The following is a 144,179-nucleotide window of genomic DNA, read 5'->3' as shown; positions in this document are numbered from 1 at the left end:
GACTTGAGTTCAGTTACTCAGTTATGTCTGACTCTTTGTGACCCGTAGACTGCAGCATGTCATGCTTCCCTGTCCATCACCAACTCCCAGAGTTTACCCAAACCCATGTCCATTGAGTCGGTGATGCCATCCAGCCATCTCATCCTCTGTTGTCCCCTTCTCCTCCTGCATTCAATCTTTCCCAGCATCAGGGTCTTTTCCACTGAGTCAGTTCTTCGCATCACGTGGCCAAAGTATTGGAGTTTCAGCTTCAACATCAGTCCTTCCAATCAACACCCAGGACTGATCTCCTTTAGGATGGACTGGTTGGATCTCCTTGCAGTCCAAGGGACTGTCAAGAGTCTTCTCTAACACCATAGTTCAGAAGCATCAATTCTTCGGCACTCAGCTTTCTTTATAGTCCAACTCTCACATCCATACATGAATGCTGGAAAAACCATAGCTTTAACTAGACAGACCTTTTTTGGCAAAGTAATGTCTCTGCTTTTTAATATACTGTCTTGGTTTGTCATAGCTTTTCTTCCAAGAAGCAAGTGTCTTTTAATTTCATGGCTACAGTCACCATCTGCAGTGATTTTGGAGCCCAAGAAAATAAGTTATGTCACTGTTTCCATTGTTTCCCCATCTATTTGCCATGAAGTGATGGGACCAGATGCCATGATCTTAGTTTTTTGAATGTTGAGTTTTAAGCCAGTTTTTCACTCTCCTCTTTCACTTTCATCGAGAGGCTCTTTGGTTCCTCTTCACTTTCTGCCATAAGGGTGGTATCATCTGTGTCTCTGAGATTATTGATATTTCTCCTGGCAATCTTGATTCCAATTTGTGCTTCATCCAGCCTGGCATTTCTCATGATGTACTCTGCATATAAATTAAATAAACAGGGTGACAGTATACAGCCTTGATGTACGCCTTTCCTGATTTGGAACCAGTCTGTTGTTCCATGTCCAGTTCTAACTGCTGCTTCCTGACCTGCATACAGGTTTCTCAAGAGGCAGGTCAGGTGGTCTGGTATTCCCATCTCTTGAAGAATTTTCCATAGTTTGTTGTGATCCACACAGTCAAAGGCTTTGGCGTAATAAATAAAGCAGAAGTAGATGTTTTTCTGGAATTCTCTTGGTTTTTCTATGATATAATAGATGTTGGCAATTTGATCTCTAGTTCCTCTGCCTTTTCTAAATCCAGCTTGAACATCTGGAATTTCACAGTTCATGTACTGTTGAAGCCTGGCTTGGAGAATTTTGAGCATTCCTTTACTAGCATGTGAGATGAGTGCAATTGTGCCGTAGTTTGAGTATTCTTTGGCACTGCCTTTCTTTGGGATTGGAATGAAAGCTGACCTTTTCCAGTCCTGTGGCCACTTCTGAGTTTTCCAAATTTGCTAGCATATTGAGTGCATCACTTTCACAGCATCACCTTTTAGGATGTGAAATAGCTCAACTGGAATTCCATCACCTCCCCTAGCTTTGTTTGTAGTCAGGCTTCCTCAAGCCCACTTGACTTCACATTCCAGGATGTCTGGCTCTAGGTGAATGATCACACCATCATGGTGATCTGGGTCATGAAGATCTGTTTTGTATAGTTCTTCTGTGTATTCTTGCCACCTCTTCTTAATATCTTCTGCTTCTGTTAGGTCCATACCATTTCTGTCATTTATTCTGCCCATCTTTGCTTGAAGTGTTCCCTTGATATCTCTAATTTTCTTGAAGAGATCTCTAGTATTTCCCATTCTATTGTTTTCCTCTATTTCTTTACATTGATCACTGATATGTTAACTACTCAGTACAAAATGCTGTAAAAAAAACTCACTAAAATGGGGGAAAATATCACTATATCCTTATCTTATACTGCTTATAAAAGTGTGTTCCAGATGAATTCAAGTAAAAAAATTTAATGAAGTCGACTATATCAAAATTATGGATTTTTGTTTCGTAAAGGAAACTGCAGAAAATACTAATAGACAAAAATGAAAAAAAATATTTTGACATCTTAAACTGACAAAAGTATAATATACAAATATAGAAAGAACTGAGAATCAGTAAAAAGAAACAAAACAAAATATATGAACGCATATGAATAGGCAATTTGTAGACTGTGGGCTTCCCTGGTTCAGTGGTAAAGAATGCACCTGCCAGTGCTGGAGACGGGATTTGATCCCTGGGTCAGGAAGATCCCCTGGAGAAGGAAATGGCAACTCACTCTGGTGTTCTTGCCTGAGAAATCCCACGGACAGAGGAGCCTGGTGGGCTACCGCCCATGAGTTGGCAAAAGAGTTGGATATGACTTAGCGACTAAACAACAAAAAAAACAAACAGAGTCTAAATAGTAGCAAATTTATGAAGTCATATCTTATCTAAGATACACAGGTTAAAACAGTGATGAAATGTCACTTTTCATATGTCAGAAAATAAACAGTTTAAAAGGCAAGTAAATTCTGATTCTTGGCAAGGATCTGAAGATATAGGAAGTCTTTTGTATTGCTTATGGGAGTGTTAATAGTTATGGTCATTATGGACAGTAGTCCAGTAGTGTTTGGAGAAATATACCAGTTCCCTATGATCTATTGTCCCCACTCTTAAGTGCTTATCGCTTGAGAATATACTCAAGACTTACAAGGGAGAACATTCAGGAAAGGTTTCTGCTCTGTTATTTTTGATAGCAGATAGCTGGAGGTAAAGCAGCTGCGGTAGATTGAATGATTGGGCCCTAAACTTCATCATTCTGTAGCAATGTAATACACTCACCCCCTTTTCAGGGCTCTAGGTGGTCTTGGTGGACTTCTCACTTGTCTTGAGTTAGACCATGTGACTTATGTTTATACAAAAACCTTTACGTGAAGTTTACACAAAAATCTTTACTTAAATTTCCACAGCAGCTTTGTTTGTAATAGCTGGAAACTGAAATAAGCAAACGTCCTCCAAAAGTGAATGGTTACACAAACTGGCATGTTTATACCATGGACTATTCATCAATAAAAAGGAACAAGTACTTGATACATGCAACAACCTGGATGAATCTCAAGAGTTATGTTGAGTGAAAATGCCAGTCTCCAAAGGATTACATACTGTACAATTCCATTTGTGTAACATTCTTGAGATAACAAAATTGTGGAAATAGAGAACAGAATCGTGGTCACCAGGGCTGAATGAAGCAGTGGGGGAGGAGGAAAGTGAAGTATGCAACAAGAGAGATTCTTCTGATGATAGAAATATTCTGTGGGTTGCTGTATCAATGCCAGTATTCTGGTTGTGATCTTGCACTGTAGCTTTGTAAGATGTTGAAAGTGAGTGAAATGATCTCTGTACTATTTTTTACAATTGCATATGAACCTAAAATTACCTCAAAATTAAAAGTTTAATTAAAAATACATTAAACTTCCTCCTGTTTTGAGGAGGGGAAGGCACAGACATGAAGAGGAAAATAGAGTGAAAAATTAGCAGATCTTTAAATGGATTGATTGGAGTATAAGCTATAAGCTCACAGGCATGATATATTCATTTCTGCACCTGATTTTCTTTCTCCTTTTTTTTTCAAAGGGGGAAAAAAGAAGAAAAGTATGTAATATTCAAAATTGGGATACCACTTTTTTTTTGCTTTTGGAAATTCAGAATATGTCATAATCATTTAAATACTTATTCAACTAACATAGTTTTAAGAACCAGGAGCTTGCCCATTGCTCCATCCTTTAGAGATACCAGTGAGCAAAGTGAGACACAGTCTCTGCCCTCATGGAGATTACAGCCGACTTCTAATTCTAGCCTGAAAGTTTTAACCAAAATAATTTCTCTGAATGCAGTTATTCTAGGTTATGCTGTAGTGATTAATTATAAATGAGCATGTGTAAACTCATTTGTTGTTCAGTTGCTATGTTGTGTCTGGCTCTTTGCAACCCCATGGACTGCAGCATGCCAGGCTTCCCTGTCCTTCACTATCTCCCGGAGTTTTCCCAGACTCATGTCCATTGCCATCCAACCATCTTGTCCGCTGTCACCCCCTTCTCCTCCTGCCCTCAATCTTTCCCAGCATCAGGGTCTTTTCCAATGAGTTGGTTCTTTGCATCAGGTGGCCAAAGTATTGGAGCTTCAGCTTCAACGTCAGTTCTTCCAATGAATATTCAGGGTTGATTTCCTTTAGGATTGACTGGTTTGATCTCTTTGCTATCTGAGGGACTCTTTAAGAGTCTTCTCCACCACCACAGTTCAAAAGCATCAATTCTTTGGTGCTTATAATTATGTAAACTCATACTAAGTTGTATTATGTCCTTGATATTTTGGGACTAATAAGAGTGCCGTGATTATGGAGTTTCCTTGTGGAATGGTCATGAATAATTTTGGTTCTAAATACATTTCCTTATTCCCACTCCTCCCACATTAAACATATAAAGAATTAAGATTGGTTTTGGCCTCAGGAGCACCAGACCACTTGGGAGGTTGAGTGAGTAGGACTAGGAGGTTGGGACTGGGGGAGGGGGAATGTGTCCAGGAGCCAGCCCCAGTGGGGCCCATTAGTAGAGAGCAAGAGGTGGAAGAACATTTGTGCAAAGAGCTCAGGAAGAGGGGATGGGAGATCTCTGATGGGGGACAATGAAGGGGAATGATCGTAAGCAGTTAGTGAAAAGTGAATACAGATCCCAACAAAGTATGCCCATGTTGAAGGGAAAAGTAGGATTTCATTGTCGGGGCTTCATTTTTTATGCATGCCTGATTTGCTTTGTCAGGTTGGGAATGGAACGCACTAAAGAGTATCTTGGAGCTGTGGAATCTTTGAGCTGAAGGGGACTTATCTTCAATTTTTCCCTTCATATCTACATTCCACCTCTTCTGTGCCCTAAGGGGCTGACTTTATGGCCTGCATTCACAGATTTCCTTGCTAAATGGGAGTCATTGGCAGGAGATGGGATGGAGGAAGAAAAGTGACATTGAGGTGTTCATTTCCCTGGATTCCTCACTGCTGAGCCACTGTGGCTCCATCCTTTGGCAAAGGCTGTATTACTATCAACCCTCTCCATAAAGTCTCTTGTCTGGGGCTAGTGTTTGGCCCTCCCCTTGTCTCTTCAGATCTGGAGATAGTGACAGTTTGCTGCTGTTGCTAACTCTAGGGGCCTACGCCATTCCTATGCCTTTCCTAAATGGTTGTAAGAGTTTCTTTTTTATCCTCTTCTCAGCTATCCAGTTGAGCAGTACCATCTGTTCCCTCTGGTACTCTGATATAGAAGTTGCTTGATGCAGCATTCCTCTCCATCCAAAATTCTCTGCAGTCAGAAGCAGTCACTAAGTACACTGGGTATTAGGCTGTTTTGTCTTTTCTCATTGGTTCATGCTCTCCTTTCCCAGCCAACAATGGTTTTGCATTTCTCCTTTCTTCTTTCGCATAAGCTTTTTAAAACTTGGAGCACTTAAGTGTCCCTTGCACTACTACTTTGAATTTCTTTAAGACAGTTCCTTTTTTCTCCATTGGAAATTACTTGACATTGTGTTTCCTAACTTCATGTTTTAGAACTTCTCCATCCTTTTCCAATATTTGTCCTTTTAGTACTTAGTACTTATGTCTACTGAATCACATCTATCTTCCCTCTGCTATGACTCAAATATGCAGTCATGAGAAAGGGAAAAGCAATGTCTGACAGCTAGAACCTGACCCAGCTAAGCTATAGTGTTGCTATGGATTGTCCTCACACTCATATTTAGGCCACAACGGCCTCTTGTTGAAGATAACAATGTTATAGAACATTAACATCAGACAAGACCACTTTGTGGCTATGTTGGATCAAGACAAACCAGACCACTGCATAATCATGTTCAAACACTGCCCCAAACCTGAGCAGTGTTCAACAACAAAAAATTAAATCCAAAGCAGAGCCCCACTTCTTGACTCCTCCCCACAGACACCTAAGACAAACTCCCAGTCTCATAGCATATTCCTTAACAGTTCCATAATAGCTTCTTACTGGGAGGGCCCCATGGTTCTCCATTTGTGTGTTCTCCCCCATTGCAACATGTCAGTAAACCGCTCTTTGTTTAACTGCAGGTGTATTTCTGGTGTCATTGACTAGAGGCATGGACAGCATATATCTGACTGTTTCAACACCAGTTTCCGTGTTTTTTTCTGTTTTCCTACAAGATTTACATCTCTAAGATAGAATTTTGGACACTGGGAGAGATTTGCAGAAATCTCAAAAGGTATGTAGCTATCACCCCACATTTAGGACAGACCTTGATCGTTGGTTGCCTGAAGACTGGAGCAGGAATAAAAAGAGGCCTGTCTGACCATTGTCAGTCCCTGCCTTTACCTCCCAGTCTTTTGGTTTTTCAATTTCACTTCAGGTATTTCTACATGTTCGTGCTGGGGAACTTCAAGTGCTGCCCACTTGCTCTATCTGGGAAAATGCTGATGAGGGATCTGGCCAAGGATACAACTGGTTCATGGTCCTAGTGTGCTGGAGCTGTCTTGTGCTCAGCAAATACATGAAAATATTTTCGTCTTTTTTCCTTTATTTTAAAATTTATTTATTTAATTTATAATTGGAGGATAATTGCTTTACAATATCGTGTTGGTTTCCGCCATACACCAACATGAATCAGCCATAGGAATACATATCCCCTCCTTCTTGAATCTCCCTTCCTCTTCCCACCCCAACCCACCCTTTTAGGTTGTCACTTGCGTGCGTGCTAAGTCACATCAGTTGTGTCTGACTCTTTGCAACTCTATGGACTGTAGCCCGCCAGGCTCCTCTGTCCATGGGATTCTCCAGGCAAGAATACAGGATGGGTTGCCATGCCCCCCTCCAGGGGCTCTTCCCAACCCAGGGATCAAACCTGAGTCTTTTATGTCTCCTCCCCTGGCAAGCAGGTTCTTTACCGCTGAGCCACCTGGGAAGCCCCTAGGTTGTCAGAGCACCAAGTTCGAGATCCCTGTGTCATACAGTAAATTTGCACCGGCTATCTAATTTTATATATGGTAATGTATAGGTTTCAGCGTTACTCTCTGAATTCATCCCACCCTCTCCTCCTCTCCTTCTCCTTCTGTGTCCACAAGACTGTTCTCTGTGTCTGTGTCTCTGTTGCTGCCTGGAAGATAGGTTCATCAGTACCATCTTTCTAGATTCCATATGTGTGTGTTAATATGTGATACTTGTTTTTCTCTTTCTGACTTAACTTCACTTTATATAATAGGCTCTAGGTTCATCCCTCTTAAAATATCCTGCTTTCATTCACTGTAATCTCTTAGGCTTTCTCCTTTTCTACTCACTGAGTTCCTCTTTTTGGATTCTTCCCTCTGGGTATTACAGGCCTAAGATTGCCTCTTATACTGGCTCTCATTTTTCCCCCTTTAGCCCACTGATTACTGAATGGCTAAGGGTAATCTCTAGCGTGGGGCCTATGGTAGCGAGTCATTGTCTAGAAAAGGGCTCAGCAAACCTTACCCAGGAGCCAAATCTGGCCTATTGCTTGTGTTCATAACTAAAATTTTATTAGAAAGCAGCCACATCCATTCATTTATATGTTGTCCATGACTGGTGTGGCACTATAATAAAATTGGTTAGTGTGACAGTTATGTTCCCCTATACATAAAATATTTACTATTTTGCCCCTTTAAAAAACTTGGCTGATGTATGATGCACAGAACACTAATTCTAAGAAATATGAATAGTTTTTTTACATAAAAGTGAGTTTCATGGTTAAATAAGTTTGTGAATTATCATGGTTAAAAAATTCAAGCACATTTATAAATTGTAAATCTTTTTGGTGCCTTAAATGTATATATATTTAATTAATATGTCCTTTTATTTTTATATTTAAATGAATTAAGTCATACTTATAGAAATATTATAAATGACATAACTTTATAAATATATACAAAGTAATTATTTAATAAATTAGATTGTATGGTGTGTTAGTTGCTCAATTGTGTCTGACTCTTTGCAACCCCATGGACTGCAGCCGGCTAGGCTCCACTGTCTGTGGAATTCTCCAGGCAAGAATACTGGAGTGGGTTGCCATTCCCTTCTCCAAGGGATCTTCCCAACCCAGGGGTTGAATGCAAGTCTCCTTCATTGCAGGCAGATTCTTTACAGTCTGAGTCACCAGGGAAACCTAATTAAATGTATATAGCATGATTTGTGATTCTTGAAGAGGTGGTAATAATGTTCAGAGCCTTTCAAAGGCACTTGACAGCATACATTTTGATGTAGGTTAATCTATGGGACTAGTTGTCTTTGGAATACAGTTTGATAAATGTAAGTCTAGATGGCTTAAACTGTTTATCCTCCAAGAAGAAAATATTACCTTCTGCTCACATGAGTTCACCAGGATCAGGGTTTCCACATACTTGTTCAGGGTCACATCCCTAGCCAGTAAAAAATAATGTGTTTTTTCCTAACTTCCTCTTTTTGTATCATACTCTCATGGATCTAGCAGATGTGGTTGAATGTGGGTCTCCTGAATTATTCCCAGGTTCTCCTTCACAGCAGATCAGACTCTGATTTGGCTTCAGCTTAAACACGAGTTCCTCCAGGAGAGGTCTTTCCCAACATCTTCTCCTCCCCATCTCAGACAAGGTTTGGAGTTCTGCTATTCTGTTACAGCTTGTTCATACTTTATTATTGCTAGTGACTTAGAGTGATTTCGCTACTCACTTGTAAACTCTCTGACTGCAGAACTCACATTTTTTTTATGGTAATGGAAATTAAAAAAAATTATTTTTAATTTGAAGATAATTGTTTTATAATATTGTGTTGGTTTCTGCCATACATCACCATGAATCAGCCATAGGTATACATATGTCCCATCCCTCTTGAACCTCCTTTCCCCCTTCCATGCCATCCCTCCCCTCTAGGTTGTCACAGAGCACCAGGTTTGAGCTCCCTAAGCTATACAGTAAATTTGCACTGATTACCTGTTTTACATATGGAACCCTCATTCTTGAAGTACGATGATTGTTGGATGAATGATTATCCCTTGGCAGGCCAGTTTGGCCACTGGGCTGCTCCTGGAAGTCACAGCTTTTCTTCTCCCATGGGTCCCACTGTCTTGGAGTGGACTAATGCTTTGATTTCTTTGATCTTGGTTTATAGTCTCTTCCTAAGGTTATGGAGCCTTGCTCTTGAACCTCAGCAAGAGGGTAAGGCCATTGCTGTTCTTGGTCCTCTTTCCTCTTTCCCAGTGACTATAATTTAAATGAATAGACGGCCTTAGATTAGAAACAGTTGATCTTAAAACTTCTAAATGTCAGTGGTCCCCTGGATTCCATCCACCGAGCTGGGACCTTGCACCATCTGCTGCAACCCTAGTGCTGACAGTCAGCTAAATCAAGACAGAATTAGCCACTGTTTCTGGACATTTGCCTTGCTTGACTGAGGGAGCCCCTGCTGTTGGCTGGGTTTATGTCTTGGCCTCAGGAGATTGGTGTGTATAGACTACTGTCTTCCTTACCTGTTTCACTCAAGAAACCACCGTTTGACCATCCTTGTTCTTTAGTCACTAAGTCGTGTCTGACACTTTGCAACCCTATGGACTGTAGCCTACCAGGCTCCTCTGTTCTGGGATTTCCCAGGCAAGAATACTGGAGTGGGTTGCCATTTCCTTTTTTCAGGGGATCTTCCTGACTCACGTCTCCTGCATTGGCAAGCAGGGATTCTTTGCCACTGAGCCACCTGGGAAGCCCTTATCCATCCTTAGTCAACCCCTAAATGATATTGTGAGAAAAGAGATTCTGACTTTATAAACTTATCACTGCTGCCTTAATAGAAATTTCTTTCCTCCTCACTCCTAGAGGTCATGATTCTCGGGACCAGCCATTGTTATTTACTGAGCATTCATACACCTTTGCTGAATTCAGTAAAAGTCAGTTTAAAAAAATTCTGCCTTATAATCAGGAAATCAAATCACATAACTTAGAGTCTTGGGTTAGAAACACAGTAGCTCTAATTTGAAAAAATAAATGAACAGGAAGCCTGAGGAGGTTTAAATTAACCTTCTTTTTCCAGGCAATATTTTTCAAAACAAACTTGTAGAAGTGTAGAATTGGGAGAAGCCAGAGTAATTACACTAAATATGATGATATTTAAAAAGAATTAAGGAAGGGGGTAACATTGTGGATGATTTTATTGACAGATATTATTTATACATGTGAATTATACATGTTTAATATTTAACTTCATTTTTGCTGAACACACTCAACCAGTCCATCAGTCAAAGAGTGCTGCTTAAAAACATTACCTTCACATAGAAACTTTCTTCCGCAGTTTTTCTTTTCCAGGAAGTATAATTCAGTACACTAAGAATTTCTTGTATATATTGTAGCCTTAGGAATATATATTGAAAGTCCCTGGCATTGGACCTGAACCCAAAGTGCTTATCTTTAACTCTTGCCAGGGAGTTGAGACTACATACTACAATCAGCAAAGAAAAATTTGTGAAACTGGGAAAGGCTAGATCAAGGTCAGGAGCTCAATGATAAGTCCTTTTGCTGCCCCGAGTCTCAGCAACTATTATGGTGCCAGAACTATTTAGAAGACCAAGAAAGAACTACATGTTTTAATTAAATAACACATGGCAGAAAGCACAAGATACCAGCTTGGGTTTATCAGGCAGAACAGGAGCTATCCTTGTGCTAAACAGACAGGCACCAAGGAAAAGAGAGAACCCGAGAGACAAGTCTAAAAAAACTTGGGAGCTATTTAATACAACATCCTAAGATGAAATCTAACGCTACCCGTAGACGTGAGGGGAGCCGCATTTAAGAAAGGCAGCCTGGTGTAGAATAATGATGGAGTAAAGTAAATGACACGGAACTATGACAAATTCAGAACCCAACTGGAAAATTAGGAAAGAGAATGAAGTGTCGTGGATAATGACACCCTGACAATTACCCTGGAGCAGTGGGGCATGTACTGACACATTTACCTATCCCGGTGCCGTGGGCACTGGTGTCTAGGCTTTCTGTTTGCACAATGGGGCTTTGTGTACCACGGTGGCCCATTTTCCATCTCTGGGTCTCTGTCAGGCTTCGAATGCCTGGCTTTCTGCTGCTTGTTAAAAGGCATTCAGAACAGACCGTGTAGGACCTTCAGGTCAGCCGGATTCATCTCTTTCTAAATGAAGACAGAATTTTTTAAAAATGGAAATCACTAATACTAAAAGCCATTTATAAAATTCGACAACAAGGAAAAACCCCGAAAAAGAAACTGACTCCTAGACCTAGACAAGGTGTCAAAATTTAAGATTATTTTATCCTCCTGTATACAAAATTGCAGAGAAAAACAGAGCAGCAGGAGGTCTAAACATGTCAATCAAAGAGGAGACAGCATATTCTAGACTGGGAATATAATTAAGTAGAAGATATAAAAATAGGATTTCCCAACCTGGCAAGTGGAAATATAAACCAACTGGCAAAGAAAGAGTAGAGAGGATAATCCCACCCCTTTGGAATAACTATAGAAAAACATTAAGAATCAGAAAATGGAAATTTGTGAAGAAGTAAAGACAGGAGAGGCAGATGAAGAAAAGTTCTTAAGCGTGTGCAAACGATGCAGTCACCAGCATCTAAGACAAACCTCTAGCAAGCTAATTTGGGGCTAAAGATACTGACATTTTTGGTAGATGATTAATAAGCGATCTTCTACAGAGTTCATCCGGTTGATCAAGGAGTGAGTCCTGTTGCTCAAATGGAAATGAAATATAATCATATGAGATATGATTATATTCATTATAACCATGAGTATGAAACGTTAGTCGCTCTGCTGTAAGTGGCAGGAATGAGCTGTGAGGACCGTGCTGCTGTTACAGACCTGTGTACCACACCTCAGTTTGTTCTGTTAATGGCATGGAATCAGCTGTAACTCCTCCTGCGTACATTCATGGCATTAAAAAACAAGTAAATACCGACATATGCACTGTGTTCCTTCAAAGAGGCTGCGATGGAATGAAAAAGCTGTTTAATAAAAATACAATAAAAGTATTTCACATTCATTTCTCGGCTGTAATAAGTGGAATTATAGAAGGAGGAAGAGGGGGAGAAAACTTCTTGCAGGTGGACAAGCCCTAAGCCGCCTTCCCTCATTCTCTACTTAAAAGCTATCAATTTAGAGCTGTCCTATGTATCGCCCTGTGAATTGAACAAGCCTTTTCAGTCTTTAATTAAGGGTGAAAAACTCTTTGAACATCACAGTATTCATCTGTTCATGTGTGGAAAGCCTAGTGTAACAAAAGAATTTAATCAAACTACAAGCCTAATAAAGACTACATTGCCTGAACTAAATGATGTTATTGCAGTAGCGGCTCATAGTTTTACATTTAAAAAAGCAGGTCAGAGTGTTCATTCATCTTGATTAGCAATGCCAACCTAATTACTTCTGGAGGAAACAGTAATTAGCTGGAGTCTCACCTCATTAATCATGACATTCTTGTAGCCGACTATTTTTATCTGATAAATGGCTTGGATTGGAACAAGGTGTATGTTTGAATTCTAGTTAATTGTACACAGCTTGCCGCATAACATTTCACATTTTTATCATTTAACTACTTCCTTTCTGTGAACCTCTTGAGGAGCTTTTGTTGGTTACTCTCATTCTTGCAGTGAAAAAAAAAATCGGACTTAATGAGAGAGTCAGTTGTGTTTGTTAGTGAACGTGTCAGAAACAGTGTCTCAAGGAAGTAAAGGAAAGGATAGAAGATCTCCATGTGTAGATGAAGTCATTCAAAAGACTGGGCCACTTACTGTAAAGTTTCTGCAGTGGATTCAAAGTGATGGCCTCTTATGACTTGGCCCGGTAGCTTCTACAGGATCAGTAACAATCGTGGACGGAAGCAGTGCTATTGTATATTAGACAGGGACTCACAATACATCCACTCAGATCTTCTGTGTTCCTAAACCAATGCCAAAGGGAGCATCATGTTTAAAGAGAAAGAGTCGAATCAGCCTCATGTATCCTCAAGTTCAGCATCCACGTACTTAACCAAAATTTGGGATCTATCTGTGGTTGGTTGAATTTGGGGATGTGGAACCTGAAGGTACAGAGGGTCGACCATACTAGTTGTTTTATATGACGGCCTTGAGCATCCTCGGATTTTACTAACCTCTTCCTGGAACCATTCCCCATGGATACTAAGGGAGGATTGTAATTGAAATCTGTGGTCTACTTAGCTACCCAGGTGGCGCTAGTGGTAAAGAACCCGCCTGCCAATGCGGGAGATGTAAGTGACAGAGGTTGTATCCCTGGGTGGGAAAGATCCCCTGGCAGAGGAATGGCAACCCACTCCAGTATTCTTGCCGGAAGAATCCCATGGACAGAGGAGCCTGGCAGGCCACAGTCCATGGGGGTCGCAGAGTCGGACAGGACTGAAGTGACTGTAAGCATGTACTAGCTACTGCTTAGGGTCACTCTTTTCTGCAGTAACATGGCTCTGACCACTTCTTCTCTGTTCCCCTCTGTCTTGTATTTCCCAGGATTAAAACACATATTGAATGCGAATATCTTATTTGTTGCTTCCTTTTCAAATTGTGAGTGTTTCAGTGGAACACCATTGGGTATAGAGAGAATTCTTGATTTTGTTCTTTAGAGAAATGTAGAATGCTTGCCTGCAGCTATCAACAACGTCAGGATATTTCTGCTAGGGAAAGTCAATGGAGATTGAACAGGATGACCTTAGTTACCTATGCCCAAGGTCAAGTTCCTCAGTCTTGCATTTTCTCCTTAAGAAGAGTGGATCAGTTTCTTAGGGGCTGACTCATGTGAGCCAAGTTTGGGAAGACTGATGTATAAAATAAGAATGTCAGTTTTTAAAATTTCAGTGAGGAATGGCTTCACATGTATGCTTGTTGTTGTTGTTTAGTCAGTCATATCTAACTCTTTTGTGATCCCATGGACTTTAGCCTGCCAGGCTCCTCTCTTCATGGGATTTCCCAGGAGTGGGTAGCCATTTCCTTCTCTAGGAGATCTTCCTGACCTAAGGATCAAACCCACATCTCCTGTATTGGCAGGCAGGTTCTTTACCACTAATCCACCAGAAAGTGAAAGTGAAAGTCGCTCAGTCCTGCCCGACTATTTTCGATCCCATGGACTATACAGCCCATGGAATTCTCTAGGCCAGAATACTGGAGTGGGTAGCCATTCCCTTCTCCAGGGGATCTTCCCAACCCAGGGATTGAACCCAGGTCTCCTGCATTGCAGGTGGATTTTTTACCGGCTGAGCCACCTGGGAAGCCTTCAAATGTATAGACACAGGATTAATATGGATTTTCTGTTGTCAAGCTAGATAGACAGCAAAACAATAATCAGCCAATTTAACAATATACAATGTGAAATTATGGTTCATCAGGGCCATAATGTTTATAATGGATTTTGTCAACACAGCATTATGTCTCTGTAGGAATATCTACATTAGAAGCCAGCTCATAATTTGAGAGTTGCTTGCTGATCAAGTCAACAGAATGGGCAGAATTAGAGGAATTTCCTGTTTAATGGAGTCAGCCTGGTGCAGTAAGATGTAGCCATCTTTGTTTAGAGTTATTCATTAGCCTCATCTCTTCTTTATTGGACAGTGCTAGGATGGACTCTGCCAGCCTTTTCCTGAATGAATTTTTGATTTCCAGGCTGAACATTCCTTTTTGCCTAATTTGTTCTTTGTTTTGATATATTAAAAAATTACTATAATTATAATTGAGTCTTGCTGGCCTGGGTACCATTCTACTTCCTCCAGGTGACTAGTATATCTATACATGATCTATTCATCAGCTGGTTTTATTTTCCTTCTTTCCGAGTTTTCTGGGCACCTCATTGAGGCTAAGTACTGAAGTGCTTCTACTTATGAAAAAAGTCATTCCTAAGTCCATTGCACATAAATCAGTATGACACAATACGACTTGAAGCCTGAAACTATAATACAGGCTTTTGGTGTTGTTTAGTTGCTAAGTTATGGCCAACCTAGATAGCATATTTAAAAGCAGAGACATTACTTTGCCAACAAAAGTCTGTCTAGTCGAGGCTATGGTTTTTCCAGTGGTCATGTATGGATGTGAGAGTTGGACTGTGAAGAAAGCTGAGCGCTGAAGAATTGATGCTTTTGAACTGTGGTGTTGGAGAAGACTCTTGAGAGTCCCTTGGACTGCAAGGAGATCCAATCAATCCATCCTAAAAGAGATCAATCCTGGGTGTTCATTGGAAGGTCTGATGTTGAAGCTGAAACTCCAATACTTTGGGCACCTCATGCGAAGGGTTGACTCATTGGAAAAGACCCTAATGCTGGGTAGGATTGGGGGCGGGAGGAGAAGGGGACGACAGAGGATGAGATGGCTGGATGGCATCACCGACTCGATGGACATGGGTTTGGGTAGACTCCGGGAGTTGGTGATGGACAGAGAGGCCTGGCATGCTGCAATTCATGGGGTCGCAAAGAGTCGGACATGACTGAGCGACTGAACTGAACTGAGTTGCTAAGTTGTGTCTGACTCTTTGCAACTCCATGGGCTGTAGCCTGTCAGGCTCCTCTCTTCATGGGATTTTCCAGGCAAGAATATTAGAGTGGGTTTCCATTTCCTTCTCCAGGGGATCTTTCTGACCCAGGGATCAAACCTATGTCTCCTGCATTGTAAGGTGGATTCTTTACCACTGAGACATCAGGGAAGCCCAATACAGGCTTTAGGATTAGCTTTAAGGTTAATAACAAAGCCATAGCAATATTCCTACGTAGAGTTTGAGCTTGCATTTTTCAAGTGCATTTTTACAAAATGTAAGTTGGGAGAGTTGACACAAGGCATGCTGTTCTCCTGATTAACACACAGTCTATCAGATACCTTTCCTCCAAATACTGGTTTTGTCTACATAGCTAATCTGTTGAGGCCATTAAAAGCTCCCTGTGTGGTTCTCTGGGCTTCCCAGATGGCGCTAGTGATAAAGCACCTGCCTGCCAATGCAAGAGACCTAATAGACTTGAGTTCAATCCCTGGGTTGGGAAGATCCGTGGAGGAGGAAATGGCAATCTGCTCCAGTATTCTTGCCTGGGAAATCCCACGGACAAAGGAGAGCCTGACCGGCTACAGTCCATGGGGTCACAAAGAAATGGACATGATTGAAGCGACTCAGCACGCATGCACACCTGTTTCTCTGTGAAACTGGTGTGGGGGGACACTGAGCTTCGGGTGGAGTTCATCCCACCGCTCAGCTCCATAAGGAAATTGGGTAGATTCAAGCAAGGCCTTGACTGATGGACTCATCTATGGTTTGTAACAAAGGTTTCATCTACAGCATATTGACCGTGCTTAGCATTTAAGTTCTCAAACGAATGGCCAGTAAATTACCATTAGCTTGCTAGATGTCCAGTTTTGATGCTTATCATCTGGCCGTGTCCTCAAAGTAGTTCATTGCCCTTACACACTTTTCCTCATCTGTTGCTGATTCCTATGGATCAGCTAGGTCTGGCGTTTTTCACATGTCACATGATTTGCCTTATTTCCCCCCTAAAGAATTTCCCTGCTGGTCCAGTGATTCATCTCACCTGGATGTGTAACATTTCATCATCTTCTCACTACTTTCAGTTTTAAAAAATGTTTTCTCTTTTTGTTTCTATCATGATCACATGCCTCTTATTACCATACTTCAAACTTGCTGCTTTTTAACTGGACATGGTGTGGCTAATAATAGCTGTATAACTGTAAAATACCTCAAAACCAGACACAAACACAGCACACAGGTGCTCTCTGCAAATGAAGTGGCTGGATGTGATGCCTCCAATATCTGTTGATTTTTTTTTCCTTCTTTGAAGTATAGTGTTGCTTGGTTCTTATCTGAGAATTCACAAAGGTACAGGTTGCAGACTTCTTATTCTGAACATATAACTTGGTTGGGGATATTATTTTTGTTGTTGAGAATTTGCTTAATATGACAAGCAATACTCATTCTTTGTTGTTTACCAGGGTCCAGGATCTGTTCTAAATGCTTTAGCTATATTAATTCATTTAATTCTCATATCAATCCTAGGAAGTGAGTATCATTGTTATTCCCATTTTACAGATGAGGAAATTGAGTAACAGCAGAGCTAAGATTTGAGCTCCAATGTGTTGGCTCCAGAACCTGCTCTTAATTACACTCTTAACTCCTTCTCATGTTATGGGTTCCTTGTCACACTATCCCAAAATGTAAAAAAGTTCAAAGGAAGAAAATACTGTCGACTGATAATCCCATCATTCAGATACACTGTCATTTTAATTTTGATTACATACATTTTCAGAATTTTTTTTCCCAGAATAAATTTGCTGCTTGTTTCACTCAGAAAATATAAGAAGTATCTTTACATGTGTATAGATATATTTACTGATTCAATTTTAGAGACTGCATTGCATTTTAGTATTTTTAGCTATCATATGTACTGGAACAATTTGTTTCCCATTATAAGCAATGACACAATGCATAATCTTGTGGAGAAACCTTTGTTCACATACTTATAATTTTTTAGGAAAAGTTCCAGAAGTGGAATTACTGGATTGAAGAAGAGAGTGGATATTTTTAAGAGCTCTTATACCTATTGCCAATTTCCCTTCCAGAAATTCTATATCAGTTTGTACTCCCACCATCAGCATATGAAATGTCTGCTTTCCTATACCCTGAGCATCACTGGGTTCTAGCCCTCTCTTCTTTTTCCTTGTTAATGTGTGCCCCATTTAAACTGTGTGCCTTCTTTGTTTTCTGTTTCAATGCATTACCTTTCTGTTGTTGTTACCTCGATTGTCTTTCACTACCTCAGTTTTCTCTGTAAAAATAACATAATAATAGTAGCTACATTAGGGTTGTTGTGGGAATAAAAGTTTTTCATGTACATATGGCATCAAAAAGTGCTTGCCACAGAATATTTACTGTCATTATTATTACTTTTTCTATTTTTTAAAATCATTCTTGTGTGTTAGATAATCCAGCTCTTCTTGGGTATTTGAATTTTAGTGTATTCTCCAGGATGTGGCCATCTTTTTAAGTTCAGTCTATGTATTCTCTTTTAGTCATATATTCCATGATCTCTTTCACATATTCATACTCAAATTCATTTTTGTACCCCCAAAGGAACCATTTTTTTCTATCTTAGGACTCAAGTAGAAATAGAAAATAGTGCTGTTTAATCTGAAACTGTAACATTGGAGATAATATTCTTTGAAGATAAAAATGTTAGATCCAAGATTCATAAACAATGAACTTACCATTTCCCAGTGTCTACTGCTCTTTCTTCTCATGGGTGGAAGGATCTGTTACTTCCTTAACCCACTCCCTACCCAATTTTATTTCCATTGCTGGGCTAGTTCTGGTGGTGGGAATTTATAACTCAAGGCAGGTCAACATCCTCAAGCTCATACTCTTTGGTAAGATTTAGCATTTGGTGACCCCATCATAAAGGTAGAGGCATCACTTTGCTTCTGGAGTGGACTGGTTGTCCTCAAGCCCAAGACTAAGACAAAGAAATCAAGGTTTTAGGTCCGTGCTTTCTGTTAGTTTAGTCCTCATCTGTGGGTTCTGGTCCTTGTTTCTGGCTTTCTGCTTCCCTCCAGTAATTCTAGGACATCAAGTGAGGATTGTCATGCCCATGTTCTGCAACCAAAGTATGAATTGTAGGATTCAAAAAAAGTTTTAAAACCATAGACTTCATTTCTCTCCCCATACGAGTGGCTTCCACTCTTGTTTTCTTTCACTGTTAGTCAAGCCTCTGTTTGAACACACCAAGGACAGGGAATTCGCACATGTCAGAGTCAGCTCATATTCAAGCAGCTCTAATTATGAGAATACTGGAATACCCACCTCAAGAATACTGGAGTGGGTTGCCATTCCCTTCTCCAGGGGATCTTCCTAAGCCAGGGATTGAACCCAGTCTCCCACGTTGCAGGCAGATTCTTTACCATCTGAGCCACCAGGGAACCTTCAATTATGAGAATAGGTTCAGGCAAAAGTGTACTTCCTGACACTTTTACTCAGCACAGTTCCGTCTTGTAGCAGTTTAACTGTATTATCTCTAGGAGAACATTCTCCAAATATTTGGAGGCAACTATTGTGCCCCCGGGGCTTCCCTGGTGGCTTGGTTGGTAAAGAATCTGCCTGCAATGCAGGAGACACAGGTTTGATCCCTAGGTCAGAAAGATCCCCTGGAGGAGGGAATGGCAACCCACTCCAGTATTCTTGCCTGGAGAATTCTATGGACAGAGGAGCCTGGCAGGCTTCAGTCCATGGGGTTGCAAAGAGTCAGACACGACTGAGTGACTGACACACACACAGATTGTGCTCCCTCAGTCATCTTCTGTAGATGAAGCAGTTTAGCTTCTGCCTCATTTCTTAATGCTGCTTGATTTTTTACAACTTTACCCTATGGGTAATGTCTCTGGACTCTTCCAGCTTGGTTTTGTGCCTTTGAAGTGAGTTTCCCGGATATGGTAGGACCAGAACAGAGTAAATGTAGCCTACTGCTTCCATTGCCCTTGGTTCTGTGTGTTGTGTGTTAAGTTGCTTCAGTCATGTCCAGCTCTTTGCAACCCTCTGGACTGTTGCCTGTCAGGTTCCTCTGGGATTCTCCAGGCAAGAATACTGGAGTGGGTTTCCATGCGCTCCCCCAGGGTTGAGATATATAGATCATCTGTAAGTCTCTACAGTTGATAGATACCACTTTAATTAAATGATCAAAATTAAAATAGTATCGCCAGTAGTGGGAACAGATAGACATCCATTGCCTCTTATTATGATGTACCAAGAAAGATACAGCATCACTTCTGTGATATTCCAGCAATACTGCATAACCTAACTCTAGCCATGAGACAATAGCAGACAAATCCAAACTGATGGACACTTTACAAAATGACTGGCTTGTACTTTTTACAAAATGTCCAAGTTGTAGGAGACAAAGCAATCCTTGGTTCTATAATTCTGTTAATATAAGAGCATATTAAGGTCTTTGTGGTCACTGTGCTGTTAATGTATAACAAGCTTTGTGTCAAAATCTGAAGTTTTTTCATATACACAGCTGTTAACTTTTCTCCTCCATCAACCCACTTCTGTTTTGCACTTTCACCCTTCTTTTTCCCCTACCACTTGTAGGACCTTACATTATTCACCTTCATCTTGTTAGAATCAGCTCATGGTTGCATCCCATTGAATTTTTGTTTTAATTTTAATTCTCCGTGGTGACATATTGGCTGTTTGTGCCTAGTCTGTAGCATCCATAGTTTTTAAAAGTACCACCCAATTCTTCAGACAAGTTGATGATAATGACGTTAAGGGCAACATTAAGGACAAAGGCTTGTCACCCTCACTGGAGATCTCTCTTCAGCTCAGGACTCTGTTTATGGGTATGTTTGATCTAATAATCAGGAAACTTTCTAATCGTGGATTTTATTCCATACATATTTCTTGTCTCAATAAAGCAGTTCTCAAATTTATTTCAAGAAGATATTAAGAGACATATCTAAACAAAATTCAGTGTCACATTTTAAAAAGTTTGGGGGACTTTCTTGATGGTCCTTTGGTTGGTAGTTTGCCTGCTAATGCAGGGGACGCAGGTTCCATTCCTAGTCCGTTTGGTAGGACTCCACATGTCACAGGGCCACAAAACCCATGTGCCACACCAAAAATAAATAAATAAACAAACATTTAAAGAAGTGTTGGAAATGCTCCTCACTGTATTCTCTTCTTGGAGAGCCTTGGTACATATTATTTTATATATTTCTCTTTAAAATCTGTATTTTGTTTAACTCATATTTTCCAAATGTACTTGTGCATGAACTCTGCTCCTGGAAGATCTATGAATATCCCGTGAAAGTCTGTTCTCTGCAGACACCAGTTTGGAAAATACTCCCTGCAAAGGTAAAATGAGAGAGCCTGTCAAATGCCTTGCTGAAACTCAGACCCATATGTCCACAGTATTTTTCTTGTCTCCCACTCTAGTAATTTATCAAGAGAGAAAATGAGCTAGGTCTGGCTTGAATTGTTCATCACAAATCTAGGTTGGCACCATATAGATCCGTTTGATTTTCTCAATTCTAATCCTGTTCAAGTCAACACAGAATTTAAGAATTCAGTTAACGAAACTCACTCTTTTACACTCATCTTCTAAGTCTGTTAAGTTAATATTAGCTTGTCTCTATCCTCTGGTGCTTTTCTTTAACTCCAAGTTTCCTTAATGCAAATTCCATTGAGGTTCAGCCACTTTATTGTGTGGTTTCTTTCAGAAGCCTGAGATGAACTCACTTAGTCAGAAGCACTTTGCTCATCTTAAAAATGCCTGGCATTGTGAACTTGATTTTGTCAGCTTTGGTCTTTAATTTTACCTTCTGAGTTTCATTCTTGCCTTTCTGGGCTATCTGACATTCCCCTTGACAGATGATACACAGAAACAGGAACTAATATCCCAAGCTCTCGTTCCATGCCTTCATTATCAGTGGCCCCAAAGTTGTGTATCTATTTTTGTTGCTGTTCTTGTTAGTTTCTTTATCTACCAAAGGAGAAAAGGTCTTTTCATTGATTGTTAGCATTTTTTTAATATAAAAAGTTTCAGTTTTTAAAAAATATTTAGTTTTGGCTGCCCTGGGTCTTCTTGTTGTGTGCAGGCTTTCTCTCTAGTTGTGGTGAGCTTTATTGTGGTGGCTTCTCTTGTTGTGGAGCACAGGTTCTAGGGCATGGACTCAGTAGTTGTGACACATGGGCTTGGTTGCCCTGTGGCACATGGAATCTTCCCAGACCAGGGATCGAACCCATGTCCCCTGCATTGGCAGCCAGATTCTTAACCACTGGACTACCTGGGAAGTCCTTTGAAAGCCTTTTCTGGTTCTTGACTTTTAGCCTTCCTGACATGGCTCTTTTAGTTCCATGACACTTGTCTAGAGCTCACCTACATTTGATGGTGAGGCCTTCTCTTTCCTCCTCCTTAGAGGAGTGATTTGACATTGTGTTGTCAGAATTTTATGTCTGTGAGCTTTTCTTCCCTCTTGGCACGTCTCCCTTTTCAGAGGTTCTGTCTAAGGATCCTACCCAACTAATCGTTTTGAAATCTATATTTTCTTAGTTCTCTGGTCTTCCCATCACTGACTGTTAACACATCTTAAATGAAATGACTGCATTCTTCCAGGGGTCCTCTGTTCTCCAGCCAGTTTCACTTCTTAAATACCATTAGACTCAGCATTTCTGTGTCTCTCTTACAATTTCTTCCCTTTCAGAGAAGAGGCTGGGCAAGTCAAGAATCCATTTTACCAACAGGAAATGGCCTCCAGTGTTTATCTCGATAGAAGAAATTCCTTCCAGCAAGAATTTGTTCTTGGCAGACAGGCATATTTTGTCTTACCATACAGTGTGAGAATGGTGTGAGTCCTATAAGGGAAATGCAATTAAGAGAGGCACATAAATAAATAAAATTAATGAAAACAGGTTTGTTGTGATAATTAGTTTAGTTTACAATAGGGTATTTGGATGTTAACAGACCTGAGAATGCTTTAGGGCAGTATCTTTTATTTCTGACTGTAGCTCTTGAGGTATTCTGTGAATATATTACAGTGAATGAGTTTTACTAATTGATTTTTTTGTTATAAATTATGCAGTTCTGGAAAACACAAGAATGTATTTCTTTTATGGAATAATGTGAATTCTTCCAGTTCTTTTTATTGATCATCCATTGAGGTATGGTGGCTGATGATTTAGCCACTGAGAGACATAGAAACTGTCTGATGCTATTAAGAACAGATAAAGGGGCTCATTCAAGAAAGCAAAGGACCCTCTTTTTGCAGACATGTGATGTTGGCAATGGGAGAGATGCTGAGAAAGTGTTATGGTGTAATAACATCCTTACTACTATATAAATTAGGATGGGCTTCCCCAGTGGCTCAGCAGTAAAGAATCTGCTTACAGTGCAGAAGACAAGGGAGACACATGTTCAATCCCTGAGTTGGGAAGATCCCCTGGAGGAGGAAATGGCTCTGCACTCCAGGATTCTTGCCTGAGAATCCCATGGACAGAGGAACCTGGTGGGCTACAGTCCATGGGGTCACAAAGAGTCAAACATGACTGACTGAGCACAACACACAGCACAGATAAATAGGATAGGCTAATGTCTCCCCAAATTTGCCCCCCTCCAAATAATAGGCTTTTTTGTTTCACTCATAGATCCTTTGCTTTAAAATACTGTCTTTGGCACTGTGGTTGTTAAAATGATTTGTTTTCCCATTATTTTAAATAATATATACATACAGTAAATGCCACTCCAAGGTTCTGACCAGCATGAGATAACTGATGATGGCTCACTCAGTTGATGTATTTCTCACCAGAACAAATTAAATTTGATGTTTATTTAGCCTTCCAACCTTAACATGAGAAAATTAATCATAAAAATATTTAGATTTATAAATGATTAGAACTAGTTCTTGGACTCTTAGGACACCAAGTAGAGAAGGTTTGATTTTTATTGGTCATTGAGTACCCAGATTCTCATCTGATGCAGTAGATGTCTATAACCAATGATTTTTTCAGCACTTTTAGTCAACATATGGTAACGTAACAATTGGAAAACTGAAAACAGATAACGAGAGAGCCTTCATCTGGTAAATAGTTTCTCTCTCCTTCCAAGGAACTCTGACTACTTAGTATTTTTTTTAAGAATTTTTTTTTTTTTTTGGTGTGGATCATTTTAAAAGTCTTTATTGAATTTGTTACAATATTGCTTCTGTTTTATGGTTTGGTTTTCTGCTTTGAGGCAGGTAGAATCTTAGCTTCCCAACCAGGGATCAAACCCACACCCCCTGCACTGGAAGGTGAAGTCTTAACCACTGGACCAAAAGGGAAACCCCTGTCTACTTAGTATTTCCTCATCTATGTTCTCAAAGTCTCATACCCAGGATGGATGTCCTAAAGAAGCAGAAAAGACAGAAAACATGGAAGAGGAAGGGCAGAAGAGACAGGGGGCATCACCAGAGAGGTGCTGAGTGAGAGGCCCTGTGCCTCGCTCTTCTAGGATAGGCTAAAGGTGACAATGAGTTTTCCAGGAGTGATCAAGCTAAGTCAATAATTATGCATTTTCAAGTATACAGGGCAAGAGAAACTATTTTTTTCTGAAAAATAACCTATTTTTTCTTAGAGTTTCTTTAGGAAGTCAGATTTCTTAAGTAGTGATTTTATTGGTATATAATTGTACCAAGTTGTCATTAATAATTTCCAGAAGAAACTGAGTTAGGAATAATGCAGTAATAGCTATTATATCTAAAGTGGCTATGTCAGTAAAGAATCGCCTGCAATGCAGTACATCACCTACAATGCAGGAGACCCAGGTTCGATCCCTCTGTCAGGAAGATCCCCTGGAGAAGGAAATGGCTACCCTCTCCAGTATTGATGCCTGTGAAGTCCCATGGACAGAGGAGCCTGGAGGGCTACAGTCCGTGGATCGCAAAGAGTCTAACACAACTTAGTGACTGAACCACCACTGTTAAGTAACCATAAGGTACAAGGCATACCACAAATATTTTTCTAGACCTATCATCACAGTTAAGGCTGGTTTTTATGTGCTCCTAAACAGTAGAAAACAAAATTTCAAAAGCTACAGCAACATGCCTAAATGTTTCACAGCCAGAAAGGTTTGAGTTTAAATTCAACTTCAGTTCTTGCTTCAGAGCCCAAGTTCTTTTCTCTTTAATAGTGTGTCTCTCTTTGTGACATGAACAGCTGTGTAGCTCTGGATCTCGTTAAGCTTTTGATTACACATAGGTGTGTTTTTTTCAATACACTCAGTTTTGCATCCCCAGAGAAGTTTTGAATTCTTGGGTTTTGAAGAGCCTAGAACTAGATTTCTCCAGAACTTTAAGAAAAATGCCATTGCTCTTCCAAATTTTGATCATAGAACTAAAATACTTCTGGATATGCTTTAGGAAGAAAACTCAAGAAAACTTAACTTTGACTTGAAAAGAAAAAGACAGGGAAGTAGTAAAAATAGATTTGAGAAAAGAGACTTACAGAAGAACATTCTTATGTCAAGGGATTCCTGAGACAACTTTGGAGGTTGTTTGGAAGGGGTAAGCCAGTCTTTTTTTTTTTCCAATTATTTCTTTTCTGCTAAATTGTGAGCTTTTGAAGGATAGAGACATGCCTTTTTCATCATTGAATACCGGAGACCTGACAGATTGACTCAGACAGCTTTGAATGAATGCATCAAGCATTTAACTGGTGCTTCTCATGTGATAGGTTCAAAGGTCAGTTGTCTTAAAGAGTCAATCATTCAGTCAGTTCAGTTGCTCAGTCGTGTCCGACTCTTTGAACCCCGTGGACTGCAGCATGCCAGGCTTCCCTGTTCATCACCAACTTCCGGAGCTTGCTCAAACTCATATCCTTTGGTTGGTGATGCCATCCAACCATCTCATCCTCTGTCATCCTCTTCTCCTCCCGCCTTCAATCTTTCCTAGCATCAGGGTCTTTTACAAAGAGTCAGTTCTTCCCATCAGGTGGCCAAAATATTGGAATTTCAGCTTCAGCATCAATTCTTCCAGTGAATATTCCAGACTGATTTCCTTTAAGGTTGACTGGCTGGATCTCTTTGCAGTCCAAGGGACTGTCAAGAGTCTTCGCCAACACCACAGTTCAAAAGAGTATAGAGGGATACAAAACTAAGATTGCTCTTCATACGAAACAAAACAGATTTTGGCTGTTAGAGTTAGTGACCATGTCAGTTATGGGCAAGACCTTCAATTTATCTACATGATGGAAGATTTTGGATTCAGCATACATAATTTACATTGATTTCCCAGGTGACACAGTGTTAATAAATCTACCTGCCAATGCAGGAAATGCAGGGGATGCAGGTTTGATCCCTGGGTAGGGAAAATACCCTGAGTAAGAAATGGCTACCCACTCCAGTATTCTTGCCTGGAAAATCCCATGGACATAGGAGCCTAGTGGGCTATATAATCCATGGGATCACAAAGAGGCAGATATGACTAAGCATGCACACACGTACATATATGATTTATGGGTCTAAGACCCAACATAACTCTTCAGTCACAGACATCTATATGACACATCTCCCTCCCTCCTCCACATACGTAAACACACCTCAACTGATGTTAAAACATCATAGAGTGGATCGTTCCCTTTTCTCTATAATGTACCTCTACTCAGCAAAATGGCATAAAGCTCTAAGGAGGATATCTTAGCCACACATCAGTCATTGTCATCAAGGAGAAGAAAGCATGTTTCCTAAACCCGAAAGTCCTGCATTTGAGATAAATCTTTTGAATGCTTTGTTTGGCTTGCTTTTTATCTTAACCAGTTATCTAGCTAGTTAATTCATTAAGTTAGTCAGAAATAGGCAGGACCAGACTCCATATCAGCTAGAGGCACAGGTGAGGAGAGAAAATTGCTGCTGCTCAAAGAAAATGCTTGAGAAGCTGGCTCTTAGCACAAGACCCATTCTTAGTGCAGACCTGAGATCTGGTGGAAGGAGTGGGCTCACTCAAGTGGAGACTGGTGCCCACAACAGAGTTGTAATAGGGAAGAACCTTTTTAGTCTAGTCTAGTACAAGCATTACTAGAGGGATGCTGCCTGTTATCTTACAGTATACAGCATGGTCCATATCTAGGAACCCTGCCCCCCAGGTGATGAACATTAAGTTAAAATACCTTTGTTCAGCTCACAGGAAACATCCTGACCAGGAATGACTACAGCAAGGAAGAAATGAACGCTTCCCATCTGGAGGCTGACAGGAACCAGGAAATGATTGACCTTACCCCCTACCCTACTCCTGCCCCATTTTCATATAAAAGAAACCTGAATTCTAACTGTGGCAAGATGGTTCACTGGGACATGAGTCCACCATTTTTTGGTCTTCAGGCTTTCTGAATAAAGTTGCTAATCCTTGCCCTAACAACTCATCTCTTGATTTATTGTCATATGACCTGTCATATGGTGATCTTGGACTCAATAACAAAGTGTGTATAGGAAATCTTCCATGGCCAAATACTGAATTAAAGAGTGAGGAGCAAATGAGTTGAAGGACAAAAGACCAAAGCTCTCCTGACATTTTTTAAAGACACTAAAAATTGATTGAGACTAATAACAATATGGTGAAGGTATCATATATGACATTTGACTTGTTCCCATCCCTCTTTTGGGAGAAGTGTTTTTGCTTCTTATATCTGCTCGGACCTCTGGCAGGGGAGATCATTGCCTATCCTAAAATGCATTTTATGAAGAAGGAAATCCAACGCAGATCATTTTATTATGTTTTATTAATTAAATTAATTTACTTATTTTTGGTTGCACTGGGTCTTGGTTGCTTCATGCAGCCTTTCTCTAGTTGCAGCTCTAGAGCCTATGGATTTCAGTAGTTGTGGTACATGGGCTTAGTTGCCCCGAGGCATGAGGGATCTTCCTGGGCCAGGGATTGAACCTATGTCTCCTGCATTGGCAGAATTCTTAAGTGCTGAACCACCGGGGAAGTCCCAGATCATTTTAAGGAAATATAATTTCTCACTTACGTAAGTAATTGAAATATTTCAGAGTCCACTCTCTTCATCCATTAACTGATGCTCTAGACCAGTGGTTCTCAAGCTTTGGTTGGAATCAGAATCACTTGGGGAACTTGCTGAGAATATGAAGGTCCAGGTCCTCTCCTACTCCTAGGAACTGGCCTGATGTCTTATTAGGTTTCTGGGTGATTTCCATATTCATCCCTATTTGAGAATCAGGCAGTGGTAGATGTGGGATTCTCTTCCTTCTCTCTGCCATTTTGTTTGAACATTCCCAGTTTCTGCACAATTTTGTCTCCTGTCTCATGGTCTTGTCTCCAGGTCCCAGGCTCTTTATTTTGGTCTCAAATTGATTCCAATTTCTACTGACCCTTTTTGATCTGACCTCATCCTGACCCTTTTTGCAACTCCTGTATGCTTTCTGCTCTGTGCCTTTCACAGCTCAACTTCTTTCTGCCTGCCTCCACCCCATGTCTCCTGGGCCTCAAAGAATCCTGTCCCTACCCCTTATAAGAAGTGTGAGGTAGGGCCAGTGTTCAGACGTTCAGATTCAGACATTTAATTCATGTATTAAATATTTTATGCCCTTGTATTTTGTGTTGAGCAAAAATGAATTCATGACACTCTTTTGTTAATATGGTATTAACGTGATAAACTTAAAATACAATTCTCCTTCTGATTTTGGATATAAATGAATTTATTTGTAAGTCATCCACCATATATTTAATAGATTCATTATTAGTTAACATGATCTGCCACAGCTAGGTAAATTTCAAAAAGGCAGGCAGGCAATTATCCAAAAAGCACAGATAGAGGTGTGTTTTCCCAAAGTGACTGTTCATGGATCCTTTCTGTTGACCTCTTAAAACCCAAGTGACACAAGCTCGTTCAGTCAATGAGTATTTATTGATTGCCCATATAAAGCATGATAGATACTTGGGAATTTGAAGGTAACAGAAAATATTAGGTAGACATAGGGCTCACCCTCAAATGACCAGGAGAACCTGCTTAAGTAATGCTGAGAAAGTTACTACCTAGGATTTTTGTTTAGGATCCATAATTATTATCATTCAGTGTTTGAAATATTCTTTGATATGTAACACATAATTATCCAACAAGATATAAAGTTTTAGATTTACTCTTCTTTCATGGAGCTACTTTATCTTGAAATTGTTTTAGCTGAGGTTTATTCAGAATGGAGCTTCCCAGGTGGCTCAGTGGGTAAAGACTGTGCCTTCCATGCAAGGGATGCAGGAAATGTGAGTTTGACCCCTGGGTCAGGAAGATCTCCTGAAGGAGCTCATGGCAATCCACTCCATTATTCTCGCCTGGAGAATCCCATGGATAGAGGAGCCTGGTGGGCTACAGTCCATCGGGTTGCAAAGAGTCAGACACAACTGAAGCTACTGAGCACGCACACATACGTATTCAGAACATAGTCAAGGATCTGGATGCATTCATTTACCATATTCCCTGGGAAAACATCAATGATGCAAAGTGGAAGGAACATGAATGGAGGAATCACGAGCTAAGTTGGGAGATACAAAGGGCATCTCCTTTGTGAAAAATTGAGAATATCTGTTTTGCCTTAATTTCTGTGCTTGCAGTTTTAGAGGGTCCATATCAGGGAGGCAAAAAGATTTCATATATTCACACAATAGCTTACATTTTAAAAAATATTTTTAATTTTTAGTTATTTATGTAGCTGTGCTGGGTCTTGGTTGTAGTATGTGTGGGCTACAGTCCATGGGATCTCCAAAGAGTCAGACATGACTTTGTGACTAAACCACCACTGCTTCCCACTGTAAAGCTGGACATGTCAGATAATGACCTTCTTGGTGTTTCTTGTGGGTAGGGTATGGGCAACATGACCTCAAAGTTCTTCCGGACACACACTTCTGCCTAAATACATGTGGGAAGCTTGTGAAGAGAAGAAGAACTGACTGGATTCTATTCTGATGAAAATGATGACGGGATGGCAGTTGCACTGCTCCTAGAAGCAGTGGGAGCGTTAATAGAGTGGCCTGGTCCAGTGCCCGGTGGTCGGTGGTGTACAACAGAAGTACCTTCTGCAGAGTCTGAACCACTGAAGATGGTAGTGATGATTTCATGATTTTGGGAACAGTTTCTGATTGGCAGGCCCTCAGACTTGACTGATTAGTTTTCTTATCTGTAAGTGCCCAATATTCTTTAAAAAAATCTTTTAACTTAAGTGAGGTAGGGTTAGTTTGTTTTTTTTTTAAGGGATATATCTATTTATTTGGCTGTGTACCAGGTCTTAGTTGTGACACGTGGGATCTTCAGGTTTTGTCAAAGACTGTGTGTTCTTTAGTTGAGGCATAAGGGATCTTTTTAGCTGTGACATGCAAACTCTTCACTGTGGCGTGTGGGATCTTGTTCCCTGATCAGGAATTGAATCCAGACTCCCTGCATGGGGAATATGGAGCCTTAGCCACCAGGGAAGTCCCAGGGTTAGTTTTTGATGCCTGTTTTTGATGTGTGCAAATGAGAATCTTAGCCAATACGTTACAGTATTTTATGGAATAATGATCAAAAGTCACACTTTTGGTTTTACTGGATAATCTTCAAAAGATACACCTTCCCAATTTTAAAATCTTGAAGAAATTTTTTAGTGATCCATTTCCATTTGTAGATCAAGATGATCTTTCCAAAAGGCAAATGTTTCTGTTTGTACTATAATAATGGCATAAAAGCAATTTCTTGTTCTAATTAACGCACAGGGAATGGAACAAGAACTGGAATAGGTGATGTGCATAGGTGAACAGGTCTTCCTTGGATTGCTTGCTGTTAGAGACTCAGAGAGAAGTTTCAGGGTGGGACTTGGGTTTTCAGGTTGGAGATGTAAAGCCTAGGGTTTTAGGGGGCTCTTTCTTTAAACAATATTTTTTTTTTAATTAAAAAAATTTTTTTGGCCACACCATATGGCATATAAAGGATCTTAGTTCCCTGACCAGGGACCAAACCTACACCCCTTGCACTGGAAGAAAGTAGTTTTAACCACTGTACTACCAGCAAAGTCCCATAGGGAGCTCTTTCTTGAGCACCCAGTTGCTAAGGGCCTGGGGGTTTTCTGTGAGTTTTCTGTGAGTCCTTGGACAAGTGACATTGCAGGATGTGGTGGGCTTCAGCATGCTTATGGTGGGTGGTACCACTCATGTTTCATAGTCATGCATTGTGGTGTGACACTGGAGAAACGTGACACAAAAGCATCTCCGTGAGGGGTTGGATCCTCCGGGATCCTTTGAGTGCCTGCTTTCATTAAGGATAAACTTCAGAATATTTTTAGAAATAGATAACTCATCCTTTAGTTAAGCCTCCTAAAATATGTTCATTGAAAGTAAAGTTGTGATGAAGAGTTGAAGGCTTTCTGAAAACTACCTGGAAATTGATGGTTTTTCCCTTATGATCAATAAATAATGAGAGAGAGGCAGGTTGACACCTTCTGGGTAGAGAAGAGACCGACCAGATGACATGGCTGAAGAGATGGCCACATCATCTAGGGGAGAAGAGATCAAGGATGGATTTGGAGTGAGGACCAGCAAAGGGGCCAACCTTCGTTTCTTTATTCTCTGAAGGGCGAGTTGTTAACTTTATTTCCTGGGGAGTGGTCTTTGTGAAGACTGGTGGTTGGCTGTTTATTATCTGTGCTAATAATAAAGAGGAGGGGGAAATCCAAAATAGTAGGGTGTCCTCCAATGGTTTAGGCTTAGTTTAGAAATCTTTTTAAGAGGTTAAAATAGTAGAAATCTCAGAAGATTTGCCTCTTTGCTTTACGTTTTGTCATAAGTGCATGTTATTTCTTTATTTTTATTTTATTTTATTTTTGTTGCACCATGAGGTATGTGGGATCTCAGTTTCCTGCACAGGGAGCAAACCTGTGCCCACTGCATTGGAAGTGCAGTCTTCTGCTGGCCCTGTAGGAAAGGCCTGCTGCATCTTGTTTAATTGAAAAAATGGTAATAACATCTCCCCATTTGTTGAGTTTCTGCAGTGCTCCAAGCAGTGGGCTGGGTACCTTTTCTGTGTCATCTCCTTTTTTTGTTGTTTTGTTTTATTTATTTATTTACTTTGGTGTCATCTCCTTTAGTTCTCACAAAAACTCCTTGAGGATGGTACTGTAATTTTCACGTATATTTCTGTACATTTCATGTGAAGACCATATACAGGAATCTGTCATTCAGAGTCCCAAGTAATACAAATATGTCATACAAATATAGAAAAGCTAAGAAGTCACAAAAGTTTAAAATAGAATTTCCTTCCAATTAGTTAGTAATTAATAAACAAACAAGTTTATTTGTTACCTTTATCACTGCTGATAATCAACTCCTAGGTATTAGAAGATTGATTCTTACTGAATATTTTTAGAGGAAATTTCATGATGACCAAAGAAGAAAAAGTCAAAACAAACATTTTAGGGAATGCTACCTTGATTTTGTTCAGCTGTGCAGAAACAAAATCATAGATATGCTTGTTCATTAATTTTTTCTTAACCACATTGGCTCTGGGCTGGGAGTGGTTAAATCAGCCTCAGCTTTTTTTAAAATTAATTAATTAATTTACTTATTTGGTTCTGTTGGGTCTTAGTTGTGGCCCGTGGGATCTTTGATCTTCGTTGCAGCATGCAGGATTGTTAGTTGTGGCTTTCACACTCTTAGTTGTGGCATGTGGGATCTACATCCCTGACCAGGGATCAAACCTGGGCTCCCTGCATTGGAAGAGCCAAGTCTTAATCACTGGACCACCAAGAAAATCCCTCAGCCTCATCTTTTATGCCTTTTAATGTGTTTAGGTAACACGTTGATGTAATTATCCCAGTTTTTAAATCAATGGTGATGAAACTTTTGTATGCATAGATATCAGCCAGCTGCTGCTGCTGCTAAGTCGCTTCAGTCATGTCCAACTCTGTGCGACCCCATAGATGGCAGCCCACCAGGCTCCCCCATCCCTGGGATTCTCCAGGCAAGAACACTGGAGTGGGTTGCCATCTCCTGCTCCAATGTAGGAAAGTGAAAAGTGAAAATGAAGTCGCTCAGTCGTGCCCAACTCGTAGCGACCCCATGGACTGCAACCCACCAGCTTCCTCTCTCCATGGGATTTTCCAGGCAAGATTACTGAAGTGGGTTGCCATTGCCTTCTCTGGATATCAGCCAGGGTGCTTGCTAAAAAGGTACACTTGTGGGCCCCACCCCAGTGATATTTTCTTTTAGCACCTATTAAGTCAGAGTAACCTAGTTAGTCAGGCAAAATCTAGGCATTACCCTTTAATTCTTCCCCACAAATGTAGCATGTGACTTAGCATCTGCTGCTGCTGCTGCTAAGGCGCTTCAGTCATGGGCAAGAACACTGGAGTGGGTTGCCATTTCCTTTTCCAATGCTTGAAAGTGAAAAGTGAAAGTGAAGTCCGCTCACTCGTGTCCGACTCTTAGCGACCCCATGGACTGCAGCCTGCCAGGTTTCTCCATCCATGGGATTTTCCAGGCAAGAGTACTGGAGTGGGTTGCCATTGCCTTCTCCGACTTAGCCTCAAGTCTTAGCAATTCTACTCGCAAAGCATCTTGAACCCACCCATTTTTATTGCTGCTATTACCACATTTATTTCTTCTTTCCTATATTATTGTGATATTATCCTAACTAGTTTCCTTCCTTCCACTCTTGCCTTCCCCACCCCCCACTCTCCATGCGGTAGCCAGAAGGATCTTTTACAAATGTAAACCAGATCATGTGATCTCCTACACCCATGTTAGCATAGTGTTAGTCAGTCTTGTCTGACTCTTTTGCGACTGCATGGACTGCAGCCCGCCAGGCTCCACTGTCCATGGAATTCTCCAGGCAAGAATACAGGAGTGGGTTGCCATTCCCTTCTCCAGGGGATCATCCTGACCCAGGGATCAAACCTGGGTATCCTGCATTGCAGACAGATTCTTTACTGTCTGAGCCACCAGGGAAGCCTATGCACATCATTCTCTGCTAGCTTCCTAGCCTGCTTAGAATAAAACCCAGGCTCTTTTTTCTCTCTCAAAAATCCTCCTGGGCGGTGCCCTGACTGCCTCTTCTTCCTCATTACCTCTGACTCCTCTCTCCCACACCCAGTATCCATCTGCATTATGTGATGTCTTGGAATATGCCAACCTCCTTTATTCCTAGGCAAGCTGTTCCTTCTGCCTGGTAGGAGCTTTCTCAGATCTTTGAGTGCCTGGTTTCCCATCATTCAGTTCTCAGCCTAGATGTTGCTTCTTCAGACATCTCTCTTGACTACCCAATCTAGTGGCCAACTGGTAACTATCAAGTATTTCACACTATTTTAATTCTCCAAAGAGCATTTATCATCCTCTGCTATGTGGATTAGGAGAAGGCAATGGCACCTCACTCCAGTACTCTAGCCTGGAAAATCCCATGGACGGAGGAGCCTGGTGGGCCGCAGTCCACGGGGTTGCTAAGAGTCGGACACGACTGAAGCGACTTAGCAGCAGCAGCTATGTGGATTGTTTGTTGATTGGCTGTCTCCTCACCCTATGATGTAAGCTCTTTCAGAGAAGGAACTTTGTCTCGCTGTTACCATGTCCCCAGTGCAAAATAATCTTTGCATGTATCAGGTACACAGTAAATGTTTGATAAATAAACAAATAACTAGGAATATATCAAGAAACAAGACACAGTTCTTACACTCATGATTTTGCAATCTTATAAAGTGCATGATTTATTATACTCTCAGGGTTTATGAGTAGTCAAAGAATTAATATTTCTTAACTTCAACCTCAAAGGTCCTTCCCACAGTCCTTGCAGCCTGTTTAGCTGCTGTTACACAAAACACACATTCCATTTCTTTTGGAGCAGGTCCGATCAGCCTATAAAAAATAGCTCTTAAAGCAAACCACTGATGAAAATATTGTTGGACTCTCTATTTTATCCAGATAAATCCTCTGTGTCCCCAAACTGTTAGTATTGCTTACTATATTAAATTTTTTAGTGAGCAACACTTTTGGTAGGATGTCAAGTATTTTCTAAGTGTTTAATGAAATATTAAAGCAACATGATCTGAAAGACCCTGTAAAGGATTCTGACCTGGGCTTAGGAGAAATACTTCATAATTGGTTTTGCCTCTGAACTATTCTGTGACCTATGCACCCCTTTATCCCTCAGTTTCTCCATTTCTAAAGATTAATGTCACAGAAACCTCTCATTTTCAGGTAACGTAGATGAGAAAGTCAGGTTTTTTTAAATCTCATAGCTAGTTCCTAGAGATCATTGAGGCGCCTTGAAAAACTATTGGCTCAGCTGGTGAGAAGTCATTTTATTGAACCACTGTTCTGAACGCAGGCTGCCAGCCGGGGATCGTGCGAGGGCTTTGTAAGGTCTTGTTTTTCTTAATGGTATTTTCCCCACCAGCCTTCCAGAATGTCTGAAATGTCTACCACAAGAATAGCTCCTTTGGGTTAAGGGTTATCTCCAGGGAGACATGTTTAAAATGAGCTCCTGGTGTAGATAACACATGAACGTCATTTAGCACATCTGCACCGACTGGTCTATTAGAGTTGAAGTTGCCTTCCAGGAGAAAACTTCAGCTAAGGGAACAGGATATGCTATCTTCTACTCCTTCCTTCTATGCATCCATCCACCCTTGAAGCAGTTACAGAGAACTTGTACAGTAAAAACCTCTGCTAGGCCATAGACAGAATTTAAGAAAGCTTAACAACCTGCCCCTCTCAAGGAACTTTCAGTGTAGTGGAGTTGATGAGTATTCACAAGTTAAGTAGCTTACGAAGGCAAAATGAAATAAACAGAAGATGTTATGAGGACAGAGCGGCTCATATTGACTTGGAGTATTGGGAATGGCTTTGTGGAGAAGATGGCATTTTGTTTGAACTTGAATTAGACTTTGAAGAGCAAGAAGGATTTCAATAGATAGAGGTAGAATGATGGGGGTAAGGGTAATAGGGGAGAGAGCTTCCCAATTTGGGAGAACAGCAAAGAAAAGGCAGTGGGAATTTCTTTTTTAATGAGAATTTGAATATAAAGTGAGACAACTCTGTGTGGTATCACAAATGACAATGTCATAAATGGCCAGTTAAAGTTCAGTATTTAGGGCATGTTTTCAAACACCTGGACACTACGAGTTTTAATGAAAATTAAATTTTGAGAGTATCTAGAGAGTGAACTGTTTCCTGTGAATTGTTTTCAATTGCTTTATTGAGGTATAATTGACATACAGTAAACTGCACATGTTTGTATATTATATGTAACATATATACATATATATTTGTAAAATAATTAGCACAGTCAAGACAGTGAACAAATCCGTGACTCCCGAAGTTTCCTTGTGCTTCTTGATAATTTCTCCCTCAGGCCCCTTCAGACAACCATTGACCTGCTTTCTGTCATTTTAAATAAGTTTTCATTTTCTAGAGCTTTATATAAATGGAATTATATAGTTAATTTTTTATTATGATTTCTTTCACTTAGCATAATTCTTTTGAGATTCAGTTGTGTCATCATCTGTATCAACAATTCATTCCTTAATATTGTTGAGTTGTATTTCATTGTATGTATTTATCATCATTTGTTTCTTTATTCACTTATTAATGGACATTTGATAATTTTTAGCTTATGACTATTACAAATAAAGTTGCATGAACAATCATTCAAAGCTGTTTGTATGAACATATGCTATCATTTCTCTTGGGTAAATACCTAGGGGTAGAATGGCTGATTGTATGGTCGGTGTGTGCTTAACCTTTTAAGAAACTGCCAAACTGTTTTCCAAAGTACGTATACCATTTTACAATCCAACTAACAATGCTAATGAAGTTTAGTTCTTCTAAATCTTCATCAACACTTTAGCTGATGTAATCAGTGTATGGTGGTAAAATTAGTGTATGGTGGTACCTAATTATGTATTTAATTTGCATTTTCCTAAAGACTAATGATATTGAATATCTTTTCATGCACTTATTTGCCATCACTGTATCTTTCTTGGTGAAATCTCTGTTTAAATCATTTGCCTACTTACTAATTTGGTTGTTTTCTTTATATTGAGTTTTGAGAGTTCTTTGGATACAAGTGTTTGCTATAAGATTTAAAAATCTTTTCTTCCAGTGTGTGGCTTTTCATTTTCTTAACAATGTCTTTGAGGTGCAGTCATTCTTGATTTTTCACAAATTTCTAATTATTTACTTATTTTTTATAGATAAACGTATCCATATTTTTCATCATTTCTAAGAAATTGTTGCCTGCTCCAAAGTCAAAAAGATTCTAATTTATGTTTTTTGGAAGTTTTATATTTTTTGGTCTAACATTTAGGTTTGTGATCTGTTTTGAGTTTATTTTTGTATATGGTATGAAATATTATTGACATTCATGTCTTAATAGTTTATTTGTTGAAAACGGTACCATTTATTGAAAAGAGTACCCTTTCTCCATTGGTTTTCCTTTGCATCTTTCTAAAAAAATCAGCTTTTTTTATATGGGTAGAAAAATTCTGGTCTCTTTGCTCCATTTCATTGGTTTATTTGAATATCTTTAGTCAGTAAAGATAGTTGTGTATTTTTTATAATAAATTTAAAATCAGATAAAGGCTTAGTTCATCAGCTTTCCTTTCTTTTCAAGTTATTACGGCTATTCTCGTCCCTTTGCATTTCCAGAATCAGTTTGCTGATTTCGACAGGTAAACCTGCTGAGATTTTAATTGAAATTGAGTTGAATCTACAGATCAATTTGGGAGGAGTTGACATCCTAACAATATTAGATCTTCTTTAATTTCTTTCAGCAATGTTTTTTGTTTGTTTTTTGTTTTTATTGTCCAGATTTAGTACATATTTTATGAGATTTATCCTCAAGTATTTCATGAATTTTGATGCTCTTATAAATGGTATTTTAAAAATTGTATCTTCTGACTCTTCATTGGCAATATATAGAAATTCATTTGCTAACTCATTTGTTAGTTCTAACAGCTACTTTGGTAGATTTTATTTTATTTTCTATATATATGATCATTATGTTTGCTGTAAATAAAGATAGTTTTATTTCTTCCTTTTCCATATGGACATCTTTTATTTCTTTTCCTTGCCTTACTGAAATGACTAGACCCTCCAGGACAATGTTGAATAGAGTAGTGAGAATAGATATCCTTGCCTTGTCCTGATCATAAGGGAAAGTATTGTCTTTCACCATTGTTATTGGATGAATTGTGTTCTCCAAAAATCCAGATGTTGAAGTCCTACCTCCCAGCATTTCAGAATGTGACTCTGTTTGGAGACAGGGCCTTTAATGAGGCAATGAAAATAAACTGAGGTTACATGGGTGGCTTCTAGTCCAATATGACTAGCGTCTTTAGAAGAAGAGATGAGGACACAGATATATGTAAATATCAAGGAAAGACCATGTTAACACAGAAAGACTGTCATCAACAAGTCAAGCAGAGAGGTCTTAGAATGAAATCACTCCTGCCCACATCTGGGTCTTCTAGCCCCCAGAATAGTGAAAAGACATTTCTGTTGTTTAAGCCCCCTAGTCCATAGTATTTTGTTATGGCAGCCCTAAAACACTAATACAGTCATTAGGTATGGTATTAGCCATAGGTCTTTTGTATTAATAGATACTTTTGCCAGGTTTTGAAAGTTAAATTCTGTTCTTAGTGTGCTGAGAAATTTTATGAGAAATGTATGCAAGATTTGTCAATGACTTTCTGAATCTATTGAAAAGATCATTTTTTTTTGTTTGTTTAGTTTGTTAATATGGTGAATCAAATGGATTGCAACAGAGATTTAACTTACCATGAAAATTCTTTTGTATAGGAATGAATAATACTTTCTAGCTGTTTCTGTTTTCAATGAAATAAAAATGCAATTAACTACAAATAAGCCTGTGTAGGTTGGTAAAAATCCTCAGCTGGGGTCTCATAAACTCGGAAGGAAGTAGTGAGATTGGATGATAGGTAGTTATACTTAAAATTGATTGTAATCTGAACCCTGAATTAACTGGAGAACTTCTGCACTTGGCTTTCAACTAAAAAGAGAGTATTAGGAAAATGGGGAGTATAGCAATCACAGATAAAACTCAAATATTTAAATATGGTTTGGGATTTGGTTTCTTTTTTATTACATTTCTTACATACATCTAATTTCATGATGGATGTGTGAAGAATGGGTAGCTGTGTAGGTGGTTTTTAAAGAACCTCAGGCATCTTCCTCCTCTGCCAAAGCAATTTCCATGCTTTATTTGTAGTTTATTTTTTCAGCTTAACTTTGACTCTTTTAAAAGTAGATTTCACCTGGAGAACAAGCCCTCTGGGCTGTTTAGTGTCCATAGCAGTGTCAGCTGATTGGCTTTTCTTCAGGACTGTTTGACTGAGCTCAGAGCACTAAGAGACTAAGAATCTTCCTCAGTAAAGAAAGAATAATTTGAAGCCCAGGATAATTTCTCATCACAGGGCACTATCTGGGTAGGTGTTGAGTGGTGGGCAACTTGAAGGCACAGGGCCTAAGGTGGGGCTGGGGGTTGGTGGGAAGGCAAAAGTGATGTGTTCCAGGAAGCATGGTAAAATGTTGAAAGGCGAAGAGGGAGATCTAAGACACTGTTTAATAAAACAAATACATGTGAACACCCTTCTGTGCCAGGCGTGGGTCTGGATGTAAGTAAGTGTAAGTCAGTGTCTTCAAATGGGAGTGAAGGTAGCGGTGGGAGCGGAGGTGGAGAATGAGGAGGGGAGAAGCAGGAAGATCAGCTGGAAACGAGGGGGTAAAGTTCAGTGTCAAGGGCTGGCACACACGTGTGTTCAAAGTTGGGCTGGAGTGTTGGAGGTGGCCATTGTGAGAGCCACTGGAAGACGGAGATGGAAGAGGAGAGCCCTAGAGAGGAGGAGATAGAGGAATGGTTCTGTTATTGACTTGATAATGGCTAGATATTCAATTATAAAGGAAGGTCACACTATTTTCTGTATTCTGTGTTTACTAGTGCAAGATACTAAAAAAAAAAAAAAGAATGGAAAGGAGCTTGTAGGAAGAGGGGAATATCCATATAACACTTAGGGATCAAAAAGTCTGTTAGCCTCAGTCTCTGGGCATTCTGGTTACTTGACGATTTATTGATATAGGATCAACTTTCACCTATTCATGATGTTTATTGCTAAACGTGTACAGTAAGATGTGGAGTGAGGCAGGGAAGAGCAAGGCACCGAGCCATGTTATCTGAGTTCAAATTCTGGTTTCCCCCCTTATTTTGTGTGACTTCTGGGTAAATTAACTTTTCTTTGCCTCAGTTTCTTCATCTGGAAAGTAGAGTTAATAGAAGATTTTTTACAGACGGTTAACAATGGGAAGAGGGAAGGGAGACGGGACAACAGGGGTAGGGGATTAAGAGGTAAAAACTACCTTGTATAAAATAAATAAACTACAAGGATATATTGTACAGCACAGGGAATATGGCCAGTATTTTACAACTATAAATGGAGTTTAAGTTCAGTTCGGTTCAGTCGCTCAGTCGTGTCCAACTCTTTGCGACCCCATGGACTGCAGCATGCCAGGCTTCTCTGTTCATCACCAACTGCTGGAGTTTGCTCAAACTCTTGTCCACTGACATGAGATGCCATTCAATCATCTTGTCCTCTATAAATAGAGTATAGCCTTTAAAAATTGTGAATCACTATGTTGTATATCTGAAACATATAATATTGTAAACCAACCATACCTCAATTAAAAAATTAAAAACAGACCAATTAAAAAAACAGAAACAAAAAAATAGAAGATTTTAAAAATGAGGACCAATTGAGTCAAATATGCAAAGTACTTAACAATGCCTAGTACATATGTGCACTCAATAATATTAGCACTTTTATCACAGTTTGCCTATGTAATATATATATGAACATAACTAATTATATAGCATATATTTATAAAACAAAAATATTGTATATGTTTATATGTATATACGTGTGTGTATATATATATGAGTGTATGTATAGATAAGTGTATATATATGTGTGTGTGTGTATATGGGGAGAGAAAAAAGAGAAGGAGAGGCAGACACAGTGATTCTCAGTATATTATAGAGTAGGAGTTTGGGAGGAAGGCAGACGTAAATTCCATTCCTGTCTCTGCTTGTAATTACTGAGTCCCAGTTATTTTTATATTGTTACTTATTTATTTTTTAATTTCCTAATTGCTGTGTGTGGGCTTTTCTTTTAGTTGCAGAGAGCGGGGGTCACCCTTTGTTGCGGTGCTCTGGCTTCTTTCGTTGTAGAGCATAGGCTCTAGGGCACACAGGCTTCAGTAGTTGTGGCCCGTGGGCTCAGTAGTTGTGGCTCCTGGGCTCTAGAGCGCAGGCTCAATTGTTGTGGTGCACAGCTTTAGTTGCTCCTTGGTATATGGGATCTACTTGGCCAGGGATCAAACCTGGCACTGAGTCAACAGGGAAGCTCCCACCCTCCAGTTATTTTTAAATTGCACAATGAATATAATAAGCTTTGTACGGTTAATGTGAGAATTAAATGATGTAAAATATAATATTTTGCCTAACCAATTATCTGGTTATTAATAGGCACTTAATGTCTATTGTCTATGATTATTACATACTTTTTAATGGTCATCTCTGGTAGTAGTTCTTTTAGAGTAACCTTCAGAAAGCTACTGCCAAGAAGTGTTAAAGAAATATTCCTATGAATTTAGAGATTTTGTACATTGTAGATTGGGCCAAAGTCAACTCTTTTTTAAAAAATTGAGCTGTTAATTTCCACTCTGCTTTAAGGAAGAGAGAATTGAAATTATGACATATGGTAATATAGTTGGAGTTCAGTTCAGTGCAGTTCAGTTCAGTCCCTCAGTTGTGTACAGCACTGTGTGACCCCATGGACTGCAGCACACCAGGCTTCCCTGTCCATCACCAATTCCCAGAGTTCACTCAAACTCATGTCCACTGAGTCAGTGATGCCATCCAGCCATTTCATCCTCTGTCATCCCCTTCTCCTGCCCTCAATCTTTCCCAGCATCAGGGTCTTTTCCAGTGAGTCAGTTCTTCCCATCAGGTGGCCAAATTATTGAAGTTTCAGCTTCAACATCAGTCCTTCCAATGAACACTTAGGACTGATCTCCTTTAGGATGGACTGGTTGGATCTCCTTGCAGTCCAAGGAACTCTCAAGAGTCTTCTCCAACACCACAGTTCAAAAGCATCAATTTTTCAGTGCTCAGCTTTTTTTATAGTCCAACTCTCACATCCATACATGACCACTGGAGTAACCATAGCCTTGACAAGACGGATCTTTGTTGGCAAAGTAATGTCTCTGCTTTTATTTATTTTTTTTTTATTTTTTATTTTTTTTTATCTTCACTATAGATTTTAATAACAAGTAACACTTACCTTTAAAAAAATGTTTTTTGGGTGTAGTTGATTTACAATGTTGTGTTAAATTTCAGGTATATAACAAAGTGAATTAGTCATACGTATACATATATCTACTCATTTTTAGATTCTTTTCCCATATAGGTCATTATAGAGTATTAAATAAGAGTTCCCCGTGCTATACAGTAGATCCTTACTAGTTATCCATTTTATATATCGAATAATGTGTATATGTCAATCCCAGTCTCCCAATTTGTCCTTCTACTCCTTTCTCCCCTGGTAAACATGAGTTTATTTTCTATATCCGTGACTCTCTCTTTTGTAAATAATTTCATTTGCACCCCTTTTGTAGATTCCACATATCAGCAATAGCATATGATATTTGTCTTTCTGTGTCTACTTACTTCACTTAGTATGACAACCTTTGGGTCCTTCCATATTGTAGCATATGGCATTATTTTGTTCTTTTTTATGGCTGAGTAGTATTCCATTGTATATACGTTCTACATCATCTTTACCCATTCCTCTGTTGATGGACGTTTAGGTTTCATCCATGGCCTATTGTAAACAATGCTGCAGTGAACCTTAGGATACATGTATCTTTTTGAATTATGATTTTCTCCAGATACATGTCGAAGAATTGGATTGCTGGATCATATGGTAGCTCTATTTTTTTTTTTTAAGAAACCTCCATACTTTTCTCTATAGTGACTATACCAGTTTACAGTCCCACCAACAATATAAGAGGGTTCCCTTTTCTCCACACCCTCTCCAGCATTTACAATTTGTAGATTTTTTAAAAGTTTTATTTATTTTCGGCTGCACTGGGTCTTTGCTGCGTGCAGACATTCTCTAGTTGTGGTGAGGAGAGGCTACTCTGTAGTTTCAGTGTGTGGGCTTCTCATTGTGGTGGCTTCTCTTGTTGCAGAGCACAGGCTCTAGGGCATATAAGCTTCAGTAGTGGTGCCCCGTGGCATGTGGAATCTTCCCAGCCCAGGGATGGAAGCCTGGCAGGCAGATTCTTAACTGCTGGACCACCAGGGAAGACCTGTTTGTAGATTTCTGATGATGGCCATTCTGACTGCTGAGAGGTGATCCTCCATTGTAGTTTCAATTTGCATTTCTCTAATATTATGAATTTGAATTTGAATTTCTTAAATTGAAGAAAGTAGGGAAAACAACTAGTCCATTAAGGTATGACCTAGATCAAATCCCTTATGAGTATACAGTAGAAGTGACAAATAGATTTAAGGGACTAGATCTGATAGACAGAGTGCCTGATGAACTATGGACAGAGGTTCGTGACATTGTACAGCAGACAGGGATCAAGACAATCCACATGGAAAAGAAATGCAAAAAAGCAAAATGGCTGTCTGAGGAGGCCTTACAGATAGCTGGGAAGAGAAGAGAAGCAAAAAGCAAAGGAGAAAAGGAAAGATATTCCCATCTGAATGCAGAGGTCCAAAGAATAGCAAGGAGAGATAAGACAGTCTTCCTCAGCGATCAGTGCAAAGAAATAGAGGAAAACAGCAGATTTGGAAAGACTACAGATCTCTTCAAGAAAATTAGAGATACCAAAGGAACATTTCATGCAAAGATAGGCTCGATAAAGCAGAGAAATGGTATGAACCTAACAGAAGCAGAAGATATTAAGAAGAGGTGGCAAGAATACACAGAAGAACTGTACAAAAAAGATCTTCATGACCCAGATAATCACAATGGTGTGATCACTCACCTAGAGCCAGACATCCTGGAATGTGAAGTCAAGCGGGCCTTAGAAAGCATCACTACAAACAAAGCTAGTGGAGGTGATGGAATTCCAGTTGAGCTATTTCAAATCCTCAAAGGTGATGCTGTGAAAGTGCTGCACTCGATATGCCAGCAAATTTGGAAAACTCAGCAGTGGCCACAGGACTGGAAAAGGTCAGTTTTCATTCCAATCCTAAAGAAAGGCAATGCCAAAGAATGCTCGAACTACTGCACAATTGCCCTCATCTCACATGCTAGTAAAGTAATGCTCAAAATTCTCCAAGCCAGGCTTCAGCAATACGTGAACCATGAACTTCCAGATGTTCAAGCTGGTTTTACAAAAGGCAGAGGAACCAGAGATCAAATTGCCAATATCCGATCGATCATCAAAAAAGCAAGAGAGTTCCAGAAAAACATCTATTTCTGCTTTATTGACTATGCCAAAGCCTTTGACTGTGTGGATCACAATAAACTGTGGAAAATTCTGAAAGAGATGGGAATACCAGACCATCTGACCTGTCTCTTGAGAAACCTGTATGCAGGTCAGGAAGCAACAGTTAGAACTGGACATGGAACAGACTGGTTCCAAATAGGAAAAGGAGTACCTCAAGGCTGTATATTGTCACCCTGCTTATTTAACTTCTAGGCAGAGTACATCATGAGAAATGCTGGGCTGGAAGAAACACAAGCTGGAATCAAGATTGCCGGGAGAAATATCAATATCCTCAGATATGCGGATGACACCACCCTTATGGCAGAAAGGGAAGAAGAACTAAAGAGCCTCTTGATAAAAGTGAAAGAGGAGAGTGAAAAAGTTGGCTTAAAGCTCAACGTTCAGAAAACTAAGATCATGGCATCTGGTCCCATCACTTCATGGGAAATAGATGGGTTAACAGTGGAAACAGTGTCAGACTTTATTTTTTTGGGCTCCAAAATCACTGCTGATGGTGATTGCAGCCATGAAATTAAAAGACTGTTACTCCTTGGAAGGAAGGTCATGGCCAACCTAGCTAGCATATTTAAAAGCAGAGACATTACTTTGCCAACAAAAGTCCGTCTAGTCAAGGCTATGGTTTTTCCAGTAGTCATGTATGGATGTGAGAGTTGGATGGTGAAGAAAGCTGAGCGCTGCAGTGTCTCTGCTTTTAAATATGCTATCTAGGTTGGTCATAACTTTCCTTCCAAGGAGTGAGCATCTTTTAATTTCATGGCTGCAGTCACCATCTGCAGTGATTTTGGAGCCCAAGAAAATAAAGTCAGCCACTGTGTCCACTGTTTTCCCATCTGTTTCACATGAAGTGATGGGATCAGATGCCATGATCTTAGTTTTCTGAATGTTGAGCTTTAAGCCAACTTTTTCACTCTCCTTTTCACTTTCATCAAGAGACTCTTTAGTTCCTCTTCACTTTCTGCCATAAGGGTGGTGTCATCTGCATATCTGAGGTTTTTGATATTTCTCCTGGCAATCTTGATTCCAGAGTGTGCTTCCTCCAGCCCAGCATCTCTCCTGATGTGCTCTGCATATAAGTTAAATAAGCAGGGTGACAGTACACAGCCTTGACATGTTCCTTTTCCCATTTGGAACCAATCTGTTGTTCCATGTCCAATTATAACTGCTGCTTCCTGATCTGCATACAGATTTCTCAAGGGGCAGGTCAGGTGGTCTGGTATTCCCATCTCTTTCAGAATTTTCCACAGTTTATTGTGATCCACACAGTCAAAGGCTTTGGCATAGTCAATAAAGCAGAAGTAGATATTTTTCTGGAACTCTCTTGCTTTTTTGATGATCCACCGAATGTTGGCAATTTGATCTCTGGTTCCTCTGCCTTTTCTAAAACCAGCTTGAACATCTGGAAGTTCACGGTTCACATACTGCTGAAGCCTGACTTGGAGAATTTTGAGCATTACTTTACTAGCATGTCGGAGAAGGCAATGGCACCCCACTCCAGTACTCTTGCCTGGAAAATCCCATGGACGGAGGAGCCTGGTAGGCTACAGTCCATGGGGTCGCTAAGAGTCGGACACGACTGAGCAACTTCACTTTCACTTACTAGCATGTGAGATGAGTGCAATTGTTTGGTAGTTTGAGCATTCTTTGGCATTGCCTTTCTTAGGGATTGGGATGAAAACTGAACTTTTCCAATCCTGTGGCCACTGCTGAGTTTTCCAGATTTGCTGGCATATTGAGTACAGCACTTTCACAGCATCATGTTTTAGGATTTGAAATAGCACAACTGGAAATCCATCACCTCCACTAGCTTTGTTTGTAGTCATGCTTCCTAAGGCCCACTTGACTTCACATTCCAGGATGTCTGGCTCCAGGTGAGTGATCACACCATCATGATTATCTGGTTTATGAAGATCTTTTTTGTATAGTTCTTCTGTGTATTCTTTCCACCTCTTCTTGCTATCTTCTGCTTCTGTTAGGTCCGTACCATTTCTGTCCTTTATTGAGCCTATCTTTGCATGAAATGTTCCCTTCGTATCTCTGATTTTCTTGAAGAGATCTCTAGTCTTTCCCATTCTATTGTTTTCCTCTATTTCTTTGCATTGATCACTGAGGAAGCTTTCTTACCTCTCCTTGCTATTCTTTGAAACTGCATTCAAATGAGTATATCTTTCCTTTTCTCCTTTGGTTTTTGCTTCTCTTCTTTTCACAGCTATTTGTAAGGCCTCCTCAGACAGCAATTTTGCTTTTGTATTTCTTTTTCTTGGGAATGGTCTTGATCCCTGTCTCCTGTACAATTCACGAACCTCCATCCATAGTTCATCAGACACTCTGTCTATCAGATATAGTCCCTTAAATCTATTTCTCACTTCCACTGTATAACTGTAAGGGATTTGATTTACGTCATACCTGAATGGCCTAGTGGTTTTCCCTACTTTCTCCAATTTTAGTCTGTCTGAATTTGGCAATAAGGACTTTATGATCTGAGCCACAGTCAGCTCCATGATGGACTCCAAGTTATTAAATATTTCAATATAAATATGAAATCATAAAACAGAAGAAAAACCGTGGGTGAATTACTTGAGGCTTTGCTATAGAGAAGGATTTCTAACTGTGAATAGAATTATCTTGGGTTGGCCAAAACTTCGTTTGGAGTTTTCTGAGACAAATATGAATGAAATTTTTGGCCAACCCAATATTAATGCAATAAAAACTTCTGCAGGGCAAAAGCTATCAAAGTACAGATAGTATATTGGCAAAAATAATCTGCAGTTCATACTATGTATAAAAAATTAATCTCTGTAATATATACAGAGCTTCTAGAGGTTGGTAAGAAAAAGGTAATGTGTTGTTTTTTTAAGTGGGCAAATGATATGAACAGATATTTCACAAGAAAAGAAATACAACTAGATCTTTAAAAATGTAAAATATATTCAATTCACTCATAATAAGATAAATGCTAATTAAACCCACACCAGAAAGCAGTTTCATCTATCAGCTTGAAATGGTACCAGCCCTATAAAGTGCAATGTGGCATTATCTTTCAAAATTATAAATGCATTTCCTTTGGACCCCAAAATTTCACTTCTGGGGATTTATCCTCCAGGTAAAACTGCACACAAAGAGAATGACTTACATACAAGCTTTTATGTTGTAACATTACTTATTATAGCAAAAAGTTGAAAATAACCTAAATGTCCATTAATAAGGAACTGATTTAAAAGCAATTTTTGGCCCATGTAGCTGCAATACAAGGCAGCTGTAAAAAAGAAAAAAGTTCTCTTCCCATATGCAAATGGAAACTCTTGCAGATGTATTGAGAAGTAAAAAAAAAAAATCTAAAATGACATATATAATCTATATTTTGTATAAAATGGTATGAAGAATATGAATATAAATTTGTATTTGATTGTCATTACACAGGGCTTCCCTGGTGGCTTAGATGGTATAGAATCTGCCTGCAATGCCAGAGACCCATTTTCGATCCTTGGATCAGAAAGATCCTCTGGAGAAGGGCATGGCAACCCACTCCAGTATTCTTGACTGGAAAATTCCATGGACAGAGAAGCCTGGTGGGCTACAGTCTATGGGGTCGCAAAGAGTTGGACCTGACTGAGAGACTGACACTTTCACTTTCATCATTGCATAAAGAAACTCTGAAGAGATATACTAGAATCTGAAAATTTGGTTACCTTTGGGAGTGGCAGGTGGGGAATGGGACAGATAGAAGCAGGATGGGAGGACATCTTTTCACTGTTTTGTTTTGTTTTTTACTAATTTTATTCATTTATTTGTTTGTTTCTGGCTGTGCTGAGTCTTCCTTGCCCTGTGGGTTTTCTCTAGTTGCAGTGAGCGAGGGTTACACTTTAGTTGTGGCACACAGGCTTCTCATTGCCATGGCTTCTTCTGTGGTGGAGCCAGGGCTCTGGAGCACAGGCTCAGTCATTGTGGTGCATGGGCTTAGTTGCTCTGCAGCACGTGGAATCTTCCCAGATGAGGGATCGAACCTGTTGTCTCCTGCATTGTAGGCAGATTCTTTACCACTGAAGATACCAGGGAAGCCCCACTGTGTTGTCTTTAATGTTGCTTTAATTTATAACCAAGTATGTGTGTATGTGCTAAGTCACTTCAGTCTGTCCAACTCTTTGTGACCCTATGGACTATAGCCTGCCAGGATCCTCTGTCCATGAGATTCTCTAGGTGAGAATACTGGAGTGGGTTTCCATGCCTTCCTCCAGGGGATCTTCCCAACAAAGTGATTGAACCCGAGTCTTTTATGTCTCCTGCATTGGCAGACAGGTTCTTTACCACTAGTGCCACCTGGCAGGCCTGTAACCAGGTACATTTATTCCCTATTCAAAAATGAAGATAAAATAAAAATTTTCTTGTGAATCAGTAGTTACTTTTTCCACCGTCATGGGAAGCTACAGATGAATTATTTTTCTTAAATCACCTTTGTTTTGCCACTTGCCATTACATTCTTCTTAATTTTAAAATTAAGACTCTATTTCATAAGAGCAGTTCAAAGCCTGCAGCAAAATCAAGGGGAAGGTACATCATAGACTTCCTTTGTATCCTCTGCTGCCACAAATTTATAGCCTCCCGGACTATCAACATCCCCCTCCACCCCCAGAGTGGTACACCTGTTACAATGATGAACCTATTGCTACACTGAACCAAAGCCCATGGTTTCCATTACTATTTACTCTGAGTGTTGTGCATTCTATTCCCATTATTAATTTGCCATAAAGCTTCAAAGAACATAGTGAATCCGGAGCCCATCAGGAGATGATGGAGTGCTCCTGTCAGCCACAAGCAAACTTGGACCAATTAAACCATTTTCCTCCTGATATCCTAATAATTTCTTTTGTTAATCCTATTTTCCTAAAAAGCTAATAATTCAGATGGTGCTAAAATAGCAAGAGCTGTAGATAATGCACACTGGATAGGCAGTTGTGTTGGAACAAGTTCTATTATAAACCATCTTAGGACAAGCTGGATACTCTCTTGTGAGATTATTCATTTGTGATCAGAAATAGTGCTCTGTGTCATGTATGAAGTTCCAGAACTGACAAAGGGAAAAAAGATCTTCACTATAAGATATTTTACTGGAAAAGGCCAAGTGTTTGATATTTTTGGCCTACAAAGCTGATTAACACAGAAGAATCAAACAACAGATTTAATTTTATCCAATTAACCCATGTTAAAAGCACTGAGATAAAAGAGATTTTTTTTTCTTATTTATTAATGTCTTCAACGTTACCCCTTGTACTTGAAAATAAAATGCAAGGTTCAACCTTGTGATTGAAAGATTAGACGAGGCTTGAACCAGTAAAAATAGCTTTTTTAAAGGAAAAGTTATTTTGAGTGGAGTGCTAGCTGTACTAGACAAATTCAGTCGGGCCTCCTCTTCAGTCTTGTCAAAGCTTAGCACAGTCCAGAAGGCACTAGCGTGTATGCCAAAAAATCAAAGCAGCAGCAGTTAAAAAAATAAGTGCACTAAGAAATATTAAATGGAAAGCCAATGCCTATAAATAAAAAGGCAAGTGAGCACTAATCAATCATAAGTTACTCTGAACAGAAAATAGGAGTTGGAAGGGTAAAAGAGATTTCACATACAACATATGAGACTAGATACAAATGATTTAATTAAACTGCGTTCCTTCTACACAAGACTCCCAATCTCTAAATGTTAAGAAAAACTGGAGTATAGAAATGCAACGTCTTGCTTTGCAATCTATAGCGGATGAGTAGCAAGGCATATGCCAACAGCAGAAATAGAAGCAGTTGATGAATCCTGGGTGAGTGGAAGTGTTTCATTATCTGTATCTGTTTCTTGCTATTCATCTCGGCTTTACAGTTCTCACTAAAGGGCCAAACCCTTTCCAATCTGAACAACAGCAGCTCTACAAGCTTGGAGTTCAGGTAAAAATCATTAGACAGAATACAAAACTAATTTGCATGCGTATGGAATAAATACAATCAAGAATTAAAAATAATTCAATCAGTAAAATAAATCTTGGGGATTTATTGGATAGAAGAAGCAGAGAGAGAGGAGATTAGTAATTACAAGGTGTGAGGAGAGGAAAAAGATGAACACAGCTGCCAGCTGGCCAACCACACACACAAAAAAGGACTTTAACCCTAGACATTGCTTAGTTGACCGTAAAGGCCAGTCTTGCCTTAGGAAATGGTTTATGTTGCTCAGCAGAATTGGAGACCATATGGCCTTTTTAGAAGGGAACTTGAATCTTTTTGAGTAAGAGGTCCCACTCAAACATTCAGATTTCAAGAAATAGACTTGAAAGTCGCCAAGAAATAGACTTGAAAGTGAAAGTCACTTAGTCCTGTCTGACTCTTTACCACCCCAGACGATAAAGTCCATGGAATTCTCTAGGCCAGAATAGTGGAGTGGGTAGCTGTTCCCTTCTCCAGGGGATCTTCTCAATCCAGGGATCGAACCCAGGTCTTCCACATTGCAGGTGGATTCTTTATCAGCTGAGCCACCAGGGGAAGAGGCCCCACTCAAACATTCAGATTTCAAGAAATAGATTGATAAGAATATGTTCCACAGACTTCTGGAGCCATGATTTTATGCCATGAATTAACTGTAGGTAAGTCAGAAAAAAAATTGAATTATTTTCGTGTATACATTGAGGTTTTAAAAAGAAGGGATTTGAAGTTTGGGAATTAGAATCTGAGAGCTTTTCTTAGCTTTACCTATCTATCTACTTTATAAATTGGAGAAGGCACTGGCAACCTACTCCAGTACTCTTGCCTGGAAAATCCCATGGACAGAGGAGTCTGGTGGGCTGCAGTCCATGGGGCTGCTAAGAGTCGGACGTGATTGAGTGACTTCACTTTCCCTTTTCACTTGCATGCACTGGAGAAGGAGACGGCAACCCACTCCAGTGTTCTTGCCTGGAGAGAATCCCAGGGACAGGGGAGCCTGGTGGGCTGCTGTCTATGGGGTCGCACAGAGTTGGACACGACTGAAGCGACTTAGCAGCAGCAGCAGCAGCTACCTATTAAACATTATATCCATTATATATATATATATATATATATATATATATATATATATGTATATCAATACCACTGTTCATTCTCAAGTCTGTGAAATTTGAGAATGTGACAACTTACCAGAGACCATAATGAGTTTGTCTCTCATCACAAACATTGGAAGACAAAAACCTGAATCCATATATCAAAACTAAAATTCAGTTTTCCAGCCTAATAAATGACAGCCAGGATTCTGAAGGGAAAGAGTTATTTTTAAAAGCAAAGATTTTCTTTTTCGGTGGTTGGTGGCTCTGGTAATGGGTAGCAAAAATGGCTCATGGGAAAGGCACATGTGCTGCTAATAGTTTGACTGAAAAGAAAAACATTATTATTGGTGTTTTTTTCTCCCTACCAGATCCAGTGATATCACTACTGCAATCTGTTATTTATGTAGAAAGGCAGTAAACAGTGGAAAGGAGAGTATCTGTACAGGAACATCTTCTCTGAGAAGTTGCTTGAAAAATAAGCATGTGATGAACATGTGAGAAGCACTTATGCAGTTGGCAGCATATAAATTCTCAGAACAGTAGGGGATAAAAATGGGTTAGATAAAGAAAACTAAGGATTAGATCCAGATAAACAATGGGACGTTTGTAACATATTTATTTAGCAAAAATCTGGGAATATAAGCATACACCTTCAATGAAACCAGCCTGAGATGAAACTTAAAAAAAAAAAATCAGATTCAGACTAAAAATTTTAAGACTCTAAAATTTTCCTTCAGCTCATATTATAATTTACAACTTACAGGAGGGTATGGCTGCATTTTGTTTTTATGGTTTAAAACAATTAAACATAGCCTCTCTCTGAAAATCAGTTTATGCTGGGGTTTCTCAACCTTGGCTTGGTATTCCCAGGTGGCACAGTGGTAAAGATCCCACTTGCCAATGTGGAAGACATGGATTTGATCCCTGGGTCAGGAATGTTCCCTGGAGGAGGAAATGGCAACCCATTCCAGTATTCTTGCCTGGGAAAGTGGACAGAGAAGCCTGGTGGGATACAGTCTATGGGGTCACAAAGAGTTGAACACAACTGAGCATAAGAGCACACAGCCTTGGCCCTATTGACATTTTGCACCAGATAACGCTTTGTTGTGGAAGGCTACTCTGTCCATTGTAGAATGTTTAGCAATACCCTGACCTCTACCCAGTAGATGCTAGTAGTATCACCTCAGTTGTGATAACCAGCGATGTCTCCAGTTCAGTTGCTCAGTTGTGTCCGACTCTTTGCGACCCCATGGACTGTAGCATGCCAGGCTTCCCTGTCCATCACCAACTCCCAGAGCTTGCTCAAACTCATGTCCATTGAGTCGGTGATGCCATCCAACCATCTCATCCTCTGTCGTCCCCTTCTTCTCCTGCCTTCAATCTTTCCCAGCATCAGAGTCTTTTGCAGTGAGTCAGTTCTTTGCATCAGGTGGCCAAAGTATTGGAGTTTCAGCTTCAGCATCAGTCCTTCCAATGAATATTCAGGACTGATTTCCTTTAGGATTGGCTGGTTTGATCTCCTTGCAGTCCAAGGAACTCTCATGAGTCTTCTCCAATACCACAGTTCAAAAACATCAATTCTTCAGCGCTCAGCTTTCTTCTCCGTCCAACTCTCACATCCATACATGACTACTGGAAAAACCATAGCTTTGACAAGACGGACTTTTGTTGGCAAAGTAATGTCTCTGCTTTTTAATATGCTGTTCAGCTATTAAAGAATACACCTGCAGTGTGGGAGACCTGGATTTGATCACTGGTTTGGGAAGATCCCCTGGAGAAGGGAAAGGCTACCCACCCCAGTATTCTGACCTAGAGAATTCCATGGACTGTATAGTCCAAGGGGTTACAAAGAGTCAGACACAACTAAGTGATGTCTCCAGTTATTGCCAAATGTCCCCTGAGTGGCAAAATCTGCTTTAGTTGAGAATCACTGGTCTCTATATCTTACTAGAAAGTCAAGCAAATCTATGTTATAAAATGGCTCCCCGGATGGCATATGAACTTAATTATTTGAAAAAAAAATCACTAATCTAGGTTTAAAGTGAATTTTTAAGAACTGTATGAATGATTAAACAAATTAAAATATGGTTGAGAAAATTTTCTTTAGCAAAGGCAAAAAAACCTTGGATGGAATTCCCAGTATGAAATGTGGTTGGTCACTCAGAACCTGTCCTGTTTCGGGCTGTCCCCTTTCCTTACTGATTTCTATGGGCTAAAGTCTCTGAATTCCAGGCATACCTGCATGCCTTCAAATGAGACAATCTCTGAGTACCTAGTATTTTTACCCCCTTGGGGAAGCTAGATTTTCCCCTTCCTCCATCACTGGCGCAGGGAGCTGTCATCAGAAAACCACCCTGTTCCTTTTCCTTGTTGCTGGGCAAATATGCCATCTATGGAGACACTCAAGACTTTCCTTCTGCTTATTCTTGGTAATAAAGGTTGCTATGATTGCTGTATTCTCAGTTTAGTAATGAATATGCTCTGATCCGTTTAATACTCAAAAGGTGCCATTTCACTGAAAGCTTTCCCTCTGTCCCAGCTTGTGTCTGAGAGCTGACTGTCTGTAGTTAGAAAAACACATCCCCCTTTTCTATTTCCCTGCCTAGAGATTTTATGCCTCCTCTGCTCCCTGGTGGCTCAGCTGTAAAGAATTTGCTTGCAATGCAGGAGCCGCAGGGAGACACGGCTTTGATCCCTGGGTCAGGAAGATCCCCTGGAGAAGGCCATGGCAACTCATTCCAGTGTTCTTGCCTGGAGAATCCCATGGACAGAGGAGCCTGGTGGGCTATAGTCCATGGGGTTGTAAAGAGTTGCATAGGACTGAAGCGACTTAGCATGTTGCCCTTCACTCACTCAGCTGATTTTGGACCCTCTTGGAATATTATTAGCAGCAGGAAAATGAGGGGCCAAAGGGAACCGAAAAGGTTGACTTGACTTGACTTGACAATAGCATGACTATTGTTGAGGGGTGTCATTCCTTTCTGGGCTTCCTTGTCTTAGGGTGCTCTCTGTGAGTTCTGTGGGGATCCCAAGAGTCTTGACTCTGATCCCAGGGTCAAGCATTTGGCTCTGGCTGTTTGCTTGCTCACTCCTTCCTTAACCCCTAGGTGTGTGGTGGGGCTTTGCCCTTCCAGGGGATTCTCTTAGCTGAATCTAAGGCAACACCAGTCTGGTTCTCTCTTGGATTGCCCACGTCTGGAAAGAAGGAAATGCCCATGTATTCTTTTCCTTATTTATTTCACTGCATCAGGTGTTAATTCCAGAAGCAGGATCTTTCATCATGGTACACAGGCTTCTCTCTAGTTGTGGCACGTGGGTTCAGTAGTTGCACCTTGGTATGTGGACTCTTAGTTCCTCAGCCACAGATGGAACCTGTGTCCCCTGCAATGGAAGGTGGATTCTTAACCATTGGACCACCAGGGAGGTCCTAAGGTAGACTTTTCAAAAAGTTAAAAGCATAATTGTGATACAAATATGCAGTGAATACCTGTCAATGGTTTATGTTTCCCATAAATGAGCAATGAAGATGAGGGATGGGTCAATTGGAGACAGAGATGCTGAAATATTAACCCAAAAATTTAATATAGTTTACTACAAGAAGATCCAACAAGTCCATCCTAAAGGAAATCAGTCCTTCATATTCCTTGGAAAGACTGATGTTGAAGCTGAAACTCCAGTACTTTGGCCACCTGAAGCGAAGAACTGACTCATTGGAAAAGACCCTGATGCTGGGAAAGATTGAAGGCAGGAGGAGAAGGGGATGACAGAGGACTAGATGGCTGGATGGCATCACAGACTCCATGGACATGAGTTTGATTAAGCTCTAGGAGTTGGTGATGAACAGGGAAGCTGGTGTGCTGCAGTCCATGGGGTGGTAAAGAGTCGGACATGACTGAGTGACTGAACTGAACTGAAGGAAGAAAGAATACAGAAATCAGATACAAAAGTTAAGTACAAAACCGGCTGATGTCCTGCAGCACAATGAACTGGTACCCTTTAGGATTATTTTTTTTTACTGGGCAGAAATCATTTGCATCTTTCCTGGACAAAAGTGATTTGTAATGTATCAGTCTTCTACCAGTTAATATCTAATTTCACAGGTTCTGGTCCCCATGCTATAGTAAAGAGGAAAGTTGCCTCTCTGTAGAGCAGAGGTAGGCAAACCACAGTAGGCCCGGGAAAGCCAGGCCAGTTTTTGTTCACAAAGTTTTATTGCAACACGGCTGCAGGCATTCTCTTGTGCATTGCATGTGGCTGCTGTCACATGGCATTGGATGACAGAGAGACCACATATAGCTCACAAGGACTGGAATATTTAATATTTACTGGATGGACCTTTGCAAAAGAAGGTTGTTGACTTCAGCTGTAAGGCATCAGATAACCTGTAGGTGGACTTGACCCACCACCCTTCCAGATGACCTTGAAACTGCACAGAATAATCTTTTTGCTGTAACTCCAAATTTTGGATAATTTCTCTTAATATAACCTTGATATGAGTGAGGGACTAAAAGTTGCAAAACAGATTTTAACCATCTCTTTTTTCATTTGTAAAATGTTAATTATTTCTAATTTTATTGCAATGTCCCTGATAGCTCAGTTGGTAAAAAATCTGCCTGCAATGCAGGAGACCCCAGTTTGATTCCTGGGTCGGGAAGATTCACTAGAGAAGGGATAGGCTACCCACTTCAGTATTCTTGAGCTTCTCTTGTGGCTCAGCTATAAAGAATCCGCCTGCAATGCAGGAGACCTGTGTTCAATCCCTGGGTTATGAAGATCCCCTGGAAAAGGGAAAGGCTACCCACTCCAGCATTCTGACCTGTTTTGCTGTATTTGTTCACTTGTTTTGTTTTCTGGATTCCCTATATAAGTGAAATCAGACAGGGTTTGTCTTTCTCTGTCTGATATTTCATTTAGCATAATACCCTCTAGGCCCATCCATGTTTTTGCAAATGGCAGGGTTTCATTCTGTCCTTTTGACTGAGCAATATTCTATTGTATATATGTATGTATGTCTGTGTGTGAATATACACATATATTTATATATAGGTATATGTCATATGTTTACCCTTTGATCAACTGATAGGCAATTATATTGCTTCCACATCTTGGCTATTGTAAATATCACTGAAATGAACATAGAATTGTGTATATCTTTTCTAAGTAGTGTTTTTGTCTTCTTCTGATTAAAAATCCAGGAGCAGAATTGCTGGATCATATGATAGTTCTATTCTTACTTTTTGAGGCATTTGCCGTACTGTGTTTTATATGGCTGTACCACTTTGCATTCCCACCAACAGTGCATGGGGGCTCATTTTTCTCCATATCCTCACCAGCACTTGTTATTTGTTGCCTTTTTGATAATAGCCTTTCTGACAGGTGTGAGGTGATATCTCACTGTGGGTTTGATTTGCATTTCCCTGATGATATGTGATGTTGTGCACCTTTTCATGGGCCTATTGGCCATCTGTGTGTCTTCTTTGGAAAAATGTTTAACAGATTCTCTGCTTACTTTTTAATGGGGTTGGTTGTTGTTGTTGTTTTTTTTTTGATATTGAGTTATATATGTTCTTTGTTTATTTTGGATATTACCCTCTTAAGAGATATATTGTTTACAGATATTCTTTCCCATTCAGTATGTGACCTTTGTGATCTGTTGTTGTGATCCCAAGGGAACATTTCTTGCAAAGATGGGCACAATAAAGGACAGAAATGGTATGGACTTAACAGAAGCAGGAGATAGCAAGAAGAGGTGGCAAGAATACACAGAAGAACTATATAAAAAAGAGCTTCATAAACCAGATAATCACGATGGTGTGATCACTCATCTAGAGCCAGACATCCTGGGATCTGAAGTCAAGTGGGCCTTAGGAAGCATCACTACAAACAAAGCTAGTGGAGGTGATGGAATTCCAGTTGAGCTATTTCACATCCTAAAAGATGATGCTGTGAAAGTTCTGTGCTCAATATGCCAGCAAATCTGGAAAACTCAGCAGTGGCCACAGGACTGGAAAAGGTCAGTTTTCATCCCAATCCCTAAGAAAGGCAATGCCAAAGAATGCTCAAACTACCACACAATTGCACTCATCCAACATGCTAGTAAAGTAATGCTCAAAATTCTCCAAGTCAGGCTTCAATAATATGTGAACCATGAACTTCCAGATGTTCAAGCTGGATTTAGAAAAGGCAGAGGAACCAGAGATCAAATTGCCAACATCTGTTGGATCATCAAAGAAGCAAGAGAATTCCAGAAAAATATCTAATTCTTGTTTATTGACTATGCCAAAGCCTTTGACTGTGTGGATCACAATAAACCGTGGAAAATTCTGAAAGAGATGGGAATACCAGACCACCTGACCTGCCCCTTGAGAAATCTGTATGCAGGTCAGGAAGCAACATTTAGAACTGGACATGGAACAACAGACTGGTTCCAAATAGGGAAAGGAGAACGTCAAGGCTGTATATTGTCACCCTGCTTATTTAACTTGTATGCAGAGTACATCATGAGAAATGCTGGGCGGGAGGAAGCACACACTGGAATCAAGATTGCCGGGAATATCAATAACCTCAGATATGCAGATGACACCACCCTTATCGCAGAAAGTGAAGAAGAACTAAAGAGCCTCTTGATGAAAGTGAAAAGGAGAGTGAAAAAGTTGGCTTAAAGCTCAACATTCAGAAAACTAAGATCACGGCATCTGGTCCCATCACTTCATGGCAAATAGATGGGGAAACAGTGGAAACAATGGCTGACTTTTTTTTTGGGCTCCAAAATCACTGCAGATGGTGACTGCAGCCATGAAATTAAAAGACGCTTACTCCTTGGAAGGAAGGTTATGACCAACCTAGACAGCATATTGAAAAGCAGAGACATTACTCTGCCAACAAAGGTCCATCTAGTCAAGGCTATGGTTTTTCCAGTGGTCATGTATGGATATGAGAGTTGGACAGTGAAGAAAGCTGAGTGCTGATGAATTGATGCTTTTGAACTGTGGTGTTGGAGAAGACTCTTGAGAGTCCCTTGGACTGCAAGGAGATCCAACCAGTCCATCCTAAAAGAGATCAGTCCTGAGTGTTCATTGGAAGGACTGATGCTGACGCTGAAACTCCAATACTTCGGCCACCTGATGTGAAGAACTGACTCAGTGGAAAAGACCCTGATGCTGGGAAGGATTGAGGGCAGGAGGAGAAGGGGATGACAGGAGGAGATGGCTGGATGGCATCACTGACTCAGTGGACATGATTTTGAGTAAACTCCAGGAGTTGGCGATGGACAGGGAGGTCTGGCGTTCTGCAGTCCATTGGATCTTAAGGAGTCGGACACAACTGAGCGACTGAACTGACTGACTGACTGACTGATGGTTTCCTTTGCTGTGCAGAAACTTTTAGTTTTCTGTAGTCCTATTTATTTTTGCTTTTGTTTCCCTTGCCTGAGAAGACATATTCAATAAAGTATTGCTAACACCCATGTTGTAATGCCTATGGTTTCTTCTAGAAGTTTTATGGTTTCTGGTCTTACTTTTAATCTTCAATCCATTATGGGTTTACTTATATGCATGGTGTGAGAGAGGTAGTCTAGTTTTGGTTCTTTTGCATTTCTGTTCAGTTTTCCCAGCATCATTTACGAAGAGACTTTTTTCCCCCTCATTGTATAATCTTGCCTTCTTTGTCAAAGACTAACTTCCCATATAAGATCTATATGTCTGTTTTTGTGTGAGTACAATACTTATTTCATTAGTGTAACTTCTTGGTAATGGCTTCCCAGGTGGTGAAGTGGTAAAGAACCCACCTGCCAATGCAGGAGACATGAGAGATGTGAGTTTGATCCCTGGGTAGGGAAGATTCCCTGGAGAAGAAAATGGCAACCCACTCCAATATTCATGCCTGGAGAGCCCCATGGAAATCAGGGAGTATAATAGCTCCAGCTTTGTTCTTCTTTCTCAAGATTGTTTTGGTTATTAGGGGTCTTTTGTGTTTCCATGCAAATTTAAAGTTATTTGTTCTAATTCTGTGAAAAATGGCAACGGTGTTTTGAAAGGGATTGTATTGAATCTATAGATTGCTTTGGGTAGTATGGTCATTTTAGCAATATTCAGTTCAGTTCAGTCTCTCAGTCGTGTCTGACTCTTTGCGACCCCATGAACCGCAGCATGCCAGGCCTCCCTGTCCATCACCAACTCCCTGAGTCCATCCAACCCATGTCTATCTAGTCGGTGATGCCATTCAGCCATCTCATCCTCTGTCGTCCCCTTCTCCTCCTGCCCTCAATCTTTCCCAGCATCAGGGTCTTTTCCAATGAGCCAGCTCTTCACATCAGGTGGCCAAAGTTAATTCTTCCAATTCATATCTTTCCATCTGTTTGTGTTATCTTCAATCTCATTTGTCAGTATCTGTAGTTATCTGAATATGGGTTTTTTACCCCCTTCGTTAGATTTATTCCTAAGTGATTTACTCCTTTTGATATGATTCTAAGTGTAATTTTTTCCTAATTTCTCCTTCTGATCATTCATCGTTAGTGTATAGACATGCAACAGGTTTCTGAGAGACAAAAGGCAATTAAAACCACTGGGGAAATTCTTTTAAAAATTACTGATAATGTGTAAAAATATAAAATTAATTTAGAATGTGTATTGGTTGACTATTGCTGCTATGACAAACTACTGCAAACAGGGGCTTAGAACAACACAGATTTATTCTGTTAATAGTTTTGGAGGTCAGAAGTCCAAAATGTATCTCCTAAAACTTAAATCAAGGACTGTGGTTTTTTTGGACATTCTAGGGGAGGGTTTGTTCCTTGTCTTTTTCAGCTTCTAGGGACTGTCTGCATTCCTTGGCTCCTTGGCTCCTCACTGCACTATCTGCTTCTGTCATCACATCTTCTCTAAGTTCGATCCCCATGCCCCCATCCTACAAGAATGCTCATGACTACGTTGGGCCCACCCACATAGTCCAGAATAACCTCATCTCAAGATTTAATTTAATTCCATCTGCAGAATCCCTCTCTCCACTTAAAGTAACATATTCACAGATTTCCAGAATTGGGACATGGACATCTTTGGGGATGAGAGGATGGAGAGGCATTATTCTATCACAAATGTTTTGTTGTTGTTGTTTTTCAGTGGCTAAGTTATGTCTGACTCTTTGCAGCCCCATGGATTGTAGCACCCTAGGCTTCCCTGTCCTTCACTATCTCCTGGAGTTTGCTCAAATTCATGTCCGTTGAGTCAGTGATGCCACCCAACCATCTCATCCTCTATCATCCCCTTCTCCTCCTGCCCTCAATCTTTCCCAGCATCAGGGTCTTTTCCAATGAGTTGGCTCTTTGCATTGGATGACCAAAGTATTGGAGCTTCAGCTTTAGCATCGATCCTTCCAATGAATATTTAGGGTTGATTTTTATTTAGGATTGACTGGTTTGATCTTGCTGTCCAAGGAACTCTCAAGAGTATTCTCCAGCATCACGGTTCGAAAGCGTCAGTTCTTCAGTGCTCAGCCTTCTTTATGGTCCAGCCCTCATATCTGTATATGACTACTGGAAAAACCATAGCTTCTACCATCCCAAGGAAAAATATTATTAGAATTTGGTTATAGCTTTTCAGTATTTAAAAAATATGTGTGTTTATATAGTACCTATATTTTATTTTAAAACTATTAATTTTTTTAAAGATTTTTTTAATATGTGCCATTTTTAAAGTCTTTGTTGAATTTGTTAAGCTATTGCTTCTATTTTATGTTTTATTTTCTTGGTCACAAGGCATGTGGGATCTTAATTCCCTGACCAGGGATTGAACCGGCATCCCCTGCAGCAGAAGGTAAAGTCCCAACCAGTGAACCACCAGGGAAGTCCCATATATAGTATCCATATTTTAAATGAGATTATGCTTTAATATAGTTTAAAATTTTGCTTAATTATATGCCATAAAAAGCCATGAAATATTCCACATATTATATATCTTTTATATTGTTTTTTAAAAGCTACTTCATAGTGTTCCATTGTATACATTGATGATAACTAACCTGCTATTAGTAGATGTTTGCTATGTTCCTAGGCCTTTGTTATTCAGTACTTCCCAGGTGGTGTGAGTAATGAAGAATCCACCTGCCCATGCAGGAGATGCAATAGACGTGGGTTCGATCCCTGGGTCAGGAAGATCCACTGGAGGAGGGAATGGCAACCCACTCTAGTATTCTTGCCTGGAAAATCACATGGACAGAGGAGCCTGATGGGCTACAGTCCTTGGGGTTGCAAAGAGTTGGACATGACTGAGTGACTGAGCACATACATACACCTCTAATGGTCTTGATTACTACATGTTAGTGTTTGCAAGAGGCCACAGCAACCTGGAAAAGGTGTTCAAATACAAATAAAGACTATGGGATCAATATGTACTTGCTGAATGAATGGATGAGAGGCATAGATCGTGTGATCAAAAAGCAACTTTCAACCAACATTTTATTTTGAGGTTGTAGTTGTTTTCTCCACCAAACTTTTCCTGTGAGCTACAAGTTAGTATTCAGGTCAGGAGGACCAAGGAACTAATTTTCACAGTCACATGACCTGTGAGCTAGTCCTTATCAGTAGGCTTCATCTCCCACCTTCTCTGAAAACCAGTATAGGCAGGTGGCTCTCAAAGTCTGCTCTTCTTTTCCATGCCGCTGTGCTCTACACTCACTTCCAGCTCTCTTACCTCTCCCATTGGCCTTAGGAACCGAAGTCCCCTTAGTTATGTTGCTGAATGATGCAGCTTCGCAACCTGCTATTTGGTAACTTTTTCCCTATTCCCTGCAAATTCCATTACAAATATATTAAAATAAATAGAATAAATACTTGCACAGCTCTTTCTAAATTCTAGCAATCCCTGTTAGCAATACAGCTGATTGCGTTCATGAAAAGTTATAGGAGGCAAAACTCTTTTTTATTTATTTGGCCGCATCAGGTCTCAGTTGTGGCATGTGGGTTCTTTGTTGTGGTGCACAGACTCTAGTTGCAGCATGCAGGCTCAGTAGTTGTGGTGTGCCAGCTTAGTTGCTCTGCAGCATGTAGGATATTAGTTCCCCCATCAGGGATTGAACTTGCGTCCCCTGCATCGCAAGGTGGTTTCTTAACCACTGGACCACCAGGGAAGTCCCAAGGCAAAACTCTTAACCATTATTCTATGGAGTAATTTTATTATCTAATGTTTATACTTTTGTAGCTAAAACAGGACAAAAACAAAATTCTTTAGATTTTATTACAGACTTTCAAAATTTTGAGATACACATAATAATGGAAGTCCCTGATGTTACTCTTTGATGTGGTTAGCAAGAACAAAAATGAAATAATCCTCCAACTCGACCACAGATACTAAACATCTGGAAGTTTCCAAAAAACAGCTTTCGATCAACATTTCATTTTGAGGTTGTAGTTGTTTTTTCCACCAAACTTTTCATGTGAGCTACCAATTAGTATCCAGATTATTTCATTTGAAGTTCATGTCTGTTTCCTTGTCTCTCCTGCTTTATAATAGGAAAATCATAGTTATCATCATAACCAATTAGAAGAAGAGGCAAAGGGTCTAGGTACATGGGATAAACTACCTTTGAATGACCAAGAGTTAGTTTAAAATATTATTTTGATGGATTGGTGAAGAATAAACCATTAAATTCAAAGGATCATGGTAATTTTTTTTTTCTAACCACAAAATCTTCATTGCAATGTATAAATACAGAATTTCATATGGTCTACCTTTAAATGGTATTCGAAACAGCATGGCCTTGTTACTTAAACTGAATCAACACAGCTGTCTTCTTGTTGCTTTCCTTGCATTTTTAGGTAAAGATGCTTTTCTGAGTCAGAAGTTTCAGCCCCTGAAGGTTGTTGGACCAGACTGTAGGTATTTACTGTGAAATTTCATCATTCTATCTATTTGAACTTCCCAGGCATTTGCAAAATCTCATAACTAGTTTCTTAGTACTACCTAATGAATTGGGGTCTGTCTAATTAGTCAGCCCAGGTTTATTGCAGGACCTTTCACTTTGCACTTATCAAGTTGTGGCCAATTTATATAAAACACACTAAGTATATAGTTCTGTGCTACATGTTTTAAGGATGAAAAGGAGAACACGGTTGGCGAATGAATGATGGAACCTCATAAGGTTCCTCGAAAGGACAACTTTCCCATATTCCATGTGTATTCTTCAACCTCACAGCAATGGGCTTCCCAGGTGGTGCTAGTGATTAAGAATCCATCTGCCAATGCAGAAGACATGAGACACAGGCTTGATCCTGGGATGGGAAGATCCTTTGGAGAAGGGCTTGGCAACCCACCCCAGTACTCTTGCCTGGAGAATCCCATGGACAGAGGAGCCTGACGGGCTATAGTACATAGCGTTGTAAAGAGTTGGACACAACTGAAGGAACTCATCATGCACACAACCTCACAGCAAGGGTTGGGAGACAACCTATCAAGGGAACAGCATGGGTTTATTTGTCAGAAAGATACAGGTTTATATTCTGACTGTCATTTGTAAAGTATAGATGTACCTACATTACAGTGTGGCTGTGAGAATTGTTGTTTTGTCACTAAATCATGCCTAACCCTTTGTGATTCCATGGACTATAGCCTGCCAGGGTCCTCTGTCTATGGGATTCTCTAGGCAAGAATACTGGAGTTGGTTGCCATTTCCTTTCCAGAGGATCTTCCTGACCCGGGGATCAAACACACATCTCCTGCTTGGCAGGTGGATTCTTTACCACTGAACCACCTGGGAATTATATAAAATATTAAATACTTTATATAAAATATAAATACAAAAATTAAAAATGAAATCTCAAGGCAAAATTATGGAGTCAGTAAAAAGGTAAGTGGTTTTGCTGGGTGTTGGCATGGAGGGATGTATACATGGAGCACAAAGGATGTTTAAGACAGTGAAAATATTCTGTATAATGTCGGAATGATAGATATATGTCATTAGACATTTGTCCAAACCCATAGAATGTACAGCATTATGAGCAAACAGTATGATGTATCAATGTAGGCTCATCAGTTGTAACAAATATTCCACTTTGGTGGGGGGATGTTGATAATGGGGGAAGCTATGCCGTGTGGGGCTTCCCTGGTGTCTCAATGGTAAAGAATCCACCTGCCAATGCAGGAGACGCAGGTTCAATCCCTGGGTTAGAAAGATCCCCTGGAGAAGGAAATGGCAGCCCACTCCAGTATTCTTGTCTGGAAAATACCACAGACAGATGAGCCTGGTGAGCTACAGTCCGTGGGGTCGCAAAGGGTTGGACACGACTTAGTGACTAAACAGCAGTGTCTGTGAGGAGGCATGGGATATATGGGAAATCTCTGTACTTTCCCCTCAATTGTGCTCTGCATCTAAAACTTCTCTAAAAATGTAAAGTCTTCATAAAAACTTTCCTGGTTTAGGGCTTGGCAATTAAGAGCTTCTTAAAGATGAAATGCCTTGGACAGAGGAGCCTGATGGACTCTGGTCTATAGGGTCGCAAAGAGATGGAAATGACTAAAGTGACTTAGCTCACTCATACAAAGATGAAAGTTAAAATTTTTAGACTACAGATGACCTCAGGCTCTTTCTAGCATGTACCACATGTAGAAAGAAGAAGTTTGAATTAGACAGCTTTCTCCAGAATTGTTCTACTTATCTAGTTCTGACTGAGTACCACATTTTTGTCATGATTTACATTATAATAATATAATATAATATTATATATAATAATATATTATAATATTATATAATAATATAATATAATATTATATATAATAATATATAATAATAATATAATATTATATATAATAATATAATATCTCTCTGCTTGGATTGCAGAAGCTGGATAAATGGGGGAATCTTGAATGATTTGTTAAGAATAAGTGAATTTTAACTCTATAAAGTTTATTAGAATGTTTTTTAGTAAATTACTTGCGAGAGTGAGTTTTTAAAAAAATATCAGTCTCTAATTCCTCTTCCCAAGTGGTGCTAGTGGTAAAGAATCTGCCTGCCAATGCAGGAGATGTAAGAGACACGGGTTCAATCCCTGGGTTGGGAAGATCCCCTGGAGGAGGAAATGGCAACCCACTCCAGTATGCTTGCCTGGGAAATCCCATGGACAGAGGGGCCTGGTGGGCTGCAGTCCATGGGGTCTCAAAGAGTCAGACACAACTGAGCGACCAACATACACAATTCCTTTTCACTAAATAAATGTTGAAAACCCTTAGTCTAATATTTCTAAGAGACAGTTCTCCATTCAGGTCTAAGCTGAATTCCTTTCACCTTGTACTGCCCATGTTCTGCTCATTTTCTCATGAATGCTCTATCTTGTTCTCATTCTAAATGTGTCTACCCTTAAATATCATTTACTTTTTTGGGGGTCTCTAATGTGTTGAATGATGTCCCCTGTTCTCCCAGCCTCAAACAATGAATCTACCAAGAACCTCATCATATTACCTTATTTGGAATAAGGGCTTTTGCAAATGTAACTAATCTTGAGAAGAGAGCACCCTAGATTAGGGGGGGCCTTTGTAAGAGACAGACAAGAAGGCACAGAGGGTCTCAGGGAAAAAAGCCATGTGAAGACAGAGGCAGAGATTGAAGTGATGCATCTACAAGTCAAGGACTGACAAGGATTGGCGGCAGCCACCAGAGGTCAGGAGGGAGGCATGGAATGAATTCTCCCTTAGAGCTCCCAGAGGTACCAAACCTGCCCACATCTTGATTTTAGACTTCTGGCCTCCCAAACTTGGAGAGAATACATTTCCATTGTTTTTAAGCCATGCAGTTTGTGGGAATTTTCTACAATAACATTAGAAAACTAATACAGAGGTCCCAAATGCCATTTAGGATTTTAGGAAATATTGTTGAAATTCCCTTTAAGCATCCAGTTTTATTTTTCAAATTTTGAATGAAATTTTTCTCCCTCCAAGCCCATCTCCTAGTGCTCTCTCCATTTGGCCCTGATTAGTTGTTCTGCACCTTATTGGAACATGAAGTTTGTCCCCATGGCCTCACTTGCCTGCAGTTCTACTTGTGTGTTCCTTTACGCTTCATTTGCAGCACTTGACCACATTTCGTTTTTGGGGGGAGGGGAGAGAGAACAGTAGTTTCTTGTTTGGAGATTAGACAGAAAAGACTCACCACTTGGGAGAAGCACAGACTTCTGGAGAATATCCACATAACATGGACAGAAAAGACTCACCACTTGGGAGAAGCACAGACTTCTGGAGAATATCCACATAACATGGTTAAATACCCACCTTGATTGCTGTAGTGAAAGATCTCCCACCTTCTTTTGAATTACACTTGCTCTTGTCTTTGTCCAGTTCTGGGTAAATGTGACTGGTATGCACTGGCATCTCCTTGAGTAGTCAAGGGCTATGTAATCCTGTGGGGTTTGGGTGTGACTTCCTTAGAGCCAGAGCATAAGCAGTGACTTACAGAGAACCTGTAACTTACAGGTTAAGTTACACAACCTGTAACTTACAGAGGTCAGAGAACCTCTGATTTACAGAGAGAACAGCAGGGGAGGAGTTGAGGTGTGGGTGTGATATATGGCAGTAGGAGAAATTGAGGGGAGTGGTGATAGAGAAAATTTGAGGCACATGTAATTAACACACAATTTTTTTTTTTTTGGCTGTGCTGCATGGCATGTGGGATCTTAGTTCCCAACCAGAGATGGAACCCGTGCTCCCTGCATTGAAAGCTCAGAGTCTTAACCACTGGACTGCCAGGGAAGGCCTAACACAAAAATATTTTTAAGAATAGTAGGGAAAAACACTTTTCCATGCAGACTCTAAGGCTGTCTTTTTATGATTTACTGTTTCCTTCCAGGCAGGAATAATATTTAACAAAACATATGTGTAGGCTGAGTCACACGCTCGTGTCTGACTCTTTGCGACCCTATGGATGGTAACCCACCAGGCTTCTCTGTCCATGGGATTCTCCAGGCAAAAATACTGCTGTGGGTTGTCATTTCCTTCTCTAGGGGATCTTCCCCAGCAAAACCTATGGCACTCACTATATTCCAGGCACAACCTTAAGCATTCTATAGAAATTAACTCATTTACTTGTCAAACAAACCTGTGGGTCAGGTACTGTTATTATCCTCATTGTACTGATAAGGAAACTGAGACCCAGAGGCATTAAATAACTTGCCCAAATTCACATAGCTGGCAAGTGACTGAGACAGAATTGGCACCTAGATAGGGTTGGAGAAGGCAATGGCATCCCGCTCCAGTGCTCTTGCCTGGAGAATCCCATGGACAGAGGAGCCTGGTAGGCTGCAGTCCATGGGGTCACTAACAGTTGGACACGACTGAGCGACTTCACTCTCACTTTCACTTTTCACTTTCATACATTGGAGAAGGAAATGGCAACCCACTCCAGTGTTCTTGCCTGGAGAGTCCCAGGGATGGAGGAGCCTGGTGGGCTGCCGTCTATGGGATCGCACAGAGTCGGACACGACTGAAGCGACTTAGCAGCAGCAGCAGCAGCAGGGTTGCCAGATTAAATACAGGACATCCAGTTAAATTTGAATTTTAGATAGACAGCTGTTGTCTATCTGAAATTCAAATTTAACTGGATGTCCTGTATTTTTATTGCTAAATCTGGCAACCTTAGACTCAGGGATTATTTGTTAACCAGTACTCTCTGCTGCGGGCTTCCCAGGTGGTGCTAGTGGTAAAGAACTCACCTGTCAATGCAGAAAACTCAAGAGATGTGGATTGGATCCTTGGGTTGGGAAGATCCCCTGGAGGAGGGCATGGCAACCCACTCCATTAGTGGAGTATTCTTGCCTGGAGAATCCCATGGACAGAGAAGCCTGGTGGGCTACAATTGATAGGGTCATACAGAGTCGGATGTGACTGAAGCTACTTGGCACACATGCACGCACTCTGTGCTCAATTCTACTTAAAAGAATCTTTATGGAAAGAGGAAGAAAATGATCCAGCATGATTTGCCTTTGGTTCTGAAGTCCCAGTGAGTATTCTCGGATGTGAGATTTGGGACGCTTTGTACAGAATATAATAAGCACTTTTTACCTCCTGGCGCAAACATGGCTATTATAGTATATCATCATGCAAGTGGGCTTGTACTGATTTCAAGTAATTGTCTGCCCCTCAGTTTATTTGTAAGAGATCAAATGTACAATTACATATGCAACTGCAGTTATTTAAGGCTTGCCACAGAGGCACTCAAGGTTTCCATATCAAGCCTTTAATGCCAATTTGACTTTAGGTAACACTTAATAATCACTTGTTATTCTTTTTTAAAGCCCAAATTAATTAAAATGTTTGTTTCTACAATGAGTATTGTTTCTAGATTGTTTTTTCAAATTCCCAGTATAAATAGCTTTTTTGTAGATAATTAAAACCATCTGCTTCCTGGTAGTTCAGTTATGTTTACAGCAGCCCCTTTTTATTTGGGGAATTAAACTGCCATAAGTTTTTACTTTAGTGGATGAAATATTACAAAAATGCTCACAGCAGTATTATTTCTCAAAAAGAAATGAAGACTATTAAATGTTATTGGAAAAAATTGCTTTTGGTTAACTCAAAAGGCCTTAGAGTTCTACATATTTTTAGGTGACTATGTTTCAGTTAGTTCAATCAGAAAACCTAAATGGATAAATAAAAGTTCTAATAAAATTTAGCATTTAAATGAAAGGTCTCAAATCACTTTATAATTATTACTCTTGTAAAATTTCTCTGGGTTAGTAGATATCTTTAGTAACATAGAAATCTGGTGATTTCACAAGATATTATAAAATCACAAAATGATTTGAGTAAGTTGGACAGTCCCAGAAGCAAGTCAAAAGTGAGGTAGGGATTAAAGTTACAGTAAGTGTTTCCAATTTCTGATTCTGATCAAGGCTATTTTTTTTCTTTTTGTGTCTGAGAAGAAATATCTAAATGAATAGTTCCTTATTTTCAAATTGAAAAACACTGCTTGAAAAAAGTCCAGTCTCAGAATTTGCCATCATGACAAATGTCTTTAAATGTTCATTACATTTATTAAAAATATTGCAAAAAAAAATTACCTTGTAAGGAGAAATGCTTAAGTTTAGTAATTGAATTGTACCTCTTGAATGTTACTTTTGGTTCTTTCCTTCATTTCAGTAAGTTCCATACCACAAAGATGGAGGTACTTGACTCTCTGGTTACTTGGGTGCTTCAAAGAAGTCTCTTTCGAATAGGGAATGATACTTGTTTCATACCAAAGCCTGTAAGAAGCCTTCTTGAAAACTATGCAAGAAAACAGTGAAATCACATCCTAGTGATTGGTAGCAAGGTTTGTTGTCTGTGTAATTACAAAATTTTGACTGGAATTTCCAAACTTTCATATCTTGATAGTCTGAGTGTAGCATGGAAATTGTTCTAACTGAATTAAATCTTGAGGAATGTATACTGCCTCTGAAACTAAATTCTTGGCCTCTTGTTTAAGCCAGCATAGGGATTTGGTAAACTTAATCAGGTCTTAAATATGACCCTATTTTAAGATCTTTGTCCTATTAAAGCATCTTTTTTCTTTTCTTCTTCACTCATTCTCCCAGCCATTGGTAGAACTTGATGTGAGGTATATATAACTCTCACATCTTCCCTGTTCACGATAGTGCCAACAGGCTGCCAAAACCCCATCCTCTCTGCCTTTTCACATGTTATCCTCTACCATTCCCTCTGGTTCAACTTGATGCCCACTTAGTCATTTACCAGGCAACACTTGCATCTTAATAGCCCCTTTAACTCCTGCAGAATCTTACGCTAAAATGGACAAGGTTACTGACATGTTGATGCCTATTCTGTGAGTGGTTTTGTGTTTTAAATACTCAACTCTATTAAATCTCACCATGACCTGATAAGGTAGGAATTATTAGCCTCATCATTCAAGTGAGGAAATAGAGGTCATAAAATTTAAAAAATTATTAATGGGTCAAAAATAATTCTGTCATAACTGTGATTTGAAAGAACAGAGAAGTCCACAGTTTCTTAGGTACATCATGAATCTAAGGCACCGGTACAAGACTAAGGGCAGGGCTAAGTCACTGCAGTTGTGTCCAACTCTTTGCAATCCCATGGACCATAGCCAGTCAGGCTCCTCTCCATGGAATTCTTCAGGCAAGAATACTGGAGTGGGTTGCAATAACCTCCTCCAGAGAATCTTCCCAACCCAGAGATCAAACCCTGGTCTCCTTCACTGCAGGCAGAATCTTTACTGTCTGAGTCAAAGGGAAGCCCAGACTGAGACTAAGGGGTGGGTTTATTTTAGGGCATCTCACACTATTTAGATGCTTGTCTATACTGTGAGGGAATCTTGTCTCTCCATAAAATCATGACATTGTTATACCTGGATAGCTGTTCAAGGAATTTTCAAGAAGAAGCCCAAGAAATGCCAGTTTTTAGTAAACGTCTTGGTTAGCTCTTGGTTAGAACCTGTGGCCAGGAACAAGCCCATCCCAGACCTGGGGACCCTTGAAACTCTCTCTACTGCACAGTTGTATTTGAACCTGTCAACTAGAAGTTGTTTGTCAGCTGTTTAGACTTGGAATTGTATATTTTTTTCTTCATGGAGAAAAATTTGGCATCACAGTTGAGTCAAAATCAGGATAGAGTAAATTATAGTTGATTTTCAAGTTGAAGAGTGACTCACAAGGAAGTTTATCTACCCTCTATTTTTTTTTAAGACTGATGACTATCAATTGGTAATATTGCTGTCAATGCTATTTACAATGTTGCTAATGATAAAATTACAATATTGCCTGAAAATATCAGATTGTGGAGTTTTGCTTAAGATTTGAATTATGAGATTATCACAAGTCATGTGCATCAGAATGCCATTCCTTCATATGGAGGATTTCCCTCTAAGAATCTTGGTTGGAGGGACTTCCCTGGTGGTCCAGTGTTAAGATTCCACACTCCCAATGCAAGGGACCCGGGCTTGATACCTGGGCAGGGAGCTAGATCCCACATGCCGCAACTAAGAGTTCATATGCAGCAACTAAAAGATGCTGCACACAGCAACGAAGATCCCGCAAACTGCAGCTGAGACCAGGCACAGCCAAATAAAGAAAAAAGAAAAAAAATTCTTGGTGGAAGGTGTATTTCATTCCTTACTGTGGAGTTCAAAATTGCCACTTACTTGCTTTCTTAGTCTCCTCTGCTGCTAGGAATGGGAAAACTGAACTGTGCTTTGGATGTACGCACTTGGAACTTTGAATTGAGAGCAGATGATACGACAAAGAGGGACCATAGAGAATTTGTTTTGATGGTGGGTGGTGGCAGGGGCACTGTGGCAGGGCCAGAGCACACCATCAGGGTCAAGCTCTGGTCCTGGTGGCAGTACCAGCTCTAGTGACTATTGTATGGGTGGTGTCCCCAAAAGATTGATTTTGTCACATCATTCTGGATGTATTTTTGGAAATGTCTTGTTTCTCTCCCTCTTCCAAAATTATACCTTCATGCCATTTTGTGAGCAAGATCTTTTTAATGAATCCCTCATCAAGGATGTGCTTGCGGGAGTTTCCTGGTTCTCCAATGGTTAGGACTCTGCGCTGCCACTGCAGAGGGCACAGGTTCGATCTCTGGTTGGGGAGCTAAGATCCCATACGCCACTCGGCAGGTGAGGCCACAGAAAAAGAATGTGCTTGCAACTGAGAACCCTAATAATATATTTTGTTTACATGATATGAAAATTTCAGTACTAGCAGAAAGATAACCATAATTGCTTACCTTTTTCAATAAAAAGAGTACCTTGAAGATTATAGTGAGCTAGAAAAGATTGATCATTAAATTGGACACATGTTCAAACTGTCATGGGTTGTTAGGCCCCTCAGGAAAAAAAAAATACAGTTTGAAATATCCATTAAGATTATTCAGAAAACATGGTACTGTACTATATCTTTGGCAATATTCTGGATAACTCATCAGCAATTACACTAATGTAGTTTGGAAACAGTAAAATAACAGTTATCATTATGTCCAAGTCTGAGTTTCCCAAGTTTTGTAAGACCAAGAAAGGACATTTCCTTGATGTCTGGAAACTAATCAGTTTTGAAGCAGTGAGTATAATATTGTACCTTTTGAGGTATGTTTCTTCATATCTGTGAAATAAGTGAGTTGGACTAAAAATATTCAAGATTCAAGTCAACTTTAAAGTCTATGATTCTTCTATATATGTTGTTGTTGTTGTTGATCAGTCACTAAGTTGCATACTACTTGTTGCGACTCCATGGACTCTGGCACACATATTCCCCTGTCCTTCACTATCTCCCAGTCTTTGCTCTAATTCAGGTCCACTGAGTCAGTGATGCTTTCTAACTGTCTCATCCTCTGCCACCCCTTTCTTCTTTTGCCTTCAATTTTCCCCAGCATCAGGGTCTTTTCCAGCAAGTCAACTCTTCGTATCAAGTGGCCAAAATATTGGAGCATCAACTTTAGTATCAGTCCTTCCAGTGAATATTCAGGATTGATTTCATTTAGAATTGACTGGTTTGATCTCCTTGCAGTCCAAGGGACTCTCAAGAGTCTTCTCCAGCACCACAATTTGAAAGCATCAGTTTATATATATATATATGTATATATATATATACACACACACACATATGCATGTATGTTTTTATCTCTCTCTCTCTCATTTACTGTGAAATCATTTGGTCTAAATGGACTTTGAGCATGAAGGGCAATGGATGTTCTAAGACAATCAAGCAAAGAGATTTCTCAGGAAAGTAGAAAAGCAGAATGAGGAAATAAATCAGATTCCCAAGAGTTATTAGTAAAGAAGGCCATTCTATCAGGGCTTCTATGAAGTTTAATTGGTTCATGTCAGCTAAGTGAATTAAGTTGGGAACAATCAGATATTCTTGCAAATAGTTTCTAATATATTTTCTAAGGATACTTACAACTTTTACAGTTAAATCTACAAATAAGAATATTACTTTTTGATTAAGTTTTATAGGAAGCTCTTTTTACTCGAGGACATTGAGACTGACATCATTAGATTTCCCTGTTTCCTGTGGCCACTTAGAATCTCAGAGCCATCTAAGCCTCCATTATTGGAACTCTGGAGAATTAAGTATCTTTCTTTTATCCTAACACCAGCCTGACACATCTTGATCCTTGATGAGATTTTTGTTGTTGTTGTTGGTCCTGTATTTTTATTTGTATATTTTTATTTTTAAATAAATACATTAAATTATTATGTAATACCTTAAAAATGAACTATTTGTTCTTTATGTCATTAGGGAAGACTTTGAGGGCAAGTTTAATTGTCCTTAATACTAAAGGCTGATAAGACATTTCTTATTTTTTCATTTATTAATGAAATTGGGAGATTATTATCTTAGTTTAAGTTCTTTATTTATTGAAATAGGAATAATATGGATAATTGTTAATAATAAAAGCATTGACCTATTCCTAGAACTGTTGATCCATGTATCTGAATAAGCTCATGCACCATAAAAGAAAAAGCACTGAAGTGAGATCAGAATACTTTTTTTCCCCTCAGTTATTCAGCTTGCTTACTCTGGAAACCAATGAGCCTTGGTTTTCACTCTTTAAGGTTATGGGGTTAGACTCAGTGTCCTTCAAAATTCGTCTTAGGTAGAGATCTCTGATGGTAGGAAACAGAGCGTGTTGCTTTCTTCCAGTATCTAGGAGGGATATTTTGTGAGCCCACAATTTATTTACTTTTTCTTTTTTTCTTCAACAAAAGTAATTTAAGTTCACAGGAATGAAGATGATGACAGCAGCCTGGGCTTTAACTTTTGAATGCTTTCCAGTTTTATGTCTTATTAAGCAGTATCATAAGCAATATGCACATATTTCAATAAAATACATGAAAGACTTTGCACATTGTTAAGACATTTTTTCACAGTGTGCTTTGTCAATTCTGAAAGTCTGTGAGAATCTGGCAAAATGTCAGAAAGTGGGGATAATACTGGAAAACACTAAAAATGAAGAATATCTGATTAGGTGATGGTAGTGGCAGGAGGGTTTAGGGAGCATGTTAAAATAAAATACAAAGAACACCAGCTTGTATTTCACTTAAAATATATGTTTTAGGATCCTTGAGACTGCTTTTTTTTAATTAAAAAAGAAATGTATGTGATATTTCATTTACATGTATATTAGGAATTACTACAAAAGATGTCTTTTTTGAATACTGAGATTAAAAATGCCCTTTAAATTCAGCATTGAGATAGAGTGTAAAGATGTGTCAAATAATTGTTAACAGAAGAAGTAAATTAGGTAACTTGTTCTGTGACGTACTTTAAGAATCTCACATGCAGTGTGACTCATATACATAGTGAAATATATTGTTTCTGATTAAAATAGCCACACGAGTTTCACTGAAGTGAATTGTCTTCTTCAATATTGAGCTGATTGGCGAACTTTGCAAAAATTATATATGGGACAATGGCTCAGTCGGTAAAGAATCTGCCTTCAGTGCAGGAGACCACCTGCAATGCAAGAGACCTGGGTTTGATCTCTGGGGTGGGAAGATCCCCTGAAGAAGGAAATGGCAACCTACTCCAGTATTCTTGCCTGAAGAATCCCCATGGACAGAGAAGTCGGGCGGGCTATAGTCCATAGGGTTCCAAGAGTCGAACACGACTAGTGGCCACTATGGGACAGTATCATGAAAAAATGTTCTTGCAGGTTATGGTAGAGAGACACAGTTTGCAATTATGTGGTATGTCTTCCTGTGTCATGCAAATTCAATGTTATATTTGATTTATGGCTGTTTGAGAAAAGTATCTTAAGTAAGCTGTCTAAGATTTGCTCTCCTAACCTGTAAAATGGAGTGACCACGAGCACCTGACTCACAGAAGCATAGAAACAATAAGAAAGTTAATTTATAAAAAGCACTTATTACAGGGTCTGGCCCATAGGATGCTCCAGTGAGTGTTAGCCACTTGTATTTTTGCCTTATTCTCATTAAAGTCGAAAGTAGCAGAATATAAATGTTGGTTTAAATATGACACAAATGAACATATCTATGAAACAGAATTACGAAACAGAAACAGACTCACAGACATAGAGAACAGACTTGTGGTTGTCAAGGGGGAGGTGCGGGGGAGGGATAGACTGAGAAGTTGGGACGAGCATATGCAAACTATTATATATAGAATGGATAAACAAGGTCCTACTGTATAGTACGGGCAACTACATTTCAATATCCTGTAATAAACCATAATGGAAAAAGAATTAAAAAAAACCCACCTATTAAAAGACAAACTAAAAAGAGTATAACAAAAAAATAAAATGTTAGTTTAGTAAGAATACCATTATTTCAAGTTTCACCATGTAATTTTCTTACCTATAAATCAACACTGCTTTTCTTCAAAGAAAAAGATTTGTGCTTATATTAAAAGGATGGATCAAAGTGTTAGTATTTATTCAGAAATAATAAGGATGCTAAAGACACAGCACAATGACTGAGTGTCCATGTTGCCACTTTGTGTTTGCAAGCTAATGATTGTCTTTTCTACAAAGTTTGAAAATTAAGCAATAGCTTTAATTGCTGGATAACCAGAGAAGCCAAGGCGAATAATGGCTACTTATTTTTCTATACTTAATTATTTCTGAAGAAATTTCACAAATATACTTTGACCCCAATGAGCACAAATATTCAGATTTATATAAAGATGACATTCAGATCAAAAATTAGATTTATTAACGATAATGTTTTTTCACATTTCTCTTATAAACTGGTCCCTCCCTAGATGTAACCTTTCCTACAACTTGTAAATTCAGTCCTTTCCTCTTATCTTATACAATTGTTAAGCTATTTGAAAAGCAGTATCATCATATCCATAGAAAAATCTAGAAGGAAATGCATGTCTTATGGAGAAGGGGTTTCCAAACTTGAAACAGTGGTTATCACAAAGAGAACCCTTAATGATTTTGTCTCTTGAAAAAATTGGAAACTTCTAGGATTTTGGGATATAAGGAATATTGAATATGTATTATATATATATATATATATAATTTATCTATACTACATATGGGTTTTTCAGTGACTCAGCTTGTAAAGAATTTGCCTGCAATACAGGAGATGCAGGAGATATGGGTTCAATCGCTGGCTTGGGAAGATCCCCTGGATGAAGAAATGGCAACCTACTCCAGTATTCTTGCCTGGAAAATCCCCATGGATAGAGGAGCCTGGCAGACTACAGTCTGTGGGGTTGCAAAAATAAAGTTGTTTCTAGATTCCCACCGTAATGTTAAAAGAAAAGATAAATATCAAACACACTGTATTAATGTTAGAAATACTGTATTCAAAGAACACAAAAACACTAATTCAAAAAGATACATACACTTCTATGTTCATCACAGCATATGGAAGCAAATACATAGATAAAGAAGATGTGGTATATATACATAATAGAATATTGGTCAGTCATAAAAAAAAGATGAACTCTTATACTGCTCAGCCATAAAAAGAATGAAATTTAGCCATTTGCAACAACATGGGTGGACCTTGAGGGTATTATGCTAAGCAAAATAAATCAGATGGAGAAAGACAAAGACCATATGATTTCACTCATGTGTAATATAACAAACAAAATTAACAAACAAGCCAAGCCAAATAAAAACAAACATAGTTTTGCAGAACAGAGTAGTGTTCTCTACCAGAGGGGAAGAGGTTGGGAGTGAGGGTGACGTGGATAAAGGGGGTCAACCATATGGTAACAGATAGAAACCAAATTTGGGTAGTGAGCACACTGTAGTGTATGCAGAAATAGAGAGATAAAGTTGTATGTGTGAAGCTTATGTGATGTTATAAACCAATGTTACTTCAATAAAAAAAATAGACTAAAAAAATGCTAGAAATACTGGACAGGTGAAAACCATATGTTAGAACTTTGAGGAATGTTTGTAAGGAAGGGATGGAACTGTGAAAAAGAAGGAAGAACTAGGATGACCAGTAACCCAGTGCTTATGAAGGAACAACGGGCTTGGGAAATGAATGGCGGAGATGCCGCTGAATCCCACCACAGCTGGTTGGAGAGACAAGGGAAAATGTGGGCTACTTGTTCACGAGGATGCGTGGGTGAATTGAGTGCATCAGAGCCCGCTGGTGCGTATGGCATGTGTACTGGCTGGCACGTCAAGCTGGAAGCCCAGTGGATCTAGTGGGAAGAGATGGGGCCAGAAAAAGAGCTAGTTCATCTCCATACTTTTCTTTATTTCACAAGCCATGATATACATCACAATGTAAAATTTCTCTGGCTAGCCCCTCCATTTCTCCATGGAAACAGCTCCTATTAAATCATCAAGGGCTTTCATGTACCTAAGCAGAAAGTTTTTCAGTTTTTAAAAAATTGTTTATTTTATTATTATGATTATTTTTGCCTCCTGGTCTTCATTGCTGCATGTGGGATTTCTCAAGTTGCAACGAGCGGGGGCTACTGTTCATTGCAGTGCACAGGCTTCTCATTGCAGTGGCTTCTGTTGTTTCAAAGCATGGGATCTAGGTGCAGGGGCTTCAGTAAGTTGTGGTGTGCAGGCTCTAGTTGCTCCTTGGTGTGTGGAATCTTCCTGGACCAAATATCGAACCCGTGTCCCCTGCAATGGCAGGTGTATTCTTATCCCATGTACCACCAGGGAAGTCCTCAGTATTCACCTTACTTGTCTTTTGATCACCTCCTTCTTGAAATATTCTTTTTTTCTGGTATTACAAAAACATTTTCCAAATTTTCTTCCTGCTTCTATTACCTCCTTCTTTTTTATGGTACTACAAAAAGATTTCCCAAATTTTCTTCCTGCTTCTGTGGCCACTACTTGGGATATTTTGTATCTTAGTATCTTCCTGGACATGAAATATTAGACATTTAATTAAAACTCCACAAAAGGGAGGCCAGGCCCACAGGAAAAGTGAATGAAAACTTATGGAAATCTCAGACACACAGGACCACTAAGGCTCAGATGCCTCAGTGGTGATGTTTACATCACTTCAGCAGGTAAAACCCCAGCCTGTTGAGGTGCTGAGTTGAGGGCTATGGGAAGACATGGGGTGAGTAGTAGAAGGAAGCTTTGGTAGCTGGTTCAAAACCTCTTCCTTCATTGTACCCTGTGTCTTTTGATTTGGGGTTCGGCAATGGGATTTACTTTTGCCAAGAATGAGATAAAGATGACATTTGGCCAGTTCTAAGCCTAGGCTTCGAGATATCTCACAAGTTTCCGCTTGCACTTTTGCACCTTGGTCTTAGACACGTAAAGAATATGTTTGGGCTAGCCTGCTAGGCCAAGAAGCACCTACACACGGAACATTGCTATCCTCAGCCAAGCCCAGCCTAGAACAGCCTAGATCAGCCAACACCCAGTCAGCCACAGAGGTGTGAGTGAGCCCACCTGAGGACAGCAAAACTGCCCATTTGAGTCCAACCTAGGACAGAGAGGCCTGGCGTACTGCAGTTCATGGGGTCGCAGAGTCAGACATGACTGAGTGACTGAACTGAACTGAACTGATAGGACAACTGATTTTAGCTGGTCAGTAGACTCATGAAATAAATATATGTCATTTAAATGTTGTGGTTGCTTGTTATGCAGCATTATAATGGACATAGTCAGCTGATACAGACTTCATGAATACTGATGTAGACTTGTGGTGAGAATTAGAAGTAGTCTCTGTGTGTGTTAGTTGCTCAGTCGTGTCCAACTCTTTGGAACCCTGTGGACTGTAGCCCACCAGGCAGGCTCCTCTGTCCATGGAATTCTCCAGGCAAGAATACTGGAGTGGGTAGTCATTCCCCTTTCCAGGGAGTCTTCCCAACTCAGGGACTGATCCCAGGTCTCCTGAATTGCAGGTGAGTTCTTTACCATCTTAGCCACTAGGGTCTCTACCCCTATCTTTTTTTTTTTTTGCTATTTCATGTATATATTTTGACTAATTTTCCTATTGCTCTTTCCCATATATTGTATTTATATAGAGTATTTTGAAGGTGGTGGTTAATGTTGCAATTTAGATCATAATTTACAAAATGTTAAGTTGGAATTGAGCTGAAGGATTAGATATCATTCAAAGAACCTGAATTTGGAGGTAGGTGCAGAAACTGGTAATTTTTTCCGTTGGCTCTATTTTGTGGGCAAAGAGTGAGGGAAATATCCTATATGAGAATAATTGTTTAACATAGTTGAGAGCATTTTATTGTCATTGTAATGAATGCTTTTCAATTTGTATGGAAGACAGGGTATGGAAGAACGGTGTAATTAATGTTGGTAAATCAAAGAATGAGTTGTGGTAGACATTTGTCATTTAGAAGGAAATGGCAACCCATTCCAGTATTCTTGCCTAGAGAATCCCGTGGACAGAGGAACCTGGTGGGCCGCCATCCATAGGGTCACACAGAGTCGGACACGACTGAAGCGACTTAGCATGCATGCATGCATTGGAGAAGGAAATGGCAACCTACTCTAGTATTCTTGCCTGGAGAATCCCAGGGACAGAGGAGCTGTCTATGGGGTCACACAGAGTCAGACACAACTGAAGCGACTTGGCAGCTGCAGGAGCAGCAGACATTTGTCATGATTTTTTGGCTACCAAATCACTTTTGGAACACCCTTCTGATAGTTGGAGAATTTCTAATTGATGAGTCCCATCTTTCAAATATTTTAGCTCACTTTCCGAGTCTCCTTTGTAGTTGGGGCACTTTCCTATGAGCATCCACTATGGGTCACCAAGTTACCATGCATCCTGAGCTACCCATCATGAACTGGTTGCTGTCTCACCCACTAAACCATAAATTTGAATAGAGAAGAACTCCATTGTCAAGTAGAAGTGGTATATATGCAATGGGACTTGAGCAGGCCTTGAAGTCAGTGCTCCTCTTCTCTTGCTACATTTTCAGTCCACACCTATGGTATCATGAAATGTTCTCTATAACAAGTTGACTGAGGAAGAAAAAACTCAAGCCTGATTTATAGATGGTTCTGTATAATATGCAGGCACCAATTGTAAGTAAGACTTCCCTAGTGGCTCAGTGGTAAAGAATCCGCCTGTCAATGCAGGAGATATGGGTTCGATCCCTGGGTCAGGAAGATCCCCTGGAGGAGGAAGTGGAACCCACTCCAGTATTCTTGCTTGGGAAATCCCATGGACAGATGAGCCTGGTGGGCTACAGTCTATGGGGTCGCAAAGAGTTGGACATGACTGAGTGACTAGACAACAACAAAGGTTTTTATAATATATGTCTTCAACTTAATATTAACATATTGTTGTCTTCCATTAAGTGATAGTAACCACTTTACATACAGCAGAGCACATCCATTTTCCTGACCTACCCTTTGACCTATTTTTGTCACATAATTTATTTTTTATTTTTATTTTTTTAATAAACTTATTTATTTTAGTTGGGGGCTAATTACTTTACAATATTGTAATAGTTTTTGCCATACATTGACATGAATCAGCCATGGGTTTACATGTGTTCCCCTTCCTGGACCCCCCACCCACCTCCCTCCCCATCCCATCCCTCTGGGTCATCCCATTGCCCCGGCCCTGAGCCCTTGTCTCATGCATCGAACATGGAATGGTGTTCTGTTTCACATATGATAATATACATGTTTCAATGCTAGTCTCCCAGAACGTCCCACCCTCACCTTCTCCCTCAGAGTCCATAAAACATAATTTATTTCTACATATGACATAAATACCATACTATGTTTTACTTTTGTTTATATAAACAATGACTTTTAAAAGAACTTTGATTAAGAAATTATTTTATACTTATCTGAATATTTACTGTTTCTGATGTCCTTTGTTCCATTGTCTAGATTCAGATTTCCATCTGGTATCATTTTCCATATGCCTAAAGAAGCTTTTTTTCTGCCTTGACTTTGTTTGTATAACTAGCACAGGAGGATATAAGCCACATGTAGACAGCAGGTTTACACCAGTCCTTCACACTCCTCTTCATAGACAGAGACCACTTTGTGGGAGTCTGGGCACCTTTGGGAGCTCGAGCTGGAACTGGAGTCAAGGGCATGGTCTTGGTTGAAGCTTTGGCACTGGCCTTTGACCCTGAGATCCGTGGCACAAGCATGTTTCCCAAACTTGGGGTGAGCATTGTAGGCAAGTCCTATGAGCTTGGGGCTGACACTCTTTGAGATCTTGACCTTGACCTCCTTGGGCTTCATATGGGTCTTAATACCTTCCAAATGTGTACTCAAGGCCTTGACTTTGTTGGCCTGCATCCTCTTCAAGCCCTTCTTATGCCTCTTGACAAAGCACGTATCTCTTAGGAACTTGGGGCCAATCTCTTTAAGAGATTCATATCTTTGTGATCAGGGTTTCTGATATTTTTTCTGTGCCATTTTCAGGACTGGTTGTGTGTGTTTCTTGGAGTTGGTCATGTCTGCACCAAAGCCCATGGCCCCTGAAGTACCTGGTGAGCCAGGGGAGTAAAAACAAGCATGTATTTTAGGGAAGGTCTGTTAATAAATTCTTTTATCTTTTGTCTGAAAAGTTTTTATTTTGCTACGTTCTTAAAAAATATTTTTGCTGGGTCAAGATTTCCATTATAACAGTTTTCCAACTTAAGTGTTTTAAAGATGTTGCCCCTCTCTTTTCTTGCTTGCATTATTTTCAACAAGTAACTTGCTGTTGTTTTTTTGTTTTACTGCACATAATATCTTTTTGGGTTGGCTTCTTTTTATATTTTCTTCTTACCATTTTATAACTAATCTGACTATACTGTGTCTTGGTCCAGGTTTCTTCACATTCCTTGTGTTTGGAATTTGTTGAACATCTTGGATATGTGGTTTAAAGTTTTTATAAAATTTGGAAAATGTTCAGTCACTGTTTCTTCAAAAATATTTTATTATCCACTTGGTGGCTCAGATGGTAAAGAATCTGCCTGCAGTGCAGGAGACCTGGGTTCATTCCCTGGATCAGGAAGATTCCCTGGAGAAGGGAAGGGCAACCCACTCCAGTATTCTTGCCTGGAAAATTCTATGGACAGAGGAACTTTATGGGGTAAAGTCCATGGGATCGCAAAGAGTTGGACACAACTGAGCACCTAACATTTTGCGGACCCCAGTTATAGATATATTAGTTTGTATGCTCTTGTTCCATAGCTGACTGGTCATTTGTATATTAAAAAACATACTGTTCTCTGAGTTTCATTTTAGATCATTTCTATTCCTATGATTTCAGGTTCATTATCTTTTTGTTTTCAGCAATGTATTTTTCATCTCATACTTCGTAGTTTTTAATTTCATAAGGCTGATTTGGTTCTTCTTTTTAAAAAATGCCTTCTGTGTCTCTGCTTAACATGTGCAATCTTTCTTCTAGATTCCCAAACCTGTGGAGTACAGTTATCATAAATATTTTAATGGCCTTGTTTACAATTATGTCATCTGTGTCATTTCTGGGTTTATTTCAATTCATTGATATTTACCCTTATTGTGGGTCATACTTTTTCAGCTTCTTTACATGCCTGGTCATTTTTGTTTGGGTGTTAGACATTGAGAGTTTCATCTTCTTAATTTCTTTTTTTTTTTGTATTCCTACAATGTTCTTGCATTTTTTTTTTTTTTGTATGCAAGTATGTTACTTGGAAACAGTTCAGTCTTGCTCTTGAACTTTTTTAGGTGGCGGCAAAGCTGCATTTAATCTAGAGCTAATTCTGACCCAATACTGAAGCAAAATCTTTTTGTGGCCTCTGTGTGATGCCTCTGCATTGTAAGGCTTTTCACTCAGGCTGGTGGAAACAGAGACTAGTTCCAGTTCTCAGTTAGTGCCTGGGATTGTTCTGTCTAATCCTTTCAGGCATTTCTGTCCCCAGTCTTGGGCAATTACCACACATGCATGTTCTGATCAGTACCCAGCCAAAGTCCCGAGGACAATCATCTGCAGATCTCCCTAGTCAATCCTCATTTTGTGTGACTCCCTCCCCTCCAGGGTTCTGCTCAGGGAGCTCTAGCTGTTTGGTCTTCTCTTGACTCTCAGCAAAGTCTCCTTAGCTCAGGCAAACTACCAAGCTTTCCTTGCATGCCCTTTCTCTGTGGTGTGGCCTGGAATCTCTCTTGTGGAAATACACTGAAAGAGCTACAGGGCTTGTCTCATTTGTTTTTCATCTTTCAGGGACCTCTGTCCTTTGTCAGTAACATCCAATGCTACAAAAGCCAATTGATTCATATCTTTTTTGTTTTTTTAGTTGTTTCTAATGGAAAGGTAAATATGATTTCTCTACCTCTATCTTGGACAGAAGCACAAAGCTCCTTCAATTATGTTTTTGGAAAAAAAAAGTCCTGTTAGTTTTCAAGTATTTTCTCCTCTCTCTTCAATTATATTAAATGCACTCTGGGCTACAAGGGAAGTGCTATGATGATTATGTGATGGATGCAAATGTGCTGCTTTTAGCATTATTTTCTTTCATTCTTTTCCTTTACATAATGCTGAGATAAGAGATAAAGTAGGGATTGATGATTTAGTTTGAGGGACTAGATGTTATCCATATACCTAAGTACTGAAGCTTAGATAATTTTTTCTCCTTTAAGGAACAATATCCTATTATACTTGCATGAATAAAGTTTTCTCTTTCTGAGATTTCAAGGATTAACATTTCTTTATTTTATATCAATTTCTTAGTCCAGATTACTTACTTCATGCTTGCTTTTGAAAGTGGGTTGGAGACATTATAGAAGATGTTTTCTGTACTTAGTATTGTGAAATTAAAAAAAAAATTCATCCTGAGTATATACTTTGAAATGCTTTCTTTTTTAAAAAAACTGATGTACGTTTTCCCTTGTTGGGTGACAAACCACTGTAGTTTGAATTCTTAATAAAAGAAAAAGCCTTATGTTATTATTATTATTTTGATATAATCCTAATATTTATTAGCACCCTATATGTTTCATAGGTTTTTAAAATGTATTATTTCTTCTAATTTATACAATAGCCCTGGTGGTATGTGTTTCTGTTTACATTGATGAACAAGAAAACTGAGAATGAGAGAGATTAGATGACTTTGCCCAAGGCTAAACCAAGTGAAAGTGAAAGTGAAGTCTCTCAGTCATGTCTGACTCTTTGCAACCCCATGGACTGGGGCCTACCAGGTTCCTCAGTCCATGGAATTTCCAGGCAAGAGTACTGGAGTGGGTTGCCATTCCTTCTCAAGGGGATCTTCCCGACCAGGGATCGAACCTGAGTCTCCCTCACTGTAGGCAGACTCTTTTACCGTTTGAACCACCAGGGAAGTCAAACCAAGTGATGCTAGTGATAAAAAATCCACCTGCCAGTGCAGGAGATGCAAGAGATGAGGGTTTGATCTCTGGGTTGGGAAGATCCCCTGGAGTGGTAAAAGGCAACCCACTCCAATATTCTTGCCTGGGAAATCCCATGGACAGAGGAGCCAGGCAGGCTACAGTCCATGGGGCCAGAAAAAGTAAGACATGACTGAACAACTGAGCACACACACACACCAAGGCTACACTATTATACTGGGGAATCAAGGGTAAGATCCAATTATTTTCATTTGGAATTTATTGCTCTATTTTATGATGATATATATATATATATATGTATACACACACACACACACACACACACACACACACACACACACACATATATACATAGAGAATCCCCTACATAAAGAGGACTGTTCTGAGAGTGTTTGTTAAGTCCAATTTTTTCGTAAGTCCAACAAAGTTAGCCTAGGTACCCAACTAACTCCATCAGCTATATAGTTCTGTATTGTAATAGGTTTATAATGCTTTTCACACAAGTAATACATACATAAAAGATAAACAAGCACAAAAAATAAATATTTTTGATCTTTCAGTACAGTACCTTGAAAAGCACAGTAATACAATGCAACAGCTGGCATTCAGGGGCACACGCATTCACATCTTTGAAGGTTCATATGTAGGAGACACACTGTATCACATTTTCTTCCCCCTTTTTTCACAGAAGCAACCATATGTATACATATATATAGGTATATATTCAGCTTTATTGAGGTTTTTTTTAAAATAAATTTATTTATTTTAGTTGGGGGCTAATTACTTTACAATATTGTAGTGGTTTTTGCCATACATTTTTATTGAGGTTTAACTGACAAATTATAAACTTTTATAGGTACAGTTTGATGATGTGATACATAATATGCACTGTGAAAGGATTCCCACCATCAGAGAAATTCACACCCATCACCTCATATGTTTACCTTTTTAAAATTTAACTTCAAGAATGAAAAAAAATTTGTCTGTTTTGGGTCTTCGATGTGTGTAGCTGCCTGCAATGCAGGAGACCTGCATTCGATCTCAGGTCAGGAAGATCCTCTGGAGAAAGAAAGGGCTACCCAGTCCAGCATTCTTGCCTGGGAAGTCCTATGGACAGAGGAGCCTCGTGGGCTACAGTCCATTGGGTTGAAATGAGTTATAACACAACAGCACATACCCCAGTGCATATATGTCAATCCTGATCTCCCAGTTCGTCCCCCCCTCCCCTTCCCCACCTTATCCATAAGTCTGTTCTCTAAATCTGCATCTCCATTCCTACCCTGCAAATAAGTTCATCTGTGCCATTTTTCTATTCTACGTTTATGCATTAATATACAATATTTGTTTTTCTCTTTCTGACTTACTTCACTCTGTATGACGTACTCCAGCTTCATCCACATCTCTACAAATGACCCAATTTTGTGCCTTTTATGACTAGGTAATATTCCATTGTAAAAATGAGGTACCCTTATTCTTGAGTCTCACTCTGAGGTGTTCCAGAGCCAAATAATTTTTTTTTTTGATTCTTAAAGTTAATTTTTAAAAAAGGTAAAAATACGAGGTGATGGGTGTGAATTTATTTGATGGTGGAAATCCTTTCACACTACATATTGTGTATCAAATCATTATACTGTATATTCATTCACTAATTTTTGATACAGAGGCAAAGCTCTTCTTTCAGTGTGGATTTGCTGACTGGAGTTCTTCTTGGTATTTCTAAACACCAGACACACTCCTAATTCCAAACTGCAGTTTCAGACTATTAAAAATATAGAGAGAAATTAGAGGTTTTCTTGAAGCAATATGGAAGCCTTCTAAATTTTTATGACCACTCCACTGTCTCATAATCGTTTGCAGTTGTCTCTTCTCACCTAATTTAATTTTTTTGTGTTTGTTTGTTTTTTGCTTCAAATGGCTGATGGAAGATGTCTGCACCCAAATGTCCCCTGAGTCAACATACTACATCAGATTGTCCTGGCTTAGAAAACAGTCCCAAAGCAAAGTCTGTTGTCGTCTCCTTGTGAACAGGGAGAGAATTTGCTTAGGCAAGACTGAGGTTCCTAAGAGGGAATGTGGATAGAGGGAGGATTTGTGTGTATTTTTCCCGCTTTGGGGTTAAAAAGAACTTACTGGGCATGGAAGACAAGCACCTTTGACAGCAGAGATATTACATGTGTGTTGCCCTAGAGATTTCTAAGGCTGCTTAGGTAGAATTAGACTTGGAATTAGGCTTAAGCCTCAAAGTTGCACCCTAGAACTTCATCTATTTTCCTATTTGGTTACTTGCCATGTAGCCTTGGCAAAATGTTTTTCCTAGGCATTTGATTGGTTGCATTAGTTTAGTCCAGTTAATCAAGGCTTGATTCTTAGCCTCAGCTAGCAAAACTACCTTGTCTGTACCTGCCCCACACCAGGGATTCCCAGGTGGCGCCAGGGGTAAAAAAAAAAACCCACCTGCCAATGCAGGAGACAAAAGAGAGGTGGGTTCCATCCTGGGTTGGGAAGATAACCTGGAAGAGGGCATAGCAACCCACTCCAATATTCTTGTCTGGAGAATCCCATGGACAGAGAAACCTGGAGGGCTACAGTCCATAGGGTCCTAAAGAATCAGACATGACTGAAATGACTTATCACGGATGCAGGTATTCGGTTAAAGTTTATCAGGGTGTAATTCTTAGCCCCTGCTAACAAAGCTGCCTTTTCTGGACTCTGCCCAGCATCAGTGGCTCAGGAGAAGCCATATGGGATCAAAGCTCTGAGCCTAGAGTAGAGTCAACTGTGTTTACTGGGCTGTGCCTCTGCCTGGTAGCTCTGTGGGGTTTTCCTAAAATGCTTTGTGAGGGTATTTACAGAACAGAGGGACTGACAGTAACACTCCTCTCAAACTTTAGCCTAAAGGTCAGATCTAATATTTAAATATTAAGATCAATTGTGGTTCTAAGGTAGGCATCCACACATGAAACATTTTCTGTCCTTCATCCCAACCCCATCTTTAAAACTTAGAAGAGTGGGACATTCTAAACTCTTAGTGAAAGAGAAAATGGTGCCTCAAAATCCTTCCTTGCCCTCCTGTCCCTGCAGTCACATGGTCACATGAGAATCGTTCACGGTTTCACAGGTCCATCTTCTACTCAGTTTATGAAACTTCAAATAAATACAGAGTTTTTAATCAGGCAAATGTGGTTTCATACTATTCTGTGTAAGATAATAAAGGCTTTGTACCAACACATAAAAAACATGTTTCACTCTACCTAGTATATTTGTACAATAGATACAGTTCTAAAGAAATCCATGAACACATAGCTCATAGTTTTGCAAATCAAGAAGAAAAGATGTCACCAGTTACCGACTATCATATGTGAACATCTTGTTATTTGGCATGCAGCAAGTCATCAAAGCTAGAGTGTCTTCTCAGTCAAGAACCTGATGTCTTACAACTTATTTAGTATAAAATTAATTCCAACTTGACCTACACTAATTTTGTTGTAGTTCTTGGTTGTGTGTTATTAATCATGTCTGACTCTTTGTGACCCCATCTACTGTAGCATACCAGGCTCCTCTGTCCGTGGAATTTTCCAGACAAAGAATACTGGAGTGGGTTGCCATTTGCTACCCTAGGGGGATATTCCTGACCCAGTTATTGAACCCAAATCTCTTGCATCTCCTGCACTGGCAGGCAGATTCTTTACTAACTGAGGCACCTGGTAAGCTACACTAATATTGCTCATTAATTGCATCTTAATCAATATTAAGCAGATTAAACCCTCTAATTTTCAAACAGAAAAGTTATCTGACAATGGATGATTTTACCAGACATTGAAAATAACTGGGGGCTTTTCCTAGCCAGCACGAAACCTGAGGTTTAGGGTTGGATCAGATCCTGACAGTTGTCTTTCCATGCTTCCAGGAGGTCCCAGGGAGGATGGCACACATAGATATGTGGTACAGGTCATCCTGAGATACCCAGTGGAAACTAACACCTGCCTACTGCATAAGATTCAACATAAGAAGCAACAAAACTGCTTAGGGCTAAGGTCCAATGTGTGTTTTCTGATTCTTTAGCTTGTTATTCCTTTCTTCCAAAATTTTGAGATGAAGCCATTCAAGAAGATGGATATGCCTAAATTAGTGAAAAGATTGGGAATGTGGAATATTCTCAAGAAAACAGAATATTTAAGTCATTGTGGTTAGCGTAAAAATATGGTATTATAGAAGATAACATTCGTAGAGGAAGTTTCTGAAACCCGATGAAATTTTAAACTTTCACCCAAATCAGCCGTCTTAAGTTGGGATAAAAAACTCAAATGAGACTAGGCAAGTGTTATGAGTGAATGAAACCTACTAGATGTCAAGTAATAGGAGGTGGTGGAGACCATGGAGGAATAGGCAATGCAAGAGATACAAGAGATGCAGGTTCAATCCTTGGGTTGGGAAGATTCCCTGGAGAAGAAAATGGCAACCCACTCCAGTATTCTTGCCTAGAAAATTCTGTGGACAGAGGAGCCTGGTGGGCTACAGTCCACACGTCGCAGATTTGGACACAACTGAGTGAGCATGGCACCACATGGTCTGTGGAGATAGATGGACATGCCCTTCTCCAGGGGATCTTCCCCACTCCAGGACTGAACCCACATCTCTTATGTCTCCTGACTTGGCAGGCAGTACCTGGGAAGCCCACTTTTCCTCCCTATTCCTGGTCAATGCCCAACTCAAATGTCTCCCGCTCTTTTCAGTTTTCTCTGATTCACTCATTCCAGGGCAGTTCAATTGTTTTGTATACCTATTAATGAAACATATATCTTCAATAGGGAAGTTAAGACTTTGGAGGATATGAATTTGCTTTCTCTGTTTTTTCAGATAAGCAGTTAGCACAGTGAAGGCAGTGATAAATCCTCAACTCTTACAATTGCAGGTACAATTTACTTACTGACTCAAATTTAACACAATGCTGTATCAAAACAAAATGAAGGTGTCATGCACTTATTCCAACTGATGGATTCCCAAAAGTTGCTTAAAAATGCAAAGTAGAGGACTTCTCTTGTGGTCCAGTGGTAAGGAATCCACCTGCCAGTGCGGGGTGGGGGTGGGGGTGGGGGTGGCAGGGGTTCCATCCCTGGCTTGCGAAGATTCCACGTGCCGCAGGGCAACTTAGCTTGTACCTCACAAATACTGAGCCTGCTCTCTAGAGCCCTTGAGTCGCAACTACTGAAGCCTCTGCACCCTAGAGATCGTGCTCCACAATAAGAGAAGCCACCACAATGAGAAGCCTGCGCGCCAACACTAAAGAGTAGCCCCTGGTCGCCACAACCAGAGAAACTCTGAGCAGCAACAAAAACCCAGCACAGCCAAAAATAAATAAATAAATGATAAAAAAAACCCCCAAATGAATGGTATTCAGTTTAAAAATACAACGTATATAAATTAAATGATACTTTTTCTACCGGTAGAGTTATCTAAAACATTATTTTATTAGAAGAAGAATGCCTTTGAAATGCCCAGGGCTGGTCATGGGCATAATGATATAGATACCTGTCTACACCTTGTGATTTGAGCACACAATAGAACTTCCAGTTTTTTGGCTCTGTCTAAAATAGTGCCTGGTGGTCTTCGTTGATCCTTAAGGCTTCACTGTCCTTTGGGGTAGCCACTAGCTCCTAGAGGACAACTTAAATTTAAATTAGCAAAAGTTAAATTTAAAATTTAGCTCCTCAGTCACCTAGCCACATTTCAAGTATAGCTAGTGGTGCTTATACTGGACAGCACAGATATAAAACAATTCTACCATGGCTAAAAGTTCTGTTGGAATGTGTTACCTTAGGAATTGTATCCAAAAATGAGCATTGTAATTAGGGGAAAAAGCAATTAATCTTCCAAGAAAGATGATGAATTAGTTGGGATACTCCCATGTAATAATAGTCTGTATCAGTCGACAGACTACAGCCCCTGGTTCAAATCTGGCCCTCAGCCTGTTTTTATTAATAAAGTTTTATTGGAACCCAATAGAGCTGTTTATTTACTTATTATCTGTGACTGCTTCTGTGCTATGATGACAGAGCTGAGTAATAGAGATGGAGACCATATGGCCGTGAGCCTGAAATATCTTGCCCTTTGTGGGAAATGTTTACTGCCCCTTGTCTATATGATTAATTCTGTATCCATTTTGCCACTGAGGAAAAAGAAGAGGCTGGAAATAGAGGCTATGATTTTTTTTTTAGAGGAAGAAAAAACTTAGGAAAGTGCCATAGCAGTGATATTGGGGAACTGAAGAACAAACATTTCTAACATATGCTTTGATTTGACTGGCCTGGAAATACTGATAATCACTTCTTAACATTGGAGGAGTTGAAATAACATGGATGATAATTTAGGAAACTTTATTTTTAATAAATCTTATTGGAGTGTAGTTGATTTACAATGTGTTAGTTTCAGGTGTATACTAAAGTGATTCAGTTATAAATATGCATAGATTCATTCTCTTTCAGATTCTTTTCTCATATAGGTTATCACAGAATATTGAGTAAAGTTCCTGGTGCTATACAGGAAATCTTTGTTGATTATCTGTCTTACATATGGTAGTGAGTGTATGTCATTCTCAAGATAATTTAGGAAACTTTAAAAATGTTCCAACTTCATTGAGGGATGTGGTGGTTTAGTTGCTAAGTTGTGTCCAACTCTTGTGACCCCATGGGCTGTAGCCTGCCAGGCTCCTCATCATAGAACTGGTCAATTTCAGCTTCTGAGGCATCAGTGGTTGGATCATAGAGTTGGATTACTGTGATGTTGAATGGTTTGCTTTGGAAACGAACCTAGGTCACTCTGTCATTTTTGAGGCTGCACTCAAGAACTGAATTTTGGACTCTTTTGTTGACTATGAGGGATACTCCAGTTCTTATAAGGGATTCTTGTTCACAGTAATAGATACAATGGTCATCTGAATTAAATTTGCCCATTCCCATTCATTTTAGTTCACTGATTCCTAAGATGTCAAGGTTCACTCTTGTCATCTCCTGCTTGACCATGTCCAATTTCACGGACCTAACATTCCAGGTTCCTTTGCAATATTGTTCTTTACAGCATCGGACTTTACTTTCACCACTAGACACATCCACAATTGAGTGTCATTTCCACTGTGGCCTGTCCGCTTCATTTTTTCTGGAGCTATTAATAATTGCTCTCTGCTCTTTCTCAGTAGCATATTAGACACCCTACTACCTGGCAGGGGCTCATCTTCTGGTATCATATCTTTTTGTCATTTTTTTACTGTTCATAGGGTTCTTGAGGCAATAATACTGGAGTAGTTTGCCATTTCCTCTGCCAGTGGACCACATTTTGTCAGAACTCTTCACTGTGACCTGTCTGTCTTGGGTGGTCTTTCGTGGCTTGACTCATAGCTTCATTGAGTTACACAAGCCATTTTACCACAACAAGGTTGTGATCCATGAAGAGGAAATGATACCATACAGCATTTCAAATTCACTTTAAATTTCTGTGCAACACTGAGCACCACATTTAATTTCTCTGAACAAGTCATTTAAAGTCTTTGGGAAATTCTGGGATTAAAAATATCTGTTAGATGCATGAACAAACCATTTTTAAAATGAGAAGTTTAAACAAAATGATCTCCAAGATATCTTCCAGTGCAAAGATTTACCTTTGTTGGCATTTTTAAAAAGAAAAATATGTCTGTATAGACATCCAGTTCTTGCTCTTGAGGAAAGTCTGGGCAGTGCACATATCGACAGGCATGCATAGGTGTGCACACAGCGAATCACTGAAAACTCACCCATCCACAGATGCAGTAGTATTTATACAACACATCGTTGTGTCTGGGTACATTTGGGAGGCAGGGAATGAGGGCGGTTGGGAATTTCCACATTTAGATTTCATAGAGTCAGGGTGAAACTCTGAACTCTTCCTGTGCTTAGTTGCTAAGTTGTGTCTGACTCTTTGTGACCCCATGGACTGTAGCCCACCAGGCTCCTCTGTCCATGGAATTTTCCAGGCAAGAATATTGGAGTGGGGTACCATTTCCTCCTCCAGGGCATCTTCCTAACTCAGGGATCCAAACTGCGTCTCTTTCATCTCCTTCATTGGCAGGCAGATTCTTTACCACTAGTGCCACCTTGAACTCTTCCTAAGCCACTTGAAAAAAGTCTGGATGGTTATTGATTGTGTTGCTCCCTGTCTGAGAGCCTGCAGTGGTTTCTGAGTGCAGACTGAAGCAGGAGATGACACCCCTGTCCTTGAAGCAGAAGGAGTTTTGGCAGAGTCTTTGGCTTGAAACAACATGTGATAACCAAACATGGGGCTCAATCTCCCATCTTCCCAGTCATTTTCCTCTATTTCACAATTAGTGAGAATGTGGAAAGAGACAACGTCTTTTGTTATTGAGCTTCAGAAATTCTCTTGAGAGACTTTGTAGTCTGTGAACAAGATCATGTCAGGCTTGAAAATAAACATGAGTTCAGGGAAATTTGCATTTCTTTTTAAATAGTGGCTTGGGGGCAAAAATAAAGATCTTTATTCTCAAAGATCACTATTTTGACACCATACATCATAGCAAAATAACTGCAATTTGAGACAGGAGAGGGGGACTTGGAAAGCTTTTGCCAAGGGCATTACGATTTATTGAGCCTTACATTCCTGTAAGTTTCCTTTATTCCCTTGCTTCCCTCCCTTCTCTCTTTCTTGGTTTCTCTCAGTCTTTTCCTGGAAACATTCCAATAAGTTGCATAAACCACCTTCTAGAAAACAGGAAGATATTAAATTGGACCCTGAGAGGTATAAGGCACAAAGCAGTTCTCCAATATATCTGAAGAAAGGAAGAAATAAACAGAGTCAAATTCTTGTTTACATGTTGGCCAGCAACTCATTTTCCCCCCTCTGTGATGTTCTTTTTTATCATCTTGGAGGTCCTTTTACTGTTGATATTTAGTTATTTCATCAGTTAGAGTCATCGATATCTCTGTTTGGAACATTCGCATTACATCAACATGTGGTTCTTGTGCAACTATTAAAGCCTTACTGATAAAATATCAAAAGGAATACACAGAAAGCTGTCGGAGTTTTCAACTGCCCTCCCTCCTCATGTCTGCCCATTTCTCCAAATAAAAGTTTGGCTTTTTTATTCTGAAATTCAAAGATAAAAGTCTTGGGCATAGATTGAAGGAAGGACTTAAGTGAAGTAAATTAACCATAAATCATTGATTAAATCCATTAATTTATAAGCCACCCATCTTCCTTTCTGCTTCTATTCCCTTACTTAACCTGAGATGATTCAGTTAAAATTCTTTTAAATATAATTTTTTTTCATCATATAAATGAAACCATTTGGTTAGGATTTACCCATTTAAAAAAATACAGAATGAAAAAGATGGTTTCTGGTGTGCTTAGGTAAAACTCAAAATTTTTAGATTAAAAATTTTCAGGTGGAAAACAAATTGATTTGAATTCACCACATGCCTTTTTATTGAGCCCCTAGGTAAGCACAGACTACTAAGGGAAAGCCAAAAGAAGCATAAACATTTAGTAAACAAATAAATATGTACCCTGTCCATAGGAAATGGCATTTTATTATTATTTTTAAATTTTATTTATTTGTTTATGGCTGTGCTGGGTCTTCATTGGTGTGGTAGGGCTTTCTCTACTTGCAGTGTGCAGGCTTCTCATTACGGTGGCTTCTCTTGTGGAGTAGGGGCTCAGTAGCTGTGGCACACAGGGCTTAGTTGTCCTGTAGCATGTGGGATCTTCCAGGATCAGGGATCGAACCCATGTCCCTTGCACTGGCAGGCAGATTCTTAACCATTGAACCACCTGGGAAGTCCTGGAAATGCCATTTTAAAAGTAGACTTTTTTTTTTTTTTTTAAGAACAGCATTGAAACAATAAATAGAAGATGTGAATTTACCCAGGAAAATAATTTCAAAATGCACTGGGGAGTCTGTGGTGAAAAGCCTATTAACAAAGAGTAAAGTGACTGAAAGTTGAAGGGAGTGGTGATGAGGACATGAGGAAATGAACAAGAAGCACGTCTAGATTATCTAGTTGTGTAGTTGTGGTCTCTGCATTGTGTACAAATATTAACCTGTGCATGTGGATCAATTGCACATCTTATTGATTCACAATTTCAGGTACATACAGTGCATTCAACTGACTTAGGTTTTATTAGGATCTGCCTTCTCAACATTCTGATTACCTAATGCCCACATATTCATCACCTTACCCAGGTGATCCAGTGACCAGCTTGACCCCCCAGATTAGCTGGGCCAGGATTGAATCCCACCCTCACAGAACCATATAGATTCTCTGAGCCTGAGTCAGAGATACTTTAGTTTCTGAAGTCCTTTCCAGGTAGCAGACGTTAGCGCTGAAGTCTTAGTTTAGATTGTGAGCTTGACTGTCCTTTTTCCTTTTGTAGATCTCTGATTCTTACTCATCTGCCTTGCTCTGCTTTCCTTTCTTGTGCTGCTTGCCTTGATTTCTCACTCACTTTGTTGAGTTCTGATAAAACGCCTGAGTCTAGTCTTGGGTGCCTAGGATGTGTCCTTTCTTCATTGGGAAATTTTGACTTTGCCTGCCCAGCAGTTCTGGGACAAGCCTGGGCCTCTCTCCTAGTTTTTGTTCCTAGTCTTACTTCATCCTCCAGACCCTCAGTCTTTCCTGGCTTGATGGCTAACTATGGTCTTAGCTCTGATGACCTCTCATCCCACTGTTTCTCATCACTCCATTAGTGTATTGCTAACTTCCAACACCCCTAACCTCTCCAAGGCTCTTTTTCTTGTCTGGGGCTGAGAAGGTGGACTAGAGGTTCTTTGAGGTCCCTTCCAGATCTAATGTATAATGGTCCTGTTTACCTTACTCACAACCTAAAATAATAATGGTGCATGTGTATGTTTAGTCGCTCACTTGTGTCTGACTCTTTGTGACCCTGTGGACTGTAATCATCCAGGCTCCTCTGTCCTTGGAATTCTCCAGGCAAGAATACTGGAGTGGGTTGCCATTTCCTTTTCCAGGGGATCTTCCTGATCCAGGGGTGTCCTACATTATAGGCAGATTCTTTACTGTCTGAGCCACCAAGGAAGCCCCTAATAACAGTGAGGGGAAGACTTTACTGAAAGTTATAAGTGGAAGAACTTGATCTTATGTTCATCAGGAGCAAGCTGGCCTTGCAGGTCTCTGGTTCTCTTGGTGCATTTTTGGGCTGGATCTTACCAGCACAGGGTGGGGAGGATACATGAAGGGACAGTGACTTATCCTAGGGTTCAAGTTTACCTTTGAGTCTCCTCCATACAATCTTTACTTTTAGACCTGTGGGTTGTGTTTGCTTGCTGTCCTTTTCACATTTTGTTTGTTTCCACTTAACCTGTCTCCTTTTGAACTTAAAATATCCACTCTAGTCAGGCACTTGTTGTTTTTGAATGTCCTATCTATCTGGTTCCAAGCCTTGTCACCTTTGATCTGCTTCTAGGGTTAAATGTGACAGTTGTACATAAGCATTGGTGGATTTCTCCATCAATGGGGATCTTTAAAATGTTTCCTTATACAGGGAGTTTATGTAGGTCTATAGCTTATATCAGACAATAGGATTTAGAATGATTAGAAAGTTAAAAATTATTTTTAGAATAAGGGGAAGACAGTCAAAGACTAACATGAGTGTGATAGGGATTCTTTTATGAAAAGAACTGAAGTTAGTTGTTCATGATAGCAGAAGACAGCCCAATTTATCTTTTAGTTAATATATAAAAAAAAAGCTGCCCACTGGGAGGGTTTGTTAGTTGATAAAATGCTATTCAATTGTCCTTATTCATGTAACAATCTTTATTTTAATGACTTTTGAAAAGCTTGTTTGGAAAGATGTTCAAACAGTGATTTGAAGGTTGGGACTGGATTGAAGAATTTCTTAAAAAAGAAAATCCTGAAATAGTTCCTTTTACATTACTCTATAAAAAATTATGGGCTACACTTTAAGCAAGTTTACCCCCTACTCTCACACAAAGAACTTCTGAAGTTCATTTCTCTTTATTGTGGAGAGGATATTGTGTTCTTCTCTATTTATTCACCTTCATAATAATCACATGGGCCTACTAAAATATTTGTCATGCACAGCTTTCAAAGTAACCTAAAATAAATTTTATAAACTTTACAAAACCTGTAAGGTGGTTTCATGTGCTGTTTCACCATTTTATAGTTTGGCAAAGTGGAATGGGGCAGATTATGATTTTGGTTGAGTTTTACCATTGTCCCCCAGTAAAAAAAGGTAGAAAGAGATATTAATCCTCTTCTAGAAATTTCAGCTTGATACCCATCCTAGAGCAAGTCATTTGTCTTCCCTTTAAGGCATGAAAAATTGTACCAGTAGTGTTCATCCCTGATGTGTACTTCGTTCATCTCTTATGTAAAGTGCCTATTGCAGTGCCAGACACGAAAGCAGGCACATGGGAAACACTAGTTTTATTTATCTTTTCTTTACTTTCAGGAGCTCTGAATTCCAAAAGACTCTGAAAAGGATGCTGTCCTTAACCTCCTAAATCCCCTGGAAGGTCAAGTCCAGCTTGGATTCAGATCAGGTAACCTGGAACACTTGGAAAGTCTCAGATTTGTCTGTTACCTGGGGCACCAGCTCTGGGAGTTGGTGATGGACAGGGAAGCCTGGCAATGGGGTCTCAAAGAGCTGGACACGACTGAGCGACTAAACTGAACTGAACTGAACTGAGGCATAAAAATTCTCTCACTTGTTCTAGGGGGACTGTTGCTAAGACTGTGTGTCTGAGAGGTTGCCAGGTACATGAAGATGTTTTTCAGTTTTTCGATATGTTAACAACTGTGGAAAGTTGTGTAGATCAACCTGAAAATATTGTTTAAGGAAACAGAATACACAAACAGGGCACTTAAGTAGACTCTCAATCTCTCTCTCCAATAGTTTGGTCATTCGTAAGTCACATTAAACTGGAGAGAAAAAAATAATTAATTTGAACCCTAACTTTGAATCATACACAAGCTAAGTAAATGTTGATTTTAAAATATTTAGAACGATTTTTCTATTTCTTTATGAGGATGCTGGAGTTGGAAGCTTATTGCTTTAAATAGTGTAGTTAGTTTAATAGTAGAGAATTAGAAGTAATTAAGTCTTACAGTACAAAAAAGTCCTAAAAAGTTTAAAATATATTCTAGAAACAGATTTTAAAAAAGCTGAGTAGATTTTAAATGAAAAGTACACATGGCCAATGTTTATCACTAAAATTTCCAATATATATTTGTGAGCTCAAACACAAGTACCTAAAACTTAAATTCGAATGAGTTTCTTGCATGATAAAAATCTTTTGACTGACACAGCAGCAGCAGCGAACATCTTTTGAGAAAGATGGAAAAAATCCAGTCGGGAGGACATGGAAGAATATTTTTCATTGTCCACTAGATGTCAGTACTGAACCGGCGAAACATCTGTTCCATAGCGCTCTTAGACAACATGCTATTAATTTATAATAAAAGGTATCTGACAGCTTTATTCTGATGAATTATGGGAATCCAAAGCATAATTCCCAGCCTTTGGTTTATAAATTGTCATTGATTTTAATGTTCTTTGTAAAGTTGTGGCATGCAACAAATATTCCTGCCAAGATCTGTTAAATAAATAGTCATCCTTTGCTCTGAGTAGTACATTGCACTTGTTAGACTGATGAGCAGAACCAATTGATGGTTATCCATAAGCCATTTATGATAGAATGTGCTGCAGCAATTCAAACAATTATTGAATGCATTCATTATATATTTTTAAAAAATCTCAAGTGAACCAAAAGGAATATTGCAGGTAATAGACAGTAGCAATGCCACACAGTTCTTTATAAGGTACTTCCTGAGTGACAGATGACGAGAATTGTTGTAGGATTTGCTGAGGGCTCATCAAACCTCACTGGAATTATTAGGTTTCCTCTATTGTGCAATTCGGCATCCCAAAAGTATACTGCTTGCCTTTTCTAAAGAAAGATGGTTATTGTAAAGACAGAAGCTTTTGTTCATGTAAAGATTTCTTACAAACTAGCACCAGAACAAAGGAAAGCTTATGCCTGAGATATCATTTCAGTACATTTGGAGACTGGTTTATGTGTAGGAGACCATGAAATTTGGAGGTATGGGATGGCCATTAAGCACTTCCTTACTTTTAAGCAGAGGTTCTATCTCCTAGGAAAATTCTCCATCGGCCTTAGGTCATTGTGTTTGATTTCATTCTTTGAAAACACTTAGCATCCTTGGCGGTTTTCAGAAGGACTATCACTTACTTTTTGTTCTTTGTCTGAAATTGTCCTGTATGTTCCGTTGCTATGTCAGGGACCACCTCTACTCCCCAGAAGTGGCTGTCTTTCAGGAATGTAGCCTCCAGTCTGTTGTTTGTACAATGTTTTAAGACTTTTTTGGGATCAAAGGAAAGTGACCTACGCATGTAAAATTCTGTTAATGGTGCTATTTGTGAGAGTACACCGGCAAGCTACCTTTAGGCACTGTTAAGTAGTGAAACAGTACATTAAAGACTGGAGAAATGAATCGAAAGTTCTATCCTTGATTTCTTTTTCTTAAATTGTTCTATCACCCTCAGTGTTGTAATATGACAGGAGTGCACAAGCTGGAAACATTCCCCTGGTTTCTCTTTGAAAGAGATAAATCTGCAGGCTGAGGATGTGGAATTTTAGCCTGCATTCCTCCAAAAATTTGAAAGATAGTTTTCGTTTAATGCTGGTTTTTTTTTTTCAGTTTTAAAAATAAAAGATTTTTTAAGGAAAAAACATTAGGAAGACTGAGAGCTTGATACACATATGGCCGCCTTTTACAAATCGTTATGATCTGTCACACAAATACTGTATTTACTGACATTTCAAAATGTGGACTCTAATCTCTACACGCATTTATTTTTTTAATAGTTGCTTTTCATTGCAAACGTCCATCCAGCAAATCACATGAGAAAACACACAAGATGGTCCACAGGTTCAACTATCAATGTCACTACTCTTTCAAAAGCGCCAAAACAGCAGAGTTCAGAGTAGAAGCCCATGAGCTTAAATTGAGTTAAATGAAATTGAGTTGGGTGGAAAGTTAGTGAGAGGAGTCATTTTAAGCACTAATACAGTTTTTCAGTGTAAGGGATGAATGGTGGCAGTGTACTGCAGAGTATTTTTCCAAAGCTATTTTCATACTGGTGCCTTTACCTAACTCTCCAACTGTTGCCGTCTCTTGTATTTATCAACTGTGAGAACTCTGGAGCTGCCTTCATTAGCTCTGGGAGCATTTCAAACAGGCAGTACCGCTCTGTGCAGTGACCACAGCGTTTCAGAATTTACATTCTTTGTCCAACATTGTGACCACCTGTGACCAGTCTGCTTGATATATTGACTCAGCAGGTCTTTCTGTGCTTATAGTCATTCAAAAAGATGCTGTTTCTCAGGTTAACGGTCTTGGGAACCAGGGGCTTGAGGAAAAAGAGTGTAGGGGGACAAGGAGGTTGAGTGGCCTTAGATTTGCAGAATTTTACTGGGAGGCTGAAATGAATAGTCTTTGGGGTAATTTTTCCTGAAATAAATTATCCATATAACCCCCTTGAAGTTAATATTGCAGAAACGTGGTATCTTAAAGTGATTAAAGCTGAGAAGCATAATTGATCAATTTTAGAGAGGAAAAAGAAATCTTTTTTTTTTTTTTTTAAAGACTACAGTGTTTACTTTGCAATTAGTTTATTCATGAAGTCCTCAAATATTTAATAAGCTCCCCCAACAGACTGGACAGTATCAATATTTCCGGTACCAGGAATAGAGCAGTGGATAGAAAAATCATTTCTTTCCTCACGGGGCTTGCATCCTGCTGGAGAGAGGCAAGCCACAGACAAATGCATAAATAAGAAGTCACCAGGGATGATAAATGCCATGGCAAAGAGAGTGAAACTGGATGAGGAGATTGGAGAGTGTTGTGGGTCAGGCCCAGGTCTCTTTTAGGGGGGGAGCCAGGGGAATTTCTTTGATAGACACCTGAGCAGAGACCTGAAGGGTGAGGGAGTGAGCCTTGTACATACTCAGGGGGAAAGCGTTCCAGGCAGAGGAAATGGCGTGTGCAAAGGCACTGAGGCAGGTATAGGCTTGGCATGTAAAAGGAAGCACAAGGAGGCTAGTGTGGCCAGAGCGTGTGAGTAAGGGAGAAACTGTAAGCATAGGAGGTGAGAGGAGGGTGGAAGGATGTGGTCAGATTATGGAGAACCTTGTGGGATACTGTCAAACATCTGGCCTTTTGTTCTGAGTTATATGGAGTGAGTTGAGAGCAGAACAGTGAAGGAGAACTGACTTATAGGTTAAAGGATCACTGTTCGTTCTGTGTACATAGTAGGGTAGGAGACAAGGGGACAAAATAGGGAGATGAGCTGGAAAATGATAGCAGTAATCCGGGCAAGATACGATGGGAGGCTTGGCCAGTGTAGCCTATAAGAAATGCCCCCATTCTTGATGTATTTTGAAAAGAGAGCCAATGAGATTTACTAATGGACTGGGGTGAAATGTGAGGAGATGGGAATAGCTATGGACGATGAAGGATTTGGTTGGAGTGATTACACGTGTTGGTGCCATTTTCTGAGTTGAACAGTGGAGTGGACCAGATTTGAAAGGAGGATCAGGAGCTGTCAAATATCAAGTAGATGCACAGTCATGAATTAAGGGGGAAAATTAAGCTTTATCAGCTTATAGACATGATATAGAGCCAGAGGATTGAATAAGATGCCTGGGGAGGGAAGGTAGAGGAGGTGTAAGCCTGAATCTTAGAGCTTGCCAAGTTAGAGCTCATGGAGAGAAACAATCCAGCAAAGATAATACATGAAGAGCGTTGGGGTGTGTGTGTGTGTGTGTGTGTGTGTGTGTGTGTGTATACTCATATATGCATATATATAATGAAATACTACTCAGCCATATATGTAATGGCATGCTACTCAGCCATAAAAAAGAATGAAATAATTCTATCTGTAGCAACATGGAAGGACCTAGAGATTATCACAATAAGTAAAGCAAGTTATATAATATCACTGACTCAGTGGACATGAGTTTGAGCAAACTCCAGGAGATAGTGAAGGACAGGTAAGCCAGGTGTGCTGCAGTCCATGGGGTTGCAAAGAGTTGGATACAACTTAGTGACTGAACAACAACAAAGTAAGTCAAAGAAACACAAAAATCATGTGGTATCACTTACATGTAGAATATAAAAAAATGATAAAAATGAACTTATTTACAAAATAGAAACAGACTTAGAAGACAAGCTTATGGTTATCAAAGGTAAAGGGGGTGGGGAGGGATAAATTAGGAGTTTGAGATTAACAGATATACACTGCTGTATATAAAATGAACAACAAAGTCCTACTGTATAGCACAGGGAACTATACTGTCTGGTAATGACCTATATGGAACAAGCATCTGAAAAAGTATATATCTATATATCTATGAAAGTGAAAGTGTTAAGTCACTTAGTTGTGTCTGACTCTTTGCAACCCCATGGACTGTAGCCCGCCAGGCTTCTCTGTCCATGGAATTCTCTAGGCAAGAATACTGGAGTGGGTTGTCATTCCCTTTCTCCATGGGATCTTCCCAACCCAGGGATCAAACTCAGGTCTCTGAAAGTATGTTCATTATTATTTGAGTCACCAGAAAAGCCCATATATATCTTTCGTTTCCTTTCTTTTTTAATTGAACTATTAGTTGATTAGAAAGAAAGCTGAGCACTGAAGAACTGATGCTTTCGAACTGTGGTGTTGGAGAAGACTCTTGAGAGTTCCTTGGACTGCAAGGAGATCCAAAAAGCTCATCCTAAAGGAAATCAGTCCTGAATATTCATTGGAAGGACTAATGCTGAAGCTGAAACTCCAATATTTGCCTGATTTTGTAACTGCCATTTTTGCTGGGAAAGATTGAAGGCAGGAGGAGAAGGGGATGACAGAGGATGAAATGGTTGGATGGCATCACCAACTCGATGGACATGAGTTTGAGCAAGCTCCGGGTGTTGGTGATGGACAGGGAAGCCTGGCGTGCTGCAGTCCATGTGGTCGCAAAGAGTCGGACATGACTGAGAGACTGAACTGAACTGAACTGTTCAGTTGATTTACAATGTTGTGTTAGTTTCAAGTGTACAGCAAAGTGATTCATTTAGATAGATATAGATGTCTATATACATGAGGAAAAAAAAGAAAAATCCAGCAGAGGAGAATGAAAAGGAAGATTAAGAACAGTGCTGCTGGGGGAAGTGTGGTTGCTGGACCTGCCACACCATTGTCACCTGTGAACTTTTACGAGATATAAATTCTCAGACCCTACTCCAGGTTCTGCTGCACTTAACTCCCTGGAGTTGGGCCTTGGGAATCTTTTCAGAAGCATTCCAGGTGATTCTTCTACCTACTGAAGTCAAACAAAGGAGATGTTTCAGGTGTATCATGAGAACATTTTATGACAAATTCTCTTTTTCTTATTAAAATTATTAAATCTTTGAAAACGAAACATTTTTTTAGAAAGCAGTGTGTTGTGTTGAATAGTGGAGTTTTGGGATCAGAATTTGAAAATGAGTGCAGAGATCCAAAGTGATCAGCTGAAGAATATCATGGCTGGAAGCGTCCATACAATGAATCAAGATGTATATAATCATGGGTCAAAGAACTGTTCAGATTCTAGATCGGAGCTGATAGAATCTTTTCCATAGTAAAGGATAAACAAAATAGTGGCTAACCTCCCAAGTCCCATGGTTTTAGCCCCTTATACACTGTAAATGCATTGACTTTGCCCTCATATCATATATCACGGAGTAATTGTTGACCTGGGGCATGGATTGAATTGAATTTTTTTCTTTTGTACATTAGTACAGGTTGTGGCCTGACTAGACTTCGAGCATATAGGTTGCCCTTCATCACTCAGCAGTGAAGAATGGAAATCAACAGAGCTTTTCCCAGCCTGCTGCTTGAGCAGCTGCTACTGGCTGACACTGCCCAGCCTCATTAACCCTTTAGATTTCACTTTAGCCCAGAAGTAATCCTTAACGAGACTGCTGTGTTGTGGGTCAGCCAGACATGCACCAAAATGTCGGGGCATTACAGTAAGAACCTTAAATGCGGGACTCATAATGGAGTTATTATTATCTCAGAAGCAGATATATCAGAGAGCATTCTTAAGGAGGATGAAGCGAATGATACTATTACCATCTGTGAATCTATAGTGCTTTAAAAATATTGGAAATTCTGAATTCAGGAAGAGCTTGGATGCTTTCCATTTTTCCCAAACATCGTCTCCCCCTAATTAGCAGCCCTGTTCTCTAGAAAGGCAGCTGGGTAAGGATGCAGTCTTGGATTTAATACAATAATTGAAAGCAGTCTTGACCCCTCTAAACTTCATGGTTCATAATTTTCTCTGGGCAGAAAGATAACGATTGTATGCAGAACACTCCCTGTCTCTTTATAGCCTAGCGAGAATAAAGATTCTGTTCATGTCAACAAAGAATTTTTCGGGTTATGTCAGTAAGACCTTGGAAGCAAACTTTACCACATCACTGTATCACAGATAGTCTGGCTGAGGAGTGGGTTTTAAAGTCTCCAATAAATGTATGCTTGTGGGTGAGTTTTTGATAAAGCTACTAAGGTCCAGTGTTATAATTTCTCCATTCCTAAAATCTTAACAAATGCCTTCAACTCCTAGTCTCCTTCTATTGAGAAAATAATTACCTTCTAATTATCTTTCTATTGCTTGCATTTACCTTCTCCTGTCTTTCTGTTCTAATCAGGTCTTTACAAATATCTGAATTAAAAAAAAATTAAAAAGCACTGCCATTCTTTATTGTCACATTATATTAAAGGAAGAAAGCCATACTTTTACATTTTCTCCGCTCAAGAAGATGCTGAATGAGGTTTGCATCCATTCCCAGAAGCAGAAAGTCTATTAAAATTTTAGGTTGTAATCTAATAAAATTTCATCTTATCCTATTGCATTTCTTAACCACCCCCCAGCAATCAAGCACACAGTCTCAGTATCTAAGGCTCAGAAAAAAAAGGAGTTCATATATTGCATAAGTGTTTTCCAATAAATTTTTTAAAACTTGGAGGAGATGGTGAGGGGGAGGGGTGCTTCGTGTAATTTTATAGGACCTCTGAGGCCCAGAGTTTTTAAGTAATCTTTTTTGATGTTTTTAGACAGACCATTAAGCCGAGGATAAAAGTCCCTGTGTTCAATATCTGGATACATTAAGCATTAGGTTTAAAATTTACAGCTTTCATTTTGACAACGAAAATGACACGTTTTGTCCCAAGTGCTACCTTGAACTGTTTTTCAACAGTGAGACAGGTTGTCAGGCTGAGGGTAGGGGTCTGAGCATTTAGCCCCTACAGGGGCTCTAGAAGGTAAACTGCTCCTGGTTGTCAGGAGGCTCTGGCTGCACCCTGGGCGAGGGGCTGGCATCTGGTGTGGGGAGGTCAGGGTGCCATTCAGGTGGGTTGGGTTGAGGTCTAATCTAATGCCTTTTAATGAGAATGTAATGGATACAAAGGAGGAGAAGACTATCCCAAAGAGAATGACTGCATAAATGCATGGACCTCAAACACTTCCATTTCAATTCTGCCCATAAGAGCTTCTTCAATGGAGTGTCTCCATCTTCTGATGTACTATGTTGCCTTTGGGGACATGGACTTTAGAGAGTTGTCTGAGAAAAGTGAAGGGTAGGGGTAGGGGCAGAGGGGTTGTGGGGAGATAATTTGGGCCACCAGGCAATGACTAGTTGTTATTGTTGTTTAGTTGCTAAGTCATGTCCAACTCTTTTGCGACCCCATGGACTGTAGCCTGCCAGGCTCCTTTGCCCATGGGATTCTCCAGGCAAGAATCCTGGAGGGGGTTGCCATTTCCTTCTCCAGGGGATCTTCCCAACACAGGAATCAAACTCAAGTCCCTTGCATTGGCAGGAGGATTCTTTACCGCTGAGCCACCAAGGAAGTCCAGGAATGAGTGGGCAGGTATAGAAATATGAGGAGAGTATGGTGTCATTCAGGTGATGCAGCTTGTGCCAGATTATGGACAAACATACAACTTCCTTGCCATTTCCCATCCCAAGGCAAGAAGTGAGGCTACAGAGGTAGGGATGGAAGAACTGGAGAAGACTTTTACAAGCTGGGAAAAGGAGTGTGGGTTTTATCTTGAAGACAGTGGCTGAAGATGGCTACTGGTTTGTTTTGGAAAATCCCTGTGGTTTCTAGGTGACAAGGCACTGGTGTGGTGGAGGAAGCCTGGGGCTGACAGCCTGCACGGGAGGTGACTGCAGTCATCCGGGATGGAGACGAGCTGGCCGCCACGCTGCCCTGTGTTAGGGAGAACAACGTGATGTGGACGGCAGTCGGGAGCAGTGTTCCCCAGGGCGATTGATGGGACTTAATGCTGGATGTGATGGGTGAGGGAAAGGAGGGCTATCTGGTCTCCTTCCTTCTCTCAATTTCCAGAAGATTGGGGGAAGGTCAGCAGAGACCCTCACCCTCACATTCATAGAAAGGAGACTCCTGACTTTTTTCTTTCCCTTTTTCACACCCTTTCTTCCATGGTGCCTCCCTCCCCAACCTCTCCCTCTGTCTTCTTGTCAAGCCCCTCAGGGACTAGAATGTGTCTTCTACTGGCATGCGTGTGTGCTAAGTCATTTCAGCTGTGTCCGACTCTTTGTGACCCTATGGATAGTAGCCCACCAGGCTACCCTGTCCATGGGATTCTCCAGACAACAATACTGGAGGGGTTGCCATGCCCTCCTCCAGAGGATCTTCCTGACCCAAGGATTGAACCCCCGTCTCTTACGTCTCCTGCTTTAGTAGGTGGGTTCTTTACCACTAGCACCACCTTGAAGCCCTCCTTCTACTGGATTTCTGTCTAAATCTGCCTGTTTCTGCTTTTTCTGTTTCATTTTGTTTTCTGCTATGACGACACACTTGGATTTATGATATCTTTATCCTATATAGGGTGCTGCTGTAAATTATATACACTCAGAACTTAGTACCCATTCCTTCTCCCTCCTCCCCACCTCCTCCCCCTTCTCTTTCTCTCTCTCCCCTCTCTCTTTACTCCTCCTAATTTAGATACACTTTAACGTTTGGGAGACTCTCATCCTGTGAATTCTTTCTGTGTGAAGAGCATGTGTCACTGGCAAATACTGTGGTTATGCAAAATATACACATTTAATTCAACAGTTATTCCTGGAATTGCGGTTTTAAACAAATGTGGTTTTAAACATAAAGAAAACATCAAATGACAGCACACTAAGTCTTAATTGGTTTAAGCCTCATGTAGGAAAAGATATTGGACATAGGCACTGGCCATGGACCATGCCGAGGGTCTCTTCTGAACTTGGTTTCCATACAGGTTTTGAGTCTGTTTTGTCATTTGGCTTTAGCTATGCTGGGGCCTCTGTTTCCTCTTTTATCTTATAGACATTTAGAAAAAAATATAGAAGAATAGAAGTATTACTGAAATTCAGAAAGTTAGATTTCATAAAACATTTGAGGAGCATGAAAAGTAAAAAGGCTTACTCATTTAAAATCCATTTGGGGAAGGCTTATTCATCAAAGGTCTGTGATAATTTCAGAAGTGTGAAAAGTACTTTAAGCTACCTTAGAGAAGTCATATATGGTACACATAGAGTTGGTAAGGCACACATACTCAACACAAAATACATTCATGTGTACACACACATACACACACACCAGGCTTATAAATATCCAGAAGGATTGATCTATCTTATTTAAGTCAATGAGAGGAAATATTTTAATCTATCAAATGCTATGTAAGTATATATGTTACAGTTTCAGAGTAGTTGCTACCCTCTGTTTTACAGAAAAAGAGCTTTTTCAAATTATTGTCTGTGTTTAAAAACAATTAGAAAGGATATATGGAACCAAGGTGCTATCCCACTTTCCATTTGAAAGAAACTTACTAGATATTTATCCACCTAATTTTTCTAAGTCCTTGATTTATAACAAAGTGTCAGTAGTGATGGCATTTGGAGGGGCAGCCCAGCCCCCAACGCTCCTCTGAGAAATGCCCCCTTCCTAACTGTGCTCATGCGGATGGACTCTGGCAGCCATGCTTATATTCTATGACACCACATCTGAAACTGCAGTTGTCCAGCTGATGTTGTTGTTGTTCTGTTGCTAGATTGTGTCTGACTCTTTGCAGTCCCATGGACTGCAGCAGGCCAGGTTCCTCTGTCCTCCACTATCTCCCAGAGTTTGCTCGAATTCATGTCTGTTGAGTCAGTGATGCTGTCTAAACATCTCATCTTACTTACCTAATGTGTACTGTCTTAGAAATCCGTATATACCCATGCACGCGCGCGCACACACACACACACACACACACACACACACACACACACACTCTGAGAAAACTCCTTACTAGGTATCATTCTTTTTGCCTTGGAATCCTTATATTCTTTGAATAAATTTTCCTTTATTCATTTAAGCTATTTACAGTGGCTTTTTGTGACTTGTAATAAAAATACTTGATCTTGATAGACAACATACAGAGAAAAGAGAAATACTGAGGGGCAAATGCTCTAGTGTGGTGACAACATGCAACGATAGAAACCCTTTATGTCAAAGAGAAAATTTATATCTCTGATCCTCTAGGCCTTCAGGGGTGAAACTTCTAAAACCTAATTCTCCCTCTTCTCCCCGTTTCTCCAACACTCAAGACTCCTCTCCACTATCTTCTTTGAATCTAGACATAATGTCGTTCTGTTCTCCATTCAGGATGATGTCAGCCACCACGAAACACCCACACATCCCAGGTCACCCTCTTCTCCTTCACTGTAAGGCCAAGTGAATCTGCTCCTATTCTGGTGGTTCCCAAACTTTATTGCATATCAGAATCAACTGGAGGGTTTTCTAAGACACAGATTGCTGGGCCTGAATTAGCTTCTGATTCAGTACGCATAGAGTTAGGCCTAAGAATGGACATTTCTAATAAGTTCCCAGGTGATGTGGATGCTTGTGGTCCCAGTGGATAATTATTACTTTTTTCCTTTCACCCTCCCCAAGTCTTAAAACTCATCTATTGTGCCCCCTGAGTTCAGAGTCTATTGGAGCAAAAATGCCTTATAGCTTCAGCCTCTCTTCACCCTTTTGTTCTAAGGCAAACTCAGCTCTTCCCTAAGGTCACATTTTCCCTGTCATTTTTCAAGTGGTGGCTGCTTTTGCTCCCAGAGCCCTGGGTACACTGATCTGGAGGTGGGGTAGATGTCCTAGTTCCTTATTGTTACTCTCAGGTGTTCCTTCCTCTCTTCTTTCTAAACATAACCAACCATGAATCTTATGCCATCAGATGATATTAACCCTGTCTTTCATTGTTACTGTCATTTATGGGCTCCTGGGTTATTTTTCCTGATTTCTTGGTGATAAAAATCACCTGTTTCATTCTCTCCAATAACACGCCTGTCTTACTTATGGTAGATTTCAATATATGTATCAGTGATTCTTCTACCTCTTGATCTACCAATTCCTTGACCTCTTCTCTTCCCGTGATCTTGTCCCCTACTCTCATAAGATCTTGTTCACTACTCTTATAAGGTCATGCCTAGACTCCTCCATAACCTCAATATCAAATATCTTACTCTATCACTGCTGCATCCTATCTTTTCAGACCTTGCTCTTTAGTATTAGGGCCCCCAAAAGACCTCTGATCTTTTTGATCCTACTTTTTTTTAGTTGACTTCACATCCTTCTAGATTAAATTTTATCATTATAATCACTCCCCTATAAACACCCGGCACTCTCTTGCTCCTCTCTCATTGCCTCATTCATTTGGCAGATTCATAATCCTGATTAAATCCAACTCTCAGCCTCCTCCATGTCTGCAACTCTGAAGCTAAAACTGTCTGGAGAAAAACAGATGCCACATTGACTTGAAGTTAGAAGTAGACCCTTAATTCTGTAAGGCAATCATACCAGAAGTTTTTCAAAAGATTCATTTCCCTACTCTCTTGATGAGGATTTAAAATATTTTTCTTTCTTTCCAAGCCCCAATAACTGCTTCCTCTCTAAGAAAATTAGAGCATTTGCAAGAGAGTTTACAGAGATTTTCACCATCACTTCAATCCATTTGCCATCTGCCCCTACATACTCTGACATCCTGCCTGTTACCATAGGTGGAATACCCATGCTCTTGTCTCAAGTCAGGCCTCCCAGGGTGCCCTAGAACTCATCTCCTCTCACTGTATTGCCCCCCAAACTCTCCCTCTCTGTTTTATGCCATCCATGAGAGTTGGACCATAAAGAAGGCTGAGTGCTGAAGAATTGATGTTTTCGGATTATGGTGCTGGTGAGGACTTTTGAGAGTCTCTTGGACTGTAAGGAGATCAAACCAGTCGGTCCTAAAGGAAATCAACCCTGAACATTCATTGGAAGGGCTGATGCTGTATTTGAAGCTCCAGTACTTTGGCCAACTGATGCAAAGAGCCGACTCATTGGAAAAGACCCTGATTCTGGGAAAGATTGAGGGCAAGAGGAGAAGGGAGTGACAGAGGATGAGATGGTTGGATGGCATCATAGACTCAATGGACATGAGTTTGAGCAAACTCTGGGAGACAGTGAAAGACAGGGATGCCTGGCATGTGGCAGTCCATGGGATCTCAAAGAGTTAGACAATGACTTAACGACTGAATGACAACAATCTTTCCCACTGTATCATCAAACAAAAGTGATGTTACTTTTCCCAAGCTAAAAACTTTCTCTTGATCCCTCTTTTTCTGTCAGCTTCTTGCCCCATTCTGTTGCCTCTGTTTGTAACAAAACTACTTGAAAAATTTACCTACTTATGTCTCCAATTTATGTCTTCCCATTCCCTCTTTAACCCACTTTAGTTGGCCTTTTTGCTCCCACTGTTCCACCAAATGTGCTCCCTGAAACTCACCCAGGTTGCCGTGTTCCATGATCAAATCTCTGCCTTAATGTTAGCCATTCAGTAGCATTTGAATCACCCATCTTCCTCGATATACATTCTTTGCTTCTATTCCAGGGTATCAGGCTTTCTTGGATTTCCTCCTGCCATCCTGAAACAAATTATCAGAGTATGTCTGTTTCTTTATTTTTGTATTTTAGGACTGGGTCTTATTGTCTTTACAAATATTCCAATATTACCTTTTATATTTTAGTTAACTTTATTTGTTGAGCTTTCTTCAACATTTGGTTGTATTGATAGTTTGCAATGAAAAAATACCTTTCTTCATTCTTCCCAGATTGAAGTCAAAAGACGGTTCCAGGAAACCCATCTGAACGGAGAGGCAAATTAGGGTCGGGTTAAAAGGGATGCAATTTTGATCTCAGTACTGTAAGGCTCCAAGAATATACACAGTGTACTTTTCTAAAATTCAGAAAGTAAGTTGTGGTCTTTCATAGTATTTGGAAGTTTGAAAATGCCCATTCTGGCTGAAAGATTTGTTGGACCAGACTGAAAAGCTTTTTTTAGTTAGACTCAGAAAGTTTCCACTGTGAGTTGGTTTCTATCCTTTAATTCCCAGTGGACAACTAACAAGTACTATGTACGTTGAATCTAGGGTTTAGTATCACAGTTATGTTTTACCTCATCAATTGCAGATGTTGGTAATATCTGAAAAATATGTTTAGCTATTTTTTAAAAAAAAAAACTCCTTTAAAAAAGTCACTGCTTTATCTTTTAACTTTCCTATTAGCCTATTCAATTTTATTTATTTATTTTTACATATCATAAGATTTTATTTATAGGAAGCTCAAAGACAGGCAAGACTTACTGATAACAATGGTAATAGAACTCAGGAGAGTGGTTATGCAGCATAATCTCATCTGCCTTGACTGATACACTACCAAAAACTGATATACTACCTTCTGTCTGAAGATTTACCTGGTATTCTCCTGCAATTCCAAGGAATATTGCTTGTGTTTCTGTGTAGAATTTATATCATCCTGCCTTGCTTAATAATTAGCAATGCATTTTTTATATCTGGGTTTTTTGTATATTTTTGTATTTTATTTATTTATTTTTGGACATAATTTACCTCTTTCAGAAATACTCTTCCCCCAGGAACAATTACCTCATAAATTTATCCTCTAAAACACCATTTTCAGGAGGTCTTCAAGTAACTATTTTATTTATGTTCTGTGTTCTCATGGTGCTTTGTAACTTATATTACTTAACAATATTTTTATTAATATTTTTTCTCACTGCATTGGGATTATTGCATTTCATAGCAATGAAATATTGAGGTCAATGTTTTTTCTTTATACTTAAATCCCACGCCTGGCATATAGTAGTTGCACAATTAATACTTATTTGTAAAGTTTTTACTTTTACAGTTAAACTTAACCTATTAGCTGGTAATTATTCCACTAAATTTTTTCCTCCATGTAAAATATTTAAATGCTATTTACCACCCCCTCCCCACTTAAGTTGGCTGAACATTGTAATCTTATTTTGTTCATAGATAAGTGAACATTGCAGCTTCTCACTATTTAAATTATTATCAAGCTCTTTAGTACCTACTAATTAAAACAAGTCACTTGCTGATAATTTCATGCTTAATCAATTAAATTCTAATAAGGAAAGTAATGTGTGATTTAGATCAAAATAGAATGACTGCAATTTAACTGCTTCTATCTCTTTCATCATATTATTTGCAAAAGAAAAGACATTTGGAGAGAGTACTGACTGGATAGTACCTTTCCCCCTTCACTAAGTTTTAGAGAAATTCTCATACTATTGTTAACACTTTGAAGATCACATTAGTTAGTGCAAGAAAGCATCATCTTTAAATGCTAAAACATCACTAGAGGCAAAAGACATGCTCAGCTAAAGAGTGATTGGAATTTATATGGAAGATTCTAAGAGGGCTTTGGTTCTTACATACAGAACAATTAGAGAAGAAATATTAGAAAAGATAGAAAATAATATACTTTGATTACGGGAAGCACAAATCTTTGGAATTTTCATTCTTTTTCATAATCTCTCTATATGAATGCTGAAGGAGAAAGCCTGGTAGCTCACTATCTTGTTTTGTAGTGGCGTTTAAAACAGAAAGCAAAAATTGGCAACAAATTGTGGGCAATGGATCTCCTTCTTATTCTCTCTTAGTAGCTCATCAATGAAGTTGAGTGTCTTATTCTACCATGTTCAGAGAAACTCCTGTCTCAGGGCACTGGCTGGTTCTTTGAAATCTTTGCCCTTTCCCCCCAACCCCTTCCTTCTACATTCCCTTCCTCTTGTGGAGTTATAGCCCAAAGTTAGATGATGTGGGGTAGGAATACTAATGAGAATGCCTTTCAAGAGTTTATGCATATTCTGACTATGATTCAGCTCATGAAAGAACTGTCCAGAAAGCTGACTTACAGAGGCAGGTCTAACCACTCAGTGCCAGAATTTATCTATAGCTTTAAAAACAAAAAGCCAGGGAATATTTTCAGAACAGCTTTCCTTATTGACAACAACTGACTGAGGTAGCATGTCAGTTATCAAGGATTGTTTTAAAATCCTTAATACGAGAAAAGGACAAAGTCATTAGGTAATCTTATCCAATCCCTCCGTTCAACGTACTACTTGTATCATCGCTTTGGTTTAGCTGCTGTGGACTATTTCAGCTGTAATTGCTGAATTTTTTTTTCAAAGTTAAAAAAAAATATCTATTAATTCCTCCTGTCAAAACATAAAAAGATAAGATGCCCTTTAGGAATCAACTCAAGTTTATCCTTACTGAAAGGCTCTTCCCATGATTATAAAATGCCTTTTTTTTGTATCAAAAGAAAAAGTTTTATTTATCTTTGATGATTAAGTTTTAACAATTGTCACACTACCCTCTCTTGGGCCATATACTCAGTTCATATTTATCTGATGATCTTTGCCTTTAGGTATTTTTAGTGGCTCTCACCATAGAAATCTACTTTTGGTGAAAACAGGCTTACCAGCAATTAAGAAGGAAATCCTTTCTTGTGCATGAGAACCATACATTTCTGACATCAAATTTGGAAGAATTCATGTTGCTCAATCATGTTATTTCAGTCAATATAAAAATAGCTAATATTTTCTTATTAGTATATCAATTTCAGTCCTCATGGTACATTTTTTAGTGTTTAAAACATTTGTTGCTTCTTTTGATATTGTCAACATTTATAAGAACCCGCCTGCCAATGTAGAAGCCGCCTGCCAATGAGTTCCATCCTTGGGTCAGGATGATGCCCTGGAGGAGGGCATGGCAACTCACTCCAATATTCTTCCCTGGAGAATCCCATGGACAGAGGAGCCTAGGGGCTACGGTCCATAGGATCGCAAAGAGTTGGACATGATTGAAGTGACTTAGCACACGTGAACACACATTTATCTATACCTTTATTGTGTGCCAAGAATCTAAAAGTGAGCAGGACGTGAAGATTAAGTGTTTCTTTGATCCACACACCCAAATGACTTTTTGTGTAGTCACGTTTCTCAAACTCACATTCCCCTGGACCAGAGGGTAAGACACTGAGATACGACATCATGAAAATTTTCAACATTCTGAACACTGCAATAGAGGATTTTTGAAAAGATGTGTAGTTACTCGTGGTCCCAAAGACTGCAGTGTCTTTCAAACTGTAATGTCACAAAACAGTAAGATGTCAAACATTTTTGATTAAAATGACCCCCCAGTAAGAAATACATTTTACTTTGTGTGGAGAACACGCACACTTACATACACACAAAACTGAAACAAAATTTTTGTGAAACAATACTTAACCTGTATGCCCTATGATGCATTTTTGATATTTTCTTTTCTATTTTCTAAAATGCTTATTAAACTCACCAGATTGAGTCTCTGACCCTTTACAAGGTTGTTAATCAGATGGAAAAAATACTTCATTAACTGAGAGAATGAAAAGATTTTAAAAGTATATACAAATATAATACTTTAAAATATCACTGTTTCTATAAATATATTTGCATGTGCAAAATGTATTTCTCACCATAAGTCACTGTGAACAAAGTTTGCAAGTTGCTGCCTTAAAGTGTAAGAGGTTGGAACAGGCAGGTGGATGAATAGAATCGACAGCCTTGTGGGGGAAGCAGGGTGTGATGTCAGCAAGATTTATTTTCATTTATTTTTTATTTCTCAACTTTTAGGTAAACTTCTAAGATTGCTTTCTTTCCTTCTTCACCTAATACTTTTTTCCTTAAGGGTTACATACCAAGTTATATAGATATGCAGAACTATGTAAAGTATTTAAAAAAAATTTTTATTGGAGTATAGTTGCTTTACAATGTTGTGTTAGTTTCTACTGTAGAGCAAAGTGAATCAGCTATGAAAGTGAAAGTGTTAGTCTTCCAGTCGTGTCTGACTCTTTGTGACCCCATGGGCTGTAGACCACCAGGCTACTCTGTCCATGGGATTTTCAGGCAAGAATACTGGAGTGGGTTGCCATTCCCTTCTCTGGGAAATCTTCACCCAGGAATCAAACCTGGGTATCCTGCAATGCAGACAGATTCTTTACCACCTGAGCCACCAGGGAATCAGCTATACATATACATATATTACTCTTTTTTGGATTTCCTTCCTATTTAGGTCACTACAGAGCATTGAGTAGAGTCCATGTGCTATACAGTAGGTTCTCATTAGTTATCTGTTTTATACACAGTATCAGTAGTGTATATATGTCAATCCCAATTTCCCAAGTCATCCCACCCATCTTCTCCTTTTCCTCTCAGTATCTATACGTTTGTTCTCTATATCTGTCTCTATTTCTGCTTTTATCATTTATACCAGCTTTCAGATTCCTCATATATGTGTTAATATATGATATTTGTTTTTCTCTTTCTGACTTACTTCATTCTGTATGACAGCCTCTAGGTCCACACTGTTGTATTGATTATAAAGATAGAGTTAGTTTCTTGATCTTAAACAAAATGAATAACCTTCTGACCTAAGTTTGTGTACTTCATCTTCAAAGAATTTAAGAATTTTTCCCCCCAACTCTTTGGGTACTACAGTCATTATGAGCAAGGGTTAATACGTATGCTCAGTCATGTCTGACCTCATGGACTGTAGCCTGCCAGACTCTTCTGTCCATGTGATTTTCCAGGCAAGACTACTTGAGTGGGTTGCCATTTCCTTCTCCAGGGGTTATTATTAATATATATATGTTGTAAAATAGATCCTCTCTCATTGTTCCTGTATTACAGATCCGCAGGGCTACATTCATGATAGTTAAAGATATAAATTTAAAAAGCTTTCAGAACAAAATGGCAGAGGAGTAGGTAGATGTGGCGTACGTCTCTCTCCATGGATACATCAGGAATACACCTTCAGATACAGAAGTGCATGCAGAACACTAGCTGAGATGGGACAGGAGTACCTGACCAGTGGAAAAGAATATATAGAACCACACAAAACTCAGTAGGATGAAGGAACTAGGGGGAAAAACAGGACTGTTAGTAGGATTGGACCTGCCCTTGATGGGTGGAAGAACTGAAGCAGGAGTCCAATTCCACATCAGGGCAATTTTCTGAGTCAGAGGAGAAACATTCAAGGCTGAGAGTGAAACAGCTGATCTGTGGCAGCCTAAATGGAATGAGAATCAGACAGACATTGCCACAGCCATACATACCCCAGACAGGAACACTGGTCCCCTGGAAGGCACAGTGGCTGTGAGCTGGAGTTTAGGGACTGTGGAGCAATCCCAGGGCAAGGGCTACTGTTGACTGCAGAGAGACGGATTGAGGGGATATGAGGGAGGAGATTGTAGTGGGAAATGCCTGTGGAGGAAAGCCAGGCAGCCATGGAAGCAACCTGATACTGCTGAGTCATGCATAGGGGGTGGAGCCATCACCATAGCCTCTCTCTCCCCCCACGCCAGCAACGGGCAGCTGAACAATAGAGAGGCTGCCCCATCAAATGCCTGATGCACTGAAGTACAGAGTAGGACCCCACGCAGGGTGACTCTTTAAGTGCCTGACCTGCCGATCTACAAAGTAGGACCCAAGACGGGCGGGCCTCTATGTTCCTGAGGCAGGGAACAAAACAACAGAGAAGGACCCCAGGTGAAGGAGCCCTCTAAGTGCCTGAAGCAGGGGGAGGTATGGAGAAAGACTGGCCAAAGAGGCCTTCTGATAGCTAGCTACAAGAGGCTTAAAAATAGACTCTGATAAGACCATAACTCCTGCGGCAGAGGCAGTCTGTGTCCTTGCACACTTGGTGCCGCCAAGGTTCCCACAAGCCAAGCAGCTGTACCACTTTCATGCTCAACTCTCATTGGGACAGAGCTGCCACAGGTGATAAGAAAAAAAAGTCTTGTGTTTATGCGTGCAGGGTTGCTTTGATCCGTCTGACTCTTTGTGACCTTGTAGACTGTGGCCTGCCAGGCTTCTCTGTCATAAAGGGCGTTCTCCAGGCAAGAATACTGGAACGTATTGGTCAATACTGGTTGCCATACACTTTTAGAGCACTGTATTTCCTGCTGCCCTAGCCGCCAACCCTCCTGAGTACCTGGTGCTGCCAGAACCCTTAGGAGCCAAGCAGCAGCACCACCTCCACACCTGGCCCTCACAGGGGCAAACCCAAGTCCTCCAGGGCAGCCTCAGGAGCAAAGCCCAGTGAATGACCCACAATGTAGAGGTGAAAATGAAACCACAATTGAAACCTAGGGGCAGTGTGGCTAAGGAAGAAGATCCAAAACCTTCCCACCAGCTGTACAAGCTGCAGATTCAATCCATGTGATCAACTAAGCAGGCTCTGTGTCTATGGAATATATAAAAGGCCATTGAGAGCTCCCACAAAAGAAAACGCACTAGTTCTAATAGCTGTGGACATTGGGGGCAAGAACACACAGGAGGAGGACCAGATTAGAATCTGAGCTGCCCCCACAGCAGGTCCAGAGTTCAGCACAGTGTTGGAGGACATCCTAGGGAGGTAAGGTGGACTGTGCCTCCCAGCTAGGGAAAGGACTCTGACAGCAGTGACTCAAGAAAAGCATTTATTATTCTTATTTTTTGATTTGTTCTATAGATTCTTTAAGATTTTTTTCTTTTCCTCCACTCCCTGTCTTAGTTGTCGATTTTATTGGCACTAAGAAATCCAATTAAGCTATTGAGCTTTTTTTTTCCCCTCAGTTTTTATTGTTGTTATAAACTTCTGCCTCTGAGTTGGGCTCTTGCAGTTCTTGAAGTTTTCCTTTTTTTTTTTTTCTTTTCTCTTTTTTTTTAATTTTAATTTTTAAACCTATTACTATTATTTCTACATCTATTCCTTGGTTTGCTTTTCCTACTGTTCTTTCCCCTTGCAATTAATCTTTAATGTATATAAATCTTCTTTATCTATTTATATTTAAGTTTGCATGTCTATTCTTTCTTTGTTTCCTTTCTGTCCCTTCCTCTCAACATATTTGTTAGTTTTATTTTCATTGCTTTATTCCCCAATTGGCACCTTGCTTTAGGTTTGTTCCCCAGTTTGTGCTTTAGTTAGTTTTGTTCTGGTAGATATAATTTTTGATTTCCTTTGTTCACTGGGTCAATCTATTGTACTTTATTTTTGTTGGATTGTTTCGATTTTGCTTATGGGTGTGTATGTATATGTGTATATTCAGTCACACTTTTTATTGTTGTTATAAACCTCTGCCTCTATGTTGGGGTTTTGCAGTTCTGTGGAGTTTTGCTTTTTTCTTTCTTCTTCTGTTTTTTTTTCTTTTTTATAATTTTAATTTTTAGGGTTTTAAAACCTATTATATTTTTTCTATATTTATTCCTTTGTTTGCTTTCCCTTACTGTTCTTTTCCTCTTAACTGGTAAATATAATTTTTGATTTCCTTTGTTTGAAGGGTCAATCTACTGTACTTTATTGTTGTTGCACTGTTTTCACTTTGCTCATGGATGTATATGTCTTTGCATATATTCCATTATTTTCATTACTATTTGCCTGATTTTGTAACTGCCATTTTTCTGGGGTTCAAATTTGGTTTCTTGTTTATGGATATCTGTTTTAATCTCACTTAATGCCAGGACAGATCCCTTGTACAATGTTCATTCCTGACCAGAGATCAAGCCCTGAGCCTTTGGAGTGGGAGAACTGATTCCAAGACCCTAGACTACCAGAGAAATAACCCTAGGGAGTGTCAAATAGTGAGAACTCACACAAAGGAAACCAGTTGAATACAAGACTGGGCATCACCCAACCACCAGTAGCACCCTGTGCAGGACACCTCATCTAAACAACAAACAAAACAAAAATACAAACCCAATCATCAGCAGACAGGATTGCCACCTCACTCAGCCTCGCCCATCAGAGGAAAAACAAACAAACAAACAAACTCAGCACAAATCTCAATCTATACGAAGCTTACACAAAGCACTGGACCAAACTTAGGAGGGAAGAAACCAAAAGGAAGAAAGAATTCAACCTTCTTCAAGAAATAATTCAACTTTCCTTGAAGCCTGGGAAAAGGAAATGTTAAACACAATAAGTTAAAAAAAAAATAACGAAAAGGCAGAGAAATACTACACAAATGAAGGAACCAACTAGAAACACAGAAGTACAAATAAGTGAAAATGAGATAGGCAAACTACCTAAAAAAAAAATTCAGAATAATGATAGCAAAGATGATCAAAAACCTTGAAAACAAAATGGAGAAAGTGCAAGAATCAATTAACAAAGACCTAGAAGAATTAAAGAATAAACATACAGCAACGAAGAACATAATTACTGAAATTAAAAATACTCTAGAAGGAATCAATAGCAGAATATCTGAAGCAGAAGATAAAATCGGTGAGCTGGAAAAAAAAATAGTGGCAATAACTTTGTAAGAGCAGAATGAAGTAAAAAGAATGGAAAGAACTGAGGACAGTCTCAGAGACCTCTGGGACCATATCAAATGCACCAACATTAGAATTAAAGGGGTCCCAGAAGAACAAGAGAAAAAGAAAGGGTATGAGAAAATTTTTGAAGAGATTATAGTTGAAAATTTCCCCAACATGGAAAAGGAAATAGTCAATCAAGTCCAAGAGGCACAAAGAGTGCCATACAGGATAAAGCCAAGAAGAAACATGCCAAGACATATACTAATCAAACTAACAAAGACTAAACACAAAGAAATAACATTAAAGCAGCAAGGGAGAAGCAACAAGTAACATACAAGTGAAACTCCATATACTTAACAGCTTATCTTTCAGCAGAAACTGCAGGCCAGAAGGGAATGACAGGATATATTTAATGTATTGAAAGGGAAAAATCCACGACCAATATTACTGTACCCTGCAAGGATTTCATTCAAAATTGACGGAGAAATAAAAAGCTTTTCAGACAACAAAAAGTTAACAGAATTTAGTACCACCAAGCCAGATTTACAACAAATGTTAAATGGACTTATATAGTCAAGAAATACAAAGAAGAAAGAAGATCTACAAAATCAACACCAAACAACTGAGAAAATGGCAATAGGAACACAAATATCAATAATTACTTTAAAGGTAAATGGATTAAATGCTCCAACCAAAAGGCATAGACTGGCTGAATGGATACAAAAACAAGACCCATATATATGTTGTCTACAAGAAACCCACTTCAAACCTAAAGATACATATAGACTGAAAGTGAGAGAATGCAAAAACATATTCTATGCAAATAGGAAGCAAAAGAAAGCTGTAGCAGCAGTCCTCATATCAGACAAAATAGACCTTAAAATAAAGAAGATTACAAGAGATAAGGAAGGACACTACATAATGATCAAGGGATTAATCCAAGAGGAAGACATAACAATTGTAAATATCTAGGTACTGAACATAGGAGCACCTCAATACATAAGACAAATACTAACAGATGTAAAAGGAGAAATTGACAGTAACACAATAATAGTAGGAGACTTTAACACCCCACTCCCACCAATGGACAGATTATCAAAACAGAAAATTAATAACAAACACAAGTCTTAAATGATACATTACATGAGACGGATCTCATCGATATCTTCAGGACATTCCATCCAAATGCAGAAGAATACACCTTCTTCTCAAGGGCACATGGAACATTCTCCAGGATAGACCACATCTTGGGTCACAAATCAAACCTCAGTAAATTTAAGAAAATTGAAATCATATCAAGCATCTCTTCTGACCACAATGCTATGAGACTAGATATCAATTACAAGAAAAAAACTGTAAGAAACACAAACATGTGGAGATTAAACAACTCATTCCAAGTAACCAACAGGTTACTGAAGAAACCAAAATGGAAATAAAAAAATTTTTAGAAACAAATGACAATGAAACCATGACAACTCAAAACCTATGGGATGCAGCAAAAGTAGTTCTAAGAGGGAAGTTTATAGCAATACAATCCTACCTCAAGAAACAAGAAAAACATCAAATAGACAACTTAACTTTACACCTAAAACAACTGGAAAAAGAAGGACAAAAACACCCCAAAATTAGTAGAAGGAAAGAAACCATAAAAATCTCCACAGAAAGAAATGAAAAAGAAATGATAGAAATAATAATAAAGATTAATAAAACTAAAATCTAGTTTTTTGAGAAGATAAACAAAATTGACAAAACTTTAGCCAGGCTCATCAAGAAAAAAAGAGAGAAGAATCAAATCCACAAAATTAGAAATGAAAAAGCAAGGGTTACAACAGACAATGCAGAAACATAAAGGATTATAAGAGACTATTATGAACAACTATATGGCAATAAAATAGATGACCTGGAAGAAATGGACAGATACTTAGAAAAGTTCAATCTTTCAAGACTGAACCAAGAAGAAATAGATTTCTATTTCTATGAACAACCCAGTTACAAGCACTGAAATTGAAGCTGTGATCAAAAATCTCCCAAAAAACAAAAGCCCAGGACCAGATGGCTTCACAGGAGAATTCTATCAAACATTTAGAGACAAGCTAGTGCCTATTCTTCTTAAAGTCTTTCAAAAAATTGCAGATGAAGGAACACTTCCAAACTGATTCTATGAGGCCACCATCACCTTGATACCAAAATCAGACAAAGACAACACACAAAAAAGAAAACTACAGGCCATAGAGGCAAAATCCTCAACATCATAGGACATAGATGCAAAAATCCTCAACAAAATTTTAGCAAACAGAATTCAGCCACACATCAAAAAGCTCATACACCATGATCAAGTTGGATTTATTCCAGGGATGCAAGGATTCTTCAATATATGCAAATCAATCAGTGTGATATACCACGTTAAAAAATCGAAAGAGAGAAACCATGTGATCATCTCAATAGATGCAGAAAAAGCCTTTGACAAAATTTTCAGCACCCATTTATGAATAAAACTCTTCAAAAAATGGGCATAGGAGGAACCCTACCCCAACATAGTGAAGGCCATATATGATAAGCCTATAGCAAACATTATTCTCAATGGTGAAAAACTTAAAGCACTCCCCCTAAGATCATGAACAAGGAAAGGATGTCCACTTTCACCACTATTATTCAACATAGTTCTGGAAGTCCTGGCTACAGCAATCAGAGAAGAAAAAGAAATGAAAGGAATCCAGATTGGAAGAGAAGAAGTAAAAGCTCTCGCTGTTTGCATATGATATGATACTGTACATTGAAAACCCTAAAGATAGTATCAGAAAATTACTAGAGCTAATCAGTGAATTTAGCAAAGTTGCAGGATACAAAATCAATACACAGAAATCACTTGCATTTCTATATACTAACAATGAAAAATCAGAGAGAGAAATTAAGGAATCAATCTCATTCACCATTGCAACGAAAAGAATTAAATATCTAGGGATAAATTTACCCAAGGAGACAAAAAAACTGTACACAGAAAATTATGACACTAATGAAAGAAATCAAAGACAACATAAACAGATGGAGAGATATTCCATGTTCCTGGGTAGGAAGAATCAATATTGTGAAAATGACTACACTACTAAATGCAATCTACAGATTCAGTGTCATCCCTATCAAACTACCAATGGCACTTTCCACAGAACTAGAAAAAAACATTTCACAATTCATATGGAAACACAAAAGACCCCGAATATCCAAAGCAGTCTTGAGAAAGAAGAACGGAGCTGGAGGAATCAACCTTCCTGACTTCAAATTATGCTACAAAGCTATAGTATGGTACTGGCACAAAAACAGAAATATAAACCAATGGAACAATACAGAAAGCCCAGAAGCAAACCCATGCACCTATTGGTACCTTATTTTTGACAAAGGGGGCAAGAATATACAATGGGGCAAAGACAGCCTCTTCAATAAATGGTGCTAGGAAAATTGGACAGCTACGTGTAAAGGAATGAAATTAGAACACTTCCTAACACCATACACAAAGATAAACTCAAAATGGATTAAAGACCTAAATGTAAGACCAGAAACTATAAAACTCTCAGTGGAAAACATAGGCAGCATACTCGATGACATAAATCAAAGCAAGATCCTCTATGACCCACCTCCTAGAATAATGGAAATAAAAACAAAAGTAAACAAGCAGGACCTGATCAAACTTAAAAGCTTTTGCACAGCAAAGGAAACTATAAGCAAGGCGAAAAGAATGGGAGAAACTCTCAGAATGGGAGAAAATAATGGCAAGTGAAACAACTGACAAAGGATTAATTTCTAAAATATACAAGCAGCTCATACAACTCAATACCAGAAAAACAAACAACCCAATCAAAAAGTGGGAAAAAGACCTAAACAGATATTTGTCTAAAGAAGACATGCAGATGGCTAACAAACACACGAAAAGATGCTCAACATCGCTCATTATTAGAGAAATGCAAATCCAAACTACAATGAGATATCACCTCACACTTGTCAAAATGGTCATTATCAAAAAAGTCTGCAAATAAGAAATGCTGGAGAGGGTATGGAGAAAAGAGAACATTGTTGCACTGTTGGTGGGAATGTAAATTGATTCAACCACTATGGAAGACGTTATGGCGATCCCTTAAAAACTAGGAATAAAACCACCATATGACCCAGCAATCCTAGGCATATACCCTGAGGAAACCAAAATTGGAAGAGACACATATATCCCATTGTTCATTGTAGCACTATTTACAATAGCTAGAACATGGAAGCAACCTAGATGTCCATTGACAGATGAATGGATAAAGAAGTTGTTGTACATATACACAATGAAATATTACTCAGCCATAAAAAGGAACACATTTGAGTCAGTTCTAATGAGGTGGATGAACCTAGAACCTATTATACAGAGTGAAGTAAGACGGAAAGAGAAAGATAACTATTATATTCAAACGCATATATACGGAACCTAGAAAAATGGTACTGAAGAATTTATTTACAGGGCAGCAATGGAGAAACAGACATAGAGAATAGACTTATGGACATGGGGAAAAGGGAGGAGAGGATGAGATGTATAGAAAGAGTAACATCGAAACTTACATTACAATATATAAAATAGATAGCCAACAGGAATTTGCTGTATGACTCAGGAAATTCAAACAGGGGCTCTGTATCAACCTAGAGGGGTGGGATGGGGAGAGAGATGGGAGGAAGTTTCAAAAAGGAGGGGATATATGTATACCTATGGCTGATTCATTTTGAGGTTTGACAGGAAACAGCAAAATTCTGTAAAGCAATTTTCATTCAATAAAAAATAAATAAAAAAATAGAAAGTTTTCATGAGGATGCCATATATTGTTAAATGAAATTCTAACGACTGGATAACTCAGTGCCTCTGAAATCTGTGTTCATTAACATCAGAAGCAAAGACTAAGTGTCCGACCAAGAACCTGACCATGTGGAAATCCTGGATGCATAGCAGAGACTACTTTCCACCCTCTGGGGTTTACAATCTGAAATATCATGTATGAAATAGTAATTTTTTTTCCCTAGAAAAAAAGGACACAGTGGGAGAGTTTGTCTTAGTAATACTTCTCATTTTAAAGTCACTTTCTTTAATATAAAAATTCTCCTTTTCCCTCTCCCATCTCTCCAACCTTTAATTCACCTGCTTTCCCCTTTCTCGCATCATGTTCTCCCCTGAAACTCTCTGGTATTGCTTTCATCCTGACTATGGTTGACAGGAGCCCCAACTACCCAACCTGTCAGAATTCTTTCACCTTTACCTATCTGAATCAAAGGCTCAATTATTAGACCATAAGCTCCACCTTAGACTGGAAGGGTTCCAAGTCCAGCATTTAACATTGATCATCTTTGCAAACCTGGGCAACTTGTTGCAAGGAATGTAAAAAGTGTTGTGATATCTGAAAACTACTTTCAAATATTTTAACTTAAAAAAGGTGTGTGGGTGTGTGTTTCTGTACATGTGTGCATACCCATGGATTTACCTTTGGCAATTATTCGTTTGAACAGTGTCATGTGTATATAATATATATATTTATATATATGCTCAGTTGTGTCTGACTCTTTGTGACCTTTTGGACTGTAGCCTGCCAGGCTCCTCTGTCCAGGGAATTTTCCAGGCAAGAATACTGGAGTGGGTTGCCATTTCCTTCTCCAGGATATCTTCCTGACCCAGGGACTGAACTCACATCTCCTGTGTCTCCTGCATTGAGGCTAATTCTTTACCCACTGAGCCATCTGGGAAGCCATAAATGTGTGTGTATATGTATATATATATATATACATATACACACACACATATATATACACATACACACATATATATTATATATATATACACACACACACACACACACACAAAGAGAAATGCAGTAGATTGTTAATTAGTGTTTATATGTATGTTCCTTGTGTTATATTTTCAAGTATTCTGCAGATATGAAAGATTTCAAACTAAAAGTTGTGAAAAAAACAGAAAGCATTTCTTGGTACATAATAAGTGCTCAGTAAATGTTAGTTATTATTTTTACTAATCTTGCTGTTACATCTATGGGAGAGAGCTGCCCAGCCCACTCCCAGTTACTGCAGACATTTAACTCTGACCTTTTAGAGACAAGACCATGATAATCCTTGCCTATCCTTCTTTATAAAAAAGTATTGGGATCTGTATATTGTGGCAGTGTATTGGCAGTTTATTAGTAGATTAGAATGCCAAGGTATGCCTGGGATACATAGGTGATTACATAATTCTTCACAAGTCTTAATAAAACAAAGTCTGGATCATGATAGTCACTTGAGTCAGTTTCTTAAAATAAATCTCTCTCTCTCCCACAAAAACACACATCCTGTTGGTTCTGCTCTGAGAACCTTGACTAATATACACCTCATACCATAACACTATTATTTTTTAAATTTGGCTGCACCATGTCTTACTTGCAGCTCACAGGATCTTTGTTGCAGCAAGCACGATCTAGTTCTCTGACCAGAGATTGAACCTGGGGTCCCTGCATTGGGAATGCAGTCTTAACCACTGGACCACTAGGGAAGTCCTGACACTAATGTAAGTTGTAGCCTTTAAGTTGATTGATTTCATATTGAACCATGAATCATCACCTACAGTTTCTTATTTGGCTCCTACTCTGACAGCCTCACTGGACTGTAAATTCTTTGAGAACACCTGGGTGTTTTTTATTCATGTTTAGTGTAGTGTCGAACCATTTGTTAGCTGTGTAACTTAGAACAAATTACTTCAAGTCATTAACCTTCAGTTTTCTCATTTGTAACATGTGGATCATAAGTGTGAACTACAGTTCTCACAGAATTGCTGTTAGGATTGACTGAGACAAGACTCTAAAGAATTCTGTATAGTGCTTAGTAAACTAATAAATAAATCTTATTTTTGTCAGTATCATTATTATCTGTATGAGAAGAATAGGTAGTACTCATAAATATTTATTAAATACAAATTTTAAGTGACAGTAAGATAGAAGTTATTATGCCCAAGATGAAAACTAGTAATATTATACAGAAGTTTTAACTCAGTACATTTGAGAGATGTGGGTGCTTATTGAAATCATCTCCAGTATTATAAAACTTGATTTTTTCAGGTGCATCTTGTATGCAAAATGAAATGTAGCATAAAAATTATTCTCAGGTGTTATCAGTTATGTACCCCAAATTTAGTTTTGCATAGGTTCTCAATGTGTTTTGATGCTTCTTTAGTTTTTTCTCTTATCAATTGCAAAGAATTTTTGTAAACTCTGCATTTAGGAATGCAGTTAGGTATTCTGAACTTGCAATTATGCAGAATAAAAAGGGAATGTAGTGGGATGAGGTTATAGTTGAATCCTAGCAGGCTAGGACTAATTTTCCATAATTCTTCTTTTTGTATTTTTATTAATGAGGGATAAATGTTTTAGGTTGAATTTTGTAGTACAGCAGTGGAGAAAAGAACACAAAATTGAAGATTAGTTTTTAGGTAATTGTTTTTTGTATTTAGAGGGAAAAAAGAAGTAAGATAACAGTTGGTTACATTTTTACTCAATTTTCTTTCTAGTCTAAAAATTTCAACTTGTCAAACACACACTATGGAAAGTTATGTAAAGCAGTGAAGCCTGTATAATTTTCTATTTTTAAAAAATTTGCAAACTCAGTAATGATTGCAGGAAAACAGTGGCCTAACCTCTCAATGAGGATTTAATAATTGTGAACTCCCCTCAGGTCTCCTACTGGTGAGATTTCATTGCTTAAATGATGTGGTTCAGAACACCTACTGGAATACTAAATACTTGATTAATTGTAAATAAATAATAATGGTTCAAGCATTTTATTTCTTCCCATTTTTGGATTATTTTCATCATGCTTGATATCAACATTAGTGAGGCAACCATGGTACAGGCAAGCTGTTTTAAAGTAGGGTGAAAACTCATCTGTATGGGATAAAAGGGAATTAATATAATATATCAAACTCTATCAAGTTTACAGTTCTGTTAGGCCAAGAAATAACATAAAATCTGTGTCAAATTTTTTGAGAAATTACCAATCCCTTATTTTAGTGATACATAAACTAAAAAAAAAATTTTTTTTAATTTTTTTATTTTTTTGGTCTGTGCTGCATTTCATACAATTTCTTCTAGATATGAATAATTTCATGTCTTTGGTCATCTGAAAATCTATTGAATGGCTGTCATGTTCAAGACAGTCCTGAGTCTTCCTCTAAGTGTCTCACATTTCTGGTAGAGCAGATAAGGGGAAGCACAAATAGTAGCAAAACAAGGCAGTGAACATTATGAGAACTGAAAGCAGAAGAAGATCACCTTTAGATAATTGGGCAAAAGCTGTTTCATAGAGGAAGTGGTTGAGGAATGGAACCATAAATTGCCAGAAACAGAAGGGTACTTATTCAACATTTTTCACTTTATAGATGAGGAGAATGTGACCAGAAAGAGTAGAAACTTGTCTGAAGTCATTTTATACAGTTATGACAGCATAGATTAAAATCCAGATTCAACAACTCCTATCTATTGGACTTTAAAAATATGGCAGTCTTTTAATATTTAATATCAGTCTTTTAATTATTATTAATAATAACTTTAATATTGAGGTATAATTACAAACCAGAAACTCACTCTTCTAGAATGTGCAATTTGGTATTTAGTATACTAACAATGTTGTGCAACTATTTACAGAACCTTTTTGTCACCCTCCAAAAGAAACCCTGTACCTGTAAGCACTCACTCCCCATTATTTCCTCCTTGCAGACGCTGGCACTGATGAATCTATGTTCTGTCTCTGTAGATTTGCTGACTCTTTACGGTCTCATGGACTGTAGCCCACCAGACCCCTCTGTCCATGGAATTTTCCAGGAAAGAATATTGGAATACTACTGGAGTGGGTCACCATTTCCTCCTCCAGGGGATCTTCCTGACCAGGAACTGAGCCTGTGTCTCTTGTGTCACCTGTTTAGCAGGCAGGTTCTTTACCACTGTACCACCTGGGAAGCCCCGTTGATTTGCCTATTCTTGACATTTCATATAAATATAATTGTAAATATGTGGCCTTATGTTTCTGTCTTGTTTTATTTACCATATTTTAGAGGTTTATCTATGTTGTAGCATATATCAAAATTTATTCTTTTTTACTGTTTAATAGTAATGAAAACATGAACTTCCAGATGTACAAGCTGGATTTCGAAGAGGCAGAGGGACCAGAGATCAAATTGGCAACATTCATTGGATCATAGAGAAAGCAGACGAGTTCCAGAAAAACATCTACTTCTGCTTCACAGACTATACTAAAGTCTTTGTGTGGATCACAACAAATTGTGGAAAATTCTTAGAGATGGGAGTACCAGACCACCTTTCCAGTCTCCTGAGAAACCTATAGGCCTGTCAAGAAGCAACAGTTAGAACTGTACATGGACTGGTTCCATGGACAACCGACAACTGACTGGTTCAAAATTGAGAAAGGAATATGACAAGGCTGTATATTGTCACCCTGTTTATTTAACTTCTATACAGAGTGCATCATGCAAAATGTCCAACTGGATGAACCGAAAGCTGGAATCAAGATCTTCAGGAGAAATATCAGCAACCTCAAATATGCAGATGATCTTACTCTAATGGAAGAGTTCAGTTCAGTTGCTCAGTCGTGTCCGACTCTGCAACCCCATGAATCGCAGCACGCCAGGCCTCCCTGTCCATCACCAACTCCCAGAGTTTACCCAAACCCATGTCCATCGAGTCAGTAATGCCATCCAACCATCTCATCCTCTGTCGCCCCCTTCTCCTCCTGCCCTCAATCCTTCCCAGCATTAGGGTCTTTTCCAATGAGTCAACTCTTCGCATGAGGTGGCCAAAGTATTGGAGTTTCAGCTTCAACATCAGTCCTTCCAGTGAACACCCAGGACTAATCTCCTTTAGGATGGACTGGTTGGATCTCCTTGCAGTCCAAGGGACTCTCAAGAGTCTTCTCCAACACCACAGTTCAAAAACATCAGTTCTTCGGCACTCAGCTTTCTTCACTGTCCAACTCTCACATCATACATGACCACTGGAAAAACCATAGCCTTGACTAGATGGACCTTTGTTGACAAAGTAATGTCTCTGCTTTTAAATATGCTATCTAGGTTGGTCATAACCTTCCTTCCAAGGAGTAAGAGTCTTTTAATTTCATAGCTGCAATCACCCTCAGCAGTGATTTTGGAGCCCAAAAAATAAAGTCTGACACTGTTTCCCCATTTATTTGCCATGAAGTGATGGGACCAAATGCCATGATCTTAGTTTTCTGAACGTTGAGTTTTAAGCCAGCTTCACTCTCCTCTTTCACTTTCATCAAGTGGCTCTTTAGTTCTTCTTCACTTTCTGCCATAAGAGTGGTGTCATCTGCATATCTGAGGTTATTGATATTTCTACCAGCAATCTTGATTCCAGCTTGTGCTTCTTCCAGCCCAGCGTTTCTCATGATGTACTCTGCATATAAGTTAAATAAGCACGGTGACAATATACAGCCTTGACGTACTCCTTTTCCTATTTGGAACCGGTCTGTTGTTCCATGTCCAGTTCTAACTGTTGCTTCCTGACCTTCATACAAGTTTCTCAAGAGACAGATCAGATGGTCTGGTATTCCCATCTCTTTCAGAATTTTCCACAGTGTATTGTGACCCACACAGTCAAAGGCTTTGGCATAGTCAATAAAGCAGAAATAGACGTTTTTCTGGAACTCTCTTGCATTTTTGATGATCCAGCGGATATTGGCAATTTGATATCTGGTTCCTCTGCTTTTTCTAAGACCAACTTGAACATCTGGAAGTTCACAGTTCACGTATTGCTGAAGCCTGGCTTGGAGAATTTTGAGTATTACTTTACTAGCATGTGAGATGAGTGCAATTGTGTGGTAGTTTGAGCATTCTTTGGCATTGCCTTTCTTTGGGATTGGAATGAAAATTGACCTTTTCCAGTCCTGAGGCCACTGCTGAGTTTTCCAGATTTGCTGGCATATCGAGTGCAGCACTTTCACAGCATCATCTTTCAGGATTTGAAGTAGCTCAAGTGGAATTCCATCACCTCCACTAGCTTTGTTCATAGTGATGCTTTCTAAGACCCACTTGACTTCACATTCCAGGATGTCTGGCTCTAGGTGAGTGATCACACTATCGTGATTATCTGGGTCGTGAAGATCTTTTTTGTACAGTTCTTCTGTGTATTCTTTCCACCTCTTCTTTTTATCTTCTGCTTCTGTTAGGTCCATACATTTCTGTGCTTTATCGAGCCCATCTTTGCATGAAATGTTCCCTTGGTATCTCTGATTTTCTTGAAGAGATCTCTAGTCTTTCCCAATCTGTTGTTTTCCTCTATTTCTTTGCATTGATTGCTGAGGAAGGCTTTCTTATCTCTCCTTACTATTGTTTGGAACTCTGCACTCAGATGGGAATATCTTTCCTTTTCTCCTTTGCTTTTCACTTCTCTTCTTTTCCCAGCTATTTGTAAGGCCTCCTCAGACAGCCATTTTGCTTTTTTCCATTTCTTTTCCATGGGGATAGTCTTGATCCCTGTCTCCTTTACAGTGTCATGAACCTCTGTCCATAGTTCATCAGGCACTCTGTCGATCAGAACTAGTCCCTTATATCTATTTGTCACTTCCACTGTATAATCATAAGGGATTTGATTTAGGTCATACCTGAATGGTCCAGTGGTTTTCCCTACTTTCTTCAATTTAAGTCTGAATTTGGTAATAAGCAGTTCATGATCTGAGCCACAGTCTGCCCCCGGTCTTGTTTTTGCTGACTGTATAGAGCTTCTCCATCTTTGGCTGCAAAGAATATAATCAATCTGATTTCGGTGTTGACCATCTGGTGATGTCCATGTGTAGAGTCTTCTCTTGTGTTGTTGGAAGAGGGTGTTTGCTATGACCAGTGCATTCTCTTGGCAAAACTCTATTAGCCTTTGCCCTGCTTCATTCTGTACTCCAAGGCCAAATTTGCCTGTTGCGCCAGGTGTTTCCTGACTTCCTACTTTTGCATTCCAGTCCCCTATAATGAAAAGGACATCTTTTTTGGGTGCTAGTTCTAAAAGGTCTTGTAGGTCTTCATAGAACCGTTCAAGTTCAGCTTCTTCAGCATTACTGGTCGGGGCATAGATTGGATTACCGTGATATTGAATGGTTTGCCTTGGAAATGAACAGAGATCATACTGTCTTTTTTGAGATTGCATGAAATGCAAAAAGTGAAATGAAATGGCAGAAAGTGAAGAAAAATTAAAGAGCCTTTGATGAGGATGAAAGAAATGAGTGAAAAAGCTGGCTTGAAACTCACCATGAAAAACACTGAGATCATGACATCCAGTCCCATCACTTCATGAAAAACAGATGGGGAAAAAGTAGAAGGAGTGACAGATTTTATTTTGGGGGACTCAAAAATCACTCCAGATAGTGACTGTAGCCATGAAATTAAAAGAGGCTTTCTCTTTGGAAGGAGAGTTATGGCAGACCTAGATAGCATATTAAACAGCAGAGACATCACTTTGCTGACAAAGCTCTTAATAGTCAAAGCTATGGCTTTCCTGGTAGTCATGTACGGATGTGAGAGTTGGACCATAAAGAAGGCTGAAGACTGAAGAATTGCTGTTTTTGAACTGTGGGGCTGGAGAAGACTCTTGAGAGTCCCTTGGACTGCAAGGAGATCAAACCAGTCAATCCAAAAGGAAATCAACAGTGGCCACAGGACTGGAAAATGTCAGTTTTCACTCCAATCCCAAAGAAAGGCAATGCCAAATATTGCTCAAACTAGTAAAGTAATGCTCAAAATTCTCCAAGTGAGGGTTCAACAGTACATGAACCACGTACTTGCAGATGTTCAAGCTGGTCTTAGAAAAGGCAGAGGAACCAGAGATCAAACTGCCAACATTCGGTGGTGTTGGAGAAGACTCTCGAGAATCCCTTGGACTGCAAGGAGATCCAACCAGTTCATCCTAAAGGAAATCAGTCCTGAATATTCCTTGGAAGGGCTGATGCTGAAGCTGAAACTCCAATACTTTGGCCACCTGATGCGAAGAACTGAGTCATTGGAAAAGACCCTGATGCTGGGAAATGTTGAAGGTGGGAAGAGAAGGGGATGACAGAGGATGAGCTGGTTGGATGGCATCACTGACTCAATGGACATGAGTTTGAGTAAACTCCGGGAGTTGGTGATGGACAGGGAGGCCTGGCTTCCATGAGGTCACAAAGAGTCGGATACGACTAAATGACTCAACTGATTGTTTGAACTACAGTCCAGGAGACAACGCCTCAGATAGCTCTGAGAGACTGCTCCAAAGAGGCAGTGAGGGAAGGTCAATATATAAGATTTTGGTGAAGGGGGAGTTCAATGCAATGAAGCACTTACTTTACAAGAGGTTTTCTGCTGGTCATGAGGAGGTGATGTCACTGCGAAGGGATTTAGTGCTTTTCTAGATGTGAGGAGATGCAAGGATTGGGATCATGAAATCAGTGCCTCAAAATATCTATCTAAAGACCTTTCCCACCAGTTTCCCTGGAGCACAGAGTGCCTCACTCTTCACCCAAATTCCCCTCAGGGGGTGTAGCAGTTCAGCAGCTGCAGCAGCATAGGGTTTGGTCTCCACAGAGGCAGATGGCAAATGCCCTTGTTTAGTGGTGGCAAATGCTCTGGGTAAGTGCCAGTTTGTAGTTGACACCTCCTTCTGCAGTACCTGAGAAAGAGAAGAAAAGCAAAATCATCAAATTTATACATCAAAAGGGTCTGAACATTCATTCTTTGCTAAAAAAATAAAATGAGCTAGTACAACTTACTAGAAATATAAACCCCATACCAGAAAATTATATTGTTCAGTCAGTGCTAGTTAACACTAATTTTTTAGATCATTACAACTAATAAATTTATTTGCAGTAATATTAGACACATCAATTATGTGAAAGCTTTTTATGTGAAAGATTTAGAGCAGCTTCTTTTCATGCCCACTAACAATGACAGAAGGGTCCATAATCTTAATGGGAATCATCAAGTGTTCAGCTTTTATATAATTAAGTGGCCCAAAAGACAGGTCTAGGGGTGTTATCATAACTAACAGGAGGAAGGACAATATGAAGTTTTCATCTGGGGAATCTCTACATTTTCTTAGGGTGTGACTCAAACCTTGGCACAGTTCTGTTAGGGGAACCACTGACTGAAACTGCCCACCCTGGTGAGGTTGTCTTACAACAAGACGTCCTGGTGAGGAATGCAGAACTAACAAGCTACCACCCACCAGAAGAATTTGGTAAAGGTCAAAAGGAGAGAGGAGATACCACTCCACATATCCTTCCGCCTCCCAGAATCCTTCTCACTGGCATCCATCTTGACTGAATGATTCATGCACCACCAGGGAGGACCCTGAGTCAGAGTGGCCAGAGACAACCCGGAAACTAACCCCATCATCATAAAACCCGAGACTGCAAGCCACGTGGCAGAGCAGTTCTCCTGGGTTCTCCTACCCTGCTGCTCTCCGCCCGGGTGCCCCTTTCAAATAAAGTCTCTTGCTTTATCAGCACCTGTGTCTCTTTGGACAGTTCATTTCTAAGTATTAGTCAAGAGCCCACTCTTGGACACTGGGAAAGGGGTCCCCCTTCCTACAACAGTTCCACAGTCTATTGGTTTCAGTTTGATGTTAAGACTAATGATTCAAAACCAGAAAGTAAGGCGAAAGGTTGATTCCATGTCCTTTTAATGTCACACTGAAGCATTGCCTCATAGACTCAGACTAGGAGATATAATTTTGTTTTACTTGCTATTTACTATTTATTAGGACACAGACACTGTGAAAGCTACTTGTTAACTTGCAAATCTTGGTCCATTAGAAGAAAATGATTTCTGCCAGGTAGAGGAGACACCAAAGGTTATGGTTTTATTGCTGGCAGGATCCTAGCTGGTCTTGCCTCTAACTCAGTGATGAAATGATATTCCTATTTTATGGCAAGACAAGAAAATTTCAACAAAAATTTTCTCTGCCTGTTTGGGATTCCTCTCTCCTCTTTAGTATGTACTGTGCCTCTTCTTTAATCAGATCTTCTTCACAGATAGTATTTCTTCTTAATCTTATAAAGTGTCATAACTCCTTAGAGGTAACTTTCCTTCTTAATCTTTAAGAGACCACAGTGACCTACTACTTGTCTTGTACGTGTAAATCTGAATTGTATTAACTGTCAATAACATGTCATTTGACATATTAATCTTTGGCCCCCAAAATTATATAGCTGTTTTTATGGTGGACTAGCTCTCAGAAGTTTCTGAAAGACTGTTTCCTGGGCTCAAAGCCCCAGGTTAGCTCAAATAAAATTTCCATTTTTTTTCTTAGATCGACTATCTATTTTCATTAGCTCTCAGGAAATTCGCTTATCATCCCTTTCCTAACTGAGTGTACAAACTTCTATTTCTTGAATTCTATCTTTGAAGTAGCTTTACCATTTTGTTGGTTCCCTCATTAATGTATTAAATTAATCTTTGAAATGTGTTCATTCAGAATTTGTTAAGGCAGTCTTGCTTTCAATTTTTTTGAAAATTACACTCTAACACTGGGGTATCAAGATCAGTGATTTTCTTGTTAACTGAATGTATTCTTTTGCATATGTGTGTGTGTGTGTGTGTGTGTGTGTGTGTGTGTGTGTATGCGTTTCTGTGATGGGAGAAGAGAGAAAAAGATGCTAGCCACTTTGTTGCTTGTATAGTTATATTGTTAAAAAAATAACAAGCCTCAAATGGAGTCATTTGCCCTGATGACAGCAAGCAAAGATTTAATTGCAATTTCAATCTCTCCCAGGAATGTGACCTTTAAACAGACAATCTGAAATTTCCTGATCAACACTAGTGAGACAATCTGCATAATAAAACCCCTGCTGTTCCTTCTGCCCCTGGCCCCAACTTCTTTCCCCCACCTTCTTTCTGCCTATAAAGACCTTCCCTTTTAGCATCCTTCTAGTTGCTAGATGGGCTGCTATCTGATTCATGAATCACCGAATAAATCCAATTAGATCTTCAAATTTTCTTGGGAGGCAGTGTTAAGGAATCCACCTGCCAGTGCAGGAGAAACAAGAGATGTGGGTTTGATCCTTGGGTCAGGAAGGTCCCCTGGAGTAGGAAATAGCAACTCGCTCCAGTATTCTTGTCTGGGAAATTCCATGGACAGAGGAGCCTGGTGGGCTACAGCCCATGGGGTCACAAATAGTGGGACACAACTGAGCACGCACACACTCACACTCATATGATTATAAAAAGTAGAAACTCATAAAACAGATATGTGTATGTGTTTAAATGGATAACCTCAAGGAAGAGGGGGAGAAAGTGATAAAAGGCAAACAACAACCAAAAATTAAAAAATGAAAAAAAGGAAGAAAAAATAATACTGCTTTGAAATCTTCCCAACATGTATTTCACCCCATAATGTAAAACTGTGTTTATGTATATGTATAAACTTAAAAAAATGTGGGGTCCATATACGCATTCTTGTAGGGCCATCCATGTATGCTGTCATGTGAACCTAATATTGGAGAGAAGAGTACAAAGTGTATATATTATAATTCAGCTTTGGGAAAAACAGAAAGAAGATACAAGCAAATAGCCTATATATGTATATTTATGTTGTGTGTATATGTATTACCAAGGAGTCCATACAAGTCTGTTAACACTGGATACTTGAGTTATATGGAATGGAGAGTAAAATTAGATGGGGAGGAGAGATGATTAGTCTTTAAATATTTTTGTATTGTTGTATCTCTTTTAAATATCTTTGTATTAGAAAAAAAACTGTAAATGCTGGGAAATGGCTAAAAAAGTTTAAAATTTATATATGTGTCAATACATATAAGAAAGATTGTAAAAACAATGGAAAACAACTCAACAGTCATTATTACATGTATTCATCATTGCTCTGCCACAGCGTAGTAGAATGGACACCTCTGAAGCTTTCAGTTTCTTCATTTATGAAATGATAGAGAGGGACTATTTATTTATTTTAATTAATTTATTTATTTTAATTGAAGGCTAATTACTTTACAATATTGTGGTGGTTTTGCCATACATTGACATGAATCAGCCATGGGTGTACATGTGTCCCCATCTTGAACCCCTCTCCCACCTCCCTTCCCATCCCATCGCTCTGGGTTTTCCCAGTGCATCGGCTTTGAGTGCCCTGTTTCATGCATTGAACTTGGACTGGTCATCTATTTCACATATGGTAATACACATGTTTCAATGCTATTCTCTCATATCATCCCACCCTAGCCTTCTCCCGCAAAGTCCAAAAGTCTGTTCTTTATATCTGTGTCTCTTTCGCTGTCTCACATATAGGGTTGTTGTTACTGTCATTCTAAATTCCATGGATATGTGTTAATATACTGTATTGGTGGTTTTTTTTTTTCTGACTTACTTCACTCTGTATAATAGGCTCCAGTTTTATCCACCTCATTAGAACTGATTCAAATGAGTTCTTTTTAATAGCTGAGTAATATTCCATTGTGTATATGTACCACAACTTTCATATCCATTCATCTGCCGATGGACATCTAGCTTGCTTTCATGTCCTGGCTATTGTAAACAGTGCAGTGATGAACATTGGGGTACACGTGTCTCTTTCAATTCTGGTTTCCTCAGTGTGTATGCCCAGCAGTGGGGTTGCTGGGTTGTATGGCAGTTCTATGTCCAGTTTTTTAAGGAATCTCCACACTGTTCTCCAGAATGGCTGTACTAGTTTGCATTCCCACCAACAGTGTAAGAGGGTTCCCTTTTGTCCACACCCTCTCCAGCATTTATTGTTTGTAGATTTTTGGATAGCAGCCATTGTGTCATCTTCGATTTCTTTCATCAGTGTTTTATAGTTTTCTATATACAGGTCTTTTGTTTCTTCAGGCAGATTTATTCCTAAGTATCTTATTCTTTTCTTCACAGTGGTGAATAGGATTGTTTCCTTAATTTCTCTTTCAGTTTTCTCATTGTTAGTGTACAGGAATGCATGGGATTTCTGTGTATTAATTTTATATCCTGCAACTTCACTGTATTCATTGATTAGTTCTGATAATTTTCTGGTGGTGTCTTTTTGGTTTTCTATGTAGAGGATCATGAAATCCACAAACAGTGAGAGTTTTATTTCTTCTTTTCCAATCTGGATTCCTTTTATTTCTTTTTCTTCTCTGATTGCTGTGGCTAAAAATTCCAAAACTATGTTGAATAGTAGTGGTGAGAGTGGGCACCCTTGTCTTGTTCCTGACTTTAGGGGAAGTGCTTTCAATTTCACCATTGAGGATAATGTTTGCTGTGGGTTTATCATGTGAAAGTGAAAGTCACTCAGTCGTGTCCGACTCTTTGTGAATCCATGGACTATACAATCAATGGAATTCTCCAGGCCAGAATACTGGAGTGGGTAGCCTATCCCTTCTACAGGGGATCGTCCCAACCCAGGGATTGAACCAGGATTTCCTGCATTGCAGGCAGATTCTTTACCAACGGAGCTACCAGGGAAGCCCATATACGGCTTTTATTATGTTGAGATATGTTCCTTCAATGCCTGCTTTCTGGAGAGTTTTTTTTTTTTTAATCATAAATGGGTGTTGAATTTTGTCAAAGGCTTTCTCTGCATCTATTCAGTTCAGTTCAGTTCAGTCGCTCAGTCGTGTCTGACTCTTTGCGACCCCATGAATTGCAGCACGCCAGGCCTCTCTGTCCATCACCAACTCCTGGAGTCTATCCAAACCCATGTCCATCGAGTCAGTGATGCCATCCAACCATCTCATCCTCTGTCGTCCCCTTTTCCTCCTGCCCCCAATCCTACCCAGCATTAGGGTCTTCTCCAATGAGTCAACTCTTCGCATGCATCTATTAAGATAATCATATGGTTTTATCTTTCAATTTGTTAATGTGGTGTATCACATTGATTGATTTGCAAATATCAAAGAATCCTTGCATCCCTGGGATAAAGCCCACTTGGTCATGATGACTGATCTTTTTAATATATTGTTGGATTCTATTTGCTAGAATTTTGTTGAGGATTTTTGCCTCTATGTTTATCAGTGATATTGGCCTGTAGCTTTCTTTTTTTGTGGCATCTTTGTCTGGTTTTGGTATTAGGGTGATGGTGGCCTCATAGAATGAATTTTGGAGTTTACCTTCCTCTGAAATTTTCTGGAAGAGTTTGAGTAGTATAGGTGTTAGCTCTTCTCTAAAATTTTGGTAGAATTCTCCTGTGAAGCCATCTGGTCCTGGGCTTTTGCTTGTTGGAAGATTTTTGATTGCAGTTTTGATTTCTGTGCTTGTGATGGGTCTGTTAATATTTTCTATTTCTTCCTGGTTCAGTTTTGGAAGGTTATACTTTTCTAAGAATTCGTCCATTTCTTTCAAGTTGTCCATTTTATTGGCATATAGTTGCTGATAGTAGTCTCTTATGAGCCTTTGTGTTTCTGTATTGTCTTTTGTGTTTTCTCCATTTTCATTTCTAATTTTGTTGATTTGGCTTTTCTCACTTTTTTTCCTTGATGAGCCTGGCTAATGGCTTGTCTGTTTTATGTATCTTCTCAAAGAACCAGATTTTAGTTTTATTGATTTTTGCTATAGTCTCCTTTGTTTCTTTTTCGTTTATTTCTGCTCTGGTATTGATGCTTTCTTTCCTTCTACTAACCCTGGGGTTCTTCATTTCTTCTTTTTCTAGTTGCTTTAGGTGTAAAGTTAGGTTATTTATTTGATTTATTTCTTGTTTCTTGAGGTAAGCTTGTATTGCTATGAACCTTCTCCTTAGCATTGCTTTTACTGAATCCCATAGGTTTTCGGTTGTCGTGTTTTCATTTTCATTTGTTTCTATGCATATTTTGATTTCTTTTTTGCTTTCTTCCATGATTTGTTGGTTATTCAGAAGCATGTTGTTTAGCCTCCATATGTTTGTATTTTTAATAGTTTTTTTTTTCCTGTAGTTGACATCTAATCTTACCACACTGTGATCAGAAAAGATGCTTGAAATGATTTCAATTTTTTTGAACTTACCAAGGCTAGATTTACGACCCAGGATATGATCTATCCTAGAGAATGTTCTGTGTGCACTTGAGAAAAAGGTGAAATTCACTGTTTGGGGGTGAAATGTCCTATAGGTATCAATTAGGTCTAATGGGCCCATTGTATCATTTGAACTTTGTGTTTTCTTGCTAATTTTTGTGTTTGATTTATCTAACACATAGGTGTGAGCGGTGTATTAAAGTCTCCCACTTTTAGTGTGTTACTGTTAATTTCCCCTTTTGTACTTGTTAACATTTGCCTTACATATTGACATGTTCCTATATTGGGTGTATATATATTTATAATTGTTATATCTTCCTGGATTGATCCTTTGATCATTATGTAGTGTTCTTCTTTGTCTCTTTTCAGTCTTTATTTCAAAGTCTATATTATTTGATATGAGTATTACTACTTCTGCTTTCTTTTGGTCTTCATTTGAGTGAAATATCTTTTTCCAGCCCTTCACTTTCAGTCTGTATGTGTCCCTTGGTTTGAGATGGGTCTCTTTTAGACAGCATATATAGGGGTCTTGTTTTTGTATCCATTCAGGCAGTCTTTGTCTTTTGCTTGGGGCATTCAACCCATTTACATTTAAGGTAACAATCTGTAAGTATGATCCCATTGCCATTTACTTTGTTGTTTTGGGTTCAAGTTTATAAACGTTTTCTGTGTTTCCTGTCTAGACAAGATCCTTTGTTGAAGAGCTGGTTTGGTGGTGCTGAATTCTCTCAGCTTTTGCTTGTCAGTAAAGCTTTTGATTTCTCCTTCATATTTGAGTGAGATCCTTGCTGGGTACAGTAATCTGGGTTGTAGGGTTTTTTTCTTTCATCACTTTAAGTATGTCCTGCCATTCCCTTCTGGCCTGAAGAGTTCTATTGAAAGATCAGCTGTTATCCTTATGTGGATCCCCTTGTATGTTATTTGTTGCTTTTCTCTTGCTGCTTTTAATAATTGCTCTTTGTGCTTGATCTTCATTAGTTTTATTGATATGTGTCTTGGGGAGTTTTGCCTTGGGTTTATCCTGTTTGGGACTCTCTGGGTTTCTTGGAATTGGGTGGTTATTTCCTTCCCCATTTTAGGAAAGTTTTCAACTATTATCTCCTCAAGTATTTTCTCATGCCCTTTCTTTTTGTCTTCTTCTGGGACGCGTGTGATTTGAATGTTGGGATGTTTAACATTGCCCAAGAGGTCTCTGAAGTTTTCCTCATTTCTTTTAATTCTTTTTTTCTTTTTTCCTCTCTGATTCATTTTTCCCCACCATTCTATCTTCTATCTCACTTTTCCTATCTTCTGCCTAAGTTATTCTACTGTTGGTTCCCTCCAGAGTGCTTTTGATCTCAGTTACTGCATTATTCATTATTGATTGACACTTCTTTATTTCTTCTAGGTCTTTGTTAAACATTTTTTGCGTCTTCTTAATCCTTGTCTCTAGTCTATTTATCTGTAACTCCATTTTGTTTTCAAGATTTTAGATCATCTGTACTATCATTATTCTGAATTCTTTTTTCAAGTAGATTCCCTATCTCCTCCTCTTTTGTTTGGTTAGGTGGGCGTTTTATCATGTTCCTTTACCTGCTGAATATTTCTCTGACTTTTCATTTTGTTTAGATTGCTGTGTTTGGGGTACTCTTTCTGGAGGCTGAAAGTTCATGGTCCCTCTACTGTGGATGGAGCCTGCTCCCTGTGGGTGGGGTCGGACTAGTGGCTTGTCAAGGTTTCCTGGTTAGGGGAGCTTGAGCATGTGTTCTGGTGGGTGGAGCTGTACTGTTTCTCTTTGAAGTGCAATGAAGTGTCCAGCAGTGTGTTTTGAGGTGTCTATGGGCTTGGCATGGCTTTGGTAAGCCTGTCTTTTAATGCTCAGGACTGTGTTCCTGCTTTGCTGGAGAATTAGCATGGTATGTCTTGCTCTGGAATTTGTTGGCTCTTGGGTGGAGTTTGGTTTCAGTGTAGGTATGGAGCCTTTTGGGTGAGCTCTTGTCCATTAATGTTCCCTGGAATCAGGAGTTCGCTGATGTTCTGAAGTTCTGGAGTTAAGCCTCCCAGCGCTGGCTTTCAGTCTTATTCTTACAGTAGCCTCAAGAATTCTCCATCAATACAGTACAGATGATAAAACATCTAGGTTAATGGTGAAATAATTCTCCACAGCAAGGGACACCCAGAGAGGTTCACAGAGTTACATGGAGAAGAGAAGATGGAGGAGGGAGATAGAGGTGACTAGGAGGAGAAGAGGGGGAGTCAAAGGGGGAGAAAACAATCTAGCCAGTAATCAATTCCCTAAGTGCTCTCCACAGTCTGGAACACCCAGAGAGATTCACAGAGTTACATAGAAAAGAGAATGGGGAGGAGGGAGATAGAGGTGACCAGGAGGAGAAGAGGGGAAGTCAAAAGGGGAGAGACCAATCTAGCCAGTAATCAGTTCCCTAAGTGTTCTCCACAGCCCAGAACGTCCAGAGAGATTCACAGAGTTAAGTAGAGAAGAGAAGGGGGAGGGAGGAGACAGAGGGCCTGGGGGAGGAAAGGGAGAGTCAAAAGGGGAGAGAGCAATCAAGCCAGTAATCACACCCCTAAGTGAAATTGGATACTGAAAATTAGATTCTTAAAGGTACAAAATTAATAACAAATACCAAAAAGCAAAGACTAAAATCTAGAAAAGAGTTTAGACTCTCAAAAATACAATATTAAAAATACAAAACAAAATCAATCACAAAAATTATAAAATATATATATATATGAAATTTGCTTTAAAATAGGGTATTTTTTTGGCAAGGCAATAGTAGGTTATAAAAATGAAAATTAAAGGAGTAATAAAAAACTTAAATTTAAAAAAATTAAAAAGTGATAACAGTAAAAATACATCGAGGAATTTCTCTGGGGCTGTTGTGGGCAGTGTGGGGTCAGTTCAATTTCAGTTAATTCCTTGTTCCAGCTTGTACTTGTTCTCAAGGTCTATAGACCCCTCTCTAATGCTTAGTCAATGTTAACTACAGGGTTTTAATCTGTTGCACCTGTCACTTCCAGAATGGTTCCGCTTCTTTATTTTGGCTTCCTCTTTTTTCAAGTGTCTTCAGTGTCTATTTTCTGCCCTGACTCAAGGGGGCGAAGGTGGTCACTTATTTAGGCTCACTTGTTCAGTTGTGTTGTGGGGAGGGAGGGACCCTGCAAACAAATATCGCTGGCATGTTTGGGGAATGCTTGCAGTGTATGGACCACACTGGGTTTGCCCCAGCTCAAGGTGGTGTGTGTTTCCCGGGTCTACATTGTTCAGTCTTCAGGGTGCACTTCCCAGGTCTAAGCCACTCAGGTTTTTGGGTACTCTGCAAGAGCACAGACTTAGTTGGGCATGCATTTTATGCCCTTCCCAGGCCCGAGCAGCTCAGGTGACCAGGTGCTTGGCAAGAGCACTGTCCCAGGTGGGCCATGCATCTTAATCACCTCCCTGGTCCCGGCCACTCTGTTTCCCAGGTGCACTGAAGGAGCACCATCTCAGGTGTGCTTTGTCTCCTCTGGGGAGTTGGTCTCAGGCTGTGACCTTCCTGGCAGATGTCAACCATCCAGGATCCCAGGAAGATGTGGTTAGCAACAGGGAGCCTGCTCACAGTTTGGTGTAAGATGCTGGTCGTAGGTCAAGATTGCAGCAGCCCCTTGTCTTCCAGCTCTGGCTGTTGCTCACTTGCCTCTGGCAGGGGGGTGGAGGTGGGGGGCTATTCACAGCCAGCTAGCTCTCCTTTAGTATTTGCTCAATCCTTTGTTCTGTGAGCAGGCCAGGCTGTGCATTAGAGCCTTTTATGGGAAAGTTCTCTTTTTTCTCTCTCTCTCTCTGGTGATCCCACAGTTTGGGTTGCTATCTCATATTAGCTCCGTCAGATTATCCTCAGGCCATTCAGGCCTGGTCCTTATCCTAAGCACTGATTATGCAGCTCACACCTCCCTGTCTAGCCCTGCTCGCTGGTGGCAGACAGCAGTGTCCGGGATACTTCTCCGCTGGCAGTTGCAGGTAGGTGCATATTCTGTTTTTTTTTTCCTCTCCCAGTTATGTTGCCCTCTGAGATTCCAAAACTCCCCACAGACCCATTGGTGAGAGGGTTTCCTACTGTTTGGAAACTTCTCCTCGTTCATGACACTCTCCCCAGGATGGGTCTCTGTCCCTAACTCTTTTGTCTCTCTTTTTGCCTTTTATATTTTGTCCTACCTCCTTTTGAAGAGAATGGGCTGCCTTTTGTGGTGCCTAGTGTCCTCTGCCACTGTTCAGAAATTGTTTTGTGGAAGTTTCTCAGCATTCAAATGATCTTTTGATGAATTTGTTGGGGAGAAAGTGGTCTTCCCATCCTATTCCTCTGCTATCTTCAGACAGGAGAGAAGGACTATTTAAATACTAAGCACTTAGTTGGAAACTGTTCCTTGAAATTAAAAAAAAAAAAAACCTGTAAAATTAACTTTAAAAATGTAAAAACTAGAAGGAGGAAAGAAAGCAGTTAAATGAATAAAAATTAGGGAAAAAGGAGAAAAAGAAGACAGCAAGGAAGAAAAGGAAGGTGGAAGGGTGGAGGAAGGAAAGAAAGGAGGGAGGGAGGAAGAATCACACAGAAAATCTTATTTTGATGTTTTAGTCATTTTGCTAGTTTGTGTACCGTTGCTGGAACATTATTACTGTCGCATCTTCTATTTTGTCTTTATTCAGTTGTCTTTCTGTTGATAAGCTAACTACAACCAAAGTCTGCTTCTTTTTCCACGCAAAGGATTAACTGTTAGGGCCTAAACCAACTGGTTGTTTTGACATCCATGGGCAAGACTCCCCTTTTCTGTTAAGGAAAATCAGTATATTCCACTAATGATAAGTGAAGTTTCATAACTGGCATGTACCTTGAGTATTCTTTCATAACTATTTCATAAACTCTCCCACTCCCCTTTTGCTTTAGGTGGTTTATCTGATTCAATTATGCTAAATATTTTTAGGATTAAAAAAGAATTGTGCTCAGTCAGTCATGTCTCACTCTTTGTAGTCCCATGGACTGTAGCCCACCAGGCTCCTTTGTCCATGGAATTTTCCAGGCAAGAATACTGGAGTGGGTTGCCATTTTCTTCTC

General features: G+C 39.4%; 2 long non-coding RNA genes across 2 annotated transcripts; one reads left to right on the top strand and one right to left on the bottom strand.

Annotated features, from left to right (window-relative positions):
* Positions 1–39,846: 39,846 nt before the first annotated feature.
* On the bottom strand, positions 39,847–115,250 carry LOC145547153 (uncharacterized). Its single transcript, XR_014083583.1, has 4 exons — positions 115,105–115,250; positions 110,423–110,553; positions 110,196–110,334; positions 39,847–40,074 (listed from the first exon to the last, which is right to left on the bottom strand). It is a non-coding gene; the product is annotated as an uncharacterized LOC145547153 (long non-coding RNA).
* Positions 115,251–116,721: 1,471 nt separating this feature from the next.
* On the top strand, positions 116,722–129,790 carry LOC145547154 (uncharacterized). The gene is made up of 3 exons (XR_014083585.1): positions 116,722–117,186; positions 127,872–128,043; positions 128,226–129,790. It is a non-coding gene; the product is annotated as an uncharacterized LOC145547154 (long non-coding RNA).
* Positions 129,791–144,179: the final 14,389 nt, after the last annotated feature.

This window comes from Giraffa tippelskirchi, chromosome 4, assembly GCF_054371585.1.
Source record: "Giraffa tippelskirchi isolate mGirTip1 chromosome 4, T2T-mGirTip1v1.2.pri, whole genome shotgun sequence".
Classification (NCBI taxonomy): Eukaryota; Metazoa; Chordata; class Mammalia; order Artiodactyla; family Giraffidae; genus Giraffa; species Giraffa tippelskirchi.
The sequence above is the reverse complement of the archived record's forward strand: the minus strand, read 5'-3'. Positions and strand labels throughout refer to the sequence as shown.